This window comes from Peromyscus maniculatus, chromosome X (assembly GCF_049852395.1).
Source record: "Peromyscus maniculatus bairdii isolate BWxNUB_F1_BW_parent chromosome X, HU_Pman_BW_mat_3.1, whole genome shotgun sequence".
In the NCBI taxonomy this organism is placed as follows: domain Eukaryota; kingdom Metazoa; phylum Chordata; class Mammalia; order Rodentia; family Cricetidae; genus Peromyscus; species Peromyscus maniculatus.
In genome coordinates this window covers 14710489-14854667 of record NC_134875.1, presented here as the reverse complement: position 1 = coordinate 14854667, position 144179 = coordinate 14710489, and positions in this window count along the sequence as shown.

Here is a 144179-nt window from a genome sequence, read left to right as displayed (position 1 = left end):
GAGTTGGTTTTATCATGAAGGGTTGTTAAATTTTGTCAAACATCCCTGTACATCACTACAATCACATGATTACTATTTTTAACTCATTGACATGATGTATTTTTATTAATTCATTTTTTGTTTTGATATGAGCTTGCATAACTCAAATAATGTAGTCATAGGTTATATACATTTTTATTACAATGTTGAATTTGATAATATTTTGCTGAATATTTTTATATGTTCATGAGGATTTCTTTCCATGTGATATACTTTGTTTTGATATTAGGGCATAAACATGACCTGTATGCTTTTAAAATCACTATTTAAAAATTAAATTTTCCTCCCTCCAGCATTTCGCATATCCCCTCCCTCCAGCCCTTCCATGTTTGTCCCCTCACCTCCTTTCAAATTGATGGCTTCATTTTTATACTTATTGTTATACATAAATATATAAGTAGAATCTACTGAATCTGTTTAGTGTGATTTGCATGCCTATGATTTCAGGGCTGTATAATTTGTAGTGAATAAGCAATGGGGGTCATTCATGAGAGAGATGATTTCCCCCTCACTCAGCAGTCATTAGTTTCCTGTATACTTTAAACTATCATATGTAGAGGAGAGAAATCAAAGAACTAAAGGCACACATTAGGTTTTGTTTTTAATTTTTATTTTATTTAAAAGTTTTTTTTTCATTTTTCAAAGTAATCACAGTTCCCCCTCCCTCCCCTCCTCCTGCTCTCTCCACTTCCCTCCTCCCCACCCCCTATCCACTCTTCAGAGAGAGGGTAAGGTCTCCCATGGGGAGTCAACAAAGTCTGGCCTATCAAGTTGAGGCAGGACCAAGCCCCTCCCCCCAGCATCAAGACTGAGCAAGTTATCCATCTACAGTTCATGCACTAGGGATAAATCCTGGTCCCACTGCCAGGGGCCCCACTAACTGCCCCAAACACATAACTGTTGTCCACATTTGGATGGTCTAGTTTGGTCCCATGTCAGTTCAGAGTTCATGAGCTCCCACTAGCCTGAATCAGCTGTCTCTGTGGTTTTCCACAGATCTTGACTCCTCTTGCTTTGTAGATGAAATTCTAAGTGGTCTTATTAAATAAGAAACACAGATCCAAATACAGAATTAAAAGCCCAAGCCTTTAGCTTACCACTTGCTGCTGTCACTTCCCCAGAGAGAGAGAGACCTTTTTCCGGTGTGTCTATCTTTTTATTGCCTTTCTGTTCTGCCTTCTCATTGGTTCTAAACCCATGATTTCCACATCACTGCCTGTCTATACAGTCTTTCAGGTCTCTGTGATTGGTACTGGGATTAAAGGTTTGGTCACCATGCTTGGCTCTGTCCTTGACCACACAGAGATTCTGCCTGCCATGTGATCAGATTAAAGGCTGTGCCCCTACTGCCGGACTTTTGCTAAATGGCTTGCTTTTAGCTCTCATCCCCAGGCAACTTTATTAATTAACACACAAATAAAATCACATTTCAGCACAATTCAAATATCACCATATTGCTCCCATAATCTCTACTCCCTTTCTTCAGCTGGACTCCAGGAGCTCGTCGCAGTGCTTAGCTATGGATCTCTGTATCTGTTTCCATCAGTTCAGTGATGACAATTAGGGAAGTCATGAATCTGATTACAGGGGAATGCCAGTTCAGATACTCTCTCCACTATTGCTTGGAGTCTTAGATGGGGGTCATCCTTGTGGGTTCCTGGGAATTTCCCTAGCAATGGTTTCTCCCTAACCTCATAATGGCTCCATCTATCAAGATATCTCTTTCATTGCTCTCTTTCTCTGTCTTTCCCCCAACTTGACCATCCCATTCCTTCATGTTCTCATCTGCCCCCCTCCCGAACTCCCAGTTTACCAATGAGATCTTATTACCCCTTCTTAGGGCGATCCATGCATGTCTCTCTTAGGGTCCTCCTTGTTACCTAGATTCTCTGGGGTTGTGGTTTGTAGCCTTATTATCCTTTGCCTTACATCGAATATCTACTTATGAGTGAGTACATACCATGTTTGTCTTTCTGGGTCTGAGTTACCTAAGTATGTTTTTTCTAGTTCCATCCATTTGCCTGCAAATTTCATGATGTCATTTTTTTTTTACCACTGAGTAGTACTCCATTGTGTAAATGTACCACATTTTCTTTATCCATTCTTCCACTGAAGGGAATCTAGGTTGTTTCTAGGTTCTGGCTATTGTGAATAATGCTGTGAACTGTGGTGATATATTGTGTCCCTCAATATATTGTGCACCTTAATAAACTTATCTGGGGTCAGAGGACAGAACAGCCACTAGATAAACATAGAGGCCAGAAAATGGTGGCACACACATCTTTAATCCTAGCATTCTGGAGGCAGAGATCCATTTGGATCTCTGTGAGTTCAAGGCCACACTGGAAATAGCCAGGCATGGTGACACTTGCCTTTAATCCCAGGAAGTGATGACAGGAAGCAGAAAGGTATATAAGGCGTGAAAACTAGGAACTAGAGCCTGGTTAAGCTTTTAGGCTTTTAGCAGGAATTCAGCTGAGATTCATTCTGGATGAGGACTCAGAGGCTTCCAGTCTCAGGAGACAAGATCAGCTGAGGAATTGGCAAAGTGAGGTGGCTGTGGCTTGTTCTGCTTCTTTGATCTTCCATCATTCACCCCAATAAATGGCATTGGGTTTGTTTTTATTAATAAGACCTTCTAAGGTTCATGCTACAGTGAACACAGTTCAGCAAGTGTCCTTGTGGTATGATTGAGCGTCTTTTTGGTATATGCTCAAGAGTGCAATTGCTGGGTCTTGAGGTAGATTGATTCCCAATTTTCTGAGAAACAGCCATACTGATTTCCAAAGTGGCTGTACAAGTGTGCAGTCCCACCAACAGTGGAGGAGAGTTCCCCTTGCTCCACATCCTCTCCAACATAAACTGTCTTCAGTGTTTATAATCGTAGTCATTCTGACAGGTGTAAGATGGTATCTCAAAGTCATTTTGATTTTCATTTCCCTGATGATTAAGGATGTTGAGCAATTCCTTAAATATCTTTTGGCCATTTGAGATTCTTCTGTTGAGAATTCTCTGTTGAGATCTGTACCCCGTTTTTTAATTGGACTATTTGGTATTTTGATTTATAGTTTCTTGAGTTCTTTATATATTTTGGAGATCAGCCCTCTGTCAGATGCAGGGTTGGTAAAGACCTTTTTCCATTCTGTAGGCTGTCATTTTGTCTTATTGACCATGTCCTTTGCTCTACAAAAGCTTCTCAGTTTTAGGAGGTTCCATTTATTAATTGTCGATCTCAGTGTCTGTGCTACTGGTGTTATATTAGGAAGTTGTCTCCTGTGCCAATACATTCAAGGCTATTTCCCACTTTCTCTTCTATTAGGTTCAGTGTAATTGGATTTATGTTGAGGTCTTTGATCCACTTGGACTTGAGTTTTGTGCATGGCAATAGATACGGACCTGTTTGCATTCTTCTACATGTCAACATCCAGTTATGCCAGCACCATTTGTTAAAGATGCTCTCTTTTTTCCATTGTACAATTTTGGCTTCTTTGTCAAAAATCAGGTGGATTAATGTCAGGGTCTTCAGTTCAATTCCATTGATCTACATGTCTGATTTTATGCCAAAACTAAGCTGTTTTCATTACTATAGTTCTGTAGTAGAGCTTGAAGTTAGGGATGGTGATACCTCCAGAGGTTCCTTTATTGCACAGCTTTGTTTTGGCTATCCTTTTTTTTTCCATGTGAAGATGAGTATTGTTCTTTGGAGATCTGTGAAGAGTTGTGTTGGGATTTTGATAGGGATTGCATTGAACCTGTAGATTGCTTTTGGTAAAATTGCCAATTATACTATGTTAATCCTATCTATCCAAGAGCATGGGAGATCTTTCTGATATCTTCTTCAATTTCCTTCTTCAAAGTCTTAAAGTTCTTGTCATAGAGGTCTTTCATTTGTTTAGTTAGAGTTACCCCAAGATATTTTATGTTATTTATGGCTATCATAAGGGGTTATGTAATTCTGATTTCTTTCTCATCCCATTTATCATTTGTATATAAGAGAGCTACTGTTTTTTTTCTTTTAGTTAATCTTGTATCCTGTCACGTTACTGAAAATGTTTATCAGCTGTATGAGTTCCCTGGTAGAATTTTGGGGGTCACTTATGTATATTATCATATCATCTACAAAAAGCAGAAGTTTGACTTCTTCATTTCTAGGTTGTATCTCCTTGATCTCCTTTTGTTGTCTTATTGATCTAGCTAGAACTTTGAGTACTATATTGAATAGATATGGATAGAGTGGACAGCTTTTGTCTTGTTCCTGATTTTAGTGGAATTGCTTTGAGTTTCTCTCCATTTAGTTTGATGTTGGCTGTTGGCTGTGGGCTTGCTGTATATTGCTTTTATTATGTTTAGGTATATTCCCTGTATCCCTTATTTCTCCAAGACCTTTATTATGAAGTGTTTTTGGATTTTGTTGAAGGCTTTTTCAGCATCCAACGAGATGATCATGTGTTTCTTTTTCTTTCAGTTTGTTTATATGGTTGATTATATTGACAGATTTTTGTATGTTAAACCATCCCTGCATCTCTGGGATGAAGCCTACCTGGTTGTGGTAGATGAATTTTTTGATGTGTTGTTGGATTCAGTTTGCCAGTATTTTATTGAATATTTTTGCATCAGTGTTCATGAGGGTGATTGGTCTGTAATTTTTTTCTTTGTCTTATCTTTGTGTGCTTTGGGTATCAGGGTGACTGTAGCCTCATAAAAAGAATTTGGCAATGTTTCTTCTGTTTCTATTGTGTGGAACAAGTTGAGGAGTATTGGTATTAGTTCTTCTCTGAAATTCTCATAGAATTCTGAGCTGAAACCTTCTGGACCTGGACTTCTTTTGTTTGGGAGACTTTTAATGACTGCTTCTATTTCCTTGGGGGTTAGAGGTCTATTTAAATTGCTTAATTTGTCTTGATTGAATTTGGATATGTGGTACCTATCCAGAAAATTGTTCACTTCTTTTATATTTTCCAATTTTGTGGAGTACAGGTTTTTGAAGTATGACCTAATGATCCTCTGGATTTCCTCAGTGTCTGTTATTACGTCCCCCTTTTCATTTCTGATTTTGTTAATTTGGATGCTCTCTCTCTCTGCCTTTTGATTAGTTTGGATAAGGGTTGGTCTATTTTGTTGATTTTCTCAATGAACCGACTCTTTGCTTCATTGATTCTTTGTATTATTTTCTTTATTTCTATTTTATTGATTTCAGCCCTGCATTTGATTATTTCCTGTCATGTACTCTTCCTGGGTGAGTGTGCTTCTTTCTATTCTAGAGCTTTTGGGTATACTGTTAAGTCACTAGTATGAGATATTTCCAACTTCATTATGTAGGCATTTAGTACTATGAATTTTCCTCTTAGCACTGCTTTCATAGTGTTGCCTAAGTTTGGGTATGTTGTACCTTCATTTTCATTGAATTCTAGGAAGTCTTTAATTTCTTATTTCTTCCTTGACCTAGTGGTGATTCAGTTGAGTGTTGTTCAGTTTTCAGGCTTTCTGTAATTTGTGTTGTTGTTAAATTCTAACTTTAAGCTATGGTATTCCATGTTTTTTTTGTATCTGTTGAGATTTGCTTTGTGACCAGGTATGTGTTCAATTTTAGAGTAGTTTCCATGGGGTGCTGAGAAGAAGGTATATTCTTTTGTGTTTGGGTGGAATGTTCTATAGACGTTTGTTAAATTCTTTTAGTCATAACATCTGTTAGTTCCCTTAATTCTCTGTGAAGTTTCTGTCTGACCTGTCTGTTGGTGAGAGTGGGATGTTGAAGTCTCCCACTATTAGTGTGTGGGGTTTGATGTGTGATTTTAGCATTAGTTTCTTTTGCAAATGTGGGTGCCCTTGTATTTGCGGCATAAATGTTCAGAATTGAGACTTCATCTTGTTGGATTTTTCCTGTGATGAATATGAAATGTCATTCTCCATCTATTTTGATTAATTTAAGTTTGAAGTGTATTTTGTTAGATATTAGGATAGCTACACCAGCTTCATTCTTAGCTGCATTTGATTGGCAAATCTTTTCCCAAGTGTTTACTCTGAGGTAATATCTGTCTTTGAGTTTGAGGAGTGTTTCTTGTATGCAGCAGAAGGATGGATTCTGTTTCTGTACCCATTCTATTAGCCTGTGTCTTTTTATAGACAAATTGAATCCATTGATGTTAACAGATATTAATGACCAGTGATTGTTAATTCTTGTTATTTTTGTGGTTTTGTTGTTGTTAGTAGTGTGTGTGTGTGTGTGTGTGTGTGTGTGTGTGTGTGTGTGTGTGTGTGTGTTTTCCTTCTTTGGGATTTGCTGGTGTGAGATTATCTACTGTCTGTGTTTTCATGGGTGTAGCTAATTTCCTTGGGTTGGAGTTTTCCTTCCAGTACTTTCTGTAGGGCTGGATTTGTGGTTAGGTATTGTTTAAATCTGGTTTTGTCATGAATATCTTGTTTTTTAGGTCTATGGTGGTTGAAAGTTTTGCTGAGTATAGTAGTTTGGGTTGGCGTCTGTGGTCTCTTAGTGTCTGCAAAACATCATTCCAGGACCTTCTGATTTTCAGAGTCTCCACTGAGAAGTCAGGTATAATCTGATAAATCCACCTTTATATGTTACTTGGCCTTTCCTCTTTTGAATCTCTTAAAAGTTTTTATTTATTTTGTATATTTAATATTTTCATTATTATATGGCGATGGGACTTTTTTCTTTTCTTTCCTTTTTTTTTTGGGGGGGGGGAGTTCAGTCTATTTGGTGTTTCATAAGCTCCTTGTACCTTCATAGCCATGTCCTTTTTTAGGTTGGGAAAGTTTTCTTTTATGATTTTGTTGAATATATTTTTTGTGCCTCTGAGCTGGAATTCTTCTCCTCATTCTATCCCTATTATTCTTAGATTTGGTCTTTTCATGGTGTCCCAGATTTCTTGCATGTTTTGTGTTAAGAATGTGTTGGAGTTGACATTTTCTTTCACAGATGAATCTATTTCATGTACCTTATCTTCAACACTTGAGATTCTCTTTTCCGTCTTTTGTATTTTCTTTTTTATGTTTGCATCTATAGTTCCTGTTTGTTTACCCAGAATTTCCATTTCCAGAATTCCCTCAGTTTGTGTTTTCTTTATTGCCTCAATATCAATTTTTAAGTCTTGAACTATTTCCTTCACCTGTTTGATTGTTTTTTCTTTGCTTTCTTTGGTGGGTTTATTGATTTCTTCCAATTTTTTGTTTGTCTTTTCCTTCATTTCAATAGGGGAATTTTTATTTCCTCTTCAAGGGCCTCTGCCCTCTTCATAAAATGATTTTTAAGGTTGTTTTCTTCTGCTTCATCTGTGTTGGGATGTTCAGATCTTGCTATTGTAGAACCACTAGTTTCTGGTAGTATCATATTGCTCTTTATGTTGTTAAATATATTTTTAAACTGCTGTCTACACATCTGGGTTTGGAGTTATTATAGGTGCAGGTGTTGATTCTTTCTCCAGGTGGTGCATGTGGTGCTTGTGCCTCTGGGGCTGCTCTTTCTCCCATCAGTGCAGGTGGGATCTGTGCCTCTGAGGGCTCTGATGCTGCTGAGGATGATGGTGGAGTGATCTGGCCACAGGAGACTTGCCTGATGCCAGCTGTTGGGGCTACCCACACATTAGATTTGTACTGAAAGACCGCACATGGAAAATATGTAAATTTTTTCTGAAATTGATTTATAGTATTAATGCCACCCTTATCAAGATTCCAGCAGGACTGTTCATTTATATAACAAAGTGAAAACTAAATGAGCTGAGATAATTTTGAAAATGAAGGATAAAGTTGGAGGAATAATAGTGAGTTTCAGGTTTCTTTTTCTTTTTTTCTTTTTTTTACACCATAGGATCATTTAATTTTCTTTTTTTTATGGTTTCCTGTTTTTTTTTTTTACAATACTATTCAGTTGTACATAATAGCCACAGATTCCCTTGTCCTCTCCCTTCCTGTCCCCCTCCCCTTCCCCCCAGCACACGTCCCCCTTCCCACCTCCACCAGATCAAGGTCTCCCCTGAGGACTGGGATCGACCTGATAGATTTAGTCCAGGCAGGTCCAGTTCCCTCCTCCCAGATTGAGCCAAGCATCCCTGCATAAGTCCCAGGTTTAAAACAGCTAACTCATGCAACGAGGCCAGGACCTGGTACCACTCCCTAGATGCCTCCCAAACAGATCAAGCCAATCAACTGTCTCACGTATTCAGAGGGCCTGATCCAATTGGGGGCCCCTCAGCCTTTGGTTCATAGTTCATGTGTTTCCATTCATTTGGTTATTTGTCCCTGTGCTTTATCCAACCTTGGTTTCAACAATTCTAGCTCATATAAACCCTCCTCTTTCTCACTAATTAGACTCCCAGCGCCCCACCAGGGGCCTAGTCTTGGATGTCTGCATCCAGATTCCTCAGTCCTTGGATGGGGTTTATGGCACAACTATTAGGGAGTTTGGCCATCCCATCACCAGAGTAGGTCAGTCCCAGCTGTCTCTAGACCATTGCCAGCAGTCTTTTGTGGGGGTATCTTTGTGGATTTCTGTGGGCCTCTTTAGCTCTTTGTTTCTTCCTTTTCTCATGTGGTCTTCATTTACCATGGTCTCCTATTCCTTGTTCTCCCTCTCTTTTCTTGATCCAGCTAGGATCTCCCGCTCTCTTTCCCTTGACCCTCGCCCTTCATTGCTCCCACTCATGTCCAGGCTGTTCATGTAGATATCATCCATTTCTAGATGTCTTTCTTGGGGTCCAGTTTTCCATGTAGCCTCACTGGTGATGTGAGTACCAGTCCAGTCATCCTTGTTCCACATCTAGCATCTTCCTATGAGTGAGTACATACCATATTTGTCTTTCTGAGTCTGGGTTACCTCACTCAGGATGATTTTTTCTAGATCCATCCATTTGCCTGCAAACCTCATGATGTCATTGTTTTTCTCTGCTGAGTAGTATTCTATTGTGTATATGTGCCACAATTTATCCATTCTTCAGTTGAAGGGCATCTAGGTTGTTTCCAGGTTTTGGCTATTACAAACAATGCTGATATTAACATAGCTGAGAAAGTGCTCTTGTGGTATAATTGAGCATTTCTTGGGTATATGCCCAAGAGTGGTATAGCTGGATCTTGGGGGAGATTGATTCCCAATTTTCTAAGAAAGCGCCATATTGATTTCCAAAGTGGTTGTACAAGCTTGCATTCCCACCAGCAGTGGAGGAGAGTTCCCCTAGTTCCAAATCCTCTCCAGCATAAAGTGTCTTCAGTGTTTTTGATCTTAGCCATTCTGACAGGCATAAGGTGGTATCTCAGAGTTGTTTTGATTTGCATTTCCCTGATGATTAGGGATGTTGAGCAATTCCTTAAATATCTTTCTGCCATTTGAGTTTCCTCTGTTGAGAATTCTCTGTTTAGTTTTAAAGCCCATTTCTCAATTGGACTGTTGGTTGTTTTGATGTCTAATTTCTTGAGTTCCTTATATATTCTGGATATCAGTCCTCTGTCACATGTGGGGTTGGTGAAGATCTTTTCCCATTCTGTAGGCTGTTGCTTTGCCTTGTTGACTGTATCCCTTGCTCTACAAAAGCTTCTCAGTTTCAAGAGGTCCCATTGATTGATTGTTTGTCTCAATGTCTGAGCTACTGGTGTTATATTTAGGAAGTAATCTCCTATGCCAATGCTCTCAAGACTACTTCCTACTTTCTCTTCTAGTAGGTTCAGAGTAGCTGGACTTATGTTGAGGTCCTTGATCCACTTGGACTTAAGTTTTGTGCACGGTGACAGATATGGATCTATTTGCAGCCTTCTACATGTTGATATCCAGTTATGCCAGCACCATTTGTTGAAGATGCTTTCTTTTTTCCATTGTACACTTTTGGCTTCTTTGTCAAAAATTATATGTTCATAGGTGTTTAGGTTAATGTCAGGGTCTTCAATTCGATTCCATTGGTCCACATGTCAGTTTTTATGCCAATACCAAGCTGTTCTTATTACTGTAGCTCTATAGTAGAGCTTGAAGTCAGGGATTTTGATGCCTCCAGAGGTTGTTTTATTGTACAGGATTCTTTTTGCTATCCTGGGTTTTTTGTTTTTCCATATAAAGTTGAGTATTATTCTTTCCAGGTCTGTGAAGAATTGTGTTGGTATTTTGAGGGGGATTGCATTGAATCTGTAGATGGCTTTTGGTAAGATTGCCATTTTTACTATGTTAACCCTGCCTATCCATGAGCATGGGAGATCTTTCCATTTTCTGACATCTTCAATTTCTTTTTTCAGGGACTTAAAGTTCTTGTCATATAGGTCCTTCACTTGCTTGGTTAGTGTTACCCCAAGGTATTTTATGTCATTTGTGGCTATTGTAAAAGATGATGTATCTCTGATTGCCTTCTCAGCTTCTTTGTCCATTGTATATAGGAGGGCTACTGATTTTTTTGAGTTGATCTTGCATCCTGCTATGTTGCTGAAGTTGTTTATAAGCTTTATCAATTCCTGGGTGGAATCTTTGGGGTCACTCAAGTATACTATCATGTCATCTGCAAATAGGGAAAGCTTAACTTCTTCCTTTCCAATTTGTATGCCCTTAATCTCCTTATGTTGTTTTATTGCTCTGGCTAGAACTTCAAGTACTATATTGAATAAATATGGGAAGAGTGGACAGCCTTGCCTTGTTCCTGATTTTAGTGGAATTGCTTTGAGTTTCTCTCCATTTAATTTGATGTTGGCTGTTGGCTTGCTGTAAATTGCCTTTATTATGTTTAGGTATGTTCCCTGTATTCCTGATCGCTCCAAGACTTTTATCATGAAGGGGTGTTGGATTTTGTCAAATGCCTTTTCTGCATCTAGTGAGATGATCATGTGTTTTTTTTTTCTTTGAGTTTGTTTATATGGTGTATTACATTGATGGACTTACTTTCATATGTTGAACCACCCTTGCATCCCTGGGATGAAGCCTACTTCATCATGGTGGATAATTGTTCTGATGTGTTCTTGGAGTCTGTTTGCCAGTATTTTATTGAGTATTTTTGCATCAATGTTCATGAGGGAGATCAGTCTGTAGTTCTCTTTCTTTGTTGCATCCTTGTTTGGTTTAGGAATCAGGGTAATTGTAGCCTCATAGAAGGAGTTTGGTAATGTTCCTTCTGTTTCTATTATGTGGAACAATTTGGAGAGTATTGGTATTAACTCTTCTTTGAAGATCTGGTAGAATTCTGCGCTGAAACCATCTGGTCCTGGGCTTTTTTTGGTTGGGAGACTTGTAATGACTGTTTCTATTTCCTTAGGGGTTATTGGACTATTTAAGTAGTTTATCTGATCTTGATTTAACTTAGGTATGTGGTACCTATCCAGAAAAATGTCCATTTCTTTTAGGTTTTCCAGTTTTGTGGAGAAGAGTTTTGAAATATGACCTCATAATTCTCTGGATTTCCTCATTGTCTGTTGTTATGTCCCCCTTCTCATTTCTGATTTTGTTGATTTGGATTCTCTCTCTGTGTCTTTTGGTTAGTTTGGATAAGGGCTCGTCTATCTTGTTGATTTTCTCAAAGAACCAATTCTTTGTTTCATTAATTTTTTGTATTATTCTCTTAGTTTCTAATTTATTATTTTTACCTGTGTCTTTGATAATTTCCTGGTGTCTATTCTTCCTGGGAGACTTTGCTTCTTCTTGTTCTAGAACTTTCAGGTGTGCTGTTAAGCCACTAGTGTGGGATTTCTCCAACTTCTTTATGTGGGCATTTAGTGCTATGAATTTCCCTCTTAGCACTGCTTTCATAGTGTCCCATAAGTTTGGGTATGTGGTGTCTTCATTTTCGTTGTTCTCTAGGAAGTCTTTAATTGGGGCCAAGTTCTAGGAAGTCTAGGAAGTCTTTAATTGGGGCCAAGTTGGGCAGGTCTTCCCAGAGTGGCTGGTGCCCAGGGATGGGGTCCGGTTGGGCCCGGATACTCACCTCTGGTCCAGAAGGGAAGTAGGCGGCAGGATGGGAGCTGGGGGCCGGTCTCTATGTCTCAGGAAGTGGCTGGGGTCTCAGGCAGATGGGCGTGGTGGCAGGGCATGGAGATTGCAGGGGATGCCAGCGGGGGCTTGGAAAGTGGGATCCCTCCTAGTGGGGCTAGAAGGGGATCTGCCCGGTGGCCACAACCTGGGGCCAAGTTGGGCAGGTCTTCCCGGAGTGGCTGGTGCCCAGGGATGGGGTCCGGGTTGGGTCCGGATACTCACCTCTGGTCCAGAAGTCGAGTTTCAGGTTTCAATATAGCTGCAGTAAGCAGTATCTTGTCTGTAGAATTGGAGGGGTAGACATGCAGGTCAGTGAAACAGAACATACAGCTCACATACAAATAAAAGGTATACAGACAATTTGTAGAAAGAATTGACCTTGAAGTAATGATTGATTATATACATACAGGTAACACTCTACAGACTGAGCAGGTTGTATTCATTATGTGTGATTATACACACCTGTAAGTCCAGGTAGCTAAGGATGACCTTGAAATTCTGATCATCCTGCCTTTACCTCCTAAGTCTGAGGTGACAGGCAGGAACCACCATGGCCAGCTTTCCCACTCTGGATATTTCAGTTCTGGAGGCTACCCGAAGTCCCAGAAGCTCAAGGTCCTGACAGAGCTGTGCTCTGCATGTATAACAGCCTGCTGTGACTGCCTTCTCCTCATCCCCTCCTCTCATAACAGAAATGGTCGTAGCCTGTAAACACACTTCCCCTAATTTTTCTTTTCACTTGGAGCCATTTCCATACCAGTACATAAAGAGTTTCTGCATCCCTTATTGTGGCTATCCACTGTTCTCATGTATAGTTCCCTGACTGGTTTATCAGTCCCTGAACGATAAGCATCTATGTTTACTGTAATCTTTGGCTATTGCAAACAACACTACATTGAATGACAATATTTTATGTGCCATTTACACACATGCCTGTACAACTGCTACTTAAATCCTAAAGGGGTCTAATATTTGCATCCAAAAGCACATTGCAAGCTTATAATATAGAAAGTGCCAAATTGTCTTAGTAAATGGTCTACCAATTTACATTCCTAAAAAAATTCAATTGTATTATTAGTTTAACCTGGTACACTAAAAGACATATTGTAGTATTTCTTTTAGCAACTGGAACAAATTGCCACAAAGGTAATAGTTTGAAATAACGGAGAGTTTTGGAGAAAAGTAGGAAATCAGTTTTCTTGGGTAGGGATGAAGATGTTAGCAGGGCTGTATTCCCTCACAGCTCAGTGGGAGCGCTTCCGGAGGCTGATGGCATTCTCAGGCTTTTTACCCCTTCATTCCTACATCTCCCCTCATGGTTGCTTTGCCATCTCCTCATCTCTTTGGAGCAATTTGCTTTCTACTTACCTCCTTTAAAGATGCTTGTGATTATATTTATGATGCAGTATATTAATCAAAATAATCATTCAATCTGAAGATCTTCAAATTAATTGCATCAGCTAAGTGTATTTTGCTACATATGGCATATGTATATGTTTCAGTGATTAGGGCATGGGTATTTGGAAGGGACTATTATTAAGCATGCTACACATATGTTTAGATAGATTCTTAATTATGAAAGTCATGTGAGGAAAAAAAGGTCATGTGAGTTTTATCTACAATAGCCCAAAGTAGAAACAACAAAATATCTTTCAGTGGGTGTTTGAATAAATTCTAGCATAAGCCATAAAATGAGTGACAACTGAGCAATTGACTTCAGTGGTTTTCCAGTACTTGGAGGTGATCAGCGTGGCTCTGATACAGAATTTAAAGGTAATGGAGCGATTCTCTAGCATTATTATTATTTATTATTATTATTATTATTATTATTTTGGTTTTATAAGACAGGGTTTCTCTGTGTAGCTTTGGAGCCTGTCCTAGAACTCACTCTGTAGCCCTGACTGGCCTCGAACTCACAGAGATCCGCCTCCTTCTGCCTCCCAAGTGCAGGGATTAAAGACGTGCGCCGCCGCCACCACCACCTGGCACATGATTATCTTACTTGTTGTATAAATTCATATATGTTTTAAAATTTATAGTACACCAAAAATACCTACATTCTACCTTATGTGAACTTGAACAAATTTGAGCAGAAAGATTTTTTTGGCAGAGATATGTACAAAGGTGTGGAGGTAATGAAACATAACACATCTATGTGACTGTAGTGATGCTTCTAGTTTAAATGAGAGCAACTTGGAACACAGGGATCTGAATGACAGAAGAGACAAAGTGCTGAGATTTCAATGTCTTGTTTTGTCCCTAGTCATGAGCTCAATGGTAAAGAACACTGATATTAAACTTGTCTCTGGCAACTCTAATGCTACTTGGTAGCAAATTAGTGTTCTTCCTTAATCTGTTGATTTTCTCCAGGCATTGAAAGCTCATGCTTGTGGTAGAACATTCTGAACATTAAAATAGTGATGAATTAGCCTATGGTCAGCATGATAATTTCCTATTAGGGTTTGATTTCCTTTTGTTGACTAATGAAGAATACATATAAAGAAATTAAAGCATCTTTTTCTCCTACCCTTTAAGAGTCAAGTGAATCACTCTATGTATATCCTTTATGGACTCCTGCCTTAATGTTTTTCCATCCAAGCATTGTGCCCACATATCTCTTCCTAATTCTTTGAACAAATCATTTCAGAATCATATCCTTATCTCTAACATAGAGCCAGTTTCACATTAGTTTGCAGCAGTTTGCATGAAATTTCAAAAACCAAAAGATTAAGATAAATTTTTGGTAGATCCCATGAGGGCTTTATTCTTTATAATAATATGGAACATTTGCATAGAATGCCACAATGTTTAAAAGGTCATCTAGCACATATTTTTGATCTTTTATAGCTATTACACTAACATGACCCACCTATTCATTTCTTTGGCTACTTATTACTTTCTCACATAATGAGCTTCAGCTGAATCGAGCTTTAAATAAATGCTTTCATTTCCTGAATAATGTTTGTGTCTTAGTATTTTATCAATTTCATATAAATGATATGTGATTTAAGGTCATAAACTACTTCTAAATCAGCTATATATTACCTCATTGCCTTCATAGTGTCTGCTTTATTTGTTGATTTACTTTTAATTACAGATACGCTGTTAACCTTCTACAGTCACAAAGGTCAAGAACATCTCTTCTTGTCACAGTCTTCTCTGAATATCTGTCATATTCTTAATTATCAGCTAGAATGTAATGAAACATTTTCCATTTTTTACTACACTGCTGTTTTTAGTGGATTATTTTCAAAATCTATGATTTGGGAAAAACTCTTATTAGACATTTCTATTGAATAATTTTCATACTGTAATATTCCATATCTTTATTATCATGCAAAAATTAAAAATATTAAAATGTATAATGAAACATATATGGAGTTAAACTATAACATAAAGGAAGATAGGAAATGGCAAAACAATGAGTTTGCAGTTGGAAGACTTAAATTCAGTATTTGGACCTGCCCTTTGGTGTGTGACTAAGCTTCTTCACTTTGTCAAATTTTTCTTTCTCTTGTCTTTAATAATTTCCTTATCTAATAATAACACAATGGTACCATGAGGATTATATGGAATAACATATATGAGAATATATGGAGTCTTCCACATAAACAGATATAATCTGTTTTGCCCTAGATGAACCCCCAAATAATGACTGTAACCTTCACTACACTTCCAGTTCAAATATTTGTTTATTCTACTTAAAGACTCTGTTATTTTGGGAAGAATAGAGCTTTGGAATCAGATTCATTTTCAGTCATAATCATGACCAATGGTGATTGTATTATACTGTAAAGCGATTTACCCTTCCTGATAGTTATTTTCATCATTTTAATTATTATTTCAAGTCATTATTGTGAGGACTTAGATACTTTTAGTACTTGGTGTTGAGCAAATTGTGGAACATATGTTTATAAAAGCACACTATTTTCTCAGCAAGGATTATAGGAGGCCCAACCCATGAAGCATGAGCTCTGCTCTGTGCTTATAAAATAGACTATGACACAACAAATTCATGAGTTTTTGTGTATGTGCTAGTGTACATGTACAGTTGTAGTTTGGTCTGTGGCAAACTTGAAGAACTGAAAGTCATATCTAGGATACTCCCTCCTTTGATGTCTCCTAACAAACACTACACACCAGGAAAGAAAGGACATTTACAGAACAATAGTACATGTCTCTATTGAAGCATCATTCATCCATCACATTTTCAGCTACTGTGACAGGAGCAGTTATGAAGGGAGAGAAGTTACCTGTGAGGAGACATTTGCTATTGCTCTTCCCTGTCTTCACTCAAGTCAGGATTTTCTCTGCACCTTGTTCCCCAGAATATTGAAAGGTTAGTTGCTTATTGTAAATCTCATTTATTTCTTTGTCATTTTGAGCTGAAAACTAGCAGCATCCAATACTGTTTTTTATGTATTTGTTTCCAAACAATTTTATAGTTTTTAATTAGTTCTAAACATTTTTTGTGAAAAGTACAAAATACCAGTGATTTAGGTTGTGTTGTGTTTTTGTGTTTTTTAGGCAGAACTTTCAGCAGGCACTTAGTTACAGAAGAGAAAGGCAGAATCAAGCACAAATGTGAGTTTTTTTCTTGGATAGGGTTTCTCTGTGCAGCCCTGGCTGTCCTGGAACTCGCTCTATAGACCAGGCTGGCCTCGTACTCACAGACATCTGCCTGCCTCTGCTTCCTGAGCGCTAGGATTAAAGGCTTGCAACACCACTGCATGGCTACAATTTTTTTTAACGACTTACTTATTTTTAGTTCATGTGCATTGTTGTTTTGCCTGCATGTATGTCTGTTTGAGGGTATTGGATCCTCCTGGAATTACAGATAGCTGTGAGCTGCCATGTGAGTGATGGGAATTGAACCAAGGTCCTCTGGAAGAGCAGCCAGTACGCTTAACTGCTGAGCCATTTCTTCAGCCCCACAAGTTTTAATTTTAATGTTAGAGTTGACAGTTTTAACATGGTTGTAATTTATTGGGAGACCAAAATATTTTAAGGTGCATAAAGACTACAAAAAGCATGATCTGGATAGTTAGTATTTTATACATTAAATTTTATAAATTAAAAATGAAGCATGGTAACTAAAACACAGAATGTCCTAAATTCTTTTAATTATTTGTGAAGTCTGGATTAAGAACCTCACTTGATTCTTATACTTAGAGAGTATTTTGATAGCTTTCCAGTAAAGATCATGCTACCCAAATAGAATTTTAGCATACTGTAATAATTTGTAAGGTAAGGTAATCAGCAAGCATCTCATTAGATGCAAAAAAAAGAAAGATAAACTAGTCTCTGAACAAAGAATCCTCAGAGAATAAAGCCATAGTAATACTGAATTAATTTACTAAAAGTGATCATGTAAGGAGAATTGATACCTTTAGAAGAACAGCAAGGAAGTTTCTTGGCAATGAGTTAAAAGAACAGGGTAGCTGGACAGTGGTGGTACACGCCTTTAATCCCAGTACTCGAGAGGCAGAGCCAGGCAGATCTCTGTGAGTTTGAGGCCAGCCTAGTCTACAGAGTGAGATCCTGGACAGGTGGCACCAAAACTACACAGAGAAATCCTGTGTAGAAAAACAAAAACAAAAAACCAAACTAAACCAAAACAAAAAACAGGGTAAATTGAAATTGGCAGAAGAAACAAGGAAGTCATACTGCAGTTTGATCCTTAGGAATATAAAAGAATAGGCATTTTTACTCAGTCATTTTCACTTGAGAATCCATAGTGTCTTAGATCCTTTGCAAAGCACCAGGAATGAGAGAGTGATAGTAGAGATGATTGTCTCTTGAGACATTCACAGTATAGTTGCACAGACATTCAGGCAAATGCAATTAATTTTTGTTCAACAAATATTTAGAGTGCTATCTTCAGTCTAGAAAGTGTTACTATAGTCAAGGAGACTCAACGTAATGTAAAAATTTCTTTCCACATGACATTACACTTGGGATGGACTATATATATAGTAGAAGTATATATCTTCTATATATGTATATGTATGTTCTATAATTATATTTGTACCAGATGGTTGGAGATGCTATGGAAAGGCATAAAACAGGGAAGAATGAAAGGATATAGTAGATGGGCTGGAATATGGAAGATATTGATGTTTGACTTGAGGCATGTTTCATGTACTTAAAGGTAGGAAGGAGTACTATATGTAAAAAGACATGTAAGGTGGAATAATATTCCAACCAAGTGAATAACAAATTTAGTGTTAAAGTACATGGAAATTTTGTTTACTATAGGTACTACAAGGAGTACTGAGGCTGAGATAAGTGATAAAGGACAAGGACAATTGTTGAAAGAATGGATAGGAAAAAAGTACTAGGTTTGGTCTAGTACCATTGGCAAGAGATGTCATAAAATGTCCAAAAAGATAGGAAACAACCAAAGAGAGAAAAAAATTGCCTGTTGTTTTTGGTGCAACATGGAACAAATAAGTAATATCGACAGTATTTAGAATTCTAAAGAGTAAACCAGTAGTATCCTAAGGGATATATGTGTAATTGCACTTTGTTTGGTATTATATTGAGGGTCTCTGGAGCGTGAAGATTATTTCTTACAAGAGATAACCTTTCAAGCAATCACCTGAGGCCAGATATACATACTTCAAGTCTTTTTGCTTGCTAACTAGTTACTACTCATTACCTCCTTTGTCATTTCTTAAACAATTTTAGCTTTGCTATTGGCTATTGCGTAGTGTGGTGGTAGCCTGGATTTACATAAAGGAGCATTTTTTTCGAATCATTAATGTTTGGAAACATCAATTACCTCTGTGCACTTTTCACATTTCCTTATTGACTTAATATATTGGTGTCCTTGGTCTGTGTCTTCTCTATTCTCCTGCAGCCACCTTGACATCTGGACATATGGCTGAACTGGCTGTGTGTGGCCTTAACTTTCTTTTAGCTCCACCTATAATGTCCTCTTTGACCTTCACTTACTGTACTTCCAGGGGGTACTGGATTTAATGGTACTCCTTGCTCTCTAGTGTCTCTTGGCACACTCATACTCCTTGCTGGAGAGGCCTAGACAGTCTATGCTTCATGGATTTGTTGTAATTCCTAGAGTAGATAATGTATGAAGTGAGAAATTTATAAACTTTGAAATGTTTTATACTTGTAAGGAAATCTGTGGCCATGAGTTCTTAAACAAAAAGATTACAGCAATAGCAATGTCATTTTACAATACCAATGAGAGCAAAAAGCAATGAAAGGAGGAAAGAGCAGCTAGGTAGGAGGCCTATCTCTGTCAGGGATAAGATAAATCACCAGCAAGAAATAGAGTGACCTTTGGAAGAGTTGGGGCAGCTGGCTTGGGTTCTCCCCATCAGTCCTGTGGAAATGCTACACAATTCACCTTCCTCCCTGACCTTTTCTTTCAAATGATTTGTATAAAATTCTTCATTTTCATTATGCCCCATATTTACTTCATAGTTGCTCCCTATTCTATTTCCTTCTGTTTGCTCAAAGCTTACTCTCTCTTTGTTTCTTATCTTACATCACTTTCATATTTCTTTTACTTTATTTTTTTCCTGTTGTTTCTCTTGAATCTTGAAATCAATACAGTGATTCCTTCAAGAGGAACTAAAAATCATGATATATGAATTAAAAAGTGATATATAGCTTCATCGTTCTGAGTGGACCTCTGATATTCCAAGTAAACTTTGATATCCTTAGTCTCAAACAGACTTGTTTTTAATCTAGGATAACATCTAAGTGTTTTAATGGGTTGAATTCTAAAATGTCATGTAAATGAGTAACAATCATTTTGGGGGGAGGAATACAGAATAGTAGGAGAAAAGCTGGTGATTGAACCTTTTGGGCTATATTAGCTATCTGACTTTTATTTTTATTTTTTAAGAATATGGCATTATGAGTTTACCCCTGAGGTCTCTAATCAATGCCTGAAAATACAGACTTGATGCTTTACCCTCTGAAATAACTTTCTAGTGTGCCTGAATATAGTGTCTGCTCACTGATGAATTTTGAATAAACTCTAGGTGCTTCCAAAATACAGCTCTGGCAGATTGCCTAGGATGTGATGAAAGGGGATAAAACAAGATTGGAGGAAGCCCTTAGGGAGAATTCTCTCACAAGGTGAGTGATGAACTGAATAAAGCTTTCAGGATGCTTCACTAAATGGTCCACTAAGCGCTAGATTGGTCAGACCCAAACACCATTGATTATACCTTCAACTTCCCTGAGGATTAAAAGACCTCTGTCCCTAAAGCAAACAGTTCTTTAGCCACCACAAAAACAATGCCCAGAGAATTTAAAATTGCTTTTATGAAATCAGATTGTGAAATTAAAACAATTCAAATTCCCTAACAGCTGGCTTGATTAACCAATAATTTTGAGGCATGCAGGGAAGCCTGTGCAGCAGTATGTGGAACAATGGTCTCTTATGAAGTCTGAGAACAGGCTAAACTCCATTTGGGAATTTGTAGAAATTATTGCAATAATATTTTATGTATCCGGAGTTCTTATTCTTTTGGTTAAAAAATTTGACATCGTGCCAAAGCAAAAAGCCTCATCTGCATAAATACCCTTTTACATTTTTTATGCAGAATCTTTATTACTATCTATCATAGCCAGTCCCTCAGATGGTGTTCAGACCTCATCTTCCCTTATCCCCTTATCCCCTCAAAGAAGTGAGTCCAACAAGGTATGTTCCATTCTCTCTCCTGTAGCAAGTAACCCTCCCTTTTCTACTGCATCATTTCCATCAGAAAACAAATTCAAAATATATGTACAGAGATACACACATACACATCACACACACACACACACACACACACACACCAGTTACACTCATACACACAAACTCCAAATATTGATTCTTTTGTTAGAAGAACAAATGAAAAATAACCATATGCTGTGTTTTCTTATAGCTATAGCCCCATTTCTCAGCTTCCTTTTCACAAAAAAAGTAATGCTTTCTGGAAGAACTTTCTTTCTCAGACCCATTGATTCTCATTTAATATAACTCCATCCTTCTTAAAACACTTTTAATTTATCCTGGCTTCTGAGATGTACTATTTCTTTGTTTATTTTAAATTATATTTATGTTATGTGTGTGGGCAAGTGCATGTCACAATAAAGAAATGGAGGACAGAGGCCAACATTCAAGAGTTCCTTCTTTCCTGCCACTATGTGGGTGTTAGGGACAGCCTTAGAGACAAGTGTCTTTATTTGCTGAGTCATCTACCTGGTCTGAATTTGTTATCTTGTAAGACTGGATGAAATCAGACTATAGATGTTGTAACCCCAATAAAAAAGGGGGTACATAGTAAGACATATAAGAAAAATTTGATATAGTCAACTGAAAGTTTACTTGGATAACCCCCAAAATGTCTTTTATTTAAGAGAAGCTTCTTAAATTTTAAGTTATTCTTACTTATCTATCACATAATTAAATTGTTCGCTGTAATTCAAACATGGTAAAGGAAATCACAATATTTATAAAAATAATTTCTTGCTATTATGACAAGTAGGTATTTATTCAGCATAAATACCATAATTTCCATTTTTGTATTATCTTTCTTTTTCTTAAGTTAAGGTGGAAATACATCAGATAATAAAAATAGAGTAAGGAATTCTTTATTTTGGAGAAATTTTCATTTTACAAAGCTTTTGACCAAAATATTCTTAGATTAGAATTGCTGGACACAAAACATGATTTAATTGCTTCAAACAGTCTACTTAACAAGAATAACCTCCTGTTTTTGCTATCAGAATTGATGAAATCACACTGTTCCTTTGGGATGACACTATTAGCCAAGGAATGAGCCTGTCTGGATGACAATCAATTTGTTCAGTGACCTTTTGTCTTTCCTTTATCTTGAACAATTGCCTGAATTTAAGACCCAAATATTAGTTTAAAGTATAGTTTAACACCAAAATGACTTGAAACATCCCTTAAGAAAGCCAGAGTATCAGTAAAGATTCAATTCTTTTTTTTCTTTCCTTTTTATTTCTTTTTTTTTTTTTTTTTTTTTTTTGGTTTTTCGAGACATGGTTTCTCTGTGTAGCTTGGCGCCTTTCCTGGAACTCACTTGGTAGCCCAGGCTGGCCTCGAACTCACAGAGATCCGCCTGGCTCTGCCTCCCGAGTGCTGGGATTAAAGGCGTGCGCCACCACTGCCCGGCTTCTTTTTTTTTTTTTTTTTATTCAGTTCCTTTTGGGCCTGAGCAGGCCAAATGAAGTCTAGCTGGGCAAAAGGCACACTGACCTGGATAACAAAGGGTTGAACTGGAAGACTGTGGTGGGAAAGATGGGCAGCTGTCTTCCATTTACCCCAATAGTGGCTTCATTCTCTGTGACTGGGAACATGCTCCCAGGCCCCCTCCCTGAGACAGGGTTTTTTCTGTGTAACAGCTCTTGTTGTCCTGGAACTCAATCTGTAGACCAGCCTGGCCTCAAACTCACAGAGATCCCCTTGCCTCTACCTCTCGAGTACTGGGATTAAAGGAATATGCCACCATCGCCCTGCTTGGAACATATTTCTAACAACTGTCATCATTTGTGTTTCTAAAGGTTTTTTATTATGTTTGTTGGGAGAAGGAAATAGAGTTAGTAGTGTTTGAGGCATTTAAAATGGCTGCTGGCTACCATTTAAAATCAGATCTTAGAACACGGAGTGGACCATTAAAACATTATTAATCTCTAAAGAGGAGAGACTGAGACCAACATATCCTTTTGGATTAGGACCCAACCTCTGAGCAAAATAGGAAAAAGAAACCCAATTAATTTGTCCAACACCAATTATAATTCACGAACAAATGATGTTCCCAGCTCCCTTGTATTTAAAGCTGCCATTTTTTTTTCAGACTCCTTGAAGCACTTTATTTTGTGGCATGGCACTGGGGTTTAATCTCCAGGCCTTTTATTTTTTTTCATTATGCATTTTATTTATTTGTTTATTTGAACATAAGAACAGGTTATAATTCAAAATTCCAGGGTTATTTTAAACAGGAAAATATTTTCTCTGTAGAAAATAGTAAGAATGATAGCATTTTCCAATAAACCTTTTAAAGCCAAATGATAGCTGAATTATACATGTAAATATTGACTAGATTCTGGAATACAGAAGAAACCTATCTTCATCTGTTCAGAGAGCTGTGTTTTACTTAACCTGTGTAAGTGAGATTCCTATTCATCTTCACCTTCACTTTTTAATTTATGGCAGACATTTTTCTATAGACTAATCCATAACCTAAAAAGATTTTAGCTTCCCCTCTATTGGTCTGCTGCATACAAGAAACACACCTAAACTTCAAAGACAGACACTATCTCAGAGTAAAGGGCTAGGAAAAGTCTTTCCAGTCACCTGGACTCAAGAAGCAAGCTGGTGTAGCTATCCTAATATCTAATAAAATAGACTTCAAACTAAAATCAATCGAAAGAGACCAGGAAGGACATCACATATTTATCACAGGGAAAATCCACCAAGATGAAGTCTCAATTCTGAACATTTATGCCGCAACTACAAAGGCACCCACATTTGTAAAAGAAACATTACTAAAGTTCAAGTTGAACATCAAACCCCACACACTAGTAGTGGGAGATTTCAACACACCACTCTCACCAATGGACAGATCTACCAGACTGAAACTTAATAGAGAAATAAAGGACCCAACAGATGTTATGACTCAAATCGACTTAATAGATTTCTACAGAACATTCCACCCTAACACAAAAGAATATACCTTCTTCTCAGCACCCCATGGAACCTTCTCGAAAACTGACCACATGGTCACAAAGCAAATCTCAACTGATATAAAAACATTGGAATAACCTCCTGTATTTTATCAGACCACCATGGCTAAAAGTTAGATTTCTTTTTTTCTTTTTCTTTTTCTTTTTTTACAATAATATTCAGTTCTACATAATAGCCACAGATTCCCTTGTCCTCTCCCTTCCTGTCCCCCTCCCCTTCCCCCCAGTACACCCCCCATTCCCACCTCCTCCAGATCAAGGTCTCCCCCGAGGACTGGGATCGACCTGATAGACTCAGTCCAGGCAGGTCCAGTTCCCTCCTCCCAGATTGAGCCAAGCATCCCTGCATAAGTCCCAGGTTTCAAACAGCTAACTCATGCAACGAGCCCAGGACCTGGTACCACTGCCTAGATGCCTTTCAAACAGATCAAACCAATCGACTGTCTCACCTATTCAGAGGGCCTGATCCAGTTGGGGGCCCCTCAGCCTTTGGTTCATAGTTCATGTGTTTCCATTCGTTTGGCTATTTGTCCCTGTGCTTTATCCAACCTTGGTTTCATCAATTCTCGCTCATATAAACCCTCTTCTTTCTCACTAATTAGACTCCCAGCACCCCACCAGGGGCCTAGCCGTGGATGTCTGCATCCATTTTCCCCAGTCCTTGGATGGGGTTAATGGCACAACTATTAGGGTGTTTGGCCATCCCATCACCAGAGTAGGTCAGTCCCAGCTGTCTCTAGACCATTGCCAGCAGTCTTTTGTGGGGATATCTTTGTTGATTTCTGTGGGCCTCTTTAGCACTTTGTTTCTTCCTTTTTTTCATGTGGTCTTCATTTACCATGGTCTCCTATTCCTTGTTCTCCCTCTCTTTTCTTGATCCAGCTAGGATCTCCCGCTCTCTTTCCCTCGACGCTCACCCTTCATTGTTCCCACTCATGTCCAGGCTGTTCATGTAGATCTCATCCATTTCTCCGTGTCTTTCTTGGGGTCCCGTTTTCCAGGTAGCCTCACTGGTGATGTGAGTAGCAGTCCAGTCATCCTTGTTCCACATCTAGCATCTTCCTATGAGTGAGTACATACCATATTTGTCTTTCTGAGTCTGGGTTACCTCACTCAGGATGATTTTTTCTAGATCCATCCATTTGCCTGCAAACCTCATGATGTCATTGTTTTTCTCTGCTGAGTAGTATTCTATTGTGTATATGTGCCACAATTTATTTATCCATTCTTCAGTTGAAGGGCATCTAGGTTGTTTCCAGGTTTTGGCTATTACAAACAATGCTGATATGAACAAAGCTGAGGAAGTACTCTTGTGGTATGATGGAGCATTTCTTGGGTATATGCCCAAGAGCGGTATAGCTGGATCTTGGGGGAGATTGATTCCCAATTTTCTAAGAAAGCGCCATATTGATTTCCAAAGTGGTTGTACAAGCTTGCATTCCCACCAGCAGTGGAGGAGAGTTCCCCTAGTTCTACATCGTCTCCAGCATAAAGTGTCTTCAGTGTTTTTGATCTTAGCCATTCTGACAGGCATAAGGTGGTATCTCAGAGTTGTTTTGATTTGCATTTCCCTGATGATTAGGGATGTTGAGCAATTCCTTAAATGTCTTTCTGCCATTTGAGTTTCCTCTGTTGAGAATTCTCTGTTTAGTTTTAAAGCCCATTTCTCAGTTGGACTGTTGGTTGTTTTGATGTCTAATTTCTTGAGTTCCTTATATATTCTGAATATCAGTCCTCTGTCACATGTGGGGTTGGTGAAGATCCTTTCCCATTCTGTAGGCTGTCGCTTTGCCTTGCTGACTGTATCCCTTGCTCTACAAAAGCTTCTCAGTTTCAAGAGGTCCCATTGATTGATTGTTTGTCTCAGTGTCTGTGCTACTGGTGTTATACTTAGGAAGTGATCTCCTATGCCAATGCATTCAAGACTACTTTCTTGCTTCCCCTCTAGCAGGTTCAGAGTAGCTGGACTTATGTTGAGGTCCTTGATCCACTTGGACCCAAGTTTTGTGCACGGTGACAGATATGGATCTATTTGCAACCTTCTACACGTTGATATCCAGTTATGCCAGCACCATTTGTTGAAGATGCCTTCTTTTCTCCATTGTACACTTTCGGCTTCTCTGTCAAAAATTATATGTTCATAGGTGTGGGTCAATGTCAGGGTCTTCAATTCGATTCCATTGGTCCACATGTCGGGTCTTATGCCAATACCAAGCTGTTCTTATTACTGTAGCTCTATAGTAGAGCCTGAAGTCAGGGATTGTGATGCCTCCAGAGGTTGTTTTATTGTACAGGATTCTTCCGGCTGTCCAAAAGACAGAGAGAGAATCCAAATCAACAAAATCAGAAATGAAAAGGGGGACATAACAACAGACAATGAGGAAATCCAGAGAATTATAAGGTCATATTTCAAAAACCTCTTCTCCACAAAACTGGAAAACCTAAAAGAAATGGACATTTTTCTGGATAGGTACCACATACCTAAGTTAAATCAAGACCAGATAAACTATTTAAATAGTCCAATAACCCCTAAGGAAATAGAAACAGTCATTAAAATCTCCCAACCAAAAAAAGCCCAGGACCAGATGGTTTCAGCGCAGAATTCTACCAGATCTTCAAAGAAGAGTTAATACCAATACTCTCTAAATTCTTCCACATAATAGAAACAGAAGGAACATTACCAAACTCCTTCTATGGGGCTACAATTACCCTGATTCCTAAACCAAACAAGGATGCAACAAAGAAAGAGAACTACAGACTGATCTCCCTCATGAACATTGATGCAAAAATACTCAATAAAATACTGGCAAACAGACTCCAAGAACACATCAGAACAATTATTCACCATGATCACGTAGGTTTCATCCCAGGGATGCAAGGGTGGTTCAACATACGAAAGTCCATCAATGTAATACACCATATAAACAAACTCAAAGAAAAAAACCACATGATCATCTCACTAGATGAAGAAAAGGCATTTGACAAAATCCAACACCCCTTCATGATAAAAGTCTTGGAGCAATCAGGAATACAGGGAACATACCTAAACATAATAAAGGCAATTTACAGCAAGCCAACAGCCAACATCAAATTAAATGGAGAGAAACTCAAAGCAATTCCACTAAAATCAGGAACAAGGCAAGGCTGTCCACTCTCCCCATACTTATTCAATATAGTACTTGAAGTTCTAGCCAGAGCAATAAGACAATATAAGGAGATTAAGGGCATACAAATTGGGAAGGAAAAATCCAAGCTTTCCCTAGTTGCAGATGACATGATAGTATACTTGAGTGACCCCAAAGATTCCACCCAGGAACTGATAAAGCTTATAAACACCTTCAGCAACATAGCAGGATACAAGATCAACTCAAAAAAATCAGTAGCCCTCCTATATACAATGGACAAAAGCTGAGAAGGCAATCAGAGATACATCATCCTTTACAATAGCCACAAATGACATAAAATACCTTGGGGTAACACTAACCAAGCAAGTGAAAGACCTATATGACAAGAACTTTAAGTCCCTGAAAAAAGAAATTGAAGAAGATGTCAGAAAATGCAAAGATCTCCCATGGTCATGTATGGGCAGGGTTAACATGGTAAAAATGGCAATCTTGCCAAAAGCAATCTACAGATTCGGTGCAATCCCCATCAAAATGCCAACGCAATTCTTCACAGACCTGGAAAGAATAATACTCAACTTCATATGGGAAATAACGTTAGATTTCAACAACAACAAAAATTATTGAAAGCCTACAATCTCATGGAAACTGAATAATGCCCACATGAAGCACCAATGGGTCAAGGAAGAAATAAGGAAAGAAATTAAAGATTTCCTAGAATTCATTGAAAATGAAAGTACAACATATACAAACTTATGGGACATATGAAAGTTTCAATTCTTTAGCATTATGCTGCTGCAGTAGGCAATAAGTCAGCTATCTTAAAATAAGGTTTTGTCAGGGCAACATTGAGGAGTGTATTTAGGATTGTGAATGAAAGCTGACTCATACTCATATGGGTCACACAGTTTTATTTTTGTTTAGAAAAAACTCACGATTTATAAAATATGTTTATTTGTTTTAAATATACTATCATTTTTACATGGGAGAGAAATTTTTCTTTTTTACAAATTCAGTTCACATAAAAAGACAAACCATTTGTTACCCCTCCATGATTAAAATTACTATTAAAATGAAGCTTCTTTTAAATATTTTTTATTAAAATACAGTATAATTACATAAGGATGTCGTATGAATGAATCACAGGACATTGTTTCACTTCCACCAAAGAATACACATCAACTTCCTGGCAGTTCTGTTTTTTCCTATTATGCCAAGCTATATTATGGTATTAATTTTTTATCTTATGCTCTGTTGAAAGTCATATTTTGTACATATAACTATGTGAACATTAAATCTTAAATAATGTTTCAATCTTTATAAAAATAAATATATAATGACATCATTTCCACCATTCCCTTTCCTACCTCCAACTCCTCCCATGTTGTCCTACCCTGATCCCTCACAAATTCCTGGTCCTCCTCTTCTTGCATTTCTTACATATATACAAACACATTTGCATCAATATATAAATGTAACATGTTCAGTCTGTATAATGTTACTTGTATTTTTATGATTTCATGGCTGACCATTTAGTATTGGATAATCAATTGGTGTGCTCTGCTCTGAGGAAGACTTTCTCTCCTGCTTTCAACATTCCTTAATTGCTTGTAGTTCTTTGTGTAGGGCTGAGGCCTTGTGATATCCCTTCTGCCACACTGCCATCCACATCAACATATCTGTTGTTGTCTTTGTTCAGGCCATGTTTAGGTAGCCACATTATTGAAGTATCATGGGAGAAGCTTCCCTGTCATTTCTAGGATACATATTCTCACAGCAGATTTCTGAGTCCTTTGTCTTACAATCTTTCCTTTCCCTCTTCCACAATGTTTCTTGAGCCTTGAGTGCTGGAGTTCAATGTAAAGCCCTTTCAACAGAAGGGAAATCATGTCTGTTACTGTTAACCTAACCAACTACCAGAGCTAGTGAGGTCATAAATTTGGTAGGATAACCTACAACCACCACTTCATTAAACCAGTATAATTTCCTACCTGCATTCTAAACACTTATATGCAAGAAAAGTAGTGTTCTCAATCCTCACCAATGAAGTTTTTTTTTTGCAAGAGACAGAGACCATTATAAAAAATCCAAACCCAAACCAAAGCAATAAACAACTAAAATACCCTCACAAATGATCAGAAAGCAACTGATGATGGGGTGTCTAGCCCAATGGATACATCTACAGCAGAACTCCTTAAACTCCCTTTTTAGTGTATAATTTTGTGTATATGGAGATAAATATGCACAGTGAGATAAACTTTTAGAACCTTGTTTCCGGCTTTTGAGTTTACTTTGAAATCCTTTCAACCGACTTTTTCTAATGATTGTCAGCAGGTTCTTGTCATGCCCAGTATTTCAGTCAGCCTTACTATTGAAACAAGCAAAATAACAAGTAACAGAAAAGCAACAAAACCAAGAACAACAAACAGTCCAGAACACAGGTTGTAGTGTAAGGAACAAACATCCTCAGGAAGTTATCAACTTTTCCCTGCAAACAGCTCTTATGAAAAGCACTCAATAAGTGAGCCTAATGTGGCAAGAACAAAAAACTGAATGAAAAAGAAGTCAAATACAGCAGGAACTTAAAGAAAAATTGAAACTATGCCATGAACTGTCACACTAAAAAATGTTATAGGAATATGTAAATTTACATTGTTTTGAAAATAATGTCAATGTTTTTTATGTTTATTTTTCTAGGTTATATGTTAATTTGGGCAAAAAAAGTTTGAAATAAAATGTATTTTTCTAAGTCACACGGGGGAAAACATGGGCCTATGAGCACTGAAAGTAATGAATGATTGTGATTAAATATTTTTTAAAAAATGTATTACTATTTTCCTTTTATTCCCCATATATTACTCTCCCTCTGTAAGTCCCCAGGCCTACTGATTACATTCAAAAATTTCATTAGAGCAATACCAATAAGACGGCTCTTTTTCCCTCTTGAGTTCTCTTTTCTATTTTATTTATGATGCATCCTTAAAGTGGCAGTGTGCTATCAGAACTAAATCTAGGGATAAGTTCTATTTTGCTGATATCAGATCATTTTCCCAACTTCTTCGTACCTCTCTTTTCTCATCAGTAAGAAGTGATGATAAAATCAGAAATCCTGTGCAAGATGAATGAGAAAATGACTATGGGCACCAATTTCAGTAGTGGGAAAACTCATCATTTTCTTCCCTCGTACTTTATCCAGAATAGTAGAATTGTAATTGATATCCTATAACCTGAATCCTTCTATGAGCAACCCACTTTTACTATCACCCCAACCTATCTCTTTTATGCACATGTTTTAATAAAATGAACACAACCCTATGTTGATAATCATAATTTTTTAAAATTTATTTAAAAATTTTTATTCATTTTACATACCAACAGATACCTCTCATGCCTCCTCCAGCTCCCCCCTCACCCCTACTCTGCCTTCCCCTCTCCTCCCTGACTCACCCCCCAATCCCCTTCTTCAAAAGGTAAGTCCTCTCCTGGGAAAACAACAAAGCCTGGTACATTCTGTTGAGGCAGAACCAAGTCCCTCCCTCCTGCATCAAGGGCGAGCAAGATGTTCGACCACAGGTAATGGGATCCAGAAAGGCAGCTCATGCACCAGGAATAGATCCTGATCTCATTGCTAGAGGCCCTTCAAACAGACCCAGCTACATAGCTGTCTCCCATATGCAGAAGCTCTAGTTCCACAGCTGTCACTCTAAGTTCGTGAGTTCCTATGAGCTTGGTTCAGTTGTCTCTGTAGATTTCCCCGTCATGATTTTTGACTCCTGAAAGGATTGGATGGCCACGCCAGGGCCCTAACAGGCTCCCATAGCAGCCCTGACATGGACCAGTCCTTAGTTTTGGTTCACCAGAATGGGCTGGAGCTGAGCAAGCAATTCTCAGGAAAACCACAACTTAGAGGGAACCAATCAACAGGTGCCCCCCAGCCTCCTGCTGCCAAGCCCCTTCTGTTGGCTCAACAGGCCCCCGAAGAAGCCCCTTCGGCTGGCTCAGCAGGTCCCCAAGCCCCTTCTGCTGGCTCAGCAGATGTCCCCCAGACTTCTGCTAGCTAAAAATAGCTTTCCCTACCCTCCCATCAACAAGCCCGTAGACACTAGATCTCCCCCCCACCACCACCAATGAGCCCCTAACCACTGTAGCCTTCCACTAGTCAACTCCCAGACTAATCTTTCTTCCACCAATCGGCACCAGATTGATCCCTCCTCTCTGGAATTTCCCTACTTCTGCTTAAATGGAGCTTGTGATCCCCCCCCCCTTCGGGGTTGCTATTTGCTACCCCAACTGTTGGAAACAATAAACGCTCTTGCTATTATTAGTTGGTCTTTCTTGGGGGCTTCTTTCAGATACTAACAACTTCTCTTGCTCATATAATTTCTTTCCATCTCTTTGACTCAACTCACGGAGCCCAGAGCTTGGTCTTGTGCTTGGTTGTGGATCTCTGCATCTACTTCCAGCAGTTACTGGATAAAGGTTCTATGATGACAATTAGGGTATTCACCAATCTGATTACCAGAGTAGGCCATTTCAGGCACCTCTCCGCTATTGCTAGTAGTCTAAGGTGGGGTCATCCTTGTGGATTCCTGAGAATTTCCCTAGCACCAGGTTTCTCCCTTACCCCATTATGTCTCCCTCTATAAAGATATCTCTTACATTGCTCTCCCACTCTGCCCCTCCCCCAGCTCAACCATCCTATTCCCTCATGTTCTCATCCCCCATCTCATCCCCCATTTCCTCCCCTCTATATCCCCTTCCTCATCCCCAGTTTACTTGTGGAGATCTCATCTGTTTCCCTTTCCCAGGGTGATCCATGCATCCCCAAGCCCCTTCTCTGGAGCTATGGGTTGTAGTCTGGATAATCATAATTTCTATTTTTATTTGTAATGTCTATCTTAGGCCTAATAAATGTTTTAATACTTTTGCTTTGATGTGTCTGCATTATTATTAGTACTTTGAATATATTCATTTTATTTTTTTCAAAGAGACTGGTTGTTACACCCAGGCTTTAAAGAAATGCTGTGCCTACTGCTATCTTGAGAAATTTCTACAAGAAAGAACACATCTTTGGAATGAACTGCTTTTATAATAAAAGCAGTTCACTCCCAGCAGGCCTGCTATCTGAGGGCCTAGCAGTGCCATCAGTCATTTGGATGGGCTTGTTACTTTGATGACTTCTTGATGAGACCACCTGCTGTCCAACTCCAGGAATAGGAATTTAAATTATACTAAATGGAAGACTTTTTAGAAAACCTGTTTTCTCTTTAAATTATTGACTTTTTTATAAACTTTGTATTAATATCTCTTACTTTCTTATACAATATAGTATCACTCAGTTTTAAAGATAAGTTATGTATGCAGATATACATATGTAGTTTGTGTATGTACCCATTCAGTGCAATTTACCTTGTTCAGTATAAATTTATAAGAATTTTTGACAAATGACTGGTAAAGATGACTATAATTAAAATATGAGAGTTCTGTCACTTAAAAATACCTTGTAGAGAAAACATCACAGAACCACTGATGAGTCTGCTTTTTGCAGAATGTCTTGTAAATAGTCTCATGAAGGATGTAGCCTTTTGAGTTTCTTATTTCATACTGGGATTTCATTCTGCTGTTCTGTGTAGCAGTAGCTCACATGTTTGTATTACCGAATAGTGCTGAGTACTGTGGACACATAACTTTGCCTGCTCATCAGCTTATGGGCATCATGTTGATTCCACCTTCTACTTGTTTTCCATGGTACTGCCATAAGCATTGGCATGTAAGAACTTGTAGACTTAAGCTTTCATTTATCTTGGGTAGATATTGCCTTGCCGGTAGAATTGCTGGCTCATTTGATTAACTCTTTAGCATGTTGAAGAATTGCTAAACTGTTCTAAAGTAGCTGTATATTTTGCATTCTCATTAGAAATACATGAATGTAACAGATATTCCATATTGTAGTTTTCTTTTTTTCTGTTTCTGGGATAGAACATCATAACCAAAATCAATTTGGGAAAGAAAGGATTTATTTGGCCTATGTTTCCATGCCATACTACATCATGAGGAAAGTTAGTGAGAGCAGAAACCTGAGGCAGGAATGATGAAGGTATGCTGCTTACTGGCTCTCTCTCTGGCTCATGTTAAGCTAGCTTTCTTATATAATCCAGGTCCACTTGCCAATCTGGCACAAACAGTGTGCTGGACTCTCTCACATCAACCATCCTTCAAGACAGTCTGACAGACATGGCCAGCCATAAGCCAATCTGATCCAAGGAATTTCTTAATTGAGGTTTCTGAGATGATGCTGGGATGTGTTACACTGATACCTGAAGCTAACTAGAACACTCTATATACTTGACAAAGCTTGAATTGTTTTATATACACATGTATATTTATGTGTGAATATAAACATATGTACAGAGATATAAAATTATATATGTATATATTATTTTATATGTATATTTAAAGAATCATTGACTTTTTTATTATGTGTCTTTGCATTTTTTAGCATTTTTCTATAATTTATAGTTTAGCTTTTTTTTGCTGTTGATAAGAGGCCTGGAAAGGATGTAAGAGTCAGAGAATTGAGAGGAGAGAAGTGCTCTGAGTTGCTGTCTTTTGGGCACTCATGTTTATTGCATACATCAACTTATAGCCTCTATTTTTAACTTCATAAGACCTATGCAGTATACCTATATACTATATACCATATATATATATATATATATATATATATATATATATATATATATTGCATTTTCCTGATCTACTCCTTTGTTGATGGACATCTAGGTTGATTCCTGGATGTTACCACAACCACATACATTTAGGCAGCACTATTGGACTCAAGGGATTATTAAAATAAGAAAAAGGGAAAACAGTAAGTTGATAGAGAGGCATGGTGGGGACACTAGTGGGAATTAGAAGGAGGTAGGGGTGGATAGATATAATCAAAATGTTTTAAACATGAAAATTTCAAATATTAAATAAAATATTGTTAAAAAGACATTGAGTTGGGAGGGACATACGTTTGACAGGCCTAGGTGGAGAGTGGGGTTGGAAATGATCAACATAAATTGTATACATGCATGAAATTTTCAAAACCACTGGGAATATAAATCAGTAGTAGAGTACTTTCCTCATATGTATGAGACCTCGGTTCTTTGTTCACCATGACATGGACCTCTTGAAACACAAATACTTCTGTTTGTGCTAACATTCACTATCTCAATTACTTCTTTAATATTTATGTGGGTACTTAGTTTAATGACTTGTATTGGTATCGCATACTTTTCTACTTTTTAAGTTTAATTTATACATATTTTTATATTTAGTGTCTAGAAATTAGTACATGTCCTTGGAAAAGCACATGCCAGGATAGGATCAGATATTCAATAGATGTACTAGGCAGGGAATCAGAATGAGAAAATATAAGAGCATGATGAAGATCTGGCTCTTGAGAATAAAGAAGCAAAGAGGGGTTGTATGGAAGAGACTTACACTGGGGTACAGTTCTAAGAAAGTTCTTAAGCACCCAATGGGCAGTTCTTGAGTCAAGATTGTATGTTGGAGGATTCATGTGTCTGCCAAGAAGGCTAATTTTGTAATGTTTCTACATTGAGTCATGATCTGGGAGTACTCTAGGAAGTATGACATGAATATGATACATTCCACATCCCAGGAACTGGGGCTTTTCTCCAATCATGTGTGCTGTAGAGATTTGAGAGAAAAGTTTTCATGCCTACCTAGGCTGATTCCATAGCATGGCTACTGAAAACAGCACTGCAGTATACATTGATGTGTACATATCTCTGTGCTTTGTGGAGTTGGAGTTAGCCCTTCAAGTAAATAGTCAGGGATGGTATAGCTGGGTTGTATGGTAGGTCTATTTCTTGTCTTTTTTAAAATTTTTATTTTTGTTATTTTGTAATTTCATGCATATATATGTATATATATGTGTGTGTTGTGTGTGTGTGTGTGTGTTGTGATTACTCCCCTCTTATCTCCTTCCCATACCTGTGAACACCCCCATTCTTATCAGTCTTTTGCCTAGATTATTGACTTTTGGTTTTGTTTTGTGACCCACTTAGTTTAACTGGGATCATCAGTGTGACACTTAGATTCAGGTTATCTAATGGACCCTTCTAAACTTTTTTTGATCATGCTGGTTCCATAGAGCTTGGACTAGTTTACCTTGCCTTCGGAAGTGTATGGAGGCTCTCTTTCATACACATTCATGCCCATCTGGTATTCTGACTGCAATAAAAGGGCTACTGAAGTTGAATGGTATTTTTAAACATATTTACTATACATTAGTATGTGTTCCTTTGTGCACTATCAGTTCATTCACTAGGCTATTTATCAACTGGAGAATTTGTTTACTTCTTGTTCAGTTTTCTTTTTAGTTCTTTAATGAATTAATCCTCTGTTAGATATACAGCTGGCAAAGGTTTTTGTTTCATTCTATAGAGTGTCTCTTCACTTGACTATTTCCTTTGCTGAACAGAAACTTTTAAATTTATTGCATGAGGTCTCATTTATCAAATGTTGGCCTTATTTCCTGATTGTCTGGGATCCTATTCAAAAAAGTCATTTACTATTCCTATATAGCTATAGCTATACATTTTATTTTCCCCCACTAGTTGTACTAGAATTTAAAGCATGACTCCTTAAATTTATGCCAATCTATCCCACAGTGTGTGTGTGTGCGCGTGCGCGTGCGTGTGCGCATGCTTGAAACTTATACTTCTGGTTATTTCCTCCATTTAAAAATATTTTGGGGTATTTATTTTTCAGTTATACTTGTTAATCCCTAAGATATATTTGTACAATTATTTTGAAATAAATTTAACTGTAAAGTTTTTTTTTAAGTGAGAAACAACTTTGTCTATTTGCACAAATACTTAGCACTTCTGTTTTTCTTCTTTTATGTCAGTGTAGGGTTTTCTCTGGGATCACTGTCCCTTATATCTCAAAAACATCTTTTTATATTTCAAGTATGAAAATTTCGCTGAAAAGAATATCTCAGTCTGTTTGTCTGAAAAAGTCCATTTTGTCTGTTTTTGAGGAATATTTTTCAATGTGTAGAATTATAAATTTCTATTTTCTGATCATTAATGTATTGATTTTATGTCATCACTCGGTGTATGTGGGAGTGATGTGTAGTCTGTCCATTTTAATCTTTATTCTCTTTGCAAACTCCGTATTTCTCCCATCTGAAAGCCTTATGGATTCTCTTCCTATCTTTGGTTTCTAACTACCTTATCCTGAGGGTCTTGATGTGATTTGTTGTTATTTATATTCTTTGAGGTTTGTTAAATTTCATTATTCTATGGGTTTATAATTTAGAAAAAATATTTTAAAAATAAATCATGTTTTATTTAAGTATTTTTCTTTTTAGTTCTAGTCACCATAAACATAGTAAGGGTGCATTATACTGTTCACCAGATGTTAGAATTCTACGTATGTCCCTCTTCTCCCACAAATACTTTTTAGATTTGTCAATTCCTGGTTCATCATTCATTCTTCAGTGATTGCACTGCTGTTAAATTCATCTTGTAAATATTTTATTTTGGATTTTGCAATGCTGTTTCCAATTTAAGTCATTCATTTGTCTCTTCATGTTGCATACATATGGCTATTACAAAGTCTTTCTATTTTCATCATTTTTGTCATTTATGAGTTATTTAAATTGGATTATTTTTCTCTTGGTTATGTTTCATATTCTCTAAGTACTTTTTATGTCAAGTGAGGCTTGATTGTGTAGTGTAAACTATCTCTCATTGGTAGCTTTTAAGAAATCAACCTAATTTTGTGAAACAGATAACTTGTAGGTCAATTTGGTCAAGGGTAATCTAAAGTACAGGTAGTTAGTTCCACCTACATTGTGATGGGGTATTGCAAAAGTTACTATTGTGTGCTTTCCATTTCAACATGATATCCATACTTGAGGTAATCAAAATCCAATCTGCTTCCAGAGCTGTTGTAGCTTTGTTTACAGCATCCACCATTGAGTATTACCTTATACATAAACATTTTTCCAATGTATTTCTAAGCAAGACTTCTGTGAAGATATCTGAAACTCATTGTCTTCATATCCTGCAAACACCACGTGCTTCACTTCTCCAAAATCATGTAAGTAATGTTGTGCTGGGATTGTTGTCTTCCATGCTGTGTAACTGCCTGAAAAAATGGGCCTAAGCACAGTTCTTTTTGTAATGCCTTGTGCCTAAACAGTTCTTTGATAGTTCATGTATTTATAGTTTTCAGTTTTTTAGTTGTTTATGGCAGAGTAACAAGGCTTGTTTTCTGTTGCTTCACCATGCTGAAAGCTGCACTCTAATACCAACATTATAAACAATTTTCTAATTTCTTTTTTTAAAATTTATTTTATTTTACAATACTATTCAGTTCTACATAACAGCCACAGATTCCCTTGTTCTCCCCCTTCCTGACCCCCTCCCCTTCCCCCAGCACACCCCCCATTTCCACCACTTCCAGATCAAAGCCACCCCCGAGGACTGAGATCGACCTGATAGACTCAGTCCAGGAAGGTCCAGTCCCCTTCTCCCAGATTGAGCCAAGCGTCCCTGTATAAGTCCCAGGTTTCAAACAGCTAACTCATGCAGCAAGCCCAGGACCTGGTACCACAGCCTAGATGCCTCCCAAACAGATCAAGCCAATCGACTGTCTCACGTATTCAGAGGGCCTGATCCAGTTGGGGGCCCCTCAGCCTTTGGTTCATAGTTCATGTGTTTCCATTCGTTTGGCTATTTGTCCCTGTGCTTTATCCAACCTTGGTTTCAACAATTCTCGCTCATATAAACCCTCCTCTTTCTCGCTAATTAGACTCCCAGCGCTCCACCCGGGGCCTAGCCGTGGATGTCTGCATCCAGATTCCTCAGTACTTAAATTCTTTTTTTATGATTTAGCAAATAAATATTTTCATATAGAAAAAGTACAGGTAGGTAAAGAGAAGAAATTAAAATTACTTTTATCCTCATTACACAGCTATAATTACAGTCTAATTTAATCCTTGTTTAATTCATATCTCTATCAGAACCAATGGAAGTTAGATTATCTGTAGAGTTGTGATACTTAGTGTTATTGATAGTCCCAATCAACTACTCAGCTGTCTAACTGAGATAAACACTTTATATAAAAAAGAAGGAATTTTTCTAAGGCAAGTGCCATTCTGTGGACATTTTGATGGTAAGATATGAGAGACAGATTGTGACAGATCATTGTTGTCATAGGCAACCTGTCTTACTGCTTCAGTGTCTTTTAAATGCTTCTCTATTCCTTGTATTTATACACACATGTACACACACACACACACACACACACACACACACACACACACACACACACAGAGTCCCAAGGTCTTAGCCCTCGTGAAAGGGAAAAACTGTCAAATCTCTTTAGATAATTTATGAGTGCTTTGTTCCTGAATGTGGGTGACAGTGACACTAAGGAGACTGATTCTGCTTCCCATCCCCCTCCTTGCTGTATGATGCAGAGTCATGCCCCATTACCTACATTTTCCAAGTCATATTAAACCCAACTGAATTTATTGTAAGAGTTAGAGATCAAGAGCCTATTTAGCATATTTTTTCACTGAGAGATAAGAAACCAAATGACAGTGGTGACAGTATTTTTTCTTTAAACAGAGGTGATGACATCAACTGAACCTACAGCTCAGGGAGCCTTGGAAGAGGCTTTTAAGTTTACCAGTGGAAAATATGATATCTGAAGGTACACATATATATGTGTGTATATGCTTATGCACACATATATCTGACACATAAGTAACATTTCTGGAATTCATTATGAAGATATATTGAAGAAAAAGATTGGTTTTTTCATAATAGCTGAGGTAAAGTAACTTTTTTTTATTTCTTGAAATTAAATGAGAGCTGGGGATGTGTTTCAGTGATGCAGAACTTGCCTAAATTTGATGCTTAGTAACACACACACACACACACACACACACACACACACACACACACACACACCAGTCAAATCAAATCGGCTTCAAGATCATCATGAATAGTTCATTAAATTCCAATGCCCCCCCCCTTGGTTGTACCAATATTGAATCACAAGGCTATAGCATGGAGGCCTCCATGAAACATTCCATTGTAACCAGTGGGTACTAGGTTCCTTGTCTAATTGTAAGTTCTCTGGAACTTAAGCAGTGTTGCCAGTGCTTCACTTCCTCCAGTAAGAATGGTATAAGGCATTTAGTATGTGATATCTAGGGGGATTAGTTCAGTGGTACTAATTTTAAGATACTTCCATCAGTAGGAAGCTTCATGGGACTTGGGAACTAGTCTCACTACCTTTTTACCTCATCTTTCTCTTCTCTGAGCCTGAGACATCTATTCTCTCTTCCTAGTCTTCTAGTAAGTTATGTCTGTCTGTTATCACTTGGGGAAGAAAAAGAGCGGGGAGGAAGAGCAGAAAGAGATATCACATGGGATTATTAATAACACTCAATGGGCCCTAGATCTATGAAAAACAAAAATGTCATTATTATAACAAATGCATTTGTTCTTACACTACAGTCCATTTACTCCGTATTTACTGGGTGTGCACTATATATATTGTGTTAGGAGACACTTGCCCTCAGGTTTGTTAAACAGACTTTTGGCTGGCTTTAGATGATCTCAGAAATCCTTTGGTAATTACACAGGCTCCTTCAATAACTTTACATTCTCCTTTTCATGTTTACTTATGATTTCACTATTTGTATATTCAGCAGAAGCTGTAGAATTTCTATATCAGGGTGTTAGGCTGAGGAAACTTGTCTGGGGTGGTTTGTCTCCAACTACAAGTGCATATAGCAAGCCCAGTGATTTTTTGTTTGCATTGTAGATTTGTTTAAGGTGGTTTGGGATGTGGCTGATGGAGGAAGGCAGAAAGGTAGAGCTCATCTCTCAGCTAGCTCTTGTTGCTCCTATTATTTCTCAAGCTCTTGAGTCACCTTGATTCTGAAATCATGGAATTATGCTCATGTTTTTTTCTGTTAAATATAATGTGAAACAGTGGTATTTTCCAACGTCTATGTTTTAAATCTTATTTTAGTGCAGTAGGGTTGGTGCAACTAAGGCTGGTCTCAGATGTGCTATGTAACCAAGACTTGTCTTGAACTCTTTTTTTAAAAATTCTAATTAAAATTTTATTTGAAATTTTCATATGTGTGTATATTGTATTTGCATCATATCTGCCTCTCCAATACCTCTCACATCTTCCCCTCTCAAGTTTATGATAACTTCTTGTATAATTTTTATTATTAGACTTTTTTTAGTAAAGAGAAATTATCATTAAATGTAGTAATACAATTGATACTGTATTATGTCTATATGTACAGTGAGGTCATTCTTTTCAGAAAGAATTTCTCATGAATAATTTCCTTAGTGGCAAGTTTCATACATTTAAAAGAAAATTTCTAAAAGTGATATATAACTTTTTGTGTATGCAAAGCAAAGTACATTCATGAAGGTGTCCTCTGTTTGTTAACATGTGCATGACCACATTGCATTCTTGGAGCAAATAAATTTGTAAACATCTAGAATTCAACTCATTTTATGGTTTATTTATTTATTTGTTTGTTTTTTAATTTTGAGATTTATATGCATGATTACTTGTGGTGGTATTGTGTTCCCCCAAATATTGTTCACTCTAATAAACTTATCTGGGGTCAGAGACAGAACAGCCACTAGATACAAAGGCTAGAAAATGGTGGCACTCACATCTTTAATCCTAGCATTCCAGAGACAGAAATCCCTCTTGATCTCTGTCAGTTCAAGGCCACATTGGAAACAGCCAGGCATGGTGACTCACGCCTTTAATCCCAGGGAGTGGTGGTAGAAAGCAGAAAGGTATATAAGGCATGAGGATCAGAAACTAGAAGCATTTGGCTGGTTAAGCATCTGGCTGGTTAAGCTTTCAGGCTTTGGAGTAGCAGTTCAGCAGAGAGCCAATGGGCTGAGGACACAGAAGCTTCCAGTCTGAGGAAACAAGACGAGCTGAGAAGTTGGCCAGTGAGGTTAGCTGTGGCTTGTTCTGTCTCTCTGATCTTCCAGTATTCACCCCAATAACTGGCCTCAGGTTTGATTTTTATTAATAAGAACTTCTAAGATTCATGCTACAATTACCATATTTACATCATTTCTACTCCTCCCCCTTTCCCTACAATTTCTCCCATGTACCTACCCTCTCTGTCTTTATTTATGACCTCCTCTTCTGTTTGGTATTGCTCATATGTATATGTGTTTAGGACTTGGGTTTGGAAATCATATCAGAGCTCTCATCTCTGGAGAAAAATGATTCTTCCTCTGTCAGCAGACATTAATTGCTTACAGGAGTGAGGCCTTGTGAGATTTCCCCCAATCAACACTGAAATGTCAACAGGTGGACTAGTATCACCATTATGCAGATCTTGCTGTGGCAACTGTATTACTGAGATTTCATTTGTGTAGCAACCTTGTCATGTCTAGAAGACACTATCTTGCAGCAGGTATCCTGGTCCTCTGAATTTTACAATCTTGCCAAATTCTCTTCCACAATGTTTTGAGAATCTTAAGTGTAGTGATTTCATTATCAATGTAACAGTTGAGGCTTGGAACTCCTTAGTCATTAATTTCAGTGTTTTGACCAGTGGTAGTCGCCATCTGCTGCAAAAAGAATCATCTTTAATGAAGAGTAAAAGCTATGCTAATCTGTGAGTATAAAGAGAACTATTTAGAATACAGTTGGGAACACATTGACTTAGGAATACAGCAGTAGTAGTTACTCCTCTAGGGTCTAGATCTCTCTGAAGCCATGGGTACTTGGCTAGGTTTACAGTACCAGGCATAAATCCCCTCTTATTAAGTAGACTTTAAGTTCAATAGTTGTTGCTTATTCCCAACATAAATGTGTGACTATTGTACCACTGAGGATATCTTTTCAGGCCTGTCATTGTGCTTCACAGGCTTAATAGTTGGGTAGTAGTGTTTATTACTTTTCTCCTTCAGCAGCTAGAAACCAGAGCTCAAGGCCAAGGCTTCCAGGTCAGTACCAGCTTTATTCTTCCAAACCCTGTTTTGGAAATATGAGGATGTTGACTTAATTACTTTTCTATTGATGTAAAGAGACACCTTGACCAAGGAAACTTCTGGAAGTAATAGTTTATTGGGGGCTTACAGTTTCAGAGGGTGAGTTATGACTATCACTGTGGGAAACATGACAAGAGGCAGGCAGGCAGGCATAGTGCTGGAGCAGTACCTGAGAGCTCATATCTTAATCCACACAAGGAGGAAGCAGAGAGATATAACTGAATAGTGTTGGCTTTTTAAACCTCAAAGCCCACCTCAGTGACACACCTCATCTAATCTAGCCATACCACTTAATCATTCCCAAACAGTCTCACCAACTGGAGGCCAACTATTTAAGTATATGAGCATATGGAAGAGTCATTCACATTTGAACCACCACAGGTGTCTTCAGTAATAGGGTCGTACCTTCAAGTTCTGGGAGAAAATCAAAGGCAATGGCCATAATCTGTATTGTTTTGGTATCTCTTGGATACCATACCCCTGCTCTGACCAATAACTCAAAAGGAAGTTTCCCTTTCCTGGGGCTTGGATTTTATCTATCTATCTATCTATCTATCTATCTATCTATCTATCTATCTATCTATCTATCTAATTTATGTGCATGAACATGTGTGAGTTTATGTGCACCAAATGCACACATGTGGCTGAGGAGGCAAGAAAATGTCATCAGACCACTATCAATGGAGTTATAGGCACTTGTGACCTACCATGTAGGTTCAGGGAATCAAATACAGGCCCTTTTCAACAGCAATAAGTGCTCATAACTACTGAGCCATTTCTACAGCCTCAACAGATTTTTGTTAGATAGAGATGAATTATCACACATAGGAGTAACTCCACTACACATACATTTTGTGTATGTGTATATGTAGACAGGGAGAGAGAAAGATAGAGAGAGAGAGAGAGAAAGGACAGAGAGACACAGAGACAGAAACAGAGAGAGCACTTATAAAACAATGTTTTCTATGGGTTTTTTAAGCATCATCAGTGTTCCTTATCCCTTCTTTCTCCCTTTCTTGCTTCTACCTGCTGGGTGCTTGGATTTGAGGTATGCTGCAGTATACCTCAATATAATGCTAATTATATTACATGCTGATGACTAGTCATGCTTTAAGAATGTTCTGGAGCCAAGTAAGTTAGGAGAGTCATGCTAAAGAAAATTAATATTCTTAGACCTTTGGTATGCATTTAACTCCTCAGCAGGAGAAACTAATAAAAGAGTTTTGCTTTAAGATTTTTCATAGCCCCCGTTTTTTTTTTCAAAGAAAATCTCATAGGACTTATATTTCACAGGTTTTTCTTTGGGAAATGCTGGATGGGTATATGAAATTTTAGTATTGATGTTTTTGTCTTGGCTGTAATGAAGTGTGGGAGAACCTGGAGGTTTCTCTTATAGTTTATGGACTGCACCATGTCTTGAATTTTATTTCACAATAGATCCCGAATAGGAGAAAGCCCTCTAACTGTAACTAGGTATGTCTTAGAAGTGAGCAGGTCTCAGCATAGCAAGTTCAAATTTTGTCAGATATTCTGACTTTTGCTGAATTGTACTTTCAGTAAAAGGAAAGCTTCTGTCTGAACTATAGACAATCTATGGTTGAGTGGGGATCTGTATCAGGAAGCCACAATATTCACTTGCCAGCTGGATTTTATCTACCACTATCCCAGTGTTTCCCCTAAATTACAGTTAGCAATTTGTACAGAAGAATCTCAAGAATCTTTTGTGACAAATGTCACATGCAGGGAAAATGTGCATCCTTCATTTTCTCTCCAGAGATTATAATTATAATGATGACTCTGGTGCATGAGTATGCTATGATTTCATGTGACTTACGTGGGAGAGAGAACATTGCAATCCTCTGGTGTTCCTGTCACTTGGTGATATCTCTTGAAGCTGCTTGCTCAGCTGGCATCTATGCTGAAGTCTGCAGCTTTCATCCTGTTCTTACTTGGCTTGAGCAAAGTCTCTTTGGCTTGTTCAGTCGGCTAGATATTGTTTAGCCCCCCTTGGGTATAGAAGCCTGTGATACCTGCTATTTCCTCTATATAGCCCCCATTGCCTTCTTTACTCCAACCACCGCTCTCTTGATATGTATGAATCAAGGAACGTTTGGGAGATTCATAAATAAGGACTCTTTTTATTTAATGACCACTTTGAATGACCCAGTATATTTTGATGTACATAGACCCCAGGATGTCTAACTGTAGTTTGTCACACAGAAAGTGAGGACATGAAATCATCTCAAGGCTCAATGTTACTGTCCACAGCCAGGACACATGACTCTCTTTTTTCCTCTTTCTGCCTTATCTATTATTCTTTTTCCACATCACACCTGCCTTTTTGACACCAGCTAATCCACGAAAAGGAACTTAGAAATAGTGATTTAAAATAACAATTTGGCTCATAAAGATGCTGACTCCTTGTGTGGGAGGCTACGTGACATACTCTTAGTTTATTCCCTGTATCACATATCTTCATTTCCTTTCTGGCAAATGGAAGACCCCTTACAGAAAAAAAGAAAAGGTACTCTGTGAGGAGAGAAAAGCACAGGTTTTAAAAAATATTATCTCAATCATACTTATTATCTTCCCATTACCTATTGTCTATACATATTGTATTTGTTTTGCAATTTTCCTTGTCCTCTTTCTTTAACATTTATTTTTAAAAGAAATGCATTAAACATATGTAAAGAGGTGGGCATAATTGGTCCCCAGGACAACTTTCAAAACAAACAAAAATCCAAGAAGACCTGAGCAGGTTGAGGACAAGGAGCTGTTTACTTGCTGTTCTATTTATTAAGTGGGTTTGTGTGATTATCAAGTCATATTTTCTTTCATTAAATTCAATGTAAACATCCACACTTATTGTTTTTTCTTTCATTTTTCTTTATTAAGAAATTTTCTACTCACTCCACATACTATCCACAGATTCCCCCATCCTCCTTCCTGCTACCCCGCAACCCTCCTTCCCAAGCCACCCTGCATCCCCACATCCCCCAAATCGAGGTCTTCCATGGGGAATCAGCAGAGCCCAGTACACTGAGCCTGGGCAGGTCCAAGCCCCTTCTCACTGCAAAAAGGCTGTGCAAGGTGTCACACCACAGGCACCGGATTCCAGAAGCCTGCCCATAGACCAGGGACAAATCCGATCCCCCTGCCTGGATGCCTGCCAAACTATCATCTTCCGTATCCAGAGGGCGTAGTCCAGTCCCACGGGGGCTCCACAGCCACCAGTCCACAATTCATGGGCTTCCACTAGTGTGGCTGGTCATCTCTGCATGTCCTCGCATCATGATCTTGACGTCCCTCCCCTGAAGTATCTCTCCTCTCTCTCATCAATTGGATTCCCGGAGCTCAGCCTGGTGCCCCACATTTATTCTTATGTATCACAAATGTATTCTACCTCTAAGAAATATTGCAAGCATATGGTATTAAAGCTGTATAGTTCCTGAGATTTTATATCTGCACCCATTAGGACTGCTAAATACTTCTTGGTATTGAAATTACAGTGGGACAAAAGACAGAATATATTTGGGGGATGTGGGGATGCAGGGTGGCTTGGGAAGGAGGGTTGCGGGGTAGCAGGAAGGAGGATGGGGGAATCTGTGGATAGTATTTGGAGTGAGTAGAAAATTTCTTAATAAAGAATATAAATATAAGCTTTTATATTTTAAAGCAGTGGTTCTCAACCTTCCTGATGCTGTGACCACTTAATACAGTTCCTCATGTGTGGTGACCCTCCAATTATAAAATTGTATCAATATTCCTTCATAACTATAATTTTGCTACTGTTAGGAATTTTAATGTAAATATCTGATGCACAATATTGGACAAGGTGTTTGGTAAAATATTCTGCCCTTCATCTCTGATCCGTGCCTACAGAATGCTAGCATACTTTTCTGCAGGAAGACAGATCAGTATTCACTCTAATATATGGAGGTGTGCTCTGAAGAAAGCTAGGCAGGTTCACAGCATGAAGGCTGCCTACCAAGTTACAGAGAGTTGGAAGTGATCATCTATTCAGGAAAGGAAAATTAAAATGGAGATCCTAATGTCACCTCCAGTTTGTTTGGCATCTGTGTCACCAACTACTATTATTTGCTGCTATTTCTCTCTGGTTCAGAAATTTGTCTTTCCAAAACGGTGACCGGAGTTTCACACAACCTATAATTTAGAAATGTTCTGTGTTGTAAATTGTACTTTGCTTTCAGTAAAAGCCTTTACGTGTCAAGTAGCAAAACAACAATGTCATGAAAGAAGGTGAAGTCTCCCATTAAAGAAAGAGAAATTGGGTAGAGACCTGTTAATGTATACTGTAGAAAATAAAAGAGAAGCTGATATGAACATGCCTATCAACTTCCCCTTCTAATGTGGTGATTTTCAAGTGATGGAGGAACATTTCTGAGCCTGTATTGTCACAGGGGAATGGTGCCAGAGGATGCTGTTTTCAGAAGGTCAGAGTCCCACAGCTGCTCAATCAGTATGTTGAGAATTGGTCTTTAATCTCCTGCCTTCTTTGTAGTACTGACATTATATACTTTCTCTTTTCCTATTATGGAAGTGTCTGTGAGACCAGCACTGTTGCTGGCTGTACTGCGACATTTACTCTCTCCTTTAATAATGACAGTGATGCTACTGATGATAATAATAGTAATAATAATGAAAGCAGCTATTATGTATAGAATGCTAAGGATTTTGCATTATAGTCTTACCTAATGTTTTAAAGAGGAAAGAGTTGGAAACAATTACCCCTGTCCCCGAAGAAAATTAAGAAACTCCCTTACTCTTACAGTAGGACCCTATTCAGTGAGAGGTCAGAAGATGGGGCCTCTCTGCATGCTCCTAGAAGAGAAAGTTACTCATCAATATCACCAAGCTATGAAGTCTGAAACCTACAACAGTGATCTGCCTGCAAGATATACTGGTGAAATAATGGTACAAATGCTATGGCAACAACCAATAACTTTTTAAGTGAATTTAAGGATTAATCCATGACATAGAACCTACATGAGACAGTGCCAAAGTGGTCAAGAACCTAAGATTAGGTAGCCATGGGCCTAGGGGAAATCCTGCTATTATTATTCTGCTAAAGGAACATAGCAATGATATACTGCTACACTCATAGATAAGTACCTCACTCAGTCCACATCAGAGAAACTTCTTTTTGCAGTAAATGGCAATTAACACAGAAAACCACAACTAGAAAATGTGCAGAGAGTGAGAGACTTTGGATCACTAAGCCATAAATGGTATGTCTTCATCAAACCCTTTCCCTTAAGGCTTAGGAAGATATATGGAAGAGGAGACTGAAAGTAAGAGTCAAAGTGATAGATGACCCCAAGGAAAGCATCTTCCAAACACAAAAGGACTGATGCATGTATGGACTGAGAGAGACTGTTATCATGCACAAGATCTGCTTATATTCAAGCCAGTTGGGGTCCCAGCACTGAGAGGGGTAAGTGCACATGGGGCCCACCACTATCCAATAAGATATTTCAATTTATGCTTACTGGCAAAAGGGAAAATCAGTGTTCTCCAATGGAATGTTACTGGGTATATCAACCATTCTGCAGGACAGGCCCCATGCCCAGGAATAGTTGGCCAACAAATTCAATGCTGTGTGTGCCTTTTCTTTTTTTGTCATTTTTTTGACTTATTGGTGTTCTGCTTATTTGTTTTTGTGGTATTTTTGTTTTTGTTTTAGAAAGAGTCAAAGGATATAAAGTTGAGTGAGTAGGGGGTGGCAGGAGTTGAGGGAGGGGAAAACATGATCAAAATACTTTATTTGAAAAAGAAGAAGATGTCAGGGCCTCTAACACAACACTTTCTTCTTTGCTTCAGTACCAAAGAACTGGTTACATGGGAACATTTTAGAAACTTCGACGGAAGCTTTGCTGGTATTAAACAGAAATTGGGTTCTTCCTGTCATCTGAAGTATTGACCTTTAAACCTTTTGGTCCTAATGTATCTTGCCACAGCCTATTCATCTAACAAGGAATGGACTCACCTCACTTTCAAATTGTCCATATATGACCACTTCCCTATGAGGAAAAGACATATATTATTGAATTATTGCTCAACAGTGAGGATTCGCACAAGATCATTGGCATATTAAACGCTTTACTGTTGCTTCTCAACTATATTAAAATCAGCCTGCAGGGTACACTTTGGGTAAAACAAGTAGCTTTTCCTACAGTGAAAATACCTGGTGCAACAACACTTGCTGCAATCAGAGTTTGTATGGGACAAATTTGAGAAGAGAAGTGCAGTTGTTGGCATTAATGGGAAAGAGGCTATGTTTTATTGACAGTCTTTTCATTTGGAAATAAAAGGATGAGAGTTTGGGAAAGGTACAATTTTTTTTTGTTTTGATGGAATTAGAAGTCACATGAATGATGGTGACTGGACTCAGAAACAGCTTTATAACATACTGTCTCAAATATATGTGAACATGTCCAAAATACTTATTCTTCCACTTGAGATAAGACCACATTACTTTGAATTTAATCTTGACTATTTAATCTAAAAATCTTTTAGAAAAACAGCTTATCTCTATTTTTGTGAAAATATGCATATTACCAGTGGGAAGTTAGGTGTATATTATATATTTAAATCCATCATCTTCAGCACAGCCTCTGTTGGCATTGGAATCGATTTCTTCATTCATGTTGACACACAAAATATATCTTTAAATCTCATAAATCCACAGTTGTTTATTACAATGTCTGATTTGTGTTTCAGTGCCTTTCTATTTACATACTACATTTTCTGAAGGTGCTAAAGAGCTTTGTATTTTGGTTCCAAACTTTCCATCTAGTATGGAAGTGCTAGGTACCATTACATATGCAAAAAATGCTATACATCATAAAAGGCTACTTAGGATTCATTCATCTCACAGACATCAGCTGGAACTGACAGAGTCCATTATGTGGAACTAATTTTGACCCTTTCTGTCTAAAACATGTGAAGAACTTTTGATCCTGAAAACTGCAGATGCGATTGTAGTTCTGCAAAGCTGAGACCATGAACTACTCACTTGTCACAGGAAAAGGAAATCCAGTGTCTTAAGGTTCATAACTCAGGTCTCTGTGACCATACAAGGCTTAATTCTTGCCTGAGAGATTATAAACCAAGCTTCTGCCTATTCCAGTCCACATCTTCCCTCACATTCTGTTGACTCCATAAGGCAAAGAGATGAGCTTGTGGCCGAGACTATGACCCCAAACACCTAGTGGCAAAATGCTTGCAGATTTATAGTTTAACTTGGGTGGGGAACTGGATGTGTCATGTATTGGGCAGGGCTCAAGTTGCTGTTCTGCTATTTATTGGGTGGATTTTTCTGTGTGCTTATTTACTCCCTCATTGTTTTAATGTAAGAAATAAAAATATTATTCAGGAGTCTGTTGTGGAAGTTAAGCACTACAGCATCTGAGTTTTTTTTTTTTTAATCACATTTTATCTAAAATGCTATAGGCACTTAATAACATCTCACCTATTTACTTTAGTTTGGAAGTTGAATGCCCTTAAAAGTTCTACATGTGGATGACATGGTCCCTGTGGTGGTAACTATTGGGAGTTGTTGGAACTTTGAAGAGATAAAGGCTATTGGAATTGTGACCCAGAAGGGGACTTTCTTCTAAAAAGAGACCTGTGTCTCTGCTTCCTGGCTAGTGGTATATTCAAGGTAAATAATTCTTTGTTTGTAAACTTTCTTTTACAGTCATGCTATTCATTTTATTCAAGAGGAAGACTTACATGGAAACTCCCAAAACAAAACAGATTGGGGCTGGTGAAGATTGAACAGGTGAATTTTTCCTCACTGCACTCAGTAGTCTCTGAGATATTTTCAGGCTAGTCTGTGTTTTGGTAGCAAGTGAACCAACAACCAGGGAGCCTTCATGGGTCCAACATATGTATGACAATTGTGTAGCTTGGTCTATTTGTGGGATTCCCGGCAATGGGAACAGAGGCTGTCACTGGTGCTTTGATTGGCTCTTGGGAACTTATTTCTCATGCTGGATTGCCTTGTTCAGTCTGAATACAGGGGGAGGTGCTTGGTCTTATGGCAGCTTGGTTTAACATGCTTTGCTGATGCCCATGGGAGGCCTGCCCCTTTCTGAGGGAATATATTGGAGAAGGGTGGATTGAGTGGGTGGTAGAGGGGAGGTGGGGAGAGAGAGTAGGAGGAGAGGAAGGAGGGGAGCCTGCAGTCAGGATGTAAAATTAATTTTAAAAGCTTCAGCACGAAGTATAGTTAGCAAAACACTTGCAATTAAAACTGAAATTCCAAGTTAACGTGAAGTATAATTAGCTAGTTTATTGGAAAGTGTGTGATAATAATATTTGATAATTCGGATTCTCAGCATATGAGTGTAATAAAAATCCTATTTATGTTTTAAGGCAGAAAGAAGTGTGTCGGAATTTATAAAGTGTTCTATTTAGGACTGGTGAAAATGAGTTTTTGAAGGTGTAAATGGAAGGATGGTGGTGGAAGAGTGGAGAGTTGCTCTGAGGCAAAATCTAGTTCATAAAAGAATCAGCATAGGTTCTCATTAGCAGAGATAAAGACAATATGATGCATATAAACAACAATGTTTTATTCAGCAGTAACAAATAAAATTATATCATTTCAGCAATATGGATAAAACTGAAGATCATCTGAGGGTGATGTCATTCTGTATGCTGTGAATATGTGTTGCTCTGATTGGTTGATAAAATGCTGATTGGCCAGTAGCCAGGCAGGAAGTATAGGCAGAATAAGCAGATAAGGAGAATTCTGAGAAGAGAAAGGCTGAGTTAGGAGATGCCAGCCTGCTGTTCAGGGAGCAGCATGAAATGGCACACAGGTAAAACCATGGAAAACGTGGTGACATAGAGATTAACAGAAATGGGCTGAGTTTAAGTGCAAAAGCTAGGTAGTAGTAAGCTTGAGCTAATGGCTGAGCAGTTATAATTAATATAAGCCTTTGTGTTGTGTGTTTACTTGGGGGATGCGAATGGGAGAGATTTGTCCCAATCACCTGCAGGCTGGGACACAGGAAAACTTCAGCTACAATCATCATATTAAATGAAATAACCCTTAGATAAACAAATATCACATGCTTTCTCTAATTTTCAGAACCTAGATTTTGTGTGTATACATACATGCATACACACACATACATGCATACATTTAATGATTTATTGGAAGGGTTGACAAATGACAGAAGATAAGGGCGAATATAGTGAAATGCTACATGTTTGCATTTATGAAACTAATCACTTTATTCAACGAATATATACCAATATTTTAGAATAAGTAGACCTGGAGAACTTCACTTGATTGGAGTTAATGGCCTATTAAATAGAAAAGAAGACAGAAAGTATGAAGTATGGAGAGGTGGGACTGGATCTCGGGAGAATTAAGGGAAGGAGTTTGGAGTGTATATGATAAAGCATCTTGAATTAAATTTTCAAAGTATTAATAAAAATATTTAAAAGGTAAAGATCTGAGCAGGTCTGGCTTTATGTAGTTTCTCAGGAATATTAAACTTGTAAAGGTTCTACACTTGCTTTAATGTGTTGATGTTGCCATGATTATATTTGTGTGTGCGTGCGTGCGTGTGCGTGTGTGTGTGCGTGTGTGTGTGTGTGTGTGTGTGTGTGTGTGTGTGTGTGTGTGTGCATGCATGAGTGTGTTTTACATTGTATTGAACTTAGGTCCTCACAGTTGCTAGACAGTTGCCTATTTTGTCTTGATGTTTTAAATGTATGAGCAGGAGTTCTGCATTGCCTCTTAATTCTAGGTGTCACACATTTTGTATCTTGCCTCTTCTATGGACTATGTAGAATTCTGTTGACTACTGTTGACTAAAAAGAATTCTTAATTCTTCTGTCACTATGTGATGAGTCCTTGTGATATTGAATTCTACTGAGTCCACTGTCATTTTTCCTCTTTCTTGAAACATGTGATTTTTGTTTGAGTCTTGACTTTCATGCTGCTGTCCTTCTTACTATCACTTCAAACCTAACCTCGAGTTTAACTCAGAGACATTAAGTCATACAGTGTGAGTAAAGTAATCAGAACTTGGGAACATTCTAGTATTCGTCATTTTTCTTCAATGAAATCATCGATGTTTTCTCTAATTTGGATTATAGGGCCTCTGGAGACAGCTTGAGAGCTATAAAGATTTTTAAAAGCCCTATAATAGGCTTCTTCAGAAGCTGTAAAGTGTCCTTTCAAGGTTTGAGAAGTTATGGTATACACACTTTCTATATCTTGAAGTAATATTCAGGAGTATCAGACAAAAATTAATTTGAATAGGACACTTAAGTTTGAAAGGGTTCCTATGATAATGAATAATTCATCTCCTTAACAATTGTAAATCTGTTGATTTCTTGAGAAGTACAAGAGTACAATCCCCAATGAACCTCTACATTGGCCATTTTTTCCTTCTAGGTTTCTTTGAGAAAAGCAATAATAGTTAAAGTCATTCTCTTATCCCTAAACTTGACTGAAAAAACAGAAAGAGCAGTATCATTTAAGTACATACATATTACCAGTATAGTCTGAAATTTATATACCTACTTATTCATGCCTTTCTTATTTGAAGTATTCCACATTGATTCATATGAAGCAAAAAAATTTTCCTAGTTCCATGAATTTACTAGTGCTCCCATTTATTGGGATCCATGAATTTACACATAAAAACAGGGATAAACTCATATTACCTACTGAATATAATAATTATAACCACACTGTTTTACTGTATTGTTACTTCCTGTAACAACAATCACTATGACTATTAAGATGTTTTGCATCTTCTGACCCTTCTGCAACAGCAGCATTTATTATTGTGCAGTATAATGGCTTCTTCTCTCTTGCTTGGAATACTTGACTGATTATGCAGAAATCACAGCTAATTGTAGATATATAATATGTATAGAGTTAGGGATGATGATATGGGAGTGGGGACTGAGCTAGAATCTATTTTATTTTTGTTATGAGAACTTCCTCCAGTGCCCATTTGTCTTCTTCCTTTGAGATTCCTTTACTGTAATGAGTACTTGTAGCTGTCAACTTTAGGTAATCTAGAATAACTTGAGAAGTGAGCCTCAATGAGGGATTGATTATCTAAATCAGGTCTGCCTGTGAGTGTCTGTGGGGAATTGTCTTAATTGTCTTAATTGATATGGGAAGACAGCATGAAAGTGGATGGGACCATTCCTTGGTTTGAGGCCCTGGATTGTTTATTGTTGTGGTTTTATTTTTCAAGACAGGGTTTCTCGGTAGCTTTGGAGCCTGCCTGTCCTGGAACTTCCTCTGTAGATCAGGCTGGCCTTGAACTCACAGAAATCTGCCTGTCTCCTGAGTGCAGGGATTAAAGACATGCACCACTACTGCTAAGCTGGGGTCCTGAATTGTATAAGAGTAGAGAAAGGTAGTTGAGTACCTAGCATATATTCATGCTTCATTTCTGTCGACTTGTTGCTTCAGGTTCTTGCAGATTGGACTTCCCTAAAATGTTGGACTGTAATATAAAAATTTTTAACTGAAACAAACCCTTTCTCCCCTAAGTTGCATTGTGTCATGGCATTTTATCAAAGCTACAGAAAGAAAAGCAGGACACTTATCTTTTCTAATCCCATTTGTATTGTTTTATTTGAGAAAAATAAGATCCAGACATGCATGTTCAGTAGCTACATCTAAGTTTTGTCTTTGAATATGGTCACTGTTTTTTTTAAGACATAAATGAGGCTGCAGTGTGAAGGATGAACAATTTATACTTTGTAGTGAAATAAGTCAGTGAGGGATGCCAGTTGACCAAAAGTGGCTCAAATTTTCCCTTATTGTGACCATTAATGTATTACACTTATGAGATTTTACCTAATAGCTCAAAATATGCAATAAGTTAGATACTGTGGTAGGATTTCCAATTTTAGTCACAAAAAACCCTGAACATCTCAGTGACTAGTGGTGGCATACAGTTCTTCTATTACTAGTGAGTTGACTACATCTCTGACTTCATTTATTATTTCACTTCCTTTCTATAAATTTCAAGATATCCATATGAAAATTTGGAAACTATAGTTTACATGACAAACATTCAAATAGTTTATTGTCTCAAGAGGAGGAGTTTATCTCAGATGAGATGAATGGTCCTAGAATATCACAGAATTTCTATGATTAGAGAAAGGCAAAGAGACATAGGGAAGAGAGGCAGAGGTATGAAGCTAGAGGCTAAAGATACGGCATGGGATATATGTAGCCCCTGAAGGTAGAAGAGGCAAAGGAAAGATCCTTCCCTCAAATTACAATGGAGAGCATGGTTATGCCTGTTCACATCCTGATTGGGAATTCTGGCCTCTAGAGATGTGAGAGAAGAGAATTCATTCGCTTCAAATCACCCAACTTGTGGTATTTTGTCATAGAATCTCTGAGAAATAGCATACCTTCCTTCCAGGCCCACTGACTTCCTTGCTGATCCTTAAGTCCACTTTAGGACTTTTGCATTCCCCTCTCCTCATGGAAACATTTTGCTAGATAGCACTCAGCGATCAGAGAGCTCCATGATTTCTCCTTTACAGTTTTTTCTCTGCTTAGAAGTTATAGTTTTGTAATTATTTATCATGATTAATTTAAAATAAGCCATTGATACTACCCAATATTCTTGCCTAATTTTTTCTTCATACTATTTGTAACACATGTGACACACAAGTTTTTGACATGTGAATTCCTTCATTATTTTGTGCATCTCTTTAGAGCCCCAGTCAGAGATAAGCTTCACTCTGTCAAGAGATTTTGATCCATACCACTGATCTCTATATTTCTAGTATACAAAACAGTACCTCAAAACCCAGGACAAGGATGAGTTTATGTCAGAATTCAGTGAACCCTGAAAATGAAATGTCATGTAATATCAGAGATGGAAGAAGGTAGTAGGAAATGGAGATTTTTTTAACTTGCCAGTCATGTCCTCAAACTGTCTTTTCAGCTTTAACCATGTAACTCTTCTGATCTCCACTGATCACTTTCTTTCCAGTTTTCAACTACTGAAGTTTCAGGAAAGGTTTTGAGATATTTTATGTACTACAGTTGACTGTAGCTACTTTTTGGGTCATATAATTATTCAGCAAGCATTTAAAAACCAAAACAATGTATCTCTTGAGGCTGGGCTCGCCATGATCCATTGATCTCAGCATTGTGTCCAGTTGTGGTTTTCTGTGATAGTCTCCATATGATGTAAAGAGAAACTTCTTTGATGAGAAGTGGTGGAGCAGGAATCTTAAAAAGTCTTATTAATAAAAACAAACCTGGAGCTGGGTATTTGGGTGAATGCTGGAAGATCAGAGAAGCAGAACAAGCCACAGCCACCTCACCTTGCCAATTCCTCAGCTGATCCTGTTTCCTTAGACTGGAAGCTTCTGAGTCCTTATCCAGAATGAATCTCAACTGAACTGCTGCTAAAAGCCTAGAAGCTTAATCAGGCCTAGTTCCTTGTCCTCATGCCTTAAATACCTTTCTGCTTCCTGCTATCACTTCCTGGGATTAAAAGCTCTTGTTACCACGCCTGGCTGTTTCCAGTGTGGCTTTGAACTCACAGAGATCCAGATGATCTCTGCCTCTTGTAGCTAGAGTTTTCCTGCCTTGCCCACAGTCAGGACAAATCTCTGTCACCCGCCAGTCCCACAGCCGTTCAGACCCAACCAAGTAAACACAGAGACTTATATTGCTTACAAACTGTATGGCCATGGCAGGCTTCTTGTTAACTGTTCTTATATCTTAAAGTAACGCATTTCTACAAATCTATACCTTGCCACGTGGCTCGTGGCTTACCAGCATCTTCACATGCTGCTTGTCCTGGCAGTGGCTGGCAGCGTCTCCTTCTGCCTTCCTGTTCTTTTATTTCTCCTCTGTTAGTCCCACCTATACTTCCTGCCTAGCCACGACCAATCAGGTTTTATTTATTGACCAATCAGAGCAACTTGACATACAGACCATCCCCCAGTACAGCCAAGTGCAGACCATCTCAGACACCTGCACTCAGGCCCATGGTCCTAATCATCCTCTATGCAAACCTGCTGGGTAACGCCACAAGGAACCCAAGAAGGGCTCCCACAGGACATACATTAACATCCCACAGCAGCCTCTGGAATGCTAGGATTAAAGGCATGTGTGCCACCATTTTCTGGCCTCTATGTTGATCTAGTGGCTGTTCTGTCCTCTGACTCCTGATAAGTTTATTAGAGTGCACAATATATTGGGAGACACAATATATCACCACAAATTGGTGGCTACACTTACGTGTGGGTATAAGAATGTAATAAGGAATTATGCTGGCCTAGCAAAGTGGCAGCAGCAGATTCTTTTCTAAGGTCCATAACCTCACTAGCACCCAGAAGTTAGCCAGGTTTCCAGTACTAGGCATTATTTTTTTTTTAATGTTGAATATTCAGTTAGACAGTTGGTTGCTACCTAATTGTGAGTGCCACTTGTGCTTTTATGTATATCTTGCCATGCTAGCAGTTGTCATGGCTCATAGATGTCACAGCCTACTTGCCTCCTTTGGCAGCTTGCACAGTATTTTCTTGAACCGTGGAAGCTTTACCACATGAAAAGGGCTTCAGGTCATACCAAGCTCATGTCATCCAAATTGTGGCTACTAAGTATATAGTACCTTCAGGAATAGTAAACTACCCTCAATCCCTGAGAGGCCACCAAGGGCTGCATTGATAATCTCTATTATATTGGGAGTCATGTGGACTGCCATGGCCCACCCTTGGAAAGGTTTCTTGTGTCCGGGATTTTTGTTAGTGTGTTGCTCTTGTGGGGAGCATTGTCAGCCCAAGTGGTTTAACTTCCTTTAAGACAGACAATTAGACAGACTCTCAATTTCTCTCTCTCTCTCTCTCTCTCTCTCTCTCTCTCTCTCTCTCTCTCTCTCTCTCTCTCACACACACACACACACACACACACATACACACATACCAACTATAAACAAAGAAAAAAGAAGGTATCAACTTGAGAGTAGGGGGCATGGATGGGAGGCATTTGGAAGAGGTTAGCTAGGAGAGGTTGGAGGGGAAAAGGGAGGCAAGAAGTAATATAATTCTATTTCAATTAAAAACATAAAAAATGAAAATGAATTTAATAAGTATTTTTGTTATTGTCATACTAAATATCATGCTGAAATACTAAGCATGATATTTCATAACTAAATGAGCAAAAACAAACTGTGAATGTGACCAGGATGTAGATATTCATTATGAATAGCTTGTACTTTTGGGGGTAGATGGAGCACAAAGAGAAATCCCTCAAGAGTTCCCATGTTCTCTGTCTTTCTGAATCTGTCTTCTTAGGTGAGTAAAGAGAAGACAGTAAGGGAAATCTTGTCAGAGTGCCTAGGATGCTGTGCATGCACAGGTCATTTCAAGATAGAAAGGATTCCCAGGTGAGCATGATCTGGGGCTCTAGGAACATTTTCTTGTATAAGAGTAAAGCACAATATGCTTTGTGCTCTTTGGTTCCACTTTATGTAAGTTTGGTTTTCAGTCGGTTTTTTTGTTGTTGTTTGTTTGTTTTGGGTTTTGTTTTGCTTTGTTTTTTTTTCTTGTCAGATACAGAACAAGAGAGTTGGAGGACATCCGAGAATGAATTCCAAAATTACAAACTGTTCTTTAGTCCAAGTGTCACTGCTGCCAGTTCTACAAATTTCTCAATGATTAGTCACAGTACTTGGTGTTGCTACTGTATTAGAGCAAATGGAAGGGTCAGAGTTTGTTTTGTTGAAATAATGCTTCCGAAACTGAAAGACCAATCTACTCAACAATGAAAAGGGATAGAATAATTTGTGGTAATCTTGCAGTTTGATGTTGTAAAGTCCTCATAAATTACTGCCCTGAACATTGGAAAGATGTTTGAGATATTTATAGCCAACTACTATAAATATTTATAAATATAGTAAGCTAATTTGAAGGTGAGGAGATACTCCAAACAATTGTTTTGTTGTTGAACTATTGTTCTTTTAACAATTTTGGGCTTCATTGTAAAAAATGTAACATAAATTAGAAAATTTATACATATTAAGCATATAACATTTCCAATAAATTACAAAATTGTACAATGAAAAGGAAAATTGAACTTTAGAACATTCTCACTTCTAAAGGAATCATTGTGCCTTTTAGTTGTAATTTCATGCATTTTCCCATGTTATAGCAGACCACTGAGCTGATGATTATCCCTTCTAGTTTTCCTTGATCCAGATGAAACTACATCCTTATCTCTTACCCTGTACAAAACTCAGCTACAAGTGGATCAAGGACCTCAACATAAGACCTTATACCCTGAATCTGTAAAGAAGAATGTAGGGAATACACTTGAACTTAGTAGCACAGGAAAATAATTTCCCCAATAATTCAGACATTAAGACCAATGTGTACATGGGACTTTATGAACTAAACAGTTCTGTACAGCCAAAAGCATCATTGTTTGAATGAAGAGGCAGCCTATAAAATGGGGAAAATCTTTCCCACTTGTATATCTGACGGACAGAGGGTTAATATAGAGACTGTACAAGGAACGACATATCAAGAAAACAAACAGCCACAGCTAAAGAACATAGGACATGGAACTAAACAAGAGTTCTCAAAAGACGAAATATGGATGGCTGAGAAATATATTTTAAACTGTCAACATCCTTAGCCATTAGGGAAATACAAATGAAAACTACTTTGAGATTCTTTCTTACTCCAGTCAGAATGACTAATATACAAAGAACAAATGATGATAAGTACTTGTGTGGATGTGGAGAAAGGAAACACTTGTTTACTACTGATTGGAATGCAAATTAATGTGGTCACTATGGAATTAGTGTAGAGTTTCAAAAAAAAACTTGGAAATTAAGCTACCACTTGATCCACCTATGTGTTATATTCGACTATAGAGTAACTTTCTCATCCATGTTCATTGTTGCTGTATTTACAATAGTTAGGAAATGGAAACAGTTAGTTAGGAAATGGATAGTAAAATGTGGTACATTTATACAATGGAATATTATTCACCCATTAAAAGCTAAAGTATGAATCGCTTAAGTACATGCATAGATTGGAAAACTATCATTCAGAATGATGTAATAAGCCCCCTTCCCATACAAACATTGCATGTTTTCACTTATTTGCAGATGCTAGCTTTGAATGTTTAGATATGTGATTCAGAATACACACAGAGGTCAGGAAACTAGTTAAGGGTCTATGGTGGGGCATGAGAGGCTTTTAAGTGATCAATAAAGTGATGTAGTGATATAAAGTTAGAAAGGAAATAATGGGACATGAAAGATTCAGGTAGATGGCAGGTGGGAAGGCAGATTAGAGGAGAGTATAACTAAAAGGATAACTAAAAATCTTTTTTAAAAAAGTAATATGGAATTCTATTCCTGTAGCAGGTCAATAGTGCTCATACTAGACACCACAGGCTAACAAATATTATGCTCAGTGTCAGGAAATGATTGTCTTTTTGGAGCTGTTGACCAGTAAGTCCAATAGATCTCTAAATATTAAATGTTATTGCCATTTCCCTTAGTTATCCTCCAGAACTTGATAATAAGAGCTTATTGCTGAAGACATCACATACTTGAGTCATAGAACATGGAGAAATCAAGATGACATCCATAAGGAAGCTTCACCCTTATTATATAGATTCAATTTTTCTGGAAAGTGCTTTGTATACCAACAGAATGGAAAAGTCATCACCAACTAAACCCAGTGCAATAGTGGCATAGATGTTAGGAATGTAATCAACAACTTTCTTTTAATTTAAGGTGTGTTCCACAGGCTAGACCATATACCTAGCACCATTACTGGGGCCAAGAACCTCCGGTTATATAGTTTGTACTCACCAGAGGAGTATCTACTACTGTTATCTTCTAAATGTTCACAATATTAACGAACTGTTAATGTCTTAGCACTATGCTACTAGATTTGTGTGCATTTCAATCCTCATTACCCTCATCAGAGAAGCTTCTCTTTTAAAAAGATGGTGATAAATACAGAGACCCACAATCAGTCAAGATGCAGAGAGTAAGAGATTGCAGAATGCTCAGCCTCAGGTAGGATATCTGTATCAGACCTCTCCTTCCAAGGCTCAGGGGTCATTGTAAAAGAAGGAGTGAAAGAGAGTGTTAGAACTTGAGAAAGTGTGTGGGTACAAGGAAACCATGCTTTGTGGACACAGCAGGGTTGTTTCATATAGAAATCCATGGTCACTGCATGCATAAGACCTGTCAACCTCAAGCCCAATAGAATTCCACCATGGAGGGGGAGGGAAGAGGTGCGCATGATTCCCACACCTAATTGAGGAGCTATTGGATATTGGTAGCTGCTAGAAAAGGGAGAGTCAGTTTTGCTTAAGGGTTTGGCCCATGGTAGGTCAACTACATTCTAATGGATGACCCTATACCCAGGTGTATAAGAACAGTACAAATCATAATGGATGAATTAAAAAAAAGGAAGAAAATTGAGTGGATAGAGAAAGGGGCATCTGGAAGGATTTAGAAGAGACAGTGGTAAATATGATCAACTTATATGAACCTCTCAAATAATTAACAGGACTATTTTTAAAAGAAAATGGAAATATATGGTATGTAGGTATTTTTCTTGTTTTTCACTTTATATAGTTTACAACTCATTGTCATTATTTGATTTCTCCTTAATTTCTTTTCTGTACTCAAATATATTCAGTCTCTTTACCAGATGAAGGAAGGACATTAGCTTTCCTTCCATTTTTTTGGTTGTTAGAAGTAAAATCATGTTAAAATTGTGCATTGAGTCTTTTAGTGAATATAGTTTTCATTTTATGTTAGTAAATACTTTGAAGTTGGATTCTTAAGTCATTTTGAAGTGGTATTCTAAGTTCTATGGTAAGTACCTTAAGATGTTAAGGAATTGAAAAACTGGTTTTAAAAAGTGTCTGCTGCCATTTTCCATCCCAGCAGTAGTGTGCGAGTGCAAGATGCTCCATGTCCTTGTTGGCATTTGACATCTTCGTATTCTCCTTAGTATTTTCTTATTTTTCTGGCAAGGATGCACTGCTGTCTTACAGTTTTACATTTCTTTTCCCCTAAAATCAATGATATTAAGCGTCTTTCACTGTGATTTCTGTTGGTCCATCTTCTTTTTGGAAGTGTTTGTTCCATCATTTTTCACGTTAAATTGTGTTTTTTCATTATTGAAAGTTTAAATTTCTTCATGTATTCTGAATAATATCTCAGTATAATCTATGTGATTTTAAAATCTGTGTTATACAATATTACTTTATAGCTGATCCTCTTTTGATTATCTTTCAAGAATAGGTGCCTTAAATTTGAAGTCAAATATATCAGTTTTATTTTTCAATAATTGTATTTTGGTATGGTTTCTAGAAAAATAATTATTTAACCAGAGATCACAAAATACTCTACAATGTTTTCTTTAAAGAAATTTATACTTTTAATTTTTATCATTAGGTCTATGAGTAATTTTGTATTAATTTTATATACAAACAGTAGGAATGAGACATTTGTAGTTTCCACATTTATATCCAATTGTTCCTGAAACATTTTCTAAAGGGATTATGCTTTCTCCATTGTATTGCTTTTGAAAATTTGATGAGCAATCATTTGATATATTTGTTTTATTTAATTTATTTTTAATTAAAATATAATTACATCATTCCCCCTATAATCTTCTTTTCAAGTGCTCCCATGTATTCTCCCTACTCCATCTCACATTCATGGCTTCTTTTTTAAAAATTATTATTGTTAAACACACACACAAACACACACACACATACAAACACACACACACACACACACAAAACATGTCAACAGGTGGTGTCATTTCATTGCTCACATCTTGTGTAAGTAGCCACATTGTTGAGATATTGTGGATTGTAGCTTCCCTCCATATCTAGAAGACATGTTCTTACTGCAGACTTCTTGGTCCTCAGCTCTTACAATCATTCTGCTTCCTCTTCCTCATATTCCTTGGCCCTTAGATTTGGAATTGTGTTATAGTTTTATCAATTGGGACTAGTCACTGCATGGTTACTTGTTCTCGGCATTTTGCTCAGTAGAGCTTTCTGTAATAGTCTCCAAAAAACTGAGGCAAAAAGAAGCTTCTTTGATGGAAGGTGAGAGCTATCCTACTCTATGAGGATAAAGACAAATATTTAGAATGCAGTTAGAAATTCTACTGGTTTAGGAAAGTGGAACTAGTGTGTTCTCCTTTAGGATCCATGGCTAGGTTTATAGTACCAGATGTCATACATGCCTTGAGTTCAATTAGCTATTAGGTATCATCATGAAAAAGTGCCACTATTGAACCATAGTGGATATTTTGTCTGGTTGCTCATTGTTCTGGTTCTTAGACCGTGTAAGTGGGTAAGACTATTGTTTGCCCTCTTTCCTTGGCAGATTGAACTCTCCTGGTATATGAAAGCTAGCACTCAGGTAGGAGGCTTTTCGGTCTGATCCAGAATGATTGCTCCAGGTCCTGTGTTCAAAGCATGTGGTGTCCTCAGCAATATATCCTTAATTTCATGTTCTAGGAGGCAACCAAGGGCAACAGTAATACCTTATATTGTTTTGGGAGTCTCTCTCTCTTTCAGTCTTGCCCTCCATCTGTAAAATTCACACGGAACCAAAAAAGGACCCCAGATAGTAATCCTGAGCAAAACGAACAATGCTAGAGGAATTACCATTCCAGATTACAAAATCTTACAGAGCTATAATAATAAAACTATACATATAAACAAATAGAATAAAATCAAAGACCCAATATCAGATGGATGTGCCAATAAAAAACTGTAGAAAGGACAGATTCTTCAACAAATGGTGCTAAAAAAACTCGTTGTCAACATGAGAAGAATGAAAGTAGACCTATATCTACTATCGTGCAAAAAAAAAATCAACTCCAAATAGATCAAATACATTAATGCTGAATCTGATGGAAGAAAACTAAGCAGTACCATACAGGATATGTATAGGAAAGGACTTTGTGAATAGAATTCTGTTTGCCCAGGAATTCAGGCCAACAACTGACAAGTAGGACCTCATAAAACCAAAAACCTTCTGTAATCCTAAGGAAATTATCAATTGAATGCCAAAAAAAATCATGGCATCAAAGAACATAGCTACTGGTTTTCACAGAAATTAGTCCTGAATACCTGTCCTTTGCAGAATTCCTTGCATATTGGAGTGTTAAGTGACATTTCTATTTAACATTCTTGCTCACAGATGAATTTGGCTTAGACCCTAGTCTATGTCAAAGTAAGACCGAATATTAATGTTCTTTAATTATGTATTTGGCAAATAATTTATTTATAAGAAATCCATCATGATAATTAGGAAAAAGAACCAAAAGAACCCCAGGCCTCAGGCATTTAGCATCTGATATAATTTTACATACTTATAAGGTGTACTGGATTGACCTTGAATATACAGTATGAGTGTGCAATATATCACTCTGTAATTAGAAGAACCAGGTCTATGGAAGTATTTTTAAAATAATTTGAAGAAACAGGAATTTAAAAATATTTAAACATTTTTGAAGTTGGATAGAAGGCAGCCACCAGATTGTTAGAGGACAGACAATAGACACATTGAAGACAGACACAGATTGTCTAGAGGATAAATGAGTGGTAGGTGGAAGATAATTGAGGTAAAGTAGACATAGAAGAACTTTGGGATTATTAGTGCATGGAAGTTAGACATATGATAGGTAGAAGAAAGATTATAAATGAGGAATAGACACAGGGTATCTAGAAGATAGATGATAGATAAATGAAAGATAGACACAGAATGGTTAGAGGATATACGATGGATAGATTGAAGATAATAAATTGGAGACAGAGAATGGATTTTAGGTAGAAGATTAACAATGAGCTAGAGGATAGCTAGAGGATAGATGAAAGATAGATTGGAAAGGGATAAATGATAGATCAATTAAAAGCACAGGGTATCTAGATGGAAGGTAAATACAGTAGAGCTGCAGTATACACAACACCAGGAAATTATCAAAGTGAGAGTTGAAATCAATAAAATAGAAACAAAGAGAACAATACAAAAAATTAATGAAACAAAGAGTTGGTTGCTGTGGGATGTTCTGTATGTCCTGTGGGAGCCCATTCTCAGGTTCTTTGTGGCGTTACCCAGCAGGTCCGTATAGAGGATGATTAGGACCATGGGCCTGAGTGCAGGTGTTTGAGATGGTCTGCACTTGGCTGTGCTGGGGGATGGTCTGTATGTCAAGTTGCTCTGATTGGTCAATAAATAAAACCTGATCGGCCGTGGCTAGGCAGGAAAGATAGGTGGGACTAACAGAGAGGAGATATAAAAGGACAGAAAGGCAGAAGGAGACGCTGCAGCCGCCGCAATGACCAGAGAGGCTGCAGCCGCCGCCATGACCAGAGACACTGCAGCCGCTGCCATGACCAGCAGCATGTGAAGACGCCAGTAAGCCACCAGCCACATGGCAAGGTATAGATGTATGGAAATGGATCAATTTAAGATAAAAGCACAGTTAGCAAGATAAGGACAGTTGGCAAGAGGCCTGCCACGGCCATACGGTTTGAAAGCAATATAAGTATCTGTGTTTATTTGGTTGGGTCTGAGCGGCTGTGGGACTGGCGGGTGACAGAGATTTGTCCTGACTGTGGGCAAGGCGAAAAAATCAAGCTACAGTTGGTTCTTTGAAAAAATCAACAAGATAGACAAGCCCTTATCCAAACTAACCAAAAGACAGAGAGAGAGCATCCAAATCAACAAAATCAGAAATGAAAAGGGGGACATAACAACAGACATTGAGGAAATCCAGAGAATCATCAGGTCATACTTCAAAAACCTCTACTCCACAAAACTGGAAAACCTAAAAGAAATGGACATTTTTCTGGATAGGTACCACATACCTAAGTTAAATCAAGACCAGATAAACTATTTAAATAGTCCAATAACCCCTAAGGAAATAGAAACAGTCATTAAAATCTCCCAACCAAAAAAAGCCCAGGACCAGATGGTTTCAGCGCAGAATTCTACCAGATCTTCAAAGAAGAGTTAATACCAATACTCTCTAAATTCTTCCACATAATAGAAACAGAAGGAACGTTACCAAACTCCTTCTATGGGGCTACAATTACCCTGATTCCTAAACCAAACAAGGATGCAACAAAGAAAGAGAACTACAGACTGATCTCCCTCATGAACATTGATGCAAAAATACTCAATAAAATACTGGCAAACAGACTCCAAGAACACATCAGAACAATTATCCACCATGATCAAGTAGGCTTCATCCCAGGGATGCAAGGGTGGTTCAACATATGAAAGTCCATCAATGTAATACACCATATAAACAAACTCAAAGAAAAAAACCACATGATCATCTCACTAGATGCAGAAAAGGCATTTGACAAAATCCAACACCCCTTCATGATAAAAGTCTTGGAGCAATCAGGAATACAGGGAACATACCTAAACATAATAAAGGCAATTTACAGCAAGCCAACATCAAATTAAATGGAGAGAAACTCAAAGCAATTCCACTAAAATCAGGAACAAGGCAAGGCTGTCTGCTCTCCCCATACTTATTCAATATAGTACTTGAAGTTCTAGCCAGAGCAATGACAACATAAGGAGATTAAGGGGATACAAATTGGAAAGGAAGAAGTCAAGCTTTCCCTATTTGCAGATGACATGATAGTATACATGAGTGACCCCAAAAATTTGACCAAGGAATTCATACAACTTATAAACACCTTCAGCAACATAGCAGGATACAAGATCAACTCAAAGAAAATCAGTAGCCCTCCTATATACAATTGACAAACAGGTTGAGAAGGAAATCAGAGATACATCACCCTTTACAATTACCACAAATGATATAAAATTCCGTGCGGTAACTCTAACTAAGCAAGTGAAGGACCTATATGACAAGAACTTTAAGTCCCTGAAAAAAGAATTTGAAGAAGATGTCAGAAAATGGAAAGATCTCCCATGGTCATGGATAGACAGGATTAACACAGTAAAAAAGGCAATCTTACCAAAAGCAATCTACAGATTCAATGCAATCCCCCTCAAAATACCAACACAATTCTTCACAGACCTGGAAAGAACAATATTCAACTTCATATGGAAAAACAAAAAACCCAGGATAGCAAAAGAATCCTGTACAATAAAACAACCCCTGGAGGCATCATAATCCCTGACCTCAAGCTCTACTATAGAGCTACAGTAATAAAAACAGCTTGGTACTGGCATAAAAATTGACACGTGGACCAATAGAATCAAAATGAAGACTCTGACATTAATCTGCACACCTATAAACATATAATTTTTGGCAAAGAAGCCAAAACTGTACAATAAATAAAAGAAAGCATCTTCAACAAATGGTGCTGGCATAACTGGATGTCAACATGTAGAAGGCTGCAAATAGATCCATATCTGTCACTGTGCACAAAACTTAAGTCCAAGTGTATCAAAGACCTCAACATAAATCCAGTTACTCTGAACTTGATAGAAGAGAAAGTAGGAAGTAGTCTTGAACACATTGGCACAGGAGATCACTTCCTAAATACAACACCAGTAGCTCAGACACTGAGAGAAACAATCAATCAATGGGACCTCTTTAAACTAAGAAGCTTAATGCTGATTTTTAAAAGCACAATGCAAAGCAGTTAAGAGATTTTTTGGCTACATGATTTTTTGTTTTTATTTTTATTGTGTTTTTCTTGTGTATTTGTGTGTGTGTGTGTGTGTGTGTGTGTGTGTGTGTGTGTGTGTGTGTGTGTGTGTGTGTGTTTGCATTGGGGAATCCAGTAGAGGGTGTCATAGCCCCTGGAAATGGAGTTACAAGCATTTGTGAGCTGTCTGACTTGGGTTCTAGGAAACAAACTCAGGTCCTCCATAAGAGCTCTTATCTTCCCCTGAGCCACCTCACTAGCCCCTGAATTACTTATTTGTTAAATTTGTTATTTGACAGTTTTAAATATGTAGATATATATTCTTATTACTCCCTCTCCTTGGTCCTTTGCTACTTCTCTTCTCTTTCTAACAACTCTCCCTTATCTATATCAGTCTCATTGTTAGAATTAAGACTCTTTGTTTCGTTTTGTGATCTATTTAGTTTTACCAGGGACATCTGCATGACTATTGCTTTAGAAGTATCCAATGGATTCTAGTTGCTTAGGAAATAGTACCAATAATCAACAAGTGGAACCTTATGAAATTAAAAACTTGTGCACTGTAAAGGAAACTGTCCTGTGGAGGGGGTAGCCTACAGAATGGGATAAACGTTTTGCCAGATCTGACAGATCAGTTTCTAAACTATACAAAGATCTTAAAAAAAAAAAACTAACTAACATCAATGGGCTGGAGAGATGGCTCAGTAGTTAATCACATTTGTTGCTATTGCAGAGGACCCTTATTTGGATCCAAGCACCTACATGGTTATTAATTACTATCTGTAACTCCAGTTCTATGGTATCTGATGTTTGCTTTGGACCTCCATGGGCATTAAGAACACAGACGGTACACACACACATACATGTAGACAAAACACCCATACACATAATAATAATAAAACAACTAAAAATTGCATCAGGAGAAAAAAATAATCCTGATTCAGAAGTAGTCTATGGGCTGTTATCATATAAGAATCACAAATGTGACTCACTAAAGTTAATTAAAGTTTCTTTCCCAAATGTGGCTGGAAGAACATTATATTGGAGCAGTAACAGATTATCAGTGGCTATGTCACTGAAGAGTATGTATTACATATGCTTTCCTGATGACTGTTTTTTTTTGTTTGTTTGTTTATGGAGACAGTGTTTTTCTGTGTAGTTTTGGTGCCTGTCCTGGATCTTACTCTGTATCCCAGGCTGGCCTCCAACTCACAGAGATCCACCTGGCTCTGCCTCCCCGAGTGCTGGGATTAAAGTTGTGTGCCACCACCACCCTGCCTCCTGACAACTATTAACTCCCAATAGTTACTTAGGAGTGATGATTAAATCCTGAATTTTCCAGTCTTATACAACACTTGTGGAGATAATCATAGCTGCAGTGAGTTCATGAGTGCAGCAACAATGCCATGTCTAGAAGATGTCTTTTTACTGTAGATCTCCACACTCCCTGAATCTAGTATTCGTTCTGGTCCCTCTGCTAAGATGTTCTCTGAGCCTTTTGGGGGCTAATATAACTATTTCATTTGGGCCAAACACTACACTAACACTTACTTGGTTCTTTGGCCAGTCATGTTTTTTTTTCCATTAACTACTATTCACTACAGTCAGAAGAGTCTGTGATAAAGGACAGGTGCTGTACTAATCTACAGATACAAACAGTAGTATTTAGGAGGAAGTTTTACAGAATGGTCATTAAGCAAAACTATTGTGACTGGAGCCTCAGTGAACATGGAAGTGCAGGTATCTCTGTTGGACCATGTATATTCTTTGGCATGTATCACAAGGGGTGATATATCTGGGTTACATAACAGATTTACTTTTAGCTTTTATGACATTAACTAAAGCTAGCAGTATGATGAGAATGTAGCTAAAGGCTCACACAGTGAGCTACAAAAATGTAGCCTCTCATTCAACGGATGAATATTTAAAGCATACACATTAGAAACTCCTCCACTGACACTTATGCCACTTTTCAAGATATATGGCAGATGCTGCATTAGTCCTAAATATATTGTAGTATTCCTAGTCCACTTTTGCTGTTGTTACAGAATGTCATGTACTGTTATGAACATGAGTGGTATATTCTAGGGCCAAGTAAGCCTTTGTTTTGTTGCTTATTTGATCTCCACAGGTTTTATGTTGCTAGCCCTGCAAAAAGGTCTGAACTTCCTTTCCTTACATTTGGGAGACTGTGGGTCTGTGTTGCCCAGAGCTAATGATTGTCTCTTCAGTATTATAAATGTCTTTTGGACACGGTCAATAAGACCAAACGACAGCCTGCAGAATGGGAAAAGATCTTCACCAACCCCACATTTGACAGAGGGCTGATCTCCAACATATATAAAGAACTCAAACAGCTAGACTTCAAAATACTGAACAATCCAATTAAAAAATGGTCTACAGAGCTTAACAGAGAATTCTCAACAGAAGAATCTCAAATGGCTGAAAGACATTTAAGGAATTGCTCAACACCCTTAGTCATCAGGGAAACGCAAATTAAAACAATTCTGAGATACCATCTTACACCTGTCAGAATGGCTAAGATCAAAAACACTGAAGAGAGTTTATGTTGGAGAGGATGTGGAGCAAGGGGAACACTCTTCCACTGTTGGTGGGAATGCAACCTTGTACAGCCACTCTGGAAATCAGTATGGTGGTTTCTCAGAAAAGTGGGAATAAGTCTTCCTCAAGATCCTATACCACTCTTGGGCAGATACCCAAGGAATGCTCAATCTTACCACAAGGACACATGATCAACTATGTTCATATCAGCACTATTTGTAATAGCAAGAACCTGGAAACAACCTAGATGCTCCTCAACTGAAGAATGGATAAAGAAAATATGGCACATATATACAATGGAGTACTACTCAGCAGTAAAAAACAATGATATCATGAAATTTGCAGGCAAAAGGATGGAACTAGAAAATATCATCTTGAGTGAGGTAACCCAGTACAAACATAGTATGTACTCACTCATAAGTGGATACTAAATGTGAGGGAAAGGATGGCCAGACTGCAACCCACAACTCCAGAGAGGCTAGCTAACAGAGAAATGTAGCTAGAGTTTTCAAGGAGGGACACATGGATGACCCTGTGAAGGAGAAGTGGATGAGATCTACATGAGTGGAATGGGTGTGTGGGGGGTGGCAGAGGGTGAGGAGTGGAGGCTGAGAACATAGGAAAATGGAAGGTTTGAGCTGGAACAGGAACAGAATAGGAGGGTAGGGAGGAAGATACCATGATAGATGAGGACATCATGGGAATAGGAAGAGGCAGGGTGCTGGGGAGGCTCTCAGGAATCCACAAGGTTGACCCCACTTTGGTCTGCTGGCAGTGGTCCAAAGGGTACCTGGACCAGTCTACTCTGGTGACCAGTCTAGCATATAACCTAGCTGTCATCATAGAGCCTTTGTCCAGTGACTGATGGAGGCACATACAGAGATCCACAGCCAGGTACCAGGCAGAGTTTTGGGAATCCAATTGATGAGACAGAGGAGGGATTCCGCAGGTGAGGGACGTCGAGATCATGATGGGAAGACGTACATAGATGACTGGCCACACTAGTGGAAAACCATGAACTGTAGATTGGTGGCTGTGGAGCCGGAAGACGGTTGTTTGGCTCAAACTGTTTTGGGGGGCACCCAGGCAGGGGGATCAGGATCTGTTCCTGGTCTATGCGCAGGCTTCTAGAATCTGGAATCTGGTGGTGTGACACCTTGCACAGCATTGGTACAGTGGGGAGGGGCTTGGACCTGCCTAGGCTCAGTGTGATGGGCTCTGCTGACTCCCCATGGGAGACCTTGATTTTGGGGATGTGGGGATGTGGGGTGGCTTGGGAAAGAGGGCTGGGGGGAATCTGTGGATAGTATGTGGAGTGAGTAGAAAATTTTTTAGTAAAGAAAAATGAAAGAAAAACAAGAAATGTCCTTTGCCCATCATTCATTGTTTGGGTACTTTATTAGTTTGGGCTGTCTAAAGGAACAGAGCTAATAAAATTACATGCATGCGAGAGCGCGCGCGTGCACACACACACACACACACACACACACACACACACACACACACACATCACATATGAGTTATTAGAGTGGCTTACAAACTGAGATCCATGTAGTCCAACAATGAATGTCTCCTGATAGAAAAGCCAAGGTTCCAGTAGTTGATCAGTCCATGAGACTAGATGTCTTACCAGTCCCAGTTTGGTGTTAGAGTCCCAGGGAAGTCTTAGTTTACATTGGAATTATGATGAAGTAGGTTCTAATACTAGCAAAGGAAAGGAATGCCTCAGGAATAGCATAGATAAATTTGGCAGTGAGAGTGAGCACAAAAGCAAAAGCTTTCCTTCTACCATGTTCTTTAATGCAGCTGTTACCAGATGGTATAGCCCAGATTTAGAGTGGGTCTTCTCATCTCCAATGATCCAATCAAGAAATACTGCAATCTAGCTGTTTCAGTTTTAGTTAATTACAGATATAGTCAAGTTGACAATCAAGATTAGCAGTCACAGGTATATTGTCCATTATGTACCATTTTCATTGTAGAATTTTGGTGAGATCCTGATATTGAGTACAGTGTGTGATTCCCCTATGTAGAGGAAATTGCATAGAGCAAGTAGATGCCAATGTTTTTATAGGCTTGGATCACATTGCCAGTTCAGAGAGTGTTCCTTAAAGTGACTGCATGGGATTCACCAGAGTCACATGGTTTATTGTTTTAGGAAATCTCCCAGGTCTTCTATCCATTGTTTACATTATATGATTATCAAACAACATAAAGCAGTGGTTCACTGGGAGCAACAGGAAGTACACCTTTTGCTCTTGTGAGATCAATATGTTAAGAAAGGTTTTTTTTTCTATGCACTTAAATTAGTAGCGTCCTCATCATCTCTACATACATCAAAACTTTAATGATTTGTGTATTATTCAACTTGTTGATCATTTCTTTTTATGTTTGAGTCTTTTCATTTACTTTCCCCCTTCTCTTTCTTTCCTCATTCTTTTTTTTTTCCGTGAAAGTCTCTTGCAGTTAGAATGTTTGAGATCTGTGAGGCTAGACCTTTGGGGACTTTGTTTTTGCAATTCTGTTCATTCCTAGAATAGGATATGGTATATAAAATACAACCATGAAGGTGTCTTTTTGATGAGCAAATGAGTTACCTGAGATTCTCCTGTAACATTATCTCTAGTCAGGCCTTATTCTGTCACCTGTACCTCACATTTCTCTACTGGCACCTTTTCTATTCTTAATATCCAACCCAAATATCTCTCTCCAAGTAAAAAAGTGACATGTTGAACTTTTTTTGAATACTCATTGTTAAGAGAAGACTTAGAGACAAACAAGAAAATCATTTCTGGCAGTATCTGTGTCCTACATTGAATCAAAAAATATGATTCTAGAATCATTCTGTCAAGATTCTGAGTTCTTGACCTGTAGTGTCATCTGTGTCTTCTACAAAATGAACATATCACCTACCCATAGGGGGCAGCATAGTATGCTAGCTTTTCATATAGTTTGGGGAGTGAGAAAGTTGCAATCAAATTCCAATTGGTATTTGCATTTCCCTGATGATTAGGGATGTTGAGCAATTCCTTAAATGTCTTTCTGCCATTTGAGTTTCCTCTGTTGAGGATTCTCTGTTTAGTTCTAAAGCCCATTTCTCAATTGGACTGTTGGTCGTTTTGATGTCTAATTTCTTGAGTTCTTTATATATTCTGGATATCAGTCCTCTGTCACATGTGGGGTTGGTGAAGATCTTTTCCCATTCTGTAGGCTGTCGCTTTGCCTTGTTGACCATATCCTTTGCTCTACAAAAGCTTCTCAGTTTCAAGAGGTCCCATTGATTGATTGTTTGTCTCAGTGTCTGCGCTACTGGTGTTATATTTAGGAAGTGATCTTCCATGCCAATGCATTCAAGACTACTTCCTACTTTCTCTTCTAGCAGGTTCAGAGTAGCTGGACTTATGTTGAGGTCCTTGATCCACTTGGACCCAACCTAAATGCCCTTCAACTGAAGAATGGATAAATAAATTGTGGCACATATACACAATGGAATACTACTCAGCAGAGAAAAACAATGATATCATACGGTTTGCAGGCAAATGGATGGATCTAGAAAAAATCATCCTGAGTGAGGTAACCCAGACTCAGAAAGACAAATATGGTATATACTCACTCATAGGAAGTTGCTAGATGTGGAACAAGGATGACTGGACTGCTACTCACATCACCAGTGAGGCTACCTGGAAAACGGGACCCCAAAAAAGACACGAAGAAATGGATGAGATCTACATGAACAGCCTGGTCATGAGTGGGAACAATGAAGGGCGACGGTCGAGGGAAAGAGAGTGGGAGATCCTAGCTGGATCAAGAAAAGAGAGGGAGAACAAGGAATAGGAGACCATGGTAAATGAAGACCACATGAGAAGGGGAGGAAGCAGAGAGCTAGGGAGGCCCACGGAGATCCACAAAGATACCCCCGCAAAAGACTGCTGGCAATGGTCGAGAGACGGCAGGAACTGACCTACTTTGGTGATGGGATGGCCAGACACCCTGATAGTTGTGCCATAAACCCCATCCAAGGACTGAGGAATCTGGATGCAGACATCCACGGCTGGGCCCCTGGTGGAGCACTTTGAGTCTAATTAGTGAGAAAGAAGAGGGTTTATATGAGCGAGAGATGTTGAAGCCAAGGTTGGATAAAGCACAGGGACAAATAACCAAATGAATGGAAGCACAGGATCTATGAACCAAAGGCTGAGGGGCCCCCAACTGGATCAGGCCCCCTGAATGAGTGAGACAGTCATTTGGCTTGATCTGTTTGGGAGGCAGCTGTGCGTTGGTCCCGGGTCCTGGGCTAGTTGCATGAGTTGGCTGTTTGAATCCTGGGACTTATGCAGGGACACTCAGCTCGGTCTGGGAGCGGGGGACTGGACCTGCCTGGACTGCGTCTACCAGGTCGATCCCGGTCCTCGGGGGAGACCTTGATCTGGAGGAGGTGGGGTTGGGGGGTGGGCTGGGGGGAGGGGGATGGGGGCGAGAGGGGGAGAACAGGGGAATCTGTGGCTATTATGTTGAACTGAATGGTGTTGTAAAATAAAAAAAAATCCAATTGGTAGACATATATTTTGCATGAAATATTTAATGTTGGTTTCTTTGCAAACTGGGGCAGACAACTGAACTTACCTAAAGTATGCAGTACTTTAGAGCTCAGAGCTCATTTTGTCTCAGCAAAAACAGATTAATGGGCAAGTTACTAACTTCTCTGTTAACAGTGGATTTTCTTCCAATTTGAATTCCACTTTAAAGAAGACTTTTTAAAAAAGCTCGTCTGATAAGTGATTATTTAAAAATCTATTCCTTAAAAACTAAGTAAGACTCCTAAGAAATGGGACATTATTTTCATTACAGGGATATAAATTTTTTCCCAATCAAGTTACTAAAGACACAGGGATGAAAATGACAGTCTCTACTGGACTTTGGCGTGTTTCAAGTCCCAACCTTTTTTGAAGACTCTTCCTTTTCTTTTAACCATTTTTTTCTGTGTGTAGGTGTATGAGATGCAGGGGTCACATTATATAGCCTAGGCTAGCCTAGAACTTGCTATGCAGCCTAAGTTTGCCACTAACTCCTGGTCTTCTGACTCAGCCTTCCAAGTGCTGGGATTACAAGTGCAAAGACTTGTTACTTTCAAGTATATGATTTTCTAAGTTTATTGCATAAGGCATCCATATTTATTCCATACAGACATGTTTATCTATTGTAACATTCAATAAAATTGTAAAATTTTAGTAGTCTATTTCATGTTTACCGTTAAGGTACAACATAAGATAGGTATGCTTTGAATTGCATATAATTAGGCAGACAATGAAGCAAAGAAAAATGCTGTATGTTACTTTGAACTGGATTTTGACAAACTATGTTTCAGATACACACTATGCTTGGGACTGGATAAAATGGCTTCGTTGGTAAGGTACTTGCCATAACAGCATGAGGACCTGAACTGAGAACACCAGCACAGCACTCACATAAGTAGCTAGGCATATTTGTGTGCACCCATAATTTCAGGGTTGAGGAGGCAGAGAGGGAGGACCTGTGGGGCTACTGGTCAGCTAGCCTTGCTCAAAACTTGGTAAGAAATCCTGTTTCAAAAATCAAGTTATAAAATCATTATAGGAAGAAACAAACATGGATCACAGGCTTATACACACAGATGTGTTTGTTCAGACTCTCTATACACAATCCTATATATACATATACAAATACATACACACAACTCACAGCAACACATACACATAGACACATAAGCACACAAAGACAATTAAAAATATACTATTCTCTTCTGCACTCATTCATTTATCACTTCATTTGGTCATCTAAATTGCTCCCCTCTTGCCTTCAGTTGGTGAATTACAAAATAGGACATGACAAGAAAAAATAATAAAACAAAAATTATAAATATCAGTGGTATACATGTGATGTTTTGATTCATATACATGTAATATAAAATTTACATGTATCTCCTTTAGCATCTATAGTTTTTAGGGTGTTTTCATTTTTCTTTATTAAGAAATTTTTTGCTAACTCCACATGCCACACGCAGATCCCCCCTCCTTCCTCCTCCCACCCCTAGTCCTCTTTCCAAAGCCACTCCGCATCCCTACATCCCCCAAATTAAGGTCTCCCATGGGGAGTCAGCAGAGCCCGGCATACTGAGCCTAGGCAGGTCCAAGCCCCTTCCCACTGCACCAAGGCTGTGCAAGGCGTCACACCACAGTCACTGGGCTCCCAAAGGCCTGCCCATGTACCAGGGATCGATCCCGATCCCCTGGCCTGGGTGCTCCCCAAAACAATTTGAGCCAAACAACCATCTTCCATATGCAGAGGGCCTAGTCCAGTCCCATGGGGGCTCCACAGCTACTAGTCTACAGTTCATGGGCTTCCACTAGTGTGGCCGGTCATCTATGCACGTCTTCCCATCATGATCTCGACGTCCCCTCCCTGCAGAATCCCTCCCCTCTCCCATCAATTGGATTCCCAGAGCTCAGCCTGGCACCTGGCCATGGATCTCTGTATCTGCCTCCATCAGTCACTGGGCAAAGGCTCCATGATGACAGTTAGGTTATTCACTAGACCGGTCACCAGAGTAGACCAGTCCAGGCACCCTGTAGATCACTGCCAGTGCTCCAAGGTGGGATCATCCTTGTGGATTTCTGAGAGCCTCCCCAGCACCCTGCCTCTTCCTATTCCCATGATGTCCTTATCTATCATGGTATCTTCCTCCCTGCCCTCCCATTCTGTCCCTGTTCCAGCTCAATCCTCTCATTTCCCTATGTTCTCATCCCCCACTCCTCACCCTCTGCCAACCCCCCCCACACCCAGTCCACTCATGTAGATCTCATCTACTTCTCCTTCACAGGGTCATCCATGTGTCCCTCCTAGAGTCTTTCCCTGTTAGCTAGCCTCTCTGGAGCTGTGGGTTGAAGTCTGGCCATCCCTTCCATCACATCTAGTATCCACTTATGAGTGAGTACACACTATGTTCGTACTTCTGAGTCTGGGTTACCTCACTCAGGATATTTTCTAGTTCCATCCTTTTGCCTGCAAATTTCATGATATCATTGTTTTTTACTGCTGAGTAGTAAGTACTCCATTGTGTATACGTTCCACATTTTCGTTATCCATTCTTCAGTTGAGGGGCATCTAGGTTGTTTCCAGGTTCTTGCTATTACAAATAGTGCTGATATGAACATAGTTGAGCATGTGTCCTTGTGGTAAGATTGAGCATTCCTTGGGTATCTGCCCAAATGTGTTATAGCTGGGTCTTGAGGAAGACTTATTCTCAATTTTCTGAGAAACTGCCATACTGATTTCCAGAGTGGCTGTACAAGGTTGCATTCCCATCAACATTGGAGGAGTGTTCCTCTTGCTCCACATCCTCTCCAACATAAACTGTCTTCAGTGTTTTTGATCTTAGCCATTCTGACAGGTGTAAGATGATATCTCAGATTGTTTTAATTTGCATTTCCCTGATGACTAAGGATGTTGAGAAATTCCTTAAATGTCTTTCAGCCATTTGAGATTCTTCTGTTGAGAATTCTCTGTTAAGCTCTGTAGACTTTTTTTAAATTGAATTGTTCAGTATTTTGAAGTCTAGCTGTTTGAGTTCTTTATATATGTTGGAGATCAGCCCTCTGTCAGATGTGGGGTTGGTGAAGATCTTTTCCCGTTCTGTAGGCTGTTATTTTGTCTTATTGGCAGTGTCCTTTGCCTTACAGAAGCTTTTCACTTTCAGGAGGTCCCATTTATTAATTTTTGTTCTCAGTGTCTGTGCTACCGGTGTTATGTTTAGGAAGTGGTCTCCTCTGCTGATACGTTCAAGACTACTTCCTACTTTCTCTTCTATCAAGTTCAGTGTAACTGGATATATGTTGAGGTCTTTGATCCACTTGGACTTGAGTTTTGTGTATGGTGATAAATATGAATCTATTTGCAATCTTCTACATGTTGACATCCAGTTATGCCAGCACCATTTGTTGAATATGCTTTCTGTTTTCCATGGTACTATTTTGGCTTCTTTGTCAAAAATGTATCTCCTTTAGTATCTATAGCTTTTAAAGGTGAAATCATACACAAGTAACATATTGATTGAATAGGTTATATTTAGGAATATATATGCATATACGTATACAAATATGTACCCAATTGCTATTAGTGAAAAAAGAGGCCATAAGTCTGGAGAGTGGGGAGGGGTATAAGACAGAGTTTGGGGGGAGGAAAGGGAAAGGAGAAATGCTATATATATATATATATATATATATATATATATATATATATATATATAATAAATGTCAGTGGTATACATGATATATATATATTTCCTTGAATACTTTTTTTTATGGTTAAAACATTACAAATATAGATTCTACCCCCTCATCCAGGAAGCTTTTCTTTGCACCAGAAGAGACCACTACAAAAAACCACAACCAGTCAAAATGCACAGTAGTGGAGTCCAGTCTCATTGAACACAAAATACAAAAAGTAAACAAAACAACAAAAACCCAAAAACCTTCTGCATTTAAGGCTCAGGGACCATTACAGAAGAGGGCGCAGAAAGCTAGTAAGAGCCAGAGGACCACGGAGTTTGATGTGAGATTGTGTCTCCTATCTCCTAGAACTGTCAGAAACTGTACCCATAAAGTCTTACCAACGTGACTGCCCAAATGTGAGCTGAACCAGGACAGCAGTAGACATGTTAACATGGACAGGGAAAGCTCTTGAGACCTCAATCATATATAAAGAACTACAGGCAACTTAGGAAAACTGGGAGTGTATAGGCAGTCTTTTTTAAGGAAGAGGATACCAACTGTCCAGTGCCAAATGGCCAGCCTGGAGAACACACATACAAGTAACATTATATGGACTGAACAGGTTGTATTAAGAATATGAAGTAGCAGTTAGTGAAAAGGGGGAGGTGGGCATGAATCTGCAGCCTCTGACAACACCATTCTGCTCTCAACTTCCATTAGATAATTTCACATATAAAGTAGATCATGTGGAAACATTTCATTTTGTGCTTGACTTACTTTGTTTCCCATAAGGATCTCATGTTGTCACAAATATTAATATTCTTTTCAAAGTTTTTTTAAAAATTGAAATGTAACTATCATTTTTCCCTTCTGATCCTTTCCATGTACCCTTCCTTGATCCCTCTTAAAACCATGATTTCTTTTTCTTTGTTATTGTTACATATACATACATATAAAATTACATTGACATCTATAAATCTGTCTCTATGAATATAAATGGTTAGATACAAATCTAACCTGCTCATTCCATTTTGTGTTACTTATGTGTATATGATTTTAGAGTTGCAATTAGGTGGCACATCCGTAGGTAAGAATATTTCTCTTCTCAGAATTCATTAATTACCTATAGTTCTTTGTCTAGGGGTGGAGACCTATGAGATTTTCTTTTTCCACTTTAGTGTGTCTATTTGTGCTGTTCTTGTTCTGGTCTTCTTTAGACAGCTGTAGTGTTGAGGTATCTTTGGTAAAGTTTCCTTGTCATTTATAGATGATGCATTCTCATAGACAATTTCCTTGTTTTCTGGCTCTTAAAATCTTTTGATCTCTCTTCTGTAATGTTCCTGAGTCTTAGATGGATACTTGAGTTGTAGATGTATCAATTGGACCTGTTTACTCCACAATTAGTTGTGCCCTGCATCTTGACCAGTTATGTTTTTTTTTAAATGTTTTTTGTTTCCGAGAGAAGTGTCTTTGATGACAGGTGAGAGCTATGCTTATCAGTAGATATAAGGATAAATATTTAGAATTCAGTTAGGAATTATGCTATTTTAATAAAATGGTGGTGATAGATTCTCGGATCCATGACTTCACTAGTCCTGATAACTTGAGCAGGTTTCCATTACCAGACATGCAAAACTCTTCCATGCTGTTGGTTATTGCCAACATTTTACTCTTAGGGTTATAGTGCCATGCTGGTCAGCCTTTTGGCCCATAGGTATTATTTCCAGGTAGGATTATTTGTTGTTTCCTTCCCTTGGAAACTTTCATAACACCTTCTGGGTCTATGGAAGCTAGTCTTTAGGAAGATAGCTTTTAGGTCAGATCCAGGTTGGGTTCTGTATTTCTTGTCTCTGATACGCATGGTGTCTTCAACAATAGAGATTTGCCTTCAACCTCTGAGAGGCAACCAAGTAAGACAGCAATAGCCTGTGTTACTTTGGGAGTCTCTTGGACAACTCTGACAAACAAGTTGAAAGGGGATTTCCGATGCCTGGTATTGGTGGTGGTGGTGGGGGGGTTATCAGATAGTCTGTGGCTCTGGAGAGGAGTGTTTTCAGCACAAGCTGGATAATTTCATTTAAACTATATATGTATGTGTATACACATAGACTTAAATGTATTGTATGCAGTTTTAGGTAAATAATTATATGATTCCTTATGACTTTTATAGACATCTTTCCTTCCTCCCTCTATTTCTGTATTTATTTTTCTTGTGGTAATGTAGGTTGGGCCCAGGGCCATTCTTGGCAAGTAAGCAATCTACTATTGAACTGCATCTCTAACTAAGATTTAAGATTTTAAGACTGAATAGTATTCCTCAGGTTATGTATATCATGTTGTCTGTATCTGTTCTCTAGTTGATGGACACCTAGTCTTATTTTTGACTGTTGTGAATATTTCTATAGTGAAAGCGTGGGAGTGGTTCTCTTTTCAACATACTGACTTCATTTCCTTCCACCATATTATAGATCTCTTTTTAATCTTGAGGAATCCCCATACTGTATTGGACAGTGACTGTGCATTCCCTCCAACAGTGTTCAAGTTTCCTCTGTTCTCCATACACTCAATGGCACTTGTTATGTTCATAATTTTAAAAACAATTTATTGATTTTTATTTTGTATTTGTGTGTGAATATCTTCAGCAATTAAGTAAGCCACATGCATGCCTGGTGCCTGTGGAGGCCAGAAGGGCTGTCAGATCCTCTGGAGCTGGAGCTACAGATGGTTGTCAGCTGCTATGTGGGAACAAACTCGAGTCCCCAATGCCACATTTAGGCTTTTGAGTAAGAAGAGGTGTCTGTTTAGTCTTTCCCATCTTAAGTAAAAGGTAAAAAAATAATTGCATTGAATAACATTTCACTGAAGAATAACCAGGGTATATACTGCCAATATTTAAATAACTTTATTTATTGATTATTGATTTTTAATACTTTTTATGTATTCTGGCTAAACCTTTGTCAGATATATAGGTTGTTGCTTCACTCTTCTTCTGTGTAGATACTTTAAAATCTGATACAATATTTGGTTTTTTGCTTTCCCCACTCTGTGCTATTTAGGTCTTGTCCAAAAAGACATTCATTGTTTTAACATTTTGAATGATTCTCCTTATTATTTGTATCCTTATGCTTGTCAGGTTCAATTTCTTACTGTGTTTTTTTTTTTAATGATCTGAAAGATCAGTATTAACCTTTACTTCTCTGAGGTTTGGATTTAAACTGACAAGCTTAGACTTTTGAAGTGGAGTTCCATATTGGCTGATGGTATACAACATTTGAGGGAGTTTAATTTATTCCCCTGTCCTTACTTTTATATCTTGATGCTTAGAGTATCTTAATGGGGGACGTGAATTGGTAAAATTCTCTGTAAAATTATGAAAATATAAATGTTGATGTATGCCACACAATGACCTTCCCGCAAAGCAAAGTCCGATGGCTAATCATGAAGAGCCTTGGCAAAAATGTACCCAATCTTCATATAGTAAAGAGAAAGACAAGACAGAATCAATTCCACTTTCCTAAGGACAAGGAAAAGTAGTTCTTAAAAATGTGTCAGGCCTTCAAATAGTATATTATTTCCTAAGTATTTTCAATTATCTGTATCAAAACCTTTGTATTTGAGTAAGGATCTGGGAGTACAGAACTGATAAGGAGAAAGAGTAGGGGAATTCCTTCTCAGTACTAATAGGATTCAAGATTTCTTTCTTAGAAACTCCCTTTTACATTAGTATGTTGTAAGCAACTAATGAACTCTGGAGTTTTGTGCTTTTTGTAAGCTTGTGCATTTTAGTTCCTCGCATTCCTATATATGGCTCATGAAAGCAGGTGGGCTGGTCTATTTACGGCAAACAGCTCTCTGCTAGGTACATTTTTTGATGCAGTGTGAGGAGGCAGCTGATCATCTTGTTGATTGGAGTGCTGTGTTTCTGCTGTTTGACTGTGTCTAAGGGATTCTGTTATCCTGGGCCATGTTAACTGCTGAGGTGTGACTCTTTCTAATAACATATCATCTGTCAGGATACTCATTTGAGGACTGTATTGAGATTGTGTGGATTCCTATGTGAGCTTTGCAAATGCAGACTTCTTACAAATTGGACAAATTTCAACCCCATAAATAAGATTATGTATGATGACTGAAAACTAGATAATATTTCTCCATATAGATTTAGGGACAACCCTCACTCCTTTCCAAAAATGTTTTTCAAAGATTGCCCTTCTCAGAAGGTTCCATTTGTTCATTACTGACATAATAAAGTCAGGGATCCAGACATAAAAAGTTGAGTAGTGTAGAAATGTTGAGTGAGATGTGATGCCTGGATCTTCTTGGCATCGGTGCTAAATCTGAGTGTTTGCTATCTGAGCACACATCACACATAATTCTACACTTTTTTTTTAATTTTTAAGGTTGTCTAGGTTCCTTCAACCCTGTGGTAGCTTAAGAGCATCTTACATAGGTCACTGCTTACTCTGTTTCTTCTGGTTCTCTGCCAAGCAACTTAGTCATCACTACTTTTGTTACCATTACTTACTGGTAGGTTGTATGAAATGGAACCTACATGGTTCTTGTTGCTTGATGGAAGAATGAAGAAGAAGTCCAGAATTTAGTATTTGTAACACTGAGAGTTTAACCTATTGTTCCAATTTTATTCTGTTACTCTCCTTCACTCAGTGACACTTTACGAATTCCTGTTTCCATATTCACACTCATCATATTTCAAAAAAGGAAATGGAAAAAATGTATGATATAGTACTTACAACATTGTGTGAATATTCTCTGAGTGTTGTCTTTTCTCTTTTTCAAATTTCTCATTATTTTTCCTTTTATTGAATTTTTCTCATATACTACATCCTGATTACAGTTTTCCCTCCCTCCACTTCTTCAAGTTTCTTCTCCCCTTCCCTCCCATCTGAATCCACCCCATTTCTGTCTCTCATTAGAAAACAAACAGGCTTCTAAGGGGTAATAATACAATGCAATACAATACAATACAATACAATACAATACAATACAATACAATACAATATAGTATACTATAGTCCAGTATAATATAAAAAACTAACACATTTGGATAGGACAAAACAAACACACAGAAGGAAAGGAGCACAAGAAAAGGCACAAGAAACATGCAGATGCAGAAACCCATTCATTTGCACACTCAGGAATCCCATAAAAACCCACTAACCTGGAAGCCATAATATATACCCAAAGTATCTGTAGGGTAAAATGAGGGGAAAATAAAATAAAAGTAAAAGATGAGATAAAATTAAGAAAAACCCTGACACTGAATTATGAGACAGGGAACGTCCAAAGATGCTCTTGAATTCATTTGATGTTGGCCATACACTGTTGGGTATGCAGCCTACCCTAGGAGTAATTTGTTCCCTCAGTGAGACTCCATAAAGAAATTTAATTTTTCATTTGCAAGTGCTTGTCAATTAAAAATAGCATCTGGGTTAGATTCTACTGTATTAGATTTCCACAGGACCCCTCAAATGGCCTTGAATTTCAACTATCTCTGCCTGCATTCTCTCCCTTTCCCTTCTTCCCCCTCTGCTCTTGATACTTCCATTCCAGCCTCCCCCAATCCATTCTTAGATATCTATCCTATTTCCCTTTCCTAGAGAGATCTATATCTTCCACATTAGTCCCCTACTCTATGTCTTACCTTTATGTTTCTATGGATTGTAGCTTGATTTACTTAATAACTAATATCCACACAGAAGCAAATATATACCATATTTGTCTTTCTGGGTCTAGGATACCTCACTCAGGATGACTTTTTTCTGGTTGGATTTATTTACCTGATAATTTCATGATTTTACTTTTTTAATGGCTGAGTAATATTTCATTTTGTAAACATACCATATTTTATCTATCCATTTTTCTAGGTTGGATAGACATCTAGGTTGCTTTCCATTTGAAGCTATTATGAATAGAGCAGCAAAGATCATGGTTGAGCAAGTGTCTCTTTGTAGTATGAAGTGGCCTTTGGGTATATGACCAAGAGTGGTATAATTGGATTTTGAGGTAGATTGAGTACCATCTTCCTGAGGAACTGTCACACTGATTTCAATACTGACTGTGCAAGTTTGCACTCTCACCAGCAATGGGTAAGTATTCCCCATGCTCCATGTCCTTGCCAGCAGTTTATTTTATTGACCTTAGCCATTTTGACCAGTCTTAGATACAAATCTCAAAGTAGTTTGGATTTGCATTTCCCTGATTGCTAAGGATGCTGAACATTTAAGTGTTTCTTGGACATTCAAGATCAGTACGACATATTTAAATTGGGCTATTTGTTTTCTTGATATCTGATTTTCTGAGTTCTTTTTATATTTTGAATATTATTCCTCTATAGGCTATGTAGTTAGTAATTTTTTTCCCATTTATTTTGGTTGTGAGACATTTAATGACTGCCTCTACAGTCATTTAAATTGTTTATCTGATCCTCTTTTTGCATTCATTATGTTAGTCTGTTTTTTTATATTGGTATATTCAGACCATTGATGTTAAGAGTTATCAATGAGCAGTATTTGTTGATTCCTGTTATTTTGTTGTCATTGCTGCTGTTGTTGTTGTTGGTTTGTGTGTGTGTGTGTGTGTGTGTGTGTGTGTGTGTGTGTGTGTGACTCTTTTGATTTGCTTGTCTGGGAATACTTGGTCTCTGTGTTTTATTGGGTGTTCTTAATCTCTTTATGTTGGAGGTTTCCTTCTAGTACCTTCTAGGGCTGGATTTATAGACAGATACTGTATAAATTTGGTTTTATAATAGAATGTCTTATTTTCTCCAACTATTGTTATTGAAAGTTTTGCTAGGTATATTTGTCTGAGCTGGCATCTGTGGTCCTTTGAGTTTTTAGTATGTTTGTTTAGGTCCTTCTGGCTTTTAGAGTCTCCGATGGATGTGAAATGTTATTCTACTATTTCATTTGCCTTTATGTGTTACTTGGTCTTTTTCTCTTGCAGATTTTTTAACGTTTTTTCTTTGTTCTGTACATTTCGTGTTTTGTTTATATGTGCTGAGGGGAATTTATTTTCTTGTTCAGTCTATTTGGTTTTCTGTATACTTCTTGTACGTTGACAGGTATATCTACTTTTAGGTTAGGGATTTTTTTTTCTTGATTTTGTTGAAAATATTTTCTGTTCCTTACACCCAAGTTTCTTCTCCTTCTTCTATTCCTATTTTTCATAAATTTGATCATTTATAGTGTTCAAGACTTCCTGGGCCGGGCGGTGGTGGCGCACGCCTTTAATCCCAGCACTCGGGAGGCAGAGGCAGGTGGATCTTTGTGAGTTCGAGGCCAGCCTGGGCTACCAAGTGAGTTCCAGGAAAGACGCAAAGCTACACAGAGAAACCCTGTCTCGAAAAACCAAAAAAAAAAAAGACTTCCTGGATGTTTTGCACCAGAATTATTTTAGATTTAACATTTTATTTGACTGGAATATCCCCTTCTTTTATCATGTCTTCAGTGCCTTATATTCTCTCTTCCATCTCTTCTATTCTGTTGGTGAGGCTTGCCTGTTCAAGATCCTACAATTTGCATTTCCAGATTTCACTCAGTTTAGGTTTTCTTTATTCATTTTGTGTCTGCTTTCATGTCTTAAAATGTTTTATTCATTTCCACCCACAGTTTGTGTTTTCATAGCTGTCTTTAGGGGATTTATTCATTTCCTCCTTAAGAATCTCTACCATATTCATAAAGGCTATTTGAAGGTCTTTGTCTTGTGTTAATGTTAAGTTGCAGGTCTCAGGGCCTGCTGTGGTAGAGTTGCTGGGCTCTACTTGAGACATGGTGCCCTTGCTGTTAAGTTTTTATGCTAGCATCTATGCATCTGGGTTTGGGATGATGTTTTATATCTGCATTCTGTTTGCAAGTATTTATTTTTAAACTCTTAATATTTTTCCTTTTATTTTTCACTCCACTTTTCATTTTTTATTAATTTAGTAATTTGGTCAAAAATCTTTCCTCAAAAGGCTTCCACAGTTTCCCTAAATTCAGTCTCATTCACCATTTTCATTAAGACTTATTCAAAGTTATTGAATTGGAATTGTCCCAGATGAACTTTGGGAATTTGTATTTTAACATTATCAGGAGATAATTTCTTCTTTGTTAGTGATGAACTAAAGGAAGCTTTACTTTTCTTTTGAATTTTTGTGTACACTACAAATTTCACAAGTTGCAAATTGAATTCATAGATTATTGGATTGGGGATTCACAAATATTGACAAAATGGATTTGTTATAAAAAAAACAATCTGTCCATATTATTTGCTGTCTCACCTGATGATGTACTATTTTGCCATAGGAATCTGCATATGGCACCTGACAGAAATAAGAACATTTGCAGATGAAGATTCTGAGTCTTGAACTTCCCAAGCTCTACAACTGTGAGTCCAAATCCACTTCTTTTATTTATAAGTTACCTATTCTTTGACATGCAATTATAGCAACAGAAAATGGACAGAAACACTGCAGAGAATTAAAGTTTATATCTTTTATCTGCTTATTTTCTCCCCAGAATTTAGAGAACTGTGGTTTATGTTTGTTAGCTGCTGATTTTATTGAATCAAAATTTAAAATTTCAGGAAAGAAGTTTTCTTTGTTTGCCATAGTCTTGTAAAAAAAAAAGCCTTCAAATTTTAAACACATGGTCAAAAGAATGAGGTGGGGGGAATTTAGTTTTGGTAACTGTGGTGGTTTGAAAAATTGGCCCCCGTAGGCCCATGGGGAGTGGCACTATTATAAGGTATGTCTTTATTGGAGTTGGTGTGGTATTGATGGAGAAAACGTGTCACTGAGGCTGGGCTTTGAGGTTTCAGATGCTCAGCCTTGGCCAGTGTGTCACTGTCACTTACTGCTGCCTGCAGATCTAGATGTAGAACTCTCATCTGCCTCTCAAGCACCATGTCTGCCTGTGTGCTGCTATGCTTCCCACCATGATCATAATGGACTAAACCTCTGAACTGTAAGCCAGCCACAATTGAGTGTTTTCCTTTATAAGAGTTGCCATGGTCATGGTGTCTCTTCACAGCAATAAAATCCTAATTAAGACAGCAATGTTTTCTTCCAGCATACATTCTATTGATGCACCCATTCTATTGAAGGTGGTTTCCTAGTCTGACCAGTAGTTGTCTTTTGCTGTCACAACAGACAAAATGAGCAAGGCATATAATGTAAACTCATTTGCATGCATCTTCAGCTCTTAATTATCAACTTGATTGGATTGTGAAACACTAGGGGGGTAATAAAATATACCATTGGGTGTGTTTTGTTTGTAAAGGTGATTTTTGAAAGGATTAACAAAAGAGAAAAACAGAAAACCCTGTACTGAATAGGCTGAATATGGTTGGCACTATCCAATGGGTTAGATGCCATGATGGAATGAAAGGGAAAGAAACCCCATAGACAAATACTCTTTCTGTGTCTCTATTTCCTGTATGCATGATTTGGACATTTCTGCTCCATGACATTCTTCTGCCATGATGTACTGCCATATTAGAGTCCTGGAAACATGAAACAAGTTCACCTGGACTGAAACTAGACCAAACTAAATCATTCTTCCCTTTGTTGTTCAGGTATTTGTCACTGTGACAAAAAGCTTACTGATACTGATCCAAGACTAGCTGGTGAATGAACTTGTCATTATTCCATTAAAATGAGACATCAGTCCTACATAAAGAACTATAGGCAATGAAGGAATGCTGAGAGTGGTAAAAGTCATCTTCCCCAGGGAAGAGCACAGCAATTTCCAATATCAAATGGTCAGCCCTGAAAATATGCATACAGGTAACATTATACAGACTGAACAGGTTGTATTTATGTGTGTGTGTATATATATATATATATATATATATATATATATATATATATATGTGTGTGTGTATACCCATACATAATTGTATGCAGAAATATCTAATGAAAAAAGAGGCCCTGACTTTGAAAGAGTGAGGAAGGGTATACAAGAGGCTTTGGAGGGAGGAAAGGGAAGGAGAAATGATATAATTGTATTATAACTTTTAAAATTAAAAACAAATAAAGTAACAACAGAAAACTAAAAGGACATGAAGTTGTGAGAGAGTGTGGAGGTTGTGGTGGACATAAAAGGAATTAGGGCATAGGAGGGATGAGGATACAATCAAAATATATTGTGTGAAATTCTCAAATAATTAATATTATATTATATTAAAATGAATGGAATAATGTTGCAGCTTTGCAAAAAATGACTCCAGCATCTGAATCCAGGAGGAAAATAGATAATAAACCACAAACAGAACAGATTTGTGAGACATAACTAATCATTTCTGAGTACAGTTAATATGCTAGAAAATCAGAATAAAGCTCTCAGCTACCCTTTCCTTTAATGTTCCAGCAGTAATTGATGATTTAAAATATGTCACAGCTCTTTCTAAAATCCTTATAAAATGCTATGTTGAAGATGACATTTTAAAGTATGAGACGGATTTAGCAGAGTAGCTAAGGAAACAGACTCACTCCAAAATTGTTAGTCATGATTATGCTCTTTATAACCAGATACTTTCATAATGAAAGCATTTAATAAATCAAAACATACTGATTTTCCAGTGAAGAAATTCAGGATTTGGGCTGAACAGTACTGTGCATGGAAGTAAGACCTATAAAATTTCAACAGAGTTGCATTTTGATCTAATAACCAGGTATCACAGAAAGAGTTTGGGATGTCAGTACACTTAAGAAAACCAATTAATATGCAGGTATTTTCACATATTTATCTACGTTGACTTTATTTTTCCATTTACTATTTTTTATTTGATAGTTGCTATAATCATGTCATAATACACAAAGAGTAAAGAGAACTGGGAATAGATATGTATCATTATTTTTGGAAATACAGGGACACAATTGAGTTTCCATAGAAGAAATTATATATGTCCTACCTTTGAGAGGTTAGCAAGGTAACCATTAGAAAAACACATTAGAGAAAGGCATTAGAAATGTAATATCACTAGAGATCTAAGCTTAACACAGTTTTTCAGTGTTGTTTGGTGCTGTTGGTAATCAAAGCCAGGATTTCACATATGTAGGCAAGTACATTACCATTGAACTACATCTAAATTCCAATGTTTCTTAAATTTCAATGCGCATATAAACCACCCAAAGACCTTAAAAAATAGCTGATTCTTCATTTGTGGGTTTGGTGTTGGGCCTGGGATTGTAGACTTCAAGCAGATGCCAAGTAATACTGATGCTCTCAAGTCTTGGGAACCCTTCTGAAATAGTCAACAAACACAGAGGTGGAGTTGAAAAGCTCTCATCAAGGTTCAACCCTAATAAAGTGAGAACTGCTAGGAGATCTAAACTGAAAATGTCAAGAAGAGATTAAAAAAAGACACTGTGAAGTAGAAAAAGAATAAGATGGGTAGCAAAAGGGGAATGATGGTTAGAATCGGACAACAAAATTCTAAGACAGAAAATGCTAATTTTAACTTCTGGAAAGTTGAGGTTATCAAGAGTGAAAAATGATCATTGTATATATCTATGAAATTCTCAATGAATAGATAAAAGTGTACAGGAAAGATGACCCTCTGATTTGAAATTTGCATGATCAATGTGGTCCACTCCAAGCAAAGGTACTGTATAGTGCACATGGACCATATTTTCTACTATGATAATTGCTAGCTACATGTTGCTACTGAACATTTAATATGTGCTATATGTAAAGTGAAGGAGCCATTTCTACCTGAAGTTTTCTCCAGTCTTGCCTGGCCCATGATCAGGACAAATCTCTCTCACCCGCCAGTCCTGCAGCAGCTCAGATCCAACTGAGTAAACACACAGAGACTTATGTTGCTTCTAAACTGTATGGCCATGGCAGGCTTTTTGTTATCCATTTCTTTTATCTTAAATTAACCCATTTCTATAAATCTATACCTTGCCACATGGCTCATGGCTTACCAGTATTTTACATGCTGGTGCTCATGGCAGCATCTGGCAGCATCTGATGACTCAGCCTTACTGTTCCCAGAATTCTCTTCTCTGCTTGTCCTGCCTATACTTCCTGCCTGACTACTGGCCAATCAGCATTTTATTTATACAGAGCAATATCCAAAGCAGCCATTGATGTAAAATACAGTGCATTTTGAAGACTGAAAATATTTTTACATTGGTTATGTTAAAATGATAGTATTTTGGATGGTATTAGATTAAACCATATTATTAAGCTGAATTGTGTCTATTTTTAATTTTATAAATGTGACTGTTAGAACATTTTAAAGTGCATATGTAGCTCACATTAGAATTCTACTGTACTATGTTGGTTCAGATGAATGCAATTTGGACCGTGAGTGAAAGGATGTATGGATGTGGCTGCAGTGAGTAGGGAGAAATACAAAATCAGTGTAGGACAACATTTTGAGATAATAGAGACTTGAGCATGTTTATGTTTTAAATGTTGTAATAAGTTATCTGAAGCTCTGAATTTTCCTCTAAGTATAGCTTTTGATGACAATTTCAAAAGTTACAATGTCAGGCCAATAGTGGAAGCTTGACAATTTGGTTTCCTTTACCCAAAAGATTTTAGAATGGTCATATGTCACCTTAAAGTGATTTGATGTTTTCTTTTTCTTTAAATTTATTCTGACTTCAATTCATGTAATTTAAAAATGTGGTTTTTAACATTTCTACTTGTACTTATTTTGGAACTCAGTGATTTCTGCTTTTGTCTTTGTGTATGTGATATTTGAAAAACTAAAGTTCTTAAGTGTCTTTTTTAAGTCCCTTTTTAGTGATTTCATTATCATTCTTGTAGATTCCAAGGATTTCCAAGCTGATTGTGGCTCCTTAAAGGGTTCAGTCACGATCTTTCTGTCTGTGATGCTTTTTGTCTTCCAAAAGTGTCTTTTTAAAAATCTCAGATAATCATAACCATTCAGTCTTGTTATTTTGCAACTGTGTTTAGGAAAAACTGAAAATAAATACAAAAAGTAAATGTATAACTCTATTCAATACAAAAATTTATTATTAAGTGGAAAATTTAGAGCAAAGAGAATAGTTTTTGACTACGATGGGGGAACGGTATTTGAATTAGCTAATAAAAATAGAAGGTATTAAATTAGAAATGTTAATGACCCAAAAAGATTGAAAATCTTGAATAGGTTAACTTCAAAATCTTAGGTAGATCCTTGCTACCCATCATCCATTCTCAGTGGCTTGAGAAGTAGGTTTCTCTCTGCCTTCACAGCATTAAAATAAGAAAACCATGTGCAATTAATGTAAACCTTAATTGAAGTTAGAGTGACAGGTGTACTGTTGAATTTCTCCTTGAACAAAGTTATGGAAAGGAGTTTGAGACTTGAACATGGTACAAAGAAGAAAATACTGTCATGAAGGATATTATAGAGTTGAATTAAGCCCAAACTACTGAGAGGACTTCAAGGCTCTTACCTGCAGTTTGTTGTGATTGTTATTATTTTTCTGTTCTGATATTTATAAAATTGGTTTTATATAACATCAGTCCATTGTAAATGCACATTGTATCACTGGACTACTTTGGAATTATTGTTCCTGAAAATTTTGTGGAGACCCATCTAGAGTGCATTGTTACCCAGAAATTGAAATTCAATTTTGGGGTATTCAGTCTCCAAAGAATCTAATAATGTACTCAGAAGATATTTTGAGGACAACACTTTTTAGAGTTTAAGAGACCAACCATAGGGTAAACAAGCTGGGAACCTTGGCAGCTGCCTAGAGGTAGCAGATGGAGATGAGGAAGAGTGAAAGCTCTGCTATCTCTAAGCTGTCACATGATCGAGTGGCTGGGAGGGAGATAACTTCAGAAGAGAAGACTGAGAAAGCCCAGATAGTGTTGGAAATAATGCTGATAGTTTGCAAGTGTCCAAAGGAAGGAGAGGTTAGTAAAAAGCAAGAAAAGGGAAAAATATGCCTTTTTAAGTAATTCAGAAAAATGGATAAGCTTAACCTACCTTTATGAGTACAGTTTCCTAAGGGACTTCAGAGAAATTAGTTATCCTGGGAAACAAAAGTGCATTATCTCATTAAAGGGAGAATTATTCTTCACACCTCTTTAACATGCATTAAAATGACTCAACCTTTCTTGGCCAGATGATTATCTGGCCCAGCTAGAATATTATCTCTCCTTTCAGAAGTAGATTTCATTCTCTTGGCTAGGAAAAAGTGAGTCTCCCCTGCTGGATCTTCAAGGCTACTAAAAAATTCCCATTTCTGAAGAGGTAACACTAATATCACTCAGAAAATGGGCTAAAATTGGGCAATGTATATAACTTACTCCCAGCAAGAAAATCTAGAGATTCAGTTCCAAGGCTGAACACTAGAGGGGATTGGTATCTGAACTGGAGCTTCAGTTGCATATCATCTCCAGGTAAGGGTGCTCTTGGAGAGGACATAACTAACCAGAGCTCCCTTCTGGCATTCTTGACTGCAGAACTAAGGACATATTTCTTTCCAGGCCTATGCACCATTTTCATCATTGCTGCTATCAAAGACACCCCAAGGATCAGGGAACTTGAGGCAGAAAAATAAACACCCTTTGTCCTTTTACATTGCCAGCAGATCACAATAATTTTGACAGATTAGTATTTGGAAAGTTCTGTATGTTTCCCATTTCCCTGGGAGTATCCAGCCAACCAACACTTCATTTATACTCTGTCTTTCAAATGGTCTTTATACAACACTTTACCAGAAGGCTACTTTTCAAATAATAGCAGAAATCATGTGCCTAGATCTCAATGGAAGGAAAAATATAAAAAATATCTAAAAAGCCAAAGGGTGTCATAACAGAGATAAAGGGCCAATATAAAGTTTATTGGGATATTCCCTCATGATGTTGCAACAATATTACTAATACAAATTCATATTGTCTGTATCAAGCTATCATCACATGATTATGCATGTATTCCTTATGAAACCATTTCATATGATATTAAGTTAACAGTTGTAGTAATCTGTATTTTGGCCTTTATTTTAGCTGAGAATATAAGCCACTGCTATACATAATTCTTATTATCAGTTTAGAGAAAACAATTTACACATAGGTAGTATAAAGAGAAAAATATGCTGATATTAAAATAGGATGTGATATTAATTTAAAATGATTTTTTCTTTTGTGTGTTTTGGGGTACTGATGACTACACTCAAGACTTTGTGCATAATGAACAGGTACTCTGCCACTGAGATATATTCACTATCCACGAATTACTTTTAAAAGGAAGATATGAATTCTAGCATAGAGGCATTTTAATTTGGTGGCCCATTGTGGGGAAAAACATTAGATGTTTGGAATTCACTTTATTTTTAAATTTCCCCAGCCTGTGATAAAGTTTATTTTTTCATGTGGTAATGACAAACTAATATCTATGAAAGGAGAAGCAAAGAAGTCTGTTTTCTTTGTTTCCCAGTCTATTCCAAGAGTAAATAATATAGTTCCTCTGTACTTAAACTCAGGGAAAATTGCCTAATTATTGTGCACTTAGTATTTTTTTAGACTAAAAGCTCTTGAGTGGCTGTCAGAGAGTAACTTTAAAATATATTATATAGGTTGAAAGGTGGAAAATTCCTATATTTCTGGATCAAAAACAAAGTTGAAAGGTTTTTAAGAAATATTTTAGGTTTTAAAAGATTAAATTTGATTTATGTGTGTGTGTGTGTGTGTGTGTCTGTGTGTGTCTGTGTCTGTGTCTGTGTGTGGGTGTGTGCATATGAATGTAAATGTCTATGGAGGACTGAGGACATCAGATCTCCTGGTGCTGGCAACCAAACTCAGGTTTTCTACAAAAGAAATACATGCTGTAAGCTGTTGTTCCATCTCTCTAGGTCCAGGAAACATTTTTAGGTGAGATATAATTCTAGCTAAACTGTGCACATACAGGGATTCAAATGCACTAAATGTCAATATTTTGTTAAATAAGATCTCAGGAATAATGAGACCCATAAATACTACATAGACTGGTATCTGTTTCTAATTTTTTGAGGCCAAAGCTAGTTTTGTAGCTACTTCTTCCCTCCTGTGCCTCCCAATTGCTGAATTACAGATATCTGACATCACATCAGATATGTTCCTAAGTTTGATTCCATTTTGTATAAAGGCAGATAATTTTGCTGAGAAAGGGGTATGATTTGCAAACAGTGTCCCGCAAATGCAGCTCATATTTCATACTTCATTGATTCTACCCTGTACTTAACATAGTCACACTTTTATGGTAACTGACTCTCCAAGTTTAATACTCAGGATGTTCACATGTCATCTTTTCTGTAGATCTTATTAACAAAACCTTGCACCATACTGATCCAATTTCATATTTCAGAGATCCAGCTGTAGAGTTGGTGGTGAATCTACATAACTTATTAGCTTAGTTGAATGTATAAACAGGCATTTAATCAATGATCAGGTTGCATATTTTAGTGGAATTGGCTCAATGACCGTGATAATTAAAAATACATATCAAACAAATTTATCAAGTTTATGTTCCCAATTTATTTTAAAGGTCAGGTTTGTACTGTCTAAGCAGGGAGTTTTGAAAAATAGATATTCTTGAACTTTAGAAGAGATAGATATCAGAATGCTTTTATGGTTTTTGTTATTTACTTCCCAACCCCCTCTTCTAGAAAAGTTTCCAAATATTGAAGACTTTCTTACTTTAAAATGGAAAATTTGTTTACCAGATGGGCTGTAGAACATTCCCCAAATCTATTCAGCCATGAATTTGTCAAGCATAGCATCTGGAGACCTTTTAGAAGAACATGATTGACAAGTAGTCAAGGAAGTAGACTCTTAGGTTTATACTGCTGCATAGATTGACCATGGTTGATTGATTTCTTACTAAAAGGGTCATTTGGATGATTTCCAAATAGTGCCTTCACTATATATGTTGCTTAAATTAATATTTAAAGTATTACCTAAATTATCTGAGGTTGATTGCCTGAAAGAAACCCACCTTTTAATTCTGATATATAATTCAAAAGATTTAGTAAATACTATCATGTGCCAGGAACCATCTTAGCTATTGAGCTGAGCTGAGCATCCTCCCCCTGTCTTCTATAACTTTATTATTTACTAGAGAAGGCTGAAAGACCATTGAATAGCTATTATAATGCACAATGATAAGCACTACAGTAACCCAAGAGTATAGGAAGGAAAGGGGAAAGAAAATCACTATAAAAGGGTAGAATGAAAATGCAGAATTTGAGTGAACCTTGAAGGCTGGAAATGGAGAGTTGGTGATAAAAAGCATTCTCTGTAGACAGGAAAGCATGCACCATTGCACTAGATATCTTCCTATTTCTAGAAAAAAAACTGTCATGCCTACTGAAACAAGAATATAAACTTTCATCAAGGCTAAATGTTATATATTGAGGGGCACTTTCTTTCTTTTCTGATACTTTTTAGAAAACGAACCTGTTTGCTTTTAGAAACCACATTTGACGTTCTGTTTGTTGGACGGTGTTTGAGAGGGCACTGCTGCCTGCAGTGTGTGATTGGATGGCATCAGCTCAAACTGGGAACCAGGCCTCAGCCATGAAGGCAAGAGCAGAATAAATGAAACAGATGTTTTACTGACTTCAGATCTGCTCCGTGCAGAAGGGAGATGTTGTTTGCTTCAAATTATTTAAGTACCAGCATTCGTCACTCCTGTAATTCACTTACCACCACCAGATATGCAATTACTTTAACTGCAAGCCACTTACATCTTAGTCAGTTCTACAGTCTAAAAATATGTCTGCTTTTATTTGAAGAGCCAAGATTGAAACTGTCACTTGGGACCATTCCAAACTTTGCTAATTGTGCACTTCAAGTAAAGGAATATTTGAATTAATTTTCCTCTTGTGTTTTAAGAAAAATGATCGCTCATCTCAGGTTTTTCATTTTTAACTACCATTTTTACTGTATTTTTAAAGAAGGAGAATTGGGAATTAGTTAACCTGAAAGCCCACATAGCTTATTCTACTACTGGGCATTTACTTAGAATTTTAAATTATGCAAATGCATTTATTCTTGATGTCCATGGATTTGATCAATTCCCATTTGTATTATAATACTATTGATCAAGCATCACATTGTTTGCCCTATCATTTGGAAAACTGAGAATCAGGAAACCTTATAGTCATTCAAATTGTTCTATTTTTAGAGAAGTGTGGTGTGAAGAAAGTGATTTCCACCATTAATGAATGAGTGTGAAACTTCTAGAGAAATCTATTCACCTAGATACTAGGCAATAACTCTTTAAGACTGAGTTCAAGTGATTGATACTTGAAGTAGACTTAAATATAGACCTAGTAATATCTAAATGGGTTTCATTGAAAATAGATACATGTAAGGATAGGAAAACAAAAGAGAGTATAGAAAAACATATATTTACTGAAAAAAAAAAGAGAACGAAGTTGGGCAGATCTTACCCAAAAATTTTGGAAGAAGGCTTTTATGTTCACTTGGAAGTGGTATGCATGGATTCATATGACTTTTGTTTTTGTTTTGAGACAGTATTTCATTATTTAGCCCTTGATGTTCTGAAACTCATTATGTATACCTGGTTGACCACAAACTCACACCAATACTCTTGCCTCTTCTTTGGAGCATCCAGGATTATAGGCATGCACCACCAAGCCTCGTTTTGATAACTCAGATCAAAGGCCTAAGACTGTTTACCTTGTTGGGTTGTTTTCCAAGGTAACTAAATTGTGGCATGTGTTTTCTTTGCTGTCCATATCACCAATTGTCTCTGTTTTCTCTGAAACTGATGGTGGGCATGCATATTCAATATCTTCAGAAGAAGGACTCACAGTTGACTTAGGGAAGTTTAGCAATGCAGCAGCTAAAGAATACAGATACTAGTTCAATCTCTGACTTCATCTGCCATTTCTCTTCTTTCAATTTCTACAAAACTTGTGCTATTTTCTCCCTCAAAGGAGCTTTTCAAACTTTCTTTTATGTTTGGTCTCCATCATCCGTTGCCATGCCAGCTCTTTGTTGCCTTCCAGATTAGACTCTTCAGGAGAATTCTCAGGAAAAACTTCCCTGATGCCAGAAGGATCAAAGCTCACTTCTGTGACCTAGAGGACTCAGTTATTTTTCTTTGTATTTGGACCATAATACATGTAACAGTATTTTGCTATACCATCCTCAGATCCTGACACAGGAATTAGATGAGTTTTTAACTTAAATATGTTGTTATTAGCTGTCTTTTAAACCTCTCTTTTTCTTAAAACTTCTAAGAGACAATAAGAAAAACTTGTACCTCTTATTCTAGACACAAGTATTCAAATTGCTTTTGTGTCTTCCACCATGGTACAAGACTTGGCAAAGAGCAGACTGCCCCCCAAATGTACTGAAATAATTTGTTAATGGATGCATTAGTTTATATTAAAGTGACACATGAAATTAAAACTTCAGTAAAGATTTGATATTTTATATGAACTACTCTAATTTGCAACAAAAACCCCAACACTTTGTAACCTCATTAGTCATACAAATTTAAAAAGCAATTGGATAACATTTAGCACCTATTAAATTAATAAATTTAAGGAATAACACCAAATATAAGTATTTTTTACAAGATACATACTCATATACTGCTGGTTGCTGCACAAATTGGCATAGCCCATTTAAAAAACAATATATCAAAATGTACCAAGAGTCATAAAAATGACCTAGCAGTCCCACTCTTGTAGATTTATACTAAGGAAATAATTGAAGAGAAAGAAAAAGCCATATCCACAAAGATGCTCACTGAAGCATTATCTGTAACAGCAGCTATTCTGACAATAATGGAAAATGTCCAGCACTTGTGAACACATTAAGTACATTCTAGTGCATCAACCTAATAGAGCCATTGGCTTCCTATCAAAACACACTTCCTACAAAACCAGCTGGTAATGAAAATAAAGAGGGGTCTCACATGTTTCAAGAAATGGTGAAGAAGGGAAAAAAGAAAGAAAGGAGTTCTGCATTGAAGTGTTCCACCCTCCTAGATTTCACTTATATAGGGTCTTAACCCCTATTATCTCAGATTGTAGCTGTGTTTAAAGACGGGATCTTTAAGGGAATAAAGAAAATAGCTAAGACTTCACAGGTGGGCTCTATTCCAATCAAACTGTTGTTCTTATAAGAGGAGAGAGTTTAGAGAGACATCAGACACATCTCAGAACCAAATAGATACCATGAAAACACAGCCATCTGCAAACCAAGGAAAGTGACATTGGAAGGAACCAACACTGCCAACATCTTTATCTCAGAATTGTAGCCTTCAGAGCCGTAAGAAAAGAAATATTTGTTACTTAAGCAGTCTAACATGTGCCCTTTTGTTCTAGGACCCCCAGCAACCAAATAAAAGCCAAGTTCAAATGGTGAGTGCACTATTGTAAGAAGAGCATTATGCAGTCATAGGACATACTCACCAACATAGAACAGTGATAAAAAGTCAATGCACAAAAGCAAAATGAAAAAAGGTATTTTAAAGTGATATGTTTGATTCCTTATATTGTCTAAAATGCTATGATAGCTAAAAACTTACATGATAGAAAACTCATCATCAAAGTAATTTGTGTTGAAATGCCATTTCTATGAAGGCATGAGTATTACTTGACTAGTAGCTCTCTAAATCAGAGGGAAAAATCTGTGTCCTCAGTTTTATTGTGGAAACATATGATAAACAGACCTGACTACAGAAAACTATTAGTTTCAATAAGTGTATCCTTTCTCCCCTGCCTTGCATAAGTTTAATAGCTTTATATCTGGTATATTTGTTGTTGTTACTAGTGTAGTCAATTGTGAGTGCTGATCTATTGAATGACTAAAAGCATGGCAAATTAACTTGGGATTTTGTGCTTAATAGCTTCTTTTCCTGAAGAATGAATCTTCCATAGCTGGAAACACTTGAAAATTCATACTGTTGAATCACAACTCCACAGCTGAGCCCCTATCACTGATGTATAATACTTTCATGTATCTGAGGAGCATCCTTCCCATCTCTTTACTTCTCTAAACTTTGTATTCCAGCATCTGGAGTCTCTAGTTTATCTACCGGTAGACTCGGCCATTTCAAACCAAATCTGACTTCAATCTGGAGAAGGTAAACAGCACTGGGATATTTAGGCAAAGCAGATCATTTTGATTCTACCTCTAAGCTGGTGTCACAGCCAACTCTCATAATTACATCTTTGCTTTATTTGTACTGAGAACTGTATGTTAATGATGAATCAAATATTTCAACACTCTCTAAGATCCTTGTTCATCACTGTTTCTGGAAGTGTTGAATGTCCCATCTAAAATCTGAAACTCCTACAAGCAGCAATCACATACTACCCAGTTTTCCCAAGTCTAGAATTGTCCCCAATAGACTCCAACTGTCACCACTGAATCCATCTCTACTTGAAAAAGTTAAATTATTCTCATTTAAATCCAAATTGCTTTAGGGCAGCTTCCACAGTCATCTGAAACCTGATTCCTGTCTGCTTGTCTACTTTCTTTTATTACTATTTCCTCTTGATCCAGTAATGGTCAATTGCTGAAAGTTTTCTGGACCCACCATATTGCTTCAAGGCTTGATGTTGTGTACATTCATATTTGATGAATGCCTACAATGCAAATACTGCTCAAATGTCCCATGATAAACGCATATATATCTCCTCACCAATATACAACCACACAGTCCCCAGAGTTAATTTCACACTCTTTTCCCTTATTCTGTAGCTAATTATGTTACTGCATTTATATAAAATTCTATGCATCTGTTACTTATGTCTTTCTAGCCACTTCTCATCTACTAGCCTATGAGTTCTTAGGAAGCAATGACCCTTAATAATTATGATTTAAAATTATCCATCATTATCATGCGTCTTAATCTTTGTTCTCAAAGTGTCTGACACATAATAGGTGCTTTATTACCATTGATCAGAACTCAGTTGAACTCTTTAAACTATATAAGTTTAATACAAATTCTCTCATGCACTCATTGACTGATAATCCTTTCTTGTTTTGCCTCTTGATTACCATGCATGCTTCTTCATCTTCATAAAGTTCGTTTATTTTATATAGAAAGTCAGAATCATTTTTCAAGTCTCACACTGTACAATTTGTCTCTTTGTACATCTATTGTGATGGCCATTCTCTGATTACCATTGTCATTAACTGAGGACCTGTAATTTTACCCAACAACAAATGTTCCAGTCTTTACCTATAACAGTTGCTTTCATGTAGTAGACACTCAGCAGTTGGTTCTTGAGCTAATATTTGGACATAATTACAGGCACAATATATTTTGCAATGCTCTTGAAATTTTATCCCATCAAAACCAAAAGAAAATAATGTTTCCTGTATACCATAAAGACTAGAGAAAACACATGATCCTGATTTCAAAATATATTTTTTCCTGTCAGTTTTCGTTCAGATAGTTTAAAGCATTCTATCACTTTAATATTGGACAATTCTCATGGTATACCAACCAACAGTGAAGGAGTATAAATATTCTGTTATATTTGAAAAATGATTGTTCTCAACACATATTTGTGTCCTGTAGATTCAACATGCAATCATATGGTTTATGTTAAGAACTTACCTAACCAGAAGTGCTTTGGAATGAGAAGAAAAGGGTGAGAACGAAGTCATTGAACTATCTTCTTTGTAATACAACAATATAGTATAGAGGTTTTCTCCTCCTATATGTAAGGACAGTACAACTAGCATATGCATTTTCAATTTGGAAATTAAAAATAAAATCAAAGAAATATTAAATGTAGTTTTTGTTATCACTCAACTCATGGCACAAAGCTCAGGATTTATAGTCAATTCTCATAACCTTTCCATTCCAGGTTTTGTTGTTAATATTATTATTGTTGTGGTTGTTGTTGCTGCTGCTGTTGTTGTTATGGTTTTTTGGAGACAAGGTCTCACTATGTACCTCTGGCTGTCTTGGAACTCTTTATGTAGATTAGGCTGGCCTCTGCCTCCTAAATGCTGGGATTAAGGCATGTATCACTATGTTCTGCTTTCCATTCCATATTTTAAATTCGAGATAAAGAACTTGTTCACTTTGTTTGCTTTCTGTGCCCACACCTAGGTTGATAAATATGGCTAGGGAACCATGATCTCATAATATGAACATCATAACTGTTACTTAATAATGTCTACGTGCTGAACCCATTCTCTGAGAAAAAAAAGATTGTAAACTGGGGTGCCACTCTAAGCAAGAAGTGTTTACTGTGGGATAACAGAGGTTAAGAGACTAGTCAATCAGCACTTGGCAAGTAGAAGCAGAAGGATGAAGAGTCAAAGTTCAGCCTTGGATACCTAAGGAGTCCAAGGCTGGCCTGAACTACATGAAACACAGTCTCAAAAAAGCCAGAATGAATGAATGAACGAGTAAGTAAGTGAGACATACTTCTCCAACAGGAAACATTGAAACTTGAAACTTTACTTGACTCTTTACTTTCTACTTTATAACTTAATCTTATGTCTTAATATGTTGAACTTTCTGTCTGGTAAGAATTTTGACAGAAAAGTGATTTTTACTGCCTAGGAATTTAGAAATACAATGTATTTTTACCATCAAATTGATATTTCTATGTTAACAGCTCTTGAGTTCTCATTATTCAATGCTACAAAATATATGTCTACCTAGTTATAGCTTTTGATGAAATGCAAATGTATATGCACAATCTCTATCTTCACATTTCTGTTATATATCTGTTTGTTTTGATTATTTTACCAAAAATCACCTGTGAGCAACTGGGGATCTTATATGTTTCTGTGGGTGGAATATCTTTTTTTTTTAAATTAAAATACAGTAGATCTGAGAATGTAGAGTTTGAAATGTTCTATTTTGATTGCTAAAGTAAATTAAGAAAGATAAATTATTTCAACAGCCCATTTATTGATTGTCACTTTTATTTTTTAGTGTTTAATTTTTATAGTTCTTTATAAATTCTATACATTGGCGCCTTGTCTGAAGTATAGCTGGTAAAGGTATTTTCACATTCTGGAGGGTGACTTTCCATTCTACTAGTAGTTTGCTTTCTTGTGCTTTTTTTAAATTTCACAGACTCCTATTTGTAAATTTTTAGGGCTATTTTCTGTGCTATTAATAGAGTCCTACTTAGGAAATTCTTATCTACACATATATATATTGAAGTATATTACTTGTGTTTTCCTCTAGCAGTTTGAAAAGAAGAAACACAAATGACAGTAAGTATTTTGAAAATATTTCAAGTTAAAGCTACTGTGATATACCATCTCATCCCAGTCAGAATGGCTGTAAGGAAGAAAACCGATGATAACAGATGTAGGTTAGGGTTTGTGGGAAAGGAATCCTTATTTAATGTAGATAGTAATGTAAATTAGTACCACCATCATGGAAGTAAGTATGAGTTTTCACACACACACACACACACGCACGCACGCACGCACGCACGCACGCACGCACACACAAAACAAAAGCTACCATATGACCTGGCTATGCCACTGTTGAACAAATGACAAAAGGGCTTTATAGCTAGCCCAGGGGTACTTGAACATCCATGTTTATTGCTACTCTATTCACAATAACCATGATGTAGAACCAACCTAGATGCCTATCAATAGATGAATGGATAATGAAAGTGTAGTACACATACACAATGGAGTTTTCCACAGCTGTAAAGAAAAATGATTTGTAGAAATGTGGATAGATATGGCAAGTATTGCATTAAACAAGGTGACCCAGATATTCAGATAATAGCCTTTAATGTATGCATTTATGTTTATAAATTAGTTTGAGTTTTGTTATGGGGTATGAAACTAGGAAGAATACCTTGAAAGGGGGAAGTGGTTTGAGGAAGAGTGGGAAGGGCAAATAAAATGACATAAAAGCTGGAAGGAGACTTGGCTCAAGTACCAGAGGAGAAGGAGGTAGTGAAGATGGGGAGAGAGGAGACTCAACAAAAAATAAATTTTGCTTGAAATTCCATAGTGGAGTCTAATACTTCATATTCTAATTTAAAAAGTAAAGAATCAAAAGCAAAAAAGGAAGAAAAATTAAAGAAACCAAGAATTAGATATTGTTTAGTCTGTAAATTGTGGAAGATTGGAGCCATCTATGAGTTTTATAGGCATGAACAATTTCTTTTAAAAAAGGAACAGGAATAATGTATTTTCTTTATTTTACAATATAAGAAACCATATTTACATCAAAACAGGAGGGAGGGGAAACTAACCAGGATATATTATATGAGAAAAGAATCTATTTTCAGTAAAAGGGGGAAAAAACAGGAGAGGGATTGTTTAGTCATGGGAAGAACATTTGCTACTTGTGATATTTACTCAGGATGAGAACTGAGAGATTTGTAGCTCATGCAATTCTTATGGAATGCTACAGAAAAGAAAATTAAGGATCTTTGGTTGATCATGCACTGTATTTGAATGAAGGACCAGGTGACCAGTCAAGCTTTTTATAAGTATTCGGTACTGCTCTCCTTCCATTGAAGAATCAGAAAAAAGCTCCTCTGTAATTTGGGACCTTGTAGGCTATTTTTCCAGATCTTTTGTAACTTATATGTATCTGTAGTCAAATGATTATTAATTTAATAAATACCACTTATTTGTATAACTTACTTATTTGTATAATCCATAACAATTAGGAGTAATTTCCAAATCTGTTTTTATGTCATTGATTGGGCTTAACTAATTTGAAGTTTGAACTTATCAAGACATTTTATAGGTTTCTACATTAGTAGTGGCAATTATGACTAATAGCAAAGAGAGATTACAAAATAGAAATACTGGTTTCAAAATAAATTGTAGTTCTTCAAAGCAACTCAAAGAGTCTACAAAGGCCCCCCTCCTCTCTCCCCACAGTTATAAAAAAAAGAAGTATGATGAAATTCATATTACCCTCTGCTGGACAGCAGAAATATAATTTTAGACAAGATTTGAGATTTTAGTTTTACGGCGATTCAGCCAAGCCAGCCAACTAAACAATCAAATGCAAAATAAAATAAGACCAAATTATTTGAGGAAGAAATTAAGTCTTTCAAAAGAGTTTATCAACTTATGGAAACAATTAACTTGGACTCTGAGACACCATTTTGGTAGTGTTTGAGGGAGATTTCCCCCTTTTATTGAAAATAGATTTTATTTTCATATTATATATCCTGATTACTCTCAGTCACCACCCCCTGCCTCCAGATCCAATCCCTTTCTGTCTCTGATTAAAAAAGAACAGGCTTCTAAGAGATAACAACAAAATATAACAAAAGAGAATATAAGATAAAACAAAACAGCAATAAAAAAAATCACATCAAAGTTGGATATGGCAAACCAACAGAAGGAGAGGAGTCCCAAGATCAGGCACAAGAACCAGAGACCCACTTGTTCTCACACTCAGGAGTCCCTGTAAAAATACTAGTCGGAAAGGTATAATATGTACACATAGGTCTTGGTGCAGACCTGTGCAGAACTTGCTGCTTCAGTCTCTGTGAGTTTATATGCGCTTTGTTCATTTGACTTAGATGGACTTGTTTTCCTGGTGTCCTCCATCCCCTCTGGTTCTTACACCCTTTCTCCCTCTTTTATCCATAGGTTCCTTGAGTTCTTAGGGGAGGGATTTCATGGAGACATGTCGTTTAGAGCTGTGTGTCCCATGGACTTTCTCTCTGTGCACAATGTCTGGCTGTGGGTCTCTGTATTTGTTCCCATCTGCTGAAGGAAGAAGGTTCTCTGATGATGCCTGAATAAGGTACTGATCTATGAGTATAACAGAGATCATTAAGAGTCATTTTATCAATACTGTTTTTTTTTTAAAGACCGGAAGTATTTGGTTTTATCTTAAGTTTCTGAGCTATCTAATTTCTGGTTCTTGGTCACCCAAACAGTGTCAGGTATGGGTTCCATCTCATGGAACAGGCCTTAAGTCAAATTAGACAGTGATTGATTACTTTCACGAGCTTTGTGCCACCATTACCCTAGCATATTTTGCAGGCAGGACCGAATAGATCAAAAGTTTTGTGGGTAGGTTATTGTTTTTTTATTTTCTTTTGGTAGACTTCAGAGTACCCTTCTATACTAAAGACAGTATTACTAGGGGTGAAGGTTCTATGCAAGTACCAGTTCAACCTCTCCATGTTCAACAAGCTGTGTGGACGTTGTCTTCAACAGTGTTGCTTTGCCTTCAGTTTGTGGAGAACAACCTATTGTCTTGGAAAGAACCTGGGTTTTATGAGGATTTCCATAGGACCCCTTTGGCCCACAACTCAATTGGATGTAACCCAGTCCCGGCATTGGAAGCTTTGTTTGGTCATGCCAGATGGTTAGTTGGGGCTCCATCTCAATTGAGGGAGCTTATTTATGGTAAGGTCCCCAGTACATATCAAAGAAGATAGAAAGTGCTAGTCCTTAGCAAAACAGTCTCGGAGCAGGTTACTAGAAGGTCTTTGGAAAGGTAACATTTAGCATGGCTTTGTTATAGAATGAAGTCTTAGTGTGGTTTCTCTACATAGAATTATGAGAAAATAAAATACACAATGTTTTTATTGGACCCCAAACAAAGCCTATTATTATTAGGGTATGTATAACAAGGATTTATCTTTTTCAGATGCAAATTACTTCATTCATTCATCAACTAATAAGTACCTACCTTTGCAGTATAGCATGCTAACTAAGAGCCAGGGATGATGAAGTTAACATTCTTCTCCTAGAAGGTCTCACATCCTAGAGGGTGGGGCAGGGACTTGCTATTTATAGTAACTAATTAGGTGTTGTGCAATGGGAACTATGCGGGTAGGGAGGTGGAGTGCAAGGGAGTAGGCACTTCTCCAGGACTAGGCAGAGCAAAACAAAAAGAAATAGAAATCTAAATTGTTCCTTCTTGCTCTGCTCCGTGATACAATCTGCCTGTGTTAGAATGACTAAGACATAGTGAAGGCATTTTAATTTTCTTGTGTGTTCAATTCTTTCTATTTAATCTGAAATTATCCTTTGCAATGCACAATTGCTGCAAAAAGGCAAATCCCTTCGACTTCTTTTTCAGTAGGTAATTTCCTATGTGAATAAGATGGTGTCAAATGGAAAACATTTGTTCATTCAAAAGAATTACATGTTACTGCCTGGAGGAGAATTCAAGAAAGAATTTGCCAGACAGATTTTGGGGAAATACTCCATGGAGACCCATTGAGCTGTCCTTGCCAAGGCGAAGGACAGGTAATTTGCTGTGACTAATTGAAAAACATAAAGAACATTAATATGAAAAATGAAAGTGTAATCCATGGTATAACAAGCAGTGAAATCATTTGCATAATTGATTACTCTTCATGGTATCATGTTCCTTCCTTCATTGTAAGAATCTTTTTTCCATCTCCAGTCTGTTTTATAAGCCTGATAAAGAAAGTGGCATTCCTGGAAAGGTCACAGACACAGCTACTTCTCTTCTAGTGGTTCAGGGAATTATGTTGGGATACTTATAATTTAGAATAAGAATCAGTGAAATTTCGTTCAAATATCTAGAGACTTTGGTGTTGGTATTATAATTCCCTTCTGAACATCTTGAGACATAATATTAAAGAAAAATTATATTAATGGCATTTGATTTTCCAATTAGATATAAGCCACCAGGGAGCTTGACATTCAGTTTCAGCTCCACTGAATACTAGCTCTACAAACTTGGACAAGTCATTAAGCTGTATGTGATGCTCAATTTCTTCATCTTTAAAGTGGGATAATAGCATCTCTTTACTTTCCAAGGTTGTAAAAACCAACTGAAAGCACTATTGAAAGATCATGAAGATTAAAGATAAATGAATTATTAGGATAATTCAGAATAAAATCTTTGTTATTAAGTTGTGACATAATATCTTATGAAATGAGTAATATTGTATATATTTCTCTTTTTGAAGGTCAAGGTAGAGTACACTTACAATGTGGAAGGCTTTGGTCTTCTGAAGATAGTCAGTTCCATGGAAAGGCTGAGTCTCCTCTGGGAACCTCTGGAATGTTCATACCCCCGAACCCTATGACTTTAGGCAACAAGACATATAAATGCCCACAGGGAAGAACTGGGAAAACACAGGATCCACTGAACAAAACTAGCGGTCTTTTTGTCAGTATGTTGTAGGGTGTAACAGCATCTTAGTAGCTATCTAGTGCTTTGAAGTTAGCCTTTACAATAATGGAGGAAGAAGCTGCTTGAAAATCCATAAGACTGCATTGTGACCTGGTAAGATTTCCAGGAATATGTGCCATTAAAAAAACCTAATTTTAAATCCTGGTTCTGCTGTTCTACAGCTTTGTGATCTAGAGTTACTAAAACTTTCCAAGTCCAGCTTTCTCTATCAGTTAGATGAGTGATGATAGTACATATCTCATTCTGATCTTTTCATCTTCTTTGAAGATGTAGCAACTGAGCCATTTGGTTACTGAACACATTAACTCTTTTTAATTGGATGCCTTTAACAGCTGAGAGAAAAGGGGCAATAGGATGTTGTTTTAGATGAGAGCCAGCAGAGACCACTGTGGAGATGGAGTGATCAACACTGGCTTTCAGCACCCAGAGTCAAGTTACACAGTCATATAGCACATGCTCACAGGAATGAAAAACTTTGGTATTACTCCTTTTCTTGCTAGCTTGACTTGAGAAAGAGTCTCCCAGGAAGTGTCCAGAATCATTGGCCACTAACTGACTGTGTGGACTTAGGCAGTCACATCCCTCTCCAGAAGCCTGTTTCCTCTAAAGTGAAAACCAGGGATTGAACTAGTTGATCTCTGAGGGTCCTTCAGCTTTGACATTTTTGACATTCGTGAGTCCTGTCATTCTAACTTTACCTTAACGTTGAAATGCTACTGACATAGATTCCAAGTGTGTGTGTGTGTGTGTGTGTGTGTGTGTGTGTGTGTGTGTTTTAATGTTGATTTGCAGTCTCTAGAACTCCTTTGCCTTGTTTATTGCCTGTTCAGAGCTGCCTTGCTGGTTTGAGCTTGAAATGTTATGCCTCCTGCATAATTTCTCTGCTTAAAATGTTGCTGTTCCCTCTGGATTGTGTCATGTTTGAAAGGTGAAGCAGAGACTATTCAGTGCAGGAACCGAGCCCCAGATTCATCCCTTTCCGTTACTATAGCTATGAATCTCTCCGCTTTCCTGTCCTCTGCCCTTCTTCCATTTTGTTTCGTTGCTGCATTTGGGTTTTATGATTACATCTGCAATAGCAGGCACAGATGTTTCTCTCACTCAATTGTATGGTTAACAGTGAAACGGATTTTGGAAGCAGATGCTCGCATGTGGGTGCTATCCTTTTCTCTCCTGACACATTTTCTACGCAAACAGCAGATTGTGTGTCTGATGTGTTTTGAGCCTAGCAAGAGAAGAATTCAAGCTGAATAACACTGGGCTGATTTTCAAGCTTCTGAAAAAAATGCAGGCATTGCACTTGACAAATCCTTTATAGCACCCCTGCAGCTCTGTTGCAGACCTGAACCACCAGCTTTTGCCACCTCTATTTAAGTGAGCTGAGAGGAAGCATTTATCCTTTAAAGGGCCATTTTCGGAAAGGAAAATATCATGAGATCGAATTTAACAAGAGCTGAACTCAACTGCTCTCTCTGTCACTTTGCGTTCTGAGACCTGAGACATATACTTTAGCCTTGGATTCTATATCTGTGAGATTACATGATAATATAAAGCTGTTGAAGATCATTGGGATAACTGCAAAATAGCCAAGGTCCCTACTTAAGTCTAATCTATGCCCCACAATTGGTATATATAGCTAATTGGACCTATCAGGCCATAAATCCACATGCACAAGACACTGAGAAATTTCCAGGGAAGCAGGTAGACTTGTACAAAGATAAGGATCATGGGTTTAGCCCAGGGCTTTTTCACCTTAGAACTGTTGAAAATTTGGGCCAGGTAACTGTTCTATGCATCGTAGGATGCTTATCAGCATCCCTGGCCTCAGGCCACTAGATGGCAGTAGTGCACCCCTGAAGTAAGGGCAACTGAAAATCAAGTGCTTTGGGGGAGATGGGGTTAGGAATAACCTTTGACTGAATATTGCAATGAGAGGTACTAATCTTTGTCTTCAAATTTTGTTAGTTACCAGAAGTTCTGCAGTGAGTGATTCTTCCTCACTTTGTTAATCTGTAAAATGGGAGCTTTAGGTACTCTTCAGGGACAATTGTTGAGAGGAATAAAATGGAAGAGAGTTCAAACTTTGGCACATACCAACACACTCTACCAACCGCAGGCATTTGTCAATACATCCAACCTTGTCTGGGATACACTCTTTCCCTCACCTTATATCTGTTTAACTTTAACTTAGTCTTTGGATTTCAGTTCAAGTGTCATTTCCTAAGGAACTTGGTTCGGACCCCACAGAATGAAAATCCAAGACATATTTCATTGAGAAGATACTGATGTGGATCATTTTATTTTGTCCCTATGCCCCCATACTAATTTACCCATATGTCTTGAGACTAAAATGTAGCCAGTTCACAGAAAATTGTCCCCCATACTAATTTACCCATCTGTCTTGAGATTAAAATGTAGCCAGTTCACAGAAAATTGTTGTCAAAGTATCATAACCTCTTGGGTTCCTCAAAATACATTTGGTTAGGAATTAAAAACACAAAAGGGGAAAATTTTAATATCCATTTAAGTTTGAATTGGTTTTCATATTCAAAGATTTTTGAAATTGTATACAAATATATCTAATACACCTCAAGGGTTTAAAAAGGTATGTTCAGTTCTTGTTAGGCAGCCATGTTGATGAAACTTCAAGGATATAGCCTATTTGACATTTCTAGAAGACACAATCTCACAGCATACTTCTTGTTCCTTGGCCTATTGGTGAAATTATTAAGGCCACTCCACATAGTTAAAAGGAAGATTTATTTAGTGGGTAACTTACAAATGAAGGGATAGGTAGGTCACAAGGTCTGGGAAAGGTGTATCGCAGTCCAGCGGTGTTCTCTGGAGCTCTGCTCGATCTACCTCTACTGTCCATGGTCCAGGAACAGAGAGAGAGCTGGCCCATCCAGATCTCAGGTCTCCAGGGTCCTCTCTTGGCCCAGCCTTGTAGGCCTGACAGTTGTTGAAGCCTCAATGGGGGATGGAACTTCCAGATCAAAGCTGGAATGGCTACCCACTACATCTCCCCTTTTTGTCTAAATAACAAGGTTCTAACCTAACATAAGACTATATACAAAGGAATGGTTATCAAATATTGTCCAGGAGTAATGAGGGATAATGACCTAGATAAGATGGAACTACAACCAATGCGAACAATATCAAGCAAGAAACACATACTAAAATCCAGAGAAGTATAGAGCATAGGTAAATGGCATGTTACAAAGATCATTCCAAAAGGTGTCCTATCCTAAAGAACCTGAATCTGATACTCAATATGTTCTATCTGAGATTTTATATATATATATATATTAAGTTGTAACTATAACTGCTAGTCTTTAATCCCATCAAAGACCTGAGAAGGAATATAATGGTACCTGAGAAATGGTAGATGGATGCAAGCAACTTTTGGGAATCTTGCAAGAGTAGACCAAGACAGCAAGCAGCCTGGACAGTCACCTAATGTTTCTCAGCATTGTTGGTGCATTCAAATTGGCTACAGGCCTAGAGTATCTGACAGACCATTTTCAGAAGCAGGAATTCTGAAAGACCATCTTACCCTGTCTTGGCAGAGTACAGTGGTCACTTTCCTTGTGTCCCGCTTGTCCAGAAAGGACAGCATTGCATTCGTACTGTCAGCAGTTGAGGAAAGGGCAGTTCTTTGCCCAGTAGGCCATTTTGTGCCAAGAAGACAAACTTTCAAATAGAAATGTCTTAGAAGCCCAACATTCTCTCAGGATCAAATTGGTGCAGCCAGGAGCAATTAATTGTGTCTCCTGTCAACAGAATTCTTAGTTATTTAAATGCCATATTCTCTAGGTCTATGAAGTGTTTGAAGATTACCTGTCCATCTGACCTATGTATCTGTAAATCTGGATAACCTAACTAACATAACTATAGAGATGACAAGCATAGGTGACTATAAATCTATAAGTCTTAGCTACTGAAATATATATATATGTGTGTGTGTGTGTGTGTGTGTGTGTGTGTGTGTGTGTGTATGAATGTGATATGAGAGGTTTCATGTTGGAAAGCATGTGAAATGATTTGTTGTGAATAAATGTGTTGGAAGACAGGAATGCATGGGAATGAGTATATTGCATTGAGCCTCTAACTAAAATTCCATCACATCTGTAGTCTGTGAGTTGTTTTGAAATGGCCTAAGGCAATGTTTCAATACAAGAAAGAGTACAACCAGGAAGCTTTTGTGGCCAATGGAACATGAGAGCACAAATTTAGGAGTTAAGACTTCCATAGAAACCTAAATAGCAGGATTGATTTCAACTCCCAGCTTCATTCTCTGTGGGTTGGAGAAAGTTTTGTGAGACAATGTCTTGCTCGGTAGTCCTGGCTGTTTTGACACTTGCTGTGTTGATCAGACTAGATGCAAACTTGTGTAGTCCTCCAATCTTATCTTTAAAAGGTTTGATAATAAAGACCTGCCTCATCTTGTCTCGCTTTGAGGCCCTGTCCAACACTTGAAATACTTACCATTTTTGCTCTAACAAACTAGCTCTACAAAGCATCTGTCCTTAATATAATCTTTTATATTTGCTTTGTTGGTTGTATTCTTTAGTAGAGATGAGATGAGTAAATGTTTCCACTTAGTGTACATCAGAAATTTCTGAAAAACTGCTATCTGATGAAGGTACAGTGAATCTAGCAAGAAAATTCAGAGGTGTTCCTTGGATTTAGTTTTTTTTTCCATATTAGTCCTGGCCTAGGATATTTAGATGTCTCATAAGCTCACATCTTAGAAACATTTCATTGAAGGCCCATTTGTGCTTCACTAAACCAAACTTCTGACTATAAGAACATTTCTTCCTTAATAGGCATTCAATTAGCCCATTCACACAACAAATGAGTATTGAACAGTTAAATAATGAATGAACTTTTATTTAGTTCTCATAAGGTGGTTGGCATTCAAGAAAAACATTTTTATTCATATCGTGTAGGCTTCAAAATAGCCCTGTTGCCATGGATTAGAAAGATGCATCCCAGAAATATGAAGTATTAATAATGTCAAAATTCAAACGGTTAGGCACACACTTGGAATTTGAGCCTCCTCCCTGTGCATTGCCTGCACCTTGTTTACAGCAATCACATGAGGACTTCCTTCCATTTTACACAATGTCTGGCAAGTGGATAAGCTTTTATGAATTATATATTCTTTTTACCTTACTAAATAATTATAGATTATTTCTGTCTCTCACTCTCAAAAGACAGTCTTATGTTTACTGGGAAAAAAAGAGGAAAAATTCAATGAAAATTTGTATTACGTCACCATCAAACCCACCCATGTTTAAACACATAATCCCTAATTGAAAACCCACTTGGGTTCTGTATCTCATTTACTTTTTCCCTTATCAATGATGTGCACGCATTTCCATTTATTAGTATCTACTTCAATTTCCTTTATCAATATTTTATAGGTTTTAAGGTATGGATTGCTTATTTTCTTGACTAAATTTATTCCTATTTATTTTATATATTGTAGTATTGAAAATGGGTACCTTACTTGTTACCAAGACTAATTTCTTAAGTATCTGGATAGTTCATTCACAGTGTATAGAAACACACTCAATTCTGTATTTCATATATTTATTATGAAGTTTTACTGGATTCGTTTATTAGTCCTAATTTTTGTATAGTGACATCTTCAGCATTTGTTTTATGTAAGATCATGCCATCTATAAATAGGTACCCTAAAAGGCTATTATCAGGAAGATGAAAGTAAGTGTTGTAGAAGATACTGTAGAAGAAGCAACTTTTGAAATTTATTGATGAGAATGTAAATTAGCCTAGTCATAATGGAAAATATTGTGGGAATTTCTCAAACATTAATTAAAATAGAACTACTATATGATCCATAAACCCTATTTCTGAGTCATATCTAAAGAAAATGAAATCAACATCTTGATGACTTAGCTGCATGTCAAGTTGATGAACCATTTATATTAGCTAACATGGAATCTACCTATGAGTCTATTGATAAACGGAAATCGATGATAGAGAAAATTTATATGTGTACTATATTAATTACCCTTACTTGTTGCCAAGACTAAATACCAATGTGAAACAATTGAAGACTAGAATGGCTTATTTTACTTTATCTTTTTGACCCGTCCAGCAGGCCAGGTTATTCGAGGGTCTCGAGGAGGGGACACCTGTGAATCAATGGGGGGTGAGAGGGAAAGGAGACCAAGCGCTGTGAAGAAAGACAAAGCAGTCTGAGTTGCGTCAAGGCCTCGGTTTATTGACTGGTGTTAGAGCTTATAAACAGGGCTTCAGGTAGGGAGGGGGAGCAGGAGTGAGGAGAGGACAAAGAAAATTCCTAAGGAGGGTCAGCAGGAGGTCTCTTTGGTCCCAGGCCCCTGCAGCTAGCTGATTTAAAGAGGTTTATTTAATCCTACATTCCTAGGTTAGACTAAAAGCCTCTTATTTACACGAGGCTTGATAAATCGTGGCAGGTAACACAAGGTTCAAGACACAGCTGTCCAGAGTCAGTCTCCAACATATCCTCCTCTTTTCTCAAAAATGGACCAAGTCCATGTGATCGGGGTTGCGGAGGTCCGAGAGAGCCTCTGTCTTAGGCTATACAGGGGGACTCCCACGCATGGCAGGTGCCATGTTGAGCCGGTCTCAACGACCTCTGTACACTGTTGTCTCCTGCGTGGGCCCTGTACTATTCCCGTCATTGAGTACTCTCTAGCAAGACCGTGGGGACGTTAGGGCTTTAGGACACTGAATCTGAGTCCTTGATGGGGCTCCTGGCCAGCCTCCTAGGAATCTACTCTGTGATAATGAATCGAGACGTGTCGTGGTAAGGCCGAATCAATCTGATTTTTGATAAACCGAGTCAACTGCTGAAAGGCCCAGGGACCAAAGGTAATGAGAAGGAGAAGGAAAATAATCAGGGGGGCCAGGAGGGTGGGGATCAGGGTAGAAAGCCAAGGGGATTCTTTAAAGCTTTTATATAGAAGGGCAAACCCTGCTCCTAAGAGCAAGAGCCGCATCTTACTGCAGCCCCATAAAGGCTAATAAAGGAAAAACCCACAAGATTACAATTCCCATACAATTTCGTTTCACAAGATCATGGTCTGGGTACAGAGTGATCACAGACAGGTAATTTGCGTCAACAGGTACATTTTTCCTGAAACCTCAAAGGGGAGGGGGGTATCAAGGCGGGAGTGGAGTTTACACACAGGTCATGGTGGTCCTTCCTGGAACACCTGCAACTATCCCAGTCACAGTTGAGCACATCTCTTACCAGAAATCTCTTTACATTGTTATATGGTTGCAGGGGACATTGAACAATGGCTAAGTCAGGTTGCTCTTGGAACTAGATTTTTAGTTTCTCATTTCCTGGTGCTTGAAGTTTTCTCTATTCCTGAGGCTTGGGGGTGTAAGCCTGAAGGGCTAGGGTCTTTCACTCCCCCGTTTTCTTTTTGGCAAATTTTAATCTTAAAATTATGGCATTACATTTGGTACCTCATGGCCTATTTTAGTAACTCATGGCCTGTAATGGCCATGCATAGTTCATGTACAAATAGCCATCTGGTCTCTATGCCAGGGAGTTTTCTTTTGACCCAGCATTTCAGCCTTTTTTGAACAAGGAAAATGGGACGATGTATTTTCTTTCTGGAACTGCTTCAAGCTGGCATTGGGACGTCGTTATCAGGGCCCCTCCCCCAAAAGGCTGAAAAACTGGTCAAATACTGGGCAGGGGGCATTTGTCAGTAGCATGTAGCTGCCTGACCCCATAGGGACAGAGAAGAATCATGTTAGCTGGGCTGGTCCACGTTAGCCTATAGCACGTCCGGAGGAGTCCACAGTCGTCTGGAGTGGTGGAGTCAACAACTGAAACTTGGAGGTGTCTGCCAGCCAAGTAGAAATCTGTTGAGACAGATTTAAACTAGGAAGAGAGGTTAAAATTTATGAACTTATTTGGAACCCTTAGGTTTATACCCTTAGTAATGGGAAAAACAGTGATCCCAAGACCAGGAGAGAGGAAAAATACCATCTTTAGGAATACTTATCTGGGGTCCTTTCGACCTCTGTGAAGTGGGTCTATGTTTTTATGACTCTTTTAATCCTTTGAGGCCTACTTACAAAATGACATAAAAGTTTTAGATGCATTATTATTACCAATCTGTACTGAAATCCATATTGCAGACAAAGCAGATAAAGGGTATCTGTAAAACAGCAGAAGTAGACTTATACCTTTGAGTCCCAACAAGAACTACAGATTTGGGCATTTTACTTCTGTCCAGAAAGCCAGGTGTAAGTTGGACAGAGATTTTAAGCCTGGTGAAAAGCACTTTTAGGCTTACATTAGACATATCTATATGACATCTAAAACAAATCCAAAATGTTGAACTTGTGACTGAACAGTAAGTGGTCATTGCTCTACCAGCTCATCAGGACTCCTAAATGTTAAGCTCTGAACCATAGAACAGGAGAGTAATCTGAAACATATCTTATTTTAGACTCATATCCGAACCTTTATGATTTATTTAAATTTTTACATCTTAGAACATTTTCTTAAAAGTGAGCTTACAAGCTAGCTATGGCCTTGCAGAAAGGTCTGGTTGTCTGATGCTGCCATGCTGACAAAATTAGAGCTAGCCTAGTCATCAGCACTGTCAGAGATCTGAGAAGGATAAACTATATCTGAGTGCAGACCAAGAAGCTTCCAATCCTATAAATTACAGTGATCAACCCCTTACCCAGGTTTCTATAGTGTTGGAGGTACCAGTCAGAACAACATCAATCTTTTACCACCATCAAGCCCATAAGGCAGAGTACCTTTTCTGTGGAATAGGGACACGGAAGACTGACAGTGTCCTACTACTTGTCCATAATCTGGGCTGGGTCCTGGAGGCAGGCGTTGCATTGGGACATCTTGCCCTGTGGTCAGTGTCGTTCACAATTCAGGTGGCATCTTCTTGTCATTCCATATCTTCTTTGGAGACCTTGGGAACCATTGCTAGGAGCTGGGGAGCTAGGAGTCTCTGTTTCTGATAGTAAGTTTTTAATCAAATAATTTAAATGTCATATTCATCAGATCATTGACAGGATTGAGGACCATTATCTATTAAATGTATCTGAGCCAAACAAATCTAGGCCTAATCTTGAAAATATCTCTAAGTTTGGTAATAATGACCAGGCTAATTTGTTCTCCTATAGATATATTAGTCAAATATACCTCTCAGTTTGTTTTTATTTAAATTGAACCGTTTATGCTTTAAACTAGTATCTGGATAGCCAGATGACTAGTATTAACTTGTATTCCTTAGTACAGAAGGACATTCATGCAAACTCAGACATTCAAAACCAAACATACATGTGGCCACATTTTCATTCATACCTGCAGAATAGACAGACATTTTTTAAAACTATGACCCTTTGGAGTCTCCATGTAACAGCAGAATAACAAGAGAAAGAAATCTGAAACATGTTTACTTAAACTTTAAAGTTAGACCTTAAAGTTTTATTATATTTTTTAAACCTTCATGACATGCTTAAGCCTTTAAATTTTTACATCCTAAACTGTTTCCTCAAGTCAAAAAATCATTTATTTAAACTTTTATTTTAACCAACAATAATTTGAAACCAATTTTCTTAAATGATGGCAAGTATTTGTAACACATTGAACTCAAATGACCAAAACCCATGTAAATTTTTACTTTTCCTGTGGATATAAAAGCATAATTTTCCTAGTATCTTGAACTGGTAATTTAACATTTTTTTTATCAAGCAATATCAGTGTTATGCCCAGATCACATCCCCAAAGAAGCCACTGGAGACCTCAGGTACAGAATGCAAAAGCAAGGTTTATACAAATGAAGTTTACAAGCCTCGGCAGGGGGGCTAGTTCCAAACCTCTCACACACAGCAGGGAGGTTGGAAGGAGGACACGCCTTTTCTTTGTGAGGCTAATACAGACCACATAATTCATCTCCCACAACCTGCGTCCCTCTTTAGGTTCATATCAGTAGTTTTTCATGTTATCTTTATTTCTCATTTGTTTAGCAACCGTGTTTAGGAGTTTTATGAGCTGTCCCTGGGGTTTGGGGAGTTTGGAATGTTTTATGACCACTTAGTCTCTGCCAGATGGTCGTATATCCTAACTCTGTGTTTTCTTAAGTTTCTGTAGTTGATAAAGCCACCTGGAAAAAGGCGTCTAAGTTCTTATCTACATTTAAGAATCCTGGTTTTAGCTTCTCTTTGTCTGTAGGGGATGAAGTGGGGGGGGTGGATTGTGAGGTTTCACAATCAGGACAGAGAAGGGTTAACAAGAGAAATTCCTAGCTGGCAGAAGAGACTTTGAAGTTATCACAGTAAAGGAAGGGAGGGGGAGCAGTGGTCATAAAGTATGTCCTTGGCTGCCAGTGTTCCTGAAAAAAAAAGTTTTTGTTAACTCCTCTGACTAAAGTCAGATTCTCTGTTCAGTGTTCACACAGTTTTGTCAGTTGCAGGCAGCCATTGCCCTGTCCAGAGCAGGACATGAGAATCTTAGCCCGCCTGTACTGAGAGCACAAACCCCCACCCTCGTGAGAGCAGCCAGCTGCCTGCAGTCCTGATAGCAAGAGAGCTAGGGAGGGAGGGAGGTGGCCCTCGCTGTGCCTCTCTCTCCTCCCTCCAGGAAAATAAGGGAGATGAGTAGCAGAAACAGATGACATTTACACAGACAATCCAAGTACCAGCACATCAGCACTGAGATGATGATGGCCTCACTCACAGCAAGCAAGCCCCTCGATTGTGGCTCGCACATCCTTCTGGTGGGCTAGGCAAAGGTCTAGTGGAGAAGAAGGGGACTGTCCCATAGCGTCCGTCACAGTCAAGTCAACAATGAGAACAGTTAACACAGTACACACAAGACCAAGGGCACACGAAAGAAAAACTTTGCCCCAACGAGACAACCAACAAAGCTCCAAGAACAATGACAGCCTGATGTGCTCTGTGGAGAGTGACCCTCCAGGCTCAATCACACCAAAAACAATCCAGACTGGAGGATCTCTGTCCTTGATCAAACAGACATCAGGGGGCTTTCACATGCCTGTTAGTCAGACATGCACCTTATTTCTTGGAAGAGAAACAGAGTGTAAAGTAACAATGACCACAATAAAACATACAAAAAAACCCACAAAATGTCTCTAACAATTTCCCGGGACAAAATACAAAGTGGCACTTCCTCCCACCATGGGGAAAGGTACCCAAAGATGCTCCTCTCCTGAGCACTCCCTGGAGGAGACTCCTAAAATCAAATGGTCACCTCTGAGGTGGCCCCAAATGGCTTGGGACTAGGGGGTCCCTTGCCCAAATCAGGGAATGAGACGTCTCTCTTTCCCTCCCAGGATCACTGTCCGGACACGTCTGTCCCAGTGAGAGCCTGCAAAGTACAAATCAGTCGACTGGCACAAAACTTAACGAGACAAGACAGAGACAGAGACAAGACAGAGAGCGCTCTTACCGGTAGATGTCAATAAACCTCTGGACCCTTGAGGGTCCCGGTGGGGTCTTTTGGTCTTTTGTTCAATGTGATTTGTGACAACCTCACTCTTACCGTCTTCTGGGACAGACACATCATTTAATAGGTCCTCAGCAAGTGCCAGAAGATGTGACACCCTACTATCCTTTTCTGAATCCTATAAAACATCTCTGATTACTCCATAGAAACTAAAGACTGCATCGGGGACATTCTCTCCATCCTTAAGCAAGTTATTGATATCCTTTCTGACTTTATTCCACGTCAAAGGGTAGATGCCCGGGCCATTAATAACCAGCCAGGGACATTTTTCTTCCACAAAATAGAAAAACTTAATTAAATCTTTTTTTTTCTTTCTTTTTGACTCTTATTCCCCTCTCCCTGAAATCTTCATTTCCTAAATGAAGAGAGCCTCTTTAGAGAGTGCTTTACCCATTGATTGATGAACGGCACTTACCTCAAGGCTGCCCGCGGCGCACGAGTGATGCTGTTGGGGCACCTCTACCCTAGTGAGTCTGGCCAGACCCCGTTTTCTCTTTGCCGTCCAGTAGTGAGCCACCGTGCCTCGAGCCCCACGTTCGGGCGCCACTTGACCCGTCCAGCAGGCCAGGTTATTCGAGGGTCTCGAGGAGGGGACACCTGTGAATCAATGGGGGGTGAGAGGGAAAGGAGACCAAGCGCTGTGAAGAAAGACAAAGCAGTCTGAGCTGCGTCAAGGCCTCGGTTTATTGACTGGTGTTAGAGCTTATAAACAGGGCTTCAGGTAGGGAGGGGGAGCAGGAGTGAGGAGAGGACAAAGAAAATTCCTAAGGAGGGTCAGCAGGAGGTCTCTTTGGTCCCAGGCCCCTGCAGCTAGCTGATTTAAAGAGGTTTATTTAATCCTACATTCCTAGGTTAGACTAAAAGCCTCTTATTTACACGAGGCTTGATAAATCGTGGCAGGTAACACAAGGTTCAAGACACAGCTGTCCAGAGTCGGTCTCCAACATCTTTTCAGAGGTTTCAGTCTATCACAGTTGGATGCACAGAGCAGAACAGTTCACAATGTGGCATCCTGGAAGCAGGAAGGGATGAGAGCAAAATATAACCACTGAAGACATGCCCCACTGACCTATTTTCTCCGTATAGGATCAATATCCTTTTTTTTTTTACCAACTCTCAATAATATTATCATATTACATATCCATCAAAAATTGATTCATTATTAACTAAATCAAAACTGATAAGATCCAATTACTTCTGAAAAGTCTATCAGTTGACAAACATAAGTCTAATATAGGAATCTCTGCAGTACATTTTATACTGAAACAAAAACATTTTGCCTCTGACCTCCAAAGGTTCATTAATGTCTCATAAAGTAAATATTCAAATTCTCAACAATTCCAACATTGTTAAAGTATTTAATCTAAAGTTTTTTTCTAAGACTGAAGAAAAACTCTTAGCTGTGAGACTCTGTGAAACAAAAAAGATAAGTTTGATCCTACTAATGTACAAAGGTGCACACTACAAATACCCATACAACACAGAGATGACAAGGGAGGATTAGATCAAAGCAAAACCTGTACATAGTAGAAACAAGATTAAATCCTGCAGCTCCATCTATGACATCTAGTGCACATGTTGTTGGAATAAGAACTCAAATGGGCTTAGATAAGCTGTGCCTATGCCTGTGATTCATGCTTCCATCATAACCTCTCTTTTGAACTGACTCAACTTGCCTGTAGCTTTTCTTGGAAGATGTTCAGTTTTCTTGGCAGCACAAACACTCTATAAAGTTGTCTGAAACTTAGGCTTCATCTTCACAACTTTATGCTTTGCCTTTTCCAAGGCTATCTGAAGTTATCCTGTCCTGCCATTCAATGCCAGGCCCTCCATGTTGTTCTTTAGAATCTTGGTGTTACCCATGTATTTATTCTCTATCACTGTGAAACTGACATCATATGAACATCTTCAGGGTGTAACGCCAGTTCAAGCAGTAACAAGACCCACTTAGACCATGACGGCAGCAGCCTCTAAGTAGCCTGAAAAACTGAGCATGGTAAAATAAAAGAAATCCCAGAAAAACATTTTCCTAGGTTACCCTTCGAGCAAGTTGGCCCTAGCAAACTTTTTTCTCAAGGGATGTTATTACCACTAATTCATATATTTTGAATCCATCAAGGGATTTCTACATTGCCTGAGGGCTAAAGCCCTCCAGTTCCAGTCATCTCCATAAAACATATCATCTGGTATCAATATACCCAACACATGAGCCTGCAGAGGATATTTGTGTTCAAATAATAGTACATAAAATGGTATGTAATTTGGCTTTAAAAGAGAGGACAATATATGAAGTGAAATATTCCAGGCACAGAAAAAAAATAACATTGTAAGATTTCACTTGTAGGTAGATCCTAAAAAATAATTAACTCAAAGGAGAGAGAATAGTGGTGGTTGTCAGGAGGTAGAATGTAAAGGGAAATAGGGAGATATTTACCAGAAGGTATAACATTTTAACTATTAACTATTAATAAATTTTGGAGGTCTGATAGCCACAAAAAAGGTAACTATGTTAGGAAGTAGATATATTAGCTTGATTGTTGAATTATTAAACATCTAGTTTTCATTTATGATATTGGTCATTAATCTTAGGGCCTATCACATACTTGGCAAAGGCTCTCTCTACCAGTGAGCCGCCTAGCTATGCGCAATTTTCCCATTTTCAATTTATTTTGAAGCAAAGTTTTGCTCAGTTACTTTTGCTAGTTTTGAATTTGTCATCCCCTTGCCTCATGCTCTTGAGTATCTGGGATTACAGAATCATTCTCAGAAATACATAGCAACTATTGCCAATTACATCTCAGTAAAACTAGCCAAATATAAATAGGTATGTGAATTTTTAGATTTGTAAATGAAAGATCACCTCTATTATAACCCTCTAATAACTTTCTGTATGTATAGGATAAAGGTCCTTCACACTCCTTAGCATATGAGGTCAAATATTTTCTGGCCTCTTGTCACCTGATCAACTTCCAACATTTTGCTCACAGAACATCTCAAATTCTCTCATTCTGACAGAAGCTTTTTCCTAGTCTAGAAATGTCTTGATCTATATTTTTACAATGGGTTGCTTCTTCTCCTTCTCCTCCTTCTTTACCTTCTTTCTTTTCCTCCTCATCTTCTTCCTCCTCCACTTTATCTTCTTCTTTTTCTTGCTTCTTTGTAAGTAAAATAACACTTACTTTAGGGCGTTTAAAACATAAACTGGATTCAAAATACTAAAAAGTTCTGTAATGTTATAAGGATTGTAAAACTGACCACAGTCCTGTTACTCAACATTATTGACATTTTGATGATTATCTTTCCCAAATGTCTGCAGTTAATATAATTGTCTATAATTATACATAATGTATGAGTTACTGATGGAATAAATACTCCTAAGTTACTGATAAAATAGAACAGATGTTGTAGAAAAACAAAATTTACACCTCAAGGTTATTTAGTGATTTACAACAAGAACGCTGCTAATACCAAGACTGTCTCCTTGCATGCAGCTAGGTATGAAAGAAACTCCAATGGATTCTGTTTAAGTCTTTATAAAATAGAAGAACCTGCTGTGCCTTCTGACTTGTAAGGATACAGTGAAAAGAAACCATTTAGGAGCCACAAAGTAGGCTCTCACAAGACTCTTATCCACCAGTGCCTTGATCATAAACTTTCTCGCATTCAGAAGTGTGAGAGACTTGATTTTCTCCCTTTTTTCATTGAAAATAGATTTTTCATACAATATATTCTGATCACAGTTTCCTTCACCCAACTCTTTCTAGATCCTCCCCACCTCCCCACCCACCCAAATCCCCCTCTTCTCTCTCATTAGAAAAAAAGCTGGTAACTAACAAACAAATAAACAAATAAGCAAACAGAACAGAATTGGACCAAACAAATAAAATGAACCAAATAAAAAGCACAAGAAACACATATAGATGCAGAAACACGCACATTTTCATACACAGAAATTTCATAAAAACACAAAACTAGAAGCCATAATATATAAGCAAAAGACCTGTAAGGGAAAAATGCCCAAAACATTATGAGACAAATAACCTCCAAGAATACCAGAGTTCATTTTGAGTTGGTTTTGGTGCCTGACCTTAAGTCTGTTTTGTATACTCACTGACTCTACTGGAGAAAATTAATTTTCCTTTGGGAGCAGTTGTCAACTGGAGATAGCTAGGGATATGGCTTCTGTTCATGTCCCCTCTCAGTGCTGGGACTCCATCTAACCTAGACCTATGAAGGCCTTGTGCATGCTTGCCATGGTCTCTGTGAGTTCATATGAGTGTCAGTCCTATTGTATCTATAGGGCCTTTTTCCTTAGCATCCTCCATCCTCTCTGGTTCTTATACTCTTTCTTTGTCCTCTTTTTTCCTTAATTAATTAATTTATTCATTTTATATCCTGACTTCCATTTCTGCAGAGTTCCCTGAGCCTTGAGGGGAGGGAGTTGATGGAGACATTCCATTTATGACTGAGTGTTCTGAAGTCTTTCACTTTCTGCAAATTATCCAGTTGTGGGTCTCAGTATTTATTCACATCTACAGGAGGAAGCTTCATTGATGATGGCTGAGAAAGCAGAATGCTGTTAGGAGTCATTGTATTGCTGTATTCTTTTAGCAGAGTGGTAATATTTTCCCCTAAGCCCACAGCCAATCTAGTCTTAGGTTCTTGACCACCTGAGTAGTGTTGAGCAAGGGCTCTATCTCATGGAGAGTGTCTTAAATCCAATGAGATAGTGGTTGGTTACTCCCACAACATTTGTGACACTATAGCACCATCATATCTTTCAAGTAGGTCACCATTGCTGATCACAGCATTTGTGGCTAGGTTGGTATTTACCTTTCTTCTTTAGTAGCATTCAGTGTACCTTCTAGTGTCATGAACACTAGTCAGTAGGGGTAAAGGCTCTAGTTATGCACCAGCTTGACTTCTCTGTGTTCATTCAGTTGTGTAGGTAGGTGTTTTCTTCAGTTATAGGGCCTTCCCATCAGTTTGCGGAGAGAAAGCAATAGCCTTGACAATAGCCTGAGTAATTTGGGGAATCCCATGGGGCTCCTTTGGCCAACAATTCTATTAGATATAACCCATTCCTGGGACTGAATTCTTTATTTGGTGATCAAAAAGGTCCAGTTAGATCACCTTCACACACACACACACACACACACACACACACACACACACACACACACACACAAACACACACACCTCACAGGTTTAAGTTAGACACACATACACACATTTTTCTCTGTGTGTGTGCGTGCGTGCATGTGCGTGCATGCGTGTGTGCGTGCGTGCGTGCGTGCATGCGTGTGTGTGTGTGTGTGTGTGTCTAACTCAAACCTGTGCAGGCCCTGTGTATGCTGTCTCAATCTCTGTGAGTTTATACATTCCTAAAATATATGTCTTCATTCATATATATTCATATATAAACTTCTACTTCATTATGTTTCCATACAACCGTCAAATGGCCCTTAGGTTTAGCTATCTCTCCCTCTATTCTCTCCTTTCTCATCCTCTTCTGTCCCCTTTTTCATTTAATCCTTCCATTCCAGTACTCCCATCCTCCCATCCAACCATAACTATATGTTTTATTTCCCTTTCTTCAAACCCTTCTCCTCAGGGTTCAGAGAACTATGAAGAAGAGAAGGCAGAAAGATTATAAGAGCTAGAGGGGATGGATGACACCAAGGAAACAGTATCTTCCAGACACAACAGGACTGATGGACATATGAACTCAAAGAAACTGCAGCGGCATGCACAGGTTCAAGCCAGACAGGGTTGCAGAACTGAGAGGGGGAAGTGGACATGGGCTCCTTCTCTTAACCAAGAAACTATCTCCAATTGATATACACTTCTAAAGAAAACATTAGTTCTCCCCAGTGGATTCTCACTTGATGTATTAACCATACTTAAGGGTCTTGCTTCCTGTCATGAAGGTGGTGCTCTATTTGTTACCTCTCCCAGCTGGTCTTACTTGACCACTATCTTTTTGCTCTTCTCTCTATTATGTTTACACAACGCACTTCATGTCATTCATGCTACTTATTAATAACCGAAATCATCTTGTTTCCTTCTACTATAGCATATCTTCTTTGAGGCAAAAAGATTTTATATTCCCTGTTTACTCATGTTTCTCTAATGATTAGATCAATGTCTGGTTCACAGTAGAAGGTACTATGTAAACACATGAATTATATGGACAAAAATCTAAAAAACTGGAACTGTGGATTTTTGCTGGAATATGCTGTAAACATCTTTAGGGTACTCTAGGAAATTGTTCATACAATGTAAGTTCTCTCATTTGCATTACTCATTGTTGTGTGCTCTTAGATTTGATGACTAAATAGTGACTGACAAAAATCTTCGCTGAAACTATTTGAAAAAAAAACCCAAAGAACTTAAGATGTATCAAAGGTACTTAGGTGAATGGTTTACATCTCATGTTTTTATTTCCCTCACCTCAACATAGAATATTTTTTCATTAAATCAGTATCTACTGATGTTTAATTCACACCAGTGGCATTGTAATAGAACTGATATATCTGATCCAAACTAACTTATTTAAGACATTACTAGTTATAACTTCTTTAGTAGCTGAGTTCATCTTATACTTTGCCAGTTAGACAGTGAGAAAATTGATGGAAGATCAAAATCACACTATTGCGTGGAGTGTCATAGATTTTTTTACTCCACATCTAAAGATATATACATAGGGAGAGAAATAAAAGGATGAAATTGGATAAAAGATTTAATAATGGTATAGACTGAACAGTTTTTTGTCTACTCTGAATGTCCATGATCTACTGCTGGGATTTAAAGAAACTGTGTCTGTGAAGTTCAGAAAACTCTTACCTGCAAAGCTTGGTTAAATATGTAATTTTCTTTTTTTGCAACTGTGATGGTATCATTTTGAAGCCTGATATGGAGGTAGAAGTTTAAAGGTTAGTTATTGTGACAGGGAAAAGCAATTGATTTGAATTGTTTATGGATGACAAAGTGCCTCTGCAGTATCTAGGCCCCTGAGAATTCAAATGAGAATCTATGCTCAGACAACCATTTCAACCAGTGAGGTGAATTCCTGCAAGTGGTGGAAACACATCAACAGGCCTACATATTTACCATGTCTATACTTAGTGGCAAATTAGCTTCCAAAATGACCAGCGAAAAATGAATATTACTTTTAATCAATATTATACATTGCCAATTTTAAATATCCTGTCAAATGTATTTACATCCTTTGTTAATTTTAAATTGGACATGTGATAAATTTTCTGTGATAAATTACTAATGATCAATTTGAAGAAATTTTGTGTATGAGGTGTAACCATTTTGTCTTACATTTAAAAAATGTTTTCTCTCAGTTTTTCATTTGAATTCCTTTATAGAATATCTACTTTGTCATAAAATTAATATTTATATATTGTTGAAGTTACATAATTTTTATTTTATACTTCATAGACATTGTTCTTGTCTTGCAAAGAAATGTTGGCCCACATTGACTTTACAGACATTTTAGATTTCCTCCTAAAATATCTACTTCATGTTGTTTAACTTTTTAATTATTTCAAAGTAGTTGTAGCTAAATATTTAAATTTACTTGCTTTTAAGTGGATATTCAAGTGAATAACCAAGTATACAATAATTCTTCAGTCCTTTACCTCCTTGATTGCCACCACAATAATGATTCATCTCTGTAGATTCTTGAATATTCTTCTTGATTCTCTTTTTGTCCTACCTACACATTTTTTTTGTTCTTCTACCAAGACCAAGCATACCTATTCAAACACAATGGCTTTAAAATATATTTTGGTATCTGCTATATCAAGTCTCTTTACAGTAATCTTCACAATTTTCTTGGTATTTTTTGTATTTTTTTCTGTTGTATTTCTCTATTTCTTGTTTCCATAACTGCAAAGATAAAATTAGGATTTTGATTGAAGATGTATTATATTAACAAACTTTACTGGCAAGCATTATCACCTATCACTAAGTAAATAAATCTTAATTCTCCAACTTTAGACTTTGTTATCAAGTGGGGAAAGTATCTTTTTTTTAAAAAAAAAAATTTGTATTTTACATCCTTGCCACAGTGTCCCCTACCTCCCCTCTTCCCAGTCCCCTCCCATCCCCCTGTGTTCCCATCTCCCAATCCACTTCTCCTCCATTTGTATTCAGGAAGGGACAGGTCTCCCATATATATCAACAAAACATAGCATATCAAGTTGCAGTAAGACTAAGCACCTCCCCATGGACTAAGGCTGGGCATGGCAATCCAGTATGAGGAGTAGGATCCCAAAAGTCATTAAAAGAGTTGGAGACTGCTCCTGTTCTCAGTGTTAGGAGTCCCATAAGATGAACAAACTAGACAACTGTCACATATATGCAAAGGTCAGTTACATGATGCAGGCTACCTGGTTGTTGGTTCAGTCTCTGTGAGTCCCAGTGAGCCCAGGTTAGATGATTTTTAATGTTCTTGTGGTGTCCTTGACCCCTCTAGCTCCTACAATCCTTTCTTTCTCTATTCTACAGGATTCCTCAAGCTCCCAAGCTCTGCCTAATGTTTGGCTGTGGGTCCCTGCATCTGTTTCCATCAGTTGCTGGATGAAGCCTCTCTGGTGACAATTGAGTTAGGCACCAATCCATAAGTATAGCAGAATATCATTAGCATCATTACATTGACATTTTTTTCCTTTAGTTGTGTTTGGTTCTATCCTTAGTCCCTGGGTCATCCAGCTATGGGTCCTGTTGTTCCAGGCAGTGTCAGGGATTAGCTTACTCTTCTGGCATGGGTTTTAGGACAGACAAGTCATTGATTGGCCACTCACACAATCTCTAGCCCACTTTTACCCCAGCACATCCCATAGGCAAAACAGATTGTAGATCGAAGGTTATTTGGCTGGGTTGGTTTCCCTCTTCCTCCACTTGAAGTCTTGACTGGTCACAAGAGGTTCCAAAGACTCTTAGCTGGAGTTTTTCTAGATTCTTGGGAGATTCCTTTGCACCAGGTTTTCACCTTACCCTGAAATGCACCTGCCCCAGCACTCTCTTTAAGTATTCTCACCCTCTGTCACTCCCAACCTGATCTCTCGTTTCCCATCCCTACCCACCCACAGTCCATTCACAAAATCACTTCTATTTCCCCTTCCCAGAGAGATCCAGGTGTCCCCCTTTGAACCTCCTTGTTAACTAGTCTTTCTGGATCTGTGGATTGTAGTATAGTTATCATTTATTTTACAGTTAATATTCACTTATGAGTTAGTACATAGTGTGTATGTCTTTCTGGATGTGGGTTATCTCACTCAGAATGATTTTTTTCTAGTTCCATCCATTTGCCTTCAAATTTCATGATGTCATTGCTTTTAACAGCTGAGTAATACTCCATTGTGTAAATGTACCACATTTTATTTATCAATTCCTCAGGTGAAGTTGAAGGGCATCTAGGTTATTTCCAGGTTCTGGCTATTACAAATAAAAAGCTGCTATGAACATAGTTAAGCAAGTGTCCTTGTGGTATCATTGAGCATCCGTTGGCTTTATTCCCAAGAGTGGTATAGCTGGGTCTTATGGTAGATTGATTCCCAGTTTTCAGAAAAACTGCTATATTGATTTCCAAAATGGCAGTACAAGTTTGAATTTTTATTGCAAATGAAAACATGCAATTTATAATGTAATCTTATTAATCTTTGCTCTTGTAATTCCTCTAGCTCTCTGTGTCTTTAGAAATGAACAGCCTCAAGACTGTGTGTAGTGTCCCAACATAGGTAGTGGGCTCCAAAAAGCCTGCTCATGCACCAGGGATGGATTCTGATACTACTGCCAGGGGTGTCTTTAAGCAGATTTAGCTACACAAATGTCTCGCTTATGCAGGGGGCCTAGTTCAGTCCTGTGGAGCCTCCACAGGTGTTGGTCTAATTTTCTTGAGTTCCTACTAGTTTGGTTTGGTTGTCTCTGTAGGTTTCCCCATCATGATATTGATGCCCTTGCTCATAGAAAACCTCTTCTCTCTCTTTGACTGGCCTCTTGGAGCTCAGCCTGGTGCTTGGCTGTGGATCTCTGCATCTGCTTCCATCAGTTACTGGAGAAAGGCTCTATGACGACAGTTAGGGTATTCACCTATCTGATTACTGGGGTAAACCAGTTCAGACACCCTCTCCACTATTTTCTAGTAGTCTAAGCTGGGGTCATCCTTGTGGATTCCTGGGAACTTCCCTAGCATCTGGTTTCTCCCTATCCCTATGATGTCTCTCTCTATCATGGTATCTCTTTCATTGCTCTCCCACTCCATCCCTGTTCCAGCTTGACCATTTCATTCCCTTTTGTTCTCATCCCCCATCCCCTACCCTCCATTGTACCTCACACAGCCTTGAGGCAGGGGGAGAGGCTTGGACCTGCCTCTACTGAATGTGCCAGGCTCTGCTGACTACCCATGGGAGGCTTTACCTTCTTGTAGGAGGGAATGGAGGGTGGGTTGAGGGGGAGGCTGAAGTGGCAGGAGGAGGGAATAGGGGGAATCTATGATTAGTATGTAAAATGAATAAAAAAATTCTTAATAAAAAGGAATGAATAGTCATATTGATATATTGTGCCTCAATGTCAAATTTTCTTGGGGGGGGGGTACTTCTTTACTGCTGGAGGTGGCCACAGAGCCCTCCCAAATGATTTTCCTATACTCAGCTATTCTTTTATCTCATGCCATATTGCCAGTAATATTTTTGAAAATAGAATCCAAACAATGGATACTATTTATACTTATGAATATATCACATCTTAGGGCTTGAGTAATAGCCTTCCTAATGCTCTTGCAGAGGAGTCAGTTTCAGCACCTAGCATCCACTTTTGTTTGCTCACAGCTTTGTAACTCCAGCTTCAGGGGTGTTAATGTCCTCTTCTGGCCTCCATGGGCACTGTACTCACATAAAAAATGCACACTGATACATACACATATATAGCTAATAAAAAATGATGAAGAGGGAGCTTTAAGTAGAAAGAGAGTTGGTGTGTAAGGCACAAGAGGGGGTGGGAGAATAATAACACTAAAGGTATTAAAACAAAGCCATATGGAAATCCATTTGTATAAGTTTTAAAATGATTTAATTGGAATTACCCTATACAAGGGATAATGCTTCCCCCAGAAGCCATAGGCCACCAACCAAAAAGCCAATGTCAGATGATGGATAACTTCCCTCAAGTTTTTGGTCATAGGTGTTCCAGAGATACCTAAACAATACACTCTGATGCCACTGCTCTTGGTTGCCCACCAGAACTTGATGGTCAGAGCTTATTGCTGAAGAGTACCTGTCCTTGGGTCAAAGGATATGGAGAAATCAAGTTAGTACTGACCAAGAAGCTTCCTTCCTGATGGCTGGCTTTCGTTGCACCAGAAGGTGTTATGTAAGATGCTGGGGTAGAATGTCATCAGTATGTTTACTCAGCTATGACCCCTGTGAACTATAATAATGATCATGTTGCAAAATATGCCCATGTGTACTATTGTGGTGCAAATGTTATAGGGGTAACAAACCATCTTCTGATTTGATTTAAGGTCTGTTCCACATGGGGAGATGCATACAGGATACTGCAAATCTAACCAATAACTCATACTTGGGGAACTCACAAGTCATAGGGGTGAACCTGCAACTATTTGCTAAGTAGATGTAGTATTACACAAGTATATGGGCAGACCTAGTGGCACAGGCCTCTTGTCCCAATTATTTTGCATGGTGAGGTAAGAGAATCCAGTTCAAACCTGTGTCAACCAAGTAAGAATTCAAGACTCTCCCAGGGAGCTTTATGAGATCCTGTTTCAAAATAATAGAAAAATACTGGCTGGGGATAGTGTCCATAAAGTAGCCATGGTTTCAATCACCAACCAGTGCCACAAAAAGAAATACAAGTGTGTGTGTGTGTGTGTGTGTGTGTGTGTGTGTGTGTGTGTGTGTGAGAGAGAGAGAGAGAGAGAGAGAGAGAGAGAGAGAGAGAGAGAGAGAGAGAGAGAGAGAGAGAGAGACTGTGTGATTTTACACGCTAGTAGTATTTGTGTTATCAATGGATGGTAAAATTTTCTCTTGTCTTTATATTTTTAAGTAGTTCTAAAATTTTTGTGATGTGCACATATAAATTCCATGACCAAAAGAGCATAAATGGCATTAAGTTTAAGACAGAGAATTTAAGGGGAAGTGCTTTCAGACACTGAGAGGAAGGGAGAGCCCTTAGTTGCTTCCTAAGGTCTGGCTACTCATTTACAAAGTGTTAACTGTAGAGGATTTTTAGCATAATGGCAGCTGTCTAGCATCCTGTCTTTACATTTCTATGACTCTATTTGCTATCTTTGCAGATCTGTGGAATACTGACAATGCAGCTGTCTTCAGTGCAAACTGACCCTGCCAATGTCGCCCACAGAAAACATTTGCAAAAACTATACTTGCAAAATGGCTACCTTGTTAGATATGGGTAGATACATAGGGAAAGGAGAACGTTTGTGTGCAATTTTTCTTATAAGACTATTATTTAGAATCTTTTCCTTTTCCTATACATCATTGTTCAAGTACCCAATCATCAGTCACCTCTTTAGCTGATGTCATTGCAGTTAAACTTTATAAACCTTTTTAGGCTTTCTGGTGCTTTACTTAACTGTTTCATACAGGTTATATAGGCAGTTACAACTTTTGTTCTCTGGTGTAATTAAAGAACTTTGAATTTCATATTTTATAGTCTTTGCCCATTCTTTCTACAGAGGTTGTATTTAGAGAAGATACTCATGCAAATTTGCTATTATCTGTGCCTTGGCCAGTCTAAACCACAAGAGCATCTTAAGTCCCCAGATGGCATTTCCTTAGGCTTTGTTACCTGGGACTGCTGATTTCTTTCCATCCTGGTGGGAATAGAATGAGAGAAATGAAAGTTAAGGAAACCAAGTTGGGTATAGTTTGTCAAAGGTCCATTAAGTAAAATCTAAGTTTAAGACTACCCACTATCCTTCAAACACATTGTGCAAGTATATATCTCTAAAGCTATTTTATTTTATGTTAATGAACCCAAACTGCTTTATGTTGTTAAAAGATTTTCATGGAAATGTTAACTCCTTATGTAAATTAAATGCTATATGTGACTGTGTGGCCTTGGTTTGAACAAATCAGAAACATCTATCATTTTGACACATTTGAGAACTTAACACAATATTATCTTCCTTTCTTTTTACTGCCTAACAGAGATGTAGTTATTGAAAACAAACTGTTGCTTTGTCAAAGCCCATGTGTGGTGGTATTGTGTTCACCAAAATATTGTGTACCTTAATAAACTTACCTGGGGTCAGAGAACAGACAAGCCACTAGTTAGTCAGTGATAGCACACGCCTTTAATCCTAGTATTCCAGAGACAGAAATCCCTCTGGATCTCTGTGAGTTCAAGGCCACATTGGAAACAGCCAAGCATGGTGACACGCCTTTAATCCCAGAAAGCCAGCCTTTAATCCCAGGGAGTGGTGGTAGAAAGTAGAAAGATATATAAGGCGTGAGGACCAGAAACTAGAGGCTTTTGGCTGGTTAAGGATTTGGCTGGTTAAGATTTTGGCCTGGTTAAGCATTCAGGCTATGGAGCAACATAGTTCAGCTGAGATTCATTCTGGATGAGGACACAGAAGCTTCCAGTCTGAGGAAACAGGACCAGCTGAGGAAGTGGTGAGGTGAGATAGCTGTGGCTTGCTCTGTCTCTCTGATCTACCAGCATGGACCCCAATTACTGGCCTCAGGTTTGATTTTATCAATAAGAACTTTTAAGCTTCCTGCTACACCCATGGTCTGTTACTTGGTGTTATTTATACAGAGTCTAATAAAACATTGTGTTACTAATCAAAGGTGATAGATACAAAGCATTGTTTTGTCTTCTGGCATTATGGATTATGCTAATGGCCATCTGCCTGTAATTGATATCTCATTCTTCAGTTACAAAAAATAAATATAATCAAGTATAAAAGAAAGACAACTGTTTGTTGTGATAGATGCTTATGCAGTTTTCTTTTATCCTCCATTATGTTTTTATAATTTCTTACTTTAATTATATGGAACTCTAATACTTTTATGACACTAAGAATGGCACTGCATTTCAAATGAGGATTTGGAATATTGTTTTGTTTTTCGAGACAGGGTTTCTCTGTGTAGTTTTGGTGCCTGTCCTGGATCTCACTCGGTAGATCAGGCTGGCCTCAAACTCACAGAGATCCACCTAGTTCTGCCTCCCACTAGTGCTGGGATTAAAGGCATGCACCACCACCGCCTGGCATAGATTCCTCTTTTTATTTAAGGATCTTATTAATGTCCTCTATTCTCTTTTTACTTTGAGTAAACCCAAAAATTCTCTGAGTGATATTCTTAGTGTATTTGCATAATGAACACATTTCTCATCTCTCCCATTTCTAAATAAACCAACTCAGAAGCTTCTTCTACCATGTATATTAAGGGAAAAGAATTCCTGTTTCCAAATTGAAACTCCAGGCCTATTCTTGGCCCATTACCTAGAGTCACAGGTGAAACAGAAACCAAAGCTTCTCTTTCTTTTACTAAAATATATCTTTGAATTTATGCACCTCTTAAAGTAGAAGTATTCAGTATTAGCAACATTTTCTCCTCCATCTGATGCTGCATATCTGACATTTCCTATTCCCCTTTCTTGAATTTTTTTTCCTCTGTAATACATTTGAGCATTTTAAACTCCTGTATTTTAATTTATATGATTTGCTGCCTGCCTTGGTCATAACTCTACATATTTTTTTTCTTTTCTAGTCGTGATTGTAATACCTACAACAATACCTCAGAGATAGCACTACCTAATTAATATTTACTAAAAGCATTGTTTAAATAATTGATGCCTCTTGTCACTAGGACAAAGAGGAGTCATTTGAATACAAATAAAAAGACTTCAACATTGAGAACTTTTCTTTATACTCTGTTACAGCCAGACAACTTTTCATTGGATGCTCCTCCAAAATATTTCCACAAATACAGATGATTGCTTCATCAGAACTCTTATTGAACCATGTTATAATTACCTGTTTGCTAGTCTTCAGTAGTTGATTGTGAATTCTGATGTGCTAAGGATGGCTTTAAAATTGTCTCCTCATCTCTTGCCTCCGCTACATACAGAGCCTTCCAACAGAGGATATTTAGTACCCTCTGCTAAATATGTGGATAAATCTGTGAGCAGAGGTTCTTGCCATTCCTGGATTATGCCTTACTCAGTACACTGTTAATATTAGCATTGTCCTTTTCCTTGAAGAGTTAGAGTAACTTCCTGTCTGCTTTTGCTTCTAGTTCTGTTGTCTCCCTGGAGATGTGTTTGCTGACTCCAAAGAAGCAGGCTGAACAAAGCTGACAAAACCACAGTAAGCATTGGCAGCCTTCTCCCAGAAAGACTGGAACTAAAAGATCTAAGACTCCTATCCCCAAAGAGCTATAACTTCTGAAAGTAAATAGTTGTCAACTATGAAAATTTTAACTTTAGTGTCAGCACATGTAATTGCTCCCTTCACTCTGAGCTCCTACATGGTCCTTTGGAAAAAGTAGCAATTCCTTATGTAGTATGACCTTTTTTAGGGGAGTATGATTCCTGTTCTGAAACAACAGTCATTTCTAATCACTATTCAAAGATAACTTCTGCCATATCTCTGACAGTCCTTCCTATGTCTCCAGAAATATATAATGTTAGAGTTGGGTCAGACATGAATAAAATATTGATTGTAGTACCAGACAAAGAAGCCTAAAATCAGTTTTTCTGTTCAACCAGTGTTAAAAAAAATACCTGTCTTTATTTGAAGGTATCATTTCAGGTATACCTACGAACTTTCACACCATATCTTTGAGTAGCTGGCACTAGGAAATACAATGTATTAGCGATCTGAATTAAAGTTGTAGATAATGGTCTCCATGTTACAAAGAAAAGTTTCCTTGATGAAGGGTGAGAACTACATTTATGTGTGGGTGTGAAGATAAATGCTTAAATTGTTATTAGAGATTATGCTGGTTCAGTACAGTGGTGTTTTAAACTTCTCCAAGATTCATGACTTCACTAGCTCTGAGTAGTTGGCTAGGTTTCCAATAGTAGGCATGTGTCCCATCTTGTTGACTGGGTCTTAAGCCCTATTAGAGAGCTTTTTGTTACTGCCAGGCTATTTTGAATCACTACTGTATGCTTAGGGTTATCATGCCATGTTGGTTGTTGTTGAAGTTCATAGGCATCATAACCTCATAAAACTATTAGTTGCCTCCATTTTTCAGAAGCATGCACAGTGCCTTCTTGTACCATGAAATGTGGTGATGTTCTGTTTGTGCTCTAACAAATAAAGCTTGCCTGAAGATCAGAATGTGGAGCTAAGCTACTAGTTAGTCATAAAAGACAGATAGTGGTGGCATACACCTTTAATCCCAGCACTCAGGAGGTATAGGCAGATGGATCAAGGCTACCCTGGGCTACAAAAGATAGATCCAGTCTAAAAGAGAAACTGAACCAGCCGTGATGGCACACACCTTTGATCTCAGCACTTGGGATCTCATGCTTTAATCCAAGCACTAAGGAGGTAGAGACAAGGAAGTGATATGGCTGGGTGGAGAGAGAAATATAAGGCAGGACCAGACAGGAGCTCAGCTCCTTTTCAGGTTCAGGATTTGTTAAAGATAAGAAGTTTCTCTAGTGGCTGGCTCCTTTACTGATCTTTCAGCATTTGCACCCCACATTTTTATTATTAAGACCAATTAGAATTCATGCTGCAATTAAAACCAGTCCTTAGGGAGGAGGTCTTGTTGCCAGTTCTAACTCAGGGGCCTCTGGGTTTTGTTTCTGAAGTGCATGGTATCTTCATCAACGGGGACACACTTTCCACTTCTGGAGGAACCACCAAGAGCAATAGCAGTAGACTGTATGTTTTGGGACTCCACTGGACAGCTTTGACCAATCACTCAAAAGAGGTATTCACATGTCTGGTATTGGGGTTTTGTTAGGTCATATTTGTTTCTTCAAAGGAGCACTGTCAGCCAAAATGTTAAAAGTTTATTAAAACTATATATGTAGCTGAGTGGTGGTGGTGGATGCATTTAATCCCAGCACTTGGAAGTCAGAGGCAAGTAGATCTCTGTTAGTTTGAGGCCAGCCTGGTCTATAGAGCAAGTTCCAAGACAGCCAGCACTATTATACAAAGAAATCCTGTCTTGAAAAACCAAAAACCAAAAAATTATATATGTATATTTATATACAAAATTACATGTATTATAGTTTTTCTTAAATCATTAATAATATGATTCCTTATGACTTTTTCAGATATCATTGTTGTAATTTACCTTCCTTCTTTATTTTGTATTTACATTTATCTCCACTCACTCAGGAGCCCTCCCCCTTCCCATTTAATTGATCAGATCACTTATACCCGTCAATACAACTACAAAATACTCACACACCTAATTCTCAGGAAACATAGAAGGAATTGTATGAGTCAGAGGATTAGGGAGTTTGATGTGTGATTGTATCTCCTAGTAATTTGAGAAACTATACCCATAAAGTGTCACCAACATGACTGCCTAAACATGAGCTGAACAAGGACAACCGCAATAGGCATGCTTAACACGAACAGGGAAAAGCCCACAGACTTTAACACTACACAAACAACTACAGGCAACTAAAGAATGCTGAGTGTGAGAAAAATAGTCTTCTCCAGGGTAGATCACACCAATTGATTATTCAATATTAAATGGTCAGCCCTGAAAACATGCATACAGGTAACATTATACAGACTTATATCTTATTCTATTTTATTAAAGTATTTTAAGTTTCTTTATTTATTCTTTAGTTTTTAAATAATTTCATACATATATTTACATTATTTCCCCTCATTTCTCCCACTCCTCTCATGTTTACTTCCCAAACTCATGGGTTCTTTAAACACACACGCATACACACATGCACACACACACAAAAGAATATATGTATATATGCTGTAGTTATTTATTAATAGCTTTCTCCCAGTTAGGGTTACTATTACTGTAATAAAGCAACATAATCAAAAGCAAGTTGGGGAGAAAAGGGTTTATTTGGCTTATACTACTACATCACTGTTCATCATAGAAGGAAGTCAGGACAGGAACTCAAAACATTGCAGTAGCCTGGAGGCTGAAGCTAATGCATAGGCTATGGATGAGTGCTGCTTACTGGCTTGCTCCTCATGGCTACTTTCTTATGGAACCCAGGACCACCTGCCCAAGACTTGCCCCATTCTTAATAGGCTGGGCCCTCCTCCATCAATCACTAGTATGGTGATATTTTATTTATATTAAAATGTTATTTGTATGTTAATAAATAAAGTTGCCTGGGGGTCAGAGCTATTAGCAAGCCATAGGAAAGCAGGGCAGTGGTGGCGTATGCTTGCAATCCCAGCACTTGGTAGGCAGAGCTAGGTAAGAATCTGTGTGTTCAGGGATACAGCCAGCATTGGATACACATGCTTTTAATCTCAATTCCAACCATAGAAGACCTGGAGGTCTATACAGACAGGCCATGATGAGGCGGTCATGTGGTTGGGTTTACAACCAATGAGAAGGCAGAACAGAAACTCTATATAAAGACTTTAATGCAGGAAGTAGCTCTGGTTCAGAGAAGTAGGACCAACGCAGGAGGAAGGGTAAGGTTTTAGCTCTTAGCCCTGACCTCTTGGCTTTCTTTTTTGCATTGGTTCTGTATTTCTTATTTAATAAGATGGTTGGTTACATCTACACAGTAGTTAAGAAAATACCCTACAGGCTTGCCTATAGCTTGATCTTATGGTGGCATTTTCTCAATTGAGGCTCCCTCCTCTCTGATGACTCTAGCTTGTGTCAGGTTGATATAAAACTATACAGCACATTGCTCCTGGGTCATTTTACTGTAATTTTAAAAGATTTTCTTCCTTGGTACTTTGGAATACTCTTCTTTATTGCTTCTGCCATAGCAATTTTATTGCAGACATAGATGATGCATCAGCATTCCAGCATCCTTTCCCAAGTGATCATTCTCACAGTCTTTTCTTTCTCATGGCCATAACCATACCTTCAATCATTCCTCTCTGTTCATTGTTTCCTGTTATCCAGATAGTTCCTTCTATTACATCAATTCAAACAATTATTTCTATTCAATCATGTGTAGGCAGCTAACCCACCTATTTTACAACCCTTGTTACTACATTCAACCTGCAGGTCTTTTCATTTTTCATCAGTTCAGATTCCAGGGTCAAACATTCAAATCTCTTCTTTGCATACATCCTTAATGACTTTGTTTTTCTCTTTGTTCATGAGACTCTTGTAAAAACAATAAAACTTGTGGTGATATTGTGTTCCCCAAAATACTGTGTACCTTAATAAACTTATCTGGGGTCAGAGAACAGAAAAGCCACTAGATACTTAGGATAGGCAGTGATAGCATACACCTTTAACCCTAGCATTCCAGAGGCAGAAATCCATGTGTTCAAGGATGCAGCCAAGCATGGTGACTCATGCCTTTAATTCCAGAAAGTGAGCCTTTAATCCCAGGGAGTAGTGGTAGAAAGCAGAAAGGTGTATAAGGCATGAGGACCAGAAACTAGAAGCATTTGGCCTGGCAGAATTTGGCTGGTTAAGCATTTGGCTGGTTAAGCTTTTAGGTTTTGAGCAGCACAGTTCAGCTGAGAGCCATTTGGGTGAGGACTCAGAGGCATTCAGTCTGAGGAAACAAGATCAGCTGAGAAGTTAGCCAGGTGAGGTTAGCTGTGGCTTCTTCTGTCTCTCTGATTTTCCAATGTTCACCCCAATAACTGGCTTCAGGTTTGATTTAATTAATAAGACCTTTTAAGATTCCTGCTACAAAAACTAATCAAATGCAACTGTCTTTCAATTGTATTACCAGCATCTATGTAGAAAGACATAACTGTTGAAATCTTATATCCACGGTTACTAGTATTAACTTAAATCTGTAAATAGTAAACACAAATGTAATGAATATATACTTCTACTTTCTAATTTCATATTTCACAGCACATTAAAATTGTAATATTAGAAAGTCATACGACCAGCTGATCAGCTGCTATCAATGTATATTTCACACTCTAGTTGGTTGTTATATAAATAATACATTTATGTTTATTTATTAAATACTTTATGTAAATGTGTTTAGTTTGTCCAATTGTATATGTTTTGTTTCATTTTTTAATTGAAAAGAAGACAAAAAAGATTTAAAAAAAATCTAATAGCATTTTATAGTAGCAAATGCCAAGTGGCCATTTCCTGGTTTTATGTTTCTGTCTGTGGTTCTATTGGAAAGTATGAATTGATTCAGCATTCAAAAGAATTGGAGACATCAGATGAGGAATATTTGGTTATTTCAAGCAACTCAAATATGCTTAAATTTAGATGTAAATTTTTCTCAATTTCTACATAGCATGTAGGAAACATACTATCATCTATAAATTGATGTGTATATTTATATACCACTTTTAACTCACTGAAGTTTATGTTACACATAATTAAATTATGAAATGCAAATACAGGTTTTTCTAGAACTATGAGAATTTTTCACGTGTACTACATTACACTATTTGAACATGGTAAGTAAAATCTATGGTTCATTTATGGACTTAAATATTTCTTTGACAAGTTTATTTGAAATTCTAATAACTATCACCCTCATGGAAAGTATAGAGTGTCCCCCATAAGGACCCTTGAATAACAGACTTGATCTCCATGATTCTCATGACTAGCTGAGTGTTCAAGCTCTTCTTTCCAGGAAGATCAGTAATGTCATCCTGATGGAGTACTCTTAAGTACCTGTTTGTGTGTATCTGTATTTGAAAGCAGTAAGGTTACCATTCTCATTAGTAACAAGATGAATTGTTTATGAATCTTAAAAACCATGAGGAGGGAGCTTGACATTGTGTCTCACACTTGTAACCTCAGCATTTGTGAACCTAAGGCAAATGGATTGCTGTGCTTTGAGGAAAGGCTGAGCTACAAAATGATTTCAAAGCCAGCCTGCTCCTCATAAGGAGACCAATTTCAAAGAACCAAAACCAACTAAACAAAATAAGCATAAAGTCATCACTTGTGACATAAATATGGATGAAAATGTCACATGTATCTACATTTTTAACAAATTTTAAAGATTAGAGTTCTTAGGTGACTTAATAGATATTTTTATAAGTAGTGTCCTTGCTAGTTCTTCTTACTTATCAATTTATTTACTCTATTTATTGTGTTTCTAGCACTACGTATTTATTTATATCTTGTCTAAGGAATGCATAAAAATACTCTTGAAATGTTTGTCACACCACAATGGCAGAATATTTGAAAGAAAATATGCTGTAGCTACTCAGGTATATATTTTTCTGAGATACCCATTGTGGATTCCACCTGTCTTCAGTAGCTGTTTGAAGATCTTAAAACAGGGCAAGACACCACTGTACCTCGGTATTATCATACAACCAGGGGAATTGGCTGAGACAGGCAAGCGTGAGTATGTACTGAAAGGTATTCACTAGAGAATAGAGCAGAGTGAGTTTCAGAAAAAGGACTGATTTTGACAGCTAGCCTCTTGCCTACAAAAATAGTTCATTGAGGGTTACGTGAAGAAAACAATAAGTTTTCATATAAACAGGAAATATTTAAGTGTAGAGTAACTTGATGGGAAGGAGGACTTGGGCACTCTTACATCATTAGTAAAAGTGGTAAAATGGTTTATACATGTAAATGGTTTAGTGGCCTAATATGTCAGAAAAATTATACAATAGCTGAGATGAGGTCTCCTGAATGACCATCTTTTCTCCTGTTAAATATAAAATAAAATTGAGGTCAATCAAATTTAACAATTTATTAAACTAGAAAGAGGTAACTGAGCAGTGTCGAAGAATGTCTCTTTATTCAATGTTGGGAACTATATTTCTAAAAAGAGAAGATATGATGTATTAGTTAGGTTTCCATTACTGCAATGAAACAACATGACAAAAAAAAGTTGGGCAGCAAAGGGTTTATTTCATGTACACTTTTGTATAACTGTTCACTGTCAAAGGAAGTCAGGACAGGAACTCAAACAGGGGCAGGAACCTGGAGGCAGGAGCTGACGCAGAGGCCATGTAGCAGTGCTGCTCACTGGCTTGCTTGCAATGGGCCTTCCCCCATCAATAGCTAATTTAAAAAATGCCTTACAGCGGCCTGTGGAGGAAGACGGGCCCAGCGGCAGCCCGCTGAGGTAGACGTGCAGCGGCCGACAGGGACATTCAGGCCTGGTGGCAGCCGGCAGAAGCATTCAGGCCCAGCGGCGGCACATAGAGGTAGACAGGCCCGGCGGCAGAGACAAGCAGACGCAGGTAGGCCTGCGGCGGTGGCCCGCAGAGGTAGACGGGCCCAGAAGCAGCCCGCTGAGGTAGACGGGCCCAGCGGCAGCAGCCGACAGGGATATTCAGACCCGGCGGCAGCTGGCAGAGACATTCAGGCCCAGCGGCGGCCCACAGAGGTAGACAGGCCCGGCGGTAGAGACAAGCAGACGCAGGTAGGCCTGCGGCGGCGGCCCGCGGAGGTAGACAGGCCCAGCAGCAGCCCGCTGAGGTAGACGGGTCCAGCGGCAGCAGCCAACAGAGATATTCAGGCCCGGCGGCAGCCGGCAGAGACATTCAGGCCCAGCGGCGGTCCACAGAGGTAGACAGGCCCGGCGGTGAAGACAAGCAGACGCAGGTAGGCCTGTGGCGGCGGCCTGTGGAGGAAGACGGGCCCAGTGGCAGCCTGCTGAGGTAGACGTGCAGCGGCCAACAGGGACATTCAGGCCCGGTGGCGCCCCCCCCCCCCCCCCCCCCCCCCGAGGCAGACAGACCCAGCGGCAGCTGACAGGGACATACAGGCCCGGCGGCGGACCGCAGAGGTAAACAGGCCCAGGGACGGAGACAAGCAGACACAGCTTGGAACAGGGACGCCCCTAACCCCAACATCTGGGGAAGAAGCTATCTCCGTGGGTCAGAACCAGAACGAATCTGAACACTCCGTCTGAAGACAACCCAGGGCCCAGATGCTGATCCTGTGAAACCCAACAACTTGGAGGTGTTGGTGAGACTACCCTGCTCAGCTGAAACCCATCTGGGAGAGGATTCAGATGCCTACAGTTTAAAGTCTGAAGAAACAAGATCAGCTGAGGAGTTGACAAATGAACAAAAAGTGACCTGAGAACACAGAAGAAGGCGCTACCCAGACACCAAACCAGATCACCAGAATCATAAGTATATAATTCACCGATCGAAATCAGCTGCCCCTGAAGAAATAGCCCAAAAGCACCAATTTAACCAAGAACCCCTACCAAACCAAGACTAAAAATTAGAACAAGAGAGGCACTCTCAGACACAGACACCACCTGCACCTCACAGAGGAAGAGATGAGTAGGCGCCAGTGCAAAAATACAGGCAACAACATAAAGACCTATATGGCAACATCAGAACCTAGTGATTCTACACCTGCAAGACCTAAACATACCATGACAGAAGAAACAGAAGAAATCAACCCTAAAAATGACATTAAGAAGATGATAGAGGCCCTTAAAGAATAAATAAAACATTCCCTCAATGAGGAAATAAAACTTTCCTTAAAGAGGAATTGAAAAACTACCTTAAAGAGGAAATAAAAACTTTCCTTAAAGAGGAAATAAAAAACTCCCTTAAAGAGGAAATAAAAACTTCCCTTAAAGAGGAAATGAAAAACTCCATTAAAGAGGAAATAAAAAACTCCCTTAAAGAAATGGAAGAAAAAACGAACAAAAAATGGGAAGAAATCAAAGAAAGCCAAGAAAAAGCAATTAAACAGATGAAAGAAACATTCCAAGATCTGAAAAATGAATTTGAGACAATAAAGAAAACACATGCTGAGGGAATGCTGGAAATAGAAATCCTGACAAAACGAACAGGAACTACAGAAACAAGCATAACCAACCGATTGCAAGAGATGGAACAGAGAATCTCTGACACTGAAGACACGATAGAGAAAATAGATTCGTCAGTCAAAGAAAACAATAAAGACAAAAAAGTCCTAACACAAAACGTCCAGGAAATTTGGGACACCATGAAAAGACCAAACCTAAGAATAATAGGGATAGAAGAAGGAGAAGAATACCAACTCAAAGGCACAGAAAATATATTCAACAAAATCATAGAAGAAAACTTTCCTAACCTAAAGAAAGAAATACCTATGAAGATACAAGAAGCTTACAGAACACCGAATAGGCTGGATCCAAAAAAAAAGTCCCCTCGCCACATAATAATCAAAACACTAAACACACAGAATAAAGAAAAAATATTAAGAGCTGCAAAGGAAAAGGACCAAGTAACATATAAAGGCAAACCCATCAGAATAACACCAGACTACTCAATAGAGACTATGAAAGATAGAAGATCATGGACAAACCTCATGCAGACACTAAGAGACCATGGATGCCAACCCAGACTATTATACCCAGCAAAACTCTTAATCACCATAGGCGGAGTAAACAAAATATTCCAGGATAAAACCAGATTTAATCAATACCTGTCTACAAACCCAGCCCTACAGAAAGCACTAGAAGGGAAAATTCAACCCAAAGAAGCTAAACACATCCATGAAAAATCAAGCAATAGATAATCCTACACCAACATACACCACAGAAGGACAACACAACACAACCAAAAAAATAACAGGAATTAACAATCACTGGTCATTAATATCCATCAATATCAATGGTCTCAACTCACCTATAAAAAGACACAGGCTAACAGAATGGATTAGAAAACAGGACCCATCCATATGCTGCATACAAGAAACACACCTTAACTCCAAAGACAGACACTACCTCCGAGTAAAGGGCTGGGAAAAGGTTTTCCAAGCAAATGGACCTAAGAAACAAGCTGGTGTAGCTATCCTAATATCTAATAAAATAGACTTCAAACTAAAAATCAATCAAAAGAGACCAGGATGGACATTACATATTCATCACAGGAAAAATCCACCAAGATGAAGTCTCGATTCTAAACATTTATGCTCCAAATACAAAAGCACCCACATTCATAAAAGAAACACTACTAAAGTTTAAAACGCACATCAAACCCCACACATTAGTAGTGGGAGATTTTAACACACCACTCTCACCAAAAGATAGATCTACCAGACTGAAACTTAACAAAGAAATAAAGGACCTAACAGATGTTATGACTCAAATGGACCTAATAGATATCTACAGAACATTCCATCCTAACACAAAAGAATATACCTTCTTCTCAGCACCCCATGGAACCTTCTCAAAAATTGACCACATGCTTGGACACAAAACAAATCTCAACAGATACAAAAAAATTGGAATAACCTCCTGTATTTTATCAGACCACCACGCCTTAAAGTTAGAACTCAATAACAACAAAAATTATAGAAAACCCACAAACTCATGGAAACTGAATAATACCCACCTGAAACATCAATGGGTCAAGGAAGAAATAAAGACAGAAATTAAAGAGTTCCTAGAATTCAATGAAAATGAAAGTACAACATACCCAAACTTATGGGACACTATGAAAGCATTGCTAAGAGGAAAATTCATAGCTCTAAATGCACACATAAAGAAGATGGAGCAATCCCATACCAATGAATTAACAGCACAACTGAAAGCTCTAGAACAAAAAGAAACAAACTCACCTAGGAGAAATAGACGCCAGGAAATAATCAAATTGAGGGCTGAAATCAATGAAATAGAAAACAAGAGAACAATACAAAAAATCAATGAAACAAAGAGTTGGTTCTTTGAAAAAATCAACAAGATAGACAAACCACTAGCCAAATTAACCAAAAGGCAAAGAGAGAACACCCAAATTCACAAAATCAGAAATGAAAAGGGAGACATAACAACAGACAATGAGGAAATCCAGAGAATCATCAGATCATACTTCAAAAACCTGTACTCCACAAAAATGGAAAACCAGGAAGAAATGGACAATTTTCTGGATAAATACCACATACCAAAATTAAATCAAGACCAGATAAACCATTTAAATAGACCAATAACCCCTAAAGAAATAGAAACAGTCATCAAAAGTCTCCCAACTAAAAAAAGCCCAGGACCAGATGGTTTCAGTGCAGAATTCTACCTGACTTTCA